At 38.1% G+C, this 144,179-nt stretch overlaps 3 pseudogenes; all 3 read right to left on the bottom strand.

The window, feature by feature from the left end:
- Positions 1-12,460: 12,460 nt before the first annotated feature.
- Positions 12,461-103,197, bottom strand: LOC149214083 (CBL-interacting protein kinase 23 pseudogene; annotated as a pseudogene).
- Positions 103,198-104,564: 1,367 nt separating this feature from the next.
- Positions 104,565-109,586, bottom strand: LOC149214084 (CBL-interacting protein kinase 32 pseudogene; annotated as a pseudogene).
- Positions 109,587-110,966: 1,380 nt separating this feature from the next.
- LOC149214085 (protein DETOXIFICATION 16 pseudogene) lies at positions 110,967-111,635 on the bottom strand (annotated as a pseudogene).
- Between the last annotated feature and the right edge of the window lie 32,544 nt (positions 111,636-144,179).

Raw genomic sequence — 144,179 nt, forward strand, 5'->3', positions numbered from 1 at the left:
TCTGAGATCCGACGACCCACAGCAATATCGGAGCGGCCCCCACTGCCGTCCTTTACCGCCCGAGAAGGTGACGTTGCGTCACGTCAGTACCTCTCCACGCGTCAAGCGCTAAGGTATCTCGGAGCCGGGCCTGACAACTTCGGCGCCGTACCCAAACCGCCCCGAGAAACCGTAGCGGTTAACCTTAACCGTAACCGCTACGGTCCTAACCGCCACCTGTTTTCCGCCAACGCATCGCCACGTCACGCCCACCTGTACTCGCCCCGCTATTCGTCCACCTGGCCGCTGACATGGCCGCCACCTCATCGCCCCTTGGACCAATAGTCTACCGCCACGTCACCCGATGACGTCAGCTGACGTCACCTCACCTTGACCCACCAATGACGTCATGCTGACGTCATCACTAAAAAGCGCCAAAATGGTAAAAAAGTCTATATTTACCCAAAAAACCGTGTTTTTCCCACTTTTCTCTCCTGTCGCTATTGTTCTTTCTGCATGACCGTTTACGTTCGAAATTTCCGCCAACCTGCTGAGTTAACCCGGGCGACCTCCTCAGCATCAACCGTGCACACCTGCGCAACCTCTGTTCGTCAATTAACAGGTATTTACCATTGTTCTGCCCTCCATACGACTGTTATTGAAATTTAAGTTGCTCAGAAGGCTTAAGACACCTTGAAACTACATTTACACCGCCCATTTCCCTCTGCACGTCCACCATTGTAACTGTGAAGTCCAAAAAGCACCGGCCGAGCCTTAATACTTGTAATTTCGCTCAAAACCACTGTCCCTCTGCATTTCCCGGCAGATTTCTTGATAAATACAATTCACCCGCTGGAAGGGGACAGTTAGACCTTAGAGAAGCTCTGCTCCTAAAAACAAACAGTATTTCAATTGCTGTTGAGTAAATTCCCCTCTGGTATCCAAAATACAAAACTGTCTTTACAGAGAATCACCTCTATTCTGTGTTGCTTCCATTTTGACTATTCACCTACAATTGTTGCACTTTGAAGAACTATGGAGACTCCTATTGCTCTAAATATCAAGCCCCTCAATGCTCCTCACCAGGAATTAGCATGGAAAGCCCTGGGAGACATGGATTACCAAATGCTGGACTGGTTCCCTATGGGAACCAAATACAATATCCAGATGATGAATGAGTTAAAAGCCCAGCACCTGAGTGGGGCAGACATCTTGGGAATTTGGGACTCAAATTTGCCCATCTACAACCTTCCCCAAGTAAATCCTATGCCAGAACTGATCTACAGCTGCCAGGAATGTTATGACCCAAACCAAAGAGCTGTCATCAGCCCCACAGGCTCAATCCTGTTCCAGATTACCCCAGAGAGTATAAATGGAATGCTGCACTTCCAAACTGCCAAGCAATTGACCCCCCTCTTTATGCAGAATTTGATAAACAAAGGGACCAAGCCGTCAAATGACCAAATCATTAAAATCAATCAGTTGTTTGTAAGACCAGGCTCTGAATCAGTCAGAACCCCTCCTATTGGGTATCACTATTTGAATGAATTGGGCAAGATGTTAGTGGATTTAATCAGTTATGTCCTAGGATTCAGGGGGATGGAGGATGTGGATGATAGCCTAATGGCAATGCTGTCTATATTCTCTCCTGGCAAACCCCCAGCTGTACATTATGACTATGCAACCTACATTGCAGATAAAATCCATGAGCAGTTTATGAACTTGAGGAGGGAAAGATTATTCAGGTATACTTCATATATATACCACCTATTCTTGTTCTATCAGCCAGCCACCTTCTCTGTTCCTTTGAAGCCACTCAATGCCTAGGGAATTCCAAGGTCAGTTGTGTTCTGGACTTCTGTTTTTCATCATACCTCTGTATCACCTTACACATACACTGAGTTCATTGACTTATTCATCTATCCAGTCATGACAGTATTGCATGGTACTCCTCCTCCTAGACTAACTGATGACATGAGGAGAATTCTCCATTTGAATAAGTCCTACAGCATTGGTAATTGGTACTTCTACCAAAACCACACAGTCATCAGGATATATGGCTGTGAGTTGAACCCATTTAGGTTGCCAAGGTATGTCCCCATGAGGCTTTTTGCCTTGGAATATTTCAGACAGTTTGGGAACTCAGACTATCTTCATTTTCAGAGCAACAACAAGAAGTCACAGTTGAAGGTAAGGAACCAGCTGGGTCCTTTCCTATATAACAGAAAAGAAGAGGGATGGAAAGAGGCAAACACTATCCTGGAAGGCCTCAGACTGCAAACCAGCTTTGAATGGATACCCTATGACCCCAATCATGCTATCTCCCTTAGGAGGATTAGATACAAATTGGGTAGCTATGCACACAAGAGACAACCCGAGATTGAACAGTATGCCAACGCATCAAATTGGGAAGAGGGTACCCTAGAGGAGGAAATTACTAATGAAGAGTTACTTGAGAGAGAGGCTAGAAATATGCAAAAGGAAGCTGACTTGGAAACTTGTGGACAGGTGCCCCTCTCCTACAAAAAGCAACTTGGAGCAGCTGCTACATCATCAACAGCACAGCAGCAAACTGCCGAGAAAGCACCACAGACAGCAAGCGAGGATAAAGGGAAGCGGGTGGAACAGCCACCTCCATTGACAGAAGAACAAGTGGATACATTGCTACAACAACAAGAAGAGATGGAGCAGCAGGAACTCGGGCAGCAACAGGAAGAGGAACAGTTTAGTGAACAGCAGTCCTTGCAGCAAGAAAAAGTGGTTGATGCTCCAAGCTCCACTGAGCAACAGGCTCAGACAATAGTGCCTCCTAGGGCAGAAACTACTGTTGATACCTCAGTCCTCCAAACCCCACAAAAGGAGGACTTAACCAGGAAAAGGGATAGAGAGACTCCCCTGACTTCATCCATCAATCGGGGAGAGAAAAGACAAAGACTAAATGACTCTCAAGAGGATGACATAGCAGTGAGGCAAGCAATGGGCATGAGCCCACCCAGTGGAGAAGTTTCAGCCAGTTCATCTCAGCATGAACATGATAGAACTATAGGAGGAGAGGTCAGCTCCTCCAGCCAGCACAGAGAAGGACAGTCCAGCATCAAACAGCAATTTATTGACATTAAGAGGAGGAGTGATCCTATTAAAGTACAGCTGTATAATCATTTGCTGAACCTGGCTCCTACCAATCAGCAAAGACTCATGTCTGCCTTTGATGTAAGTGAAGGCAAGATGATCATGAGTCACTTCATGCCCACAACGCTGCATCCTCAAAATACCTCGGATTACCTAAGAACCAACATGGAGGTGCTAGCCAAAGACATACACCCTATGGATAAGATTGAATTACATAAACAAACTGGTGAAATGGTGTATGCCTCCTTGGCAGATGAGACATTGGAGAACTACAAATTGAAGAGCAGCCTTGATAACACAGCATCTCAGCTGGAATTGGAGAGAGCATCATCACAAGCCAAGGACAACAGGATCAAGTCCTTGGAAGAGGTAATTATAGAAATAGGACATGATCCTAAAGATGTTAAGGGTATCCAAGAACTCTTGAAGCTAAGGGATGCAGACATGGCGGCCTTAAGAAAGAAAATCAAGCTCCCAGCTACCATCCATCCACAAACCGACGAGGTTGCCCAGCAAAGGCAGGAAAAGGATGCTACAGACCTACTGATATCCCTGTACAAGGAGCTGGTTCGAACTCAAGACCAGCTAGGACAATCAGAAGCTGCAAAGGCAGCACTACAAATAGCAATGAAGCAAAGAGAAGAGGGCCAACCCTCCCAGCCTCCTCCTGTGATAATTAATCTTGAGGAAGTCCCTCCAACAACTACTCCTCCTCCTCAGCAAACGGGAACTACAACACCATCTACAGCACCATCTACAGCAACAACTACACCAACACCAGGACAGACTCCCAGTCTGGATATGCAGAAGCTGCAAGCTGAGATCCAAGTTCTTGAATCTCAAATGAAAGAGCTTGATGAAGTCAATAAATCTTTGGCCAAGGTGAATGAAAAATTTGACAAAAGCAAGCAGAATGAAGCAGCAAAGGAGAGAGAGATAAAAGCTCTAAAAAAGAGAATAGCTGAACTAGAAAAAGAGCTTGCATTAGAAAAAGTAACAGCAGAATTGAAAGCAGTCCTCTGGGGTAACATTGGGCGGTCCATCACCAATCAATGGCAGTATATTGAGACTATGGATGAGCAAATAGTACTCATCACCAAGGCAAACAAGGAAATACACAGAGCCAGAGCAAGCCTTGGCCACATGCCAGATGCTGCCAGCAGAATGATCAATGTTTTAAATAACAAAACTAGCTCTCAACTAGCTACCATGGGAATTACTAACAGGACTGAAACAATCTCAGTAGTTAAAAGAGTCCTGACACTAAGAAGTCTAGTTGGTACGCTGGAGAGGAGGACACAGGATATGCAGACCGAGATCAACAAGTTCCTGGACAGATTTGTGGCATTGCAGAACAGAGGCCTCCCCAGCATTTTAAGCAGTGTAGGAAGACTGCTCACCCTAGAAAATTACAACAAAAGGATTGATGCCCATGCAGTAGCACAGATTGCAAAACAGCCCAGTACCTCAACAGACACAGGGCCAGCATCAGGGCAGAATCTGTATGATAGGGTGGATAATCTGTTTTTTATTATGAATGAAATTGATCATCTGTTTGATACACCACCAAATTTCTTTAAGTATACTGAAGCAGATGAGACTATGGGGGCAATCATAAATCATCAATTGCCCACACAGGAAGTATGGAGGAATTTGACACAGATAATTTTATCAGGCCAGAACTTGTAGCGTTAGTTTTCTCCAGTACATGAGCAGTCATGCGCAGGCACAATTTTGATGAATAAAATCTACAAGGAAGAGGCAGATGCTGAGCCAACTCAACAGAGCTATTTACTCACCACAGCAGCAGTCACAATCACAGGTGACAACCCAAAATACAGCGTACAAGCCATAAAGTCGGGTTCTCCAGCATTTAATCAAAGTATCTCCACCAACTCAGCAGATCCCAAAGGCCAAAATATCTTCTGACAGAACATTAAGGCGCCTTTATTTTGTATTCAATGCTGTAATAAATTTCTGATAATAATATCTCAAAGCTGGTGAGAATATTAAGTCTGAGATAACTCAGGACTCAGATATTTTTGTAAAAATCGCAAGTATATATTCACCCCTGGCAGAAGCTCAGGGGGTTGTTGTTATTTTCCTTTTGGAAGTCTCACTTGCTGTAAAATTCTCAGAGAAGTAATGCAAAGGGAGAATGGAATTTCCGAAGCTTGGTGTATTTGATGCGTTGTGATGAATGGTGAATGTTGCAGGATTCCAGAGTGTTTCATAAAACAATAAGTTTTCTTAAATCTCTGTGTTACATGTTTTCGAGTCTTTTGTTCTCTTTTATTGTCTAAATGTTTAAACTTAATAGCAAAGTAGAAGAATAGTTCCAGGATTTAATCACTGATTACCCTGAACTCAATCTGAGCTATTATCCATGTTTTTCTTCAGATACAGTGAATGAAGTGTAATTCTTAATTGCTGCACTTTAAAACTATATCTTTTGCAGTGATAGACATCCCCAGGGATTCAAGTTTTGCTCCTGAGGCATCTATCTGTTTCTCATACCTAGTTTGGTGGAAATACTCGAATACTTTAGTGAAAATTCTTAATTGCTTTCACTGGTTTTTTCACCTGTTCGTGTTATAAAACAAAAATTTCGTTGTATGAAGCATCCAAATGGCCCTGTAAGTTTCACCAGTTCACCTCAAGGTTTCTAGACACCTATACAGCCACAGACTCCATTGCCCAATGATATTTGACTCTTTGAAAATTACATCATAAGACCTAAAAGAAACTCTTCAACCAAAACATAAACAAAACCTGTGCATAATAGCTAGCCTAAAACCCTATCATAAACAGTTACAAATCATAAAGAGAGAGCCCTCTCTGATCACAGTTTGGCTAGAAACAGTGATCCAAAGATTGGTTAGTGGTTACCCCGGCCGTATTCCCTTGGGAGTCATAGGGAACAACCTGGGTGTTAACAGGGGGAGTAATCGAGTTGAAGATGAAGAGTTTGGTGAATTCCACTATGCTCAGCCACAAGAGGATGATGATTGTGAAGAATTTGCAGAAACAAGAGAGAAGGAGAATGTAGATGTTTGTTGACCCCTCTGTGCACATCCGCAAGTGGATGAAGATTTGGTCAATCCAGCAACAGAGCTTGCCGATGACAATGAAGTTGCCATTGAAGCACTCAATTCTATGGTGAATCCAACAATTTAATTTATTGATGTAAAGTTTAATTAAAAATTGTTGCCTAATGATGAATGGTTGTAGATAATGCAACAAAAACATGACATCGGCATGATGATATTTGGTGAGAGAATCCCAGTTGAGTCTACAAAATAAGTGGAAGACAACCTATTTGAAGCAATCAAGGTTAGTAAAGAAGTGGAAGTGACAAAGGTAGAGAAGGAAGTGAAACAGAAGAAATCTATCATTACATAGCAGAAGGAACAAAACCAATATGGTTTTGTAGATGTTTTTACACTTACTGTTGACTTCCAATGTGTAGGTAAATAGGATGATTTTCAAGAAGAGTTAAATTTCCTTGAAGCATGGATTGCAACACCATGTCTTGAAAATGTCTGCATAGAAGTTGTAGAATGAATGTTGAAGGCAACATAGATAATCAATCTACTTGTGAGCCACCACTCATAGGAAGCACCAACTCCCTTTGCTTGGTTACTAGCACCCACTAGTAGGAAGACCAACTCTCCCTTTTGCAAACACCTGATTAGCCTACCAGAAGCATCATCCGAAGCACTAACTTTGTAGGTTTGTTGCAAGAACCAACTTGCAAGAGGAACCAACCCCCAAGCCTTCTTAGACACCCACTAGAGATGGAAGCACCAAATTCCTATATGCAGGCTCCAACCCAAACTCAAAAATTAACTAATGTTCTCTATAGATGGTAGCTACTCTACATGATGTCATCTTTTTTCTCCTCAATATCCTTTTGGACTATGCAACACTCTGTCCTCTGCACACTCTTCAACGGCCCATTGTTTCACTCAAAAAAATTCACTAATACACAACCCACACAACACTCTACTTTTTTTGTCTCTTTTCTCTCAATAACATACATTCAGTACTCGACCCCTTCTATTCCACAGACTCTCTCAATCTCTCTCAGTATCATAGGCTCGCTCAGCCTCTCACACAACAACATAGGCTCTCTCAAGGTCTCTTTTCTCTGCATAGGCACTCTTAGCCTCTCTCTTTAACACCAGTAGAGTTGGCCTCTCCTTAGCAGTGCACACACAACCACATTTTTCTCCACACAAGTCACTGAAAATAATACAATTTTCCCCTACATTACTCAACTATAATCCCGGGTTTTGTTTCACTGAAACACAGTGATCGATGTTGTCTCTATCAGCCATCACTCTGCCATTCGTAGTATCAAAGTGTACATGTGCATGGCTTCTCCATCCTACCGTTGCATGTCATTGCTTGAATTCTGTTGTTGTGATCAATGTTGTCTCTGTCAGCCATCACTATACCATTCACATTGCCCGAGTGTACTCCTGCAATTGACACTCCTTCCTATTTTTGTGTCTAATACATAGGCACTGTAGCTTCATTAATCACTGAGAATGGACTTCGTTCTCTCACCAACTGTGGTTGTTGTTCAATTAATGAAAGGAATTCCCACCTGAGTGTTCCCATGCTGAGACATAATTTTTTAGTCAATCCTGAACACTCCAACAAGACTCTTGTACTTTCTTTGAACAAATCTCCTGTACCTGAGGCTATGATCTTCATTCAATTTATCGTAGCATGGAATCAAGATCAGGGATGGCTTGTCTCAGCTCATGAAAACTCCTTTAAATCATTTTGCGCAATTGTTGTCCTTGCTTCCTTGACTCAATAATCTCTTCAATTGCCATTGCTCCTGCGACACCAACATTACTATGCACATTCACTTAGATGTTGACCCATTCATCATTCATACTCCTATATGTTGCAATTTTGGAGGTCCACATTTCGTAACTTTATTAAGGAAGGATGTTACGAAATCACGAGATTCTGATATTAGCCTTTGGCCACTTTTTCTTAGCATCTTATTTTTTTTCACCATAGGACCAGGTGTTGTGACTGGCGACATAGCACTCAGGTTCTAATCCCTTTAGGATCTAGTCGAGGGCCTATCTCCTTGTGTTCTTTCTCTATGACCTTGGTCTTTTGGGCTCCACAACCAAGTTCCAACAACATTAGAAACTCCCTATATTAGATCTTTCTCAAATTTTAGTTAGAGAGGAGTTACGAAAACTATGACCTCCGAAATATAGTTCCCATGTGGCATCTCCATAACACTTAGATGGTAAGCCTTGCTCTACACCCTTGGTTCTTTTTCCTCCATGACCAAATGCAAACAACATCGGAGCTCCCTATATCAAAATTTCTTCAAATTTCAGTTACAGAGGAGTTATGAAATCTTCGACCTTCAATATGCTTCTAGTATGACACCATGTTCTTTTCATCAACCCCACGTAGCGTCTCCTTAGGGGTGACACGTGTCACTAGGATTTGCCCCATTAGGCCATCCAATAATGTTGAATCTGACTGCTTCTCCTTTTGGTGCTCTTCTCTCTCTATAAATTAATTCCAAAGAAAATTTGATAAAAATACTTGAACTAATCCACAAAAGCCTTTTTATCGTTGAGGCCTCTATTTTCCTTATTTTCCTTCAATTTCCTTTAATTTTCGTCTCATGCAAACGTGACCTTTCATCTCCCTTTTCTCCTGTTTTCCTTTATTTTCATAAATAATTGCTAATAAATACCTCTTTGCCTTTCCAAAGCCTTTGTCAATGCCTTTTCTAATTTCCTTTAGCCATAATAAATAACAAGTGATGGCCACTAGGATGTTTTGCCAAACATTTATCTTGGAATAGGTGTCCCATGACCTTGGTCTCATTTTGACTTTATTAACTTTATTACATGAGATTTTAACTCGAGGTTGTTATATCTCCACACTTGAAGCGTTTAACGTTATGGAAACATAACATTAGATTTGCATAAAAGCCTAAATTATCCTCCATTAGTGACTACTAGGATGAGAAAATTACAAAGGAAATATTTGAAATATTGAAAGAGTATGAAGATGTTTTTCTGGCATCAGTTTCAGAGCTCAAATAGATCAAAGGAGATTCAAGAGAAATGAAAATTTTGTTGAAAATTGATATGAGGCCTATCAAGCATCGACCCTATTGATTGAATCCACGAGTTAAAGAAAAGTTCAAGAGGGAGATAGATAAAAGGTTATCTATAGGTCTTATATTTCCAATTGATGAAGTCAAGTGGATTAGTCCTATTTTTATTCAAGAAAAAAATGATTCATATCACATTAGAACCTATGTAGATTATCAGAGCCTTAATAATTTTTGTGTCCATGATCCATTCCCTACTCCATTATTACACCTTTAGAGAAGTTTAAAAATAAATCCAAGCACTTCACATGGGCTGAGGAGTGTGATGCCACATCTTATTTGCTCAAATAAAAGCTTGCAAGTGCATCGATCTTGATTTATCCAGACCCAAACAAATAATTTCATGCACATATAGATGCACATGGTATTTCCTTAGGTTTTTTTTTTGGAGAAACCATGTGAGGGAAATACAGATCATCCTATCTATTTTCTATCAAAAATATCTCTATTGCTGAGAAGAATTATACAACAAATGAATGAGAAGCTCTAGCTGTGGTGTACTCTCTTAAAAAATTTTGACATTACTTGTTGGGCGGTCCATTTAAATTATTTACTCCTCCTTCCACATCAAAATATGTTGTTAATAAGCATGTGCTTGAAGGAAATCTTTTTAGATGTTTATTATTATTTCAAGAGTTCTCTTTAGAAGTAGTTGTCAAATCAAGTCAAGCTAATGTGGGTCCTAATAATCTATCTTGCATAGAGTCTGGAGAAGCATGAGGATCACTTGACGATTAATTAATTGATGCCAATCTATTTTGAATTGAGGATGTACCAGACTACCTGGAGGATATTGCACTAATTTTAATGACTGGAAATTTTTCTAACAGTTACACTACCCTTGAAAAGAAGCATCTAGTACTTTGTGCTATAGACTATCAACTAATTGTGGTTCAACTATATAATATGGGGATGGATCATATTCTATGTCAATGTGATTTTGATCATGAGAGAGATTTTATCTTATGGGAGTGTCATTCTGGCATTGTAGGAGGCCATGTTAGGGGAAAATCAACCACAAGGAAGGTGTTACAAGCTATACTTGGTGGCCAATCCTTTTTAAATATGTGAAGGAATATGCAAGGAAATGTGATGTTTGTCAACGCGTTAAGAGACCCTTCCATCATGATGAACTTTCATTGCACCCAATGAGAGCTCTTAATGCCTTTGAGAGGTGGGCTATTGATTTTGTAGGGACTATTATCCCTAGAGACATTCTCATTCCCGCTATATAATCACCACAACTGATTATTTAATGCGCTGGGTTGAAGCAACTCCTGTCAAAGATTTTACTACTGAGGTTGCCACTAGGTTTATATTTGAGATTATCATCACTATATTTGGATGTCCATGAAGCCTGACAAGTGATCAAGGATCAAATTTTATTAATGAAATTGTTGCTACACTACTGCAGGAATTTATGATCAAGCATCATAAAAGCACCCCCTATCATCCACAAGAAAATGGAACTATTAAAGAATTTAACATGATTATGGAGAAGGACTTACTAAGTTTTGATCTGCAAATATATATGACTAGGATGAAAGTGTTCCAACCATAGAGAGGGATTATTGTACTACTGTGAAGCAATTTCATAAGTATACCCCTTTCTAACTTTTATATGGTCGAGAAGCAGTAGTGCTGGTAGAATTTATTGTTCCAAATATTTTCATCACTCAAGCGAGAAGAATGTCAGATGACGAGTCTGTTGGAAAGAATCTACAAGAGTCATGGGAACTGGATGAACAATGGTTTCTTGTGTATTTTCACCAGAGTATTGAGAAGGAATGAAAAAAGGCTTGCCATGATAAATATCAAATGCAAGTCTTTCATGGTAGGAGATCAAGTGTTGTTGTATGATAATAAGTATCTCAAACATCTTGGTAAATCATAGATGCACTAGTTGGGACCATTCCTTTATTTTAGAGATAAGAGAACATGGAGCCGTCAAGCTTGCTCAACTTCATGGAATACTTTTTCCTGGATGGTTCAATGGCACACCCCTAAAGCTGTACCATGGTCACATTTTCATGCTTTTTTCTCTCGATAATGTGGCATAAGTTAGGTTTAGGGTTAATTAAATTGCATCAATTAGTTAGTTAGTTTAGTTGCATCTATCATTTGTATTAGTTCTTAGTTGCGACCCACAAAAAATCATTGTGGTTAGGGAGGGGGGAGTCTAAATTGCCATTTATAACATTATTTAAGTCATTAATGTGGGTATTTTCAATTACCTAATCAATATCCCTGTAACAAATATTTATTTTATTTTATTTCCACATTGGCATATTGATTTACCATTTTCAATTAATTTTTATGTCATTTCATCCCCTTTTTCGTCATTTGAGTCATGTCATAGAGTTTTGTGTTTTGGTAATTGTGATATCCAAATAAAGTTTAATTTGGAAAGTTGCTACATTTAATGCTCAATGATAAAGTCATTTTGCATTGAGTTGATGGTTTTCATTACAAATACCAATATCAAAGTGTAAATAATCATTTTCTATTTTGTGCCTTAGAGTTTCCAACCTGGCTTCTGTACCTTTGTGTCTCAAGTATGTCACCGTCCCCCTATCCAATTTGTTTATAGTCTTCAATTTATTTCCATGGTTCATGCTACTAAACCCACAATCCCTGCAGATTTTTCAGATCCCCACATCAATCCCAAGAAATATGTTTTAGGAAAATATGAGAAAACTACTTTGGTTGACAATGATTTGTCTGATCATGTTCTATTCCCCACCCTCAAATCATAACTATACATGGATTCTATCATTGCTCTAGGTGGTGGTGCTAATATAAGGTTGAAAATTGAGTTTCGCCCCTTGCAAAAATATTCTTTGATAAAATTGCAATATTTTCCTATCTTTGGCACCACAAGAGAGGCCATGCACTATACCAAAATTATCACTATCAGAATCCAAGGTGGTTCACTATGGCTTGATAAAGAATATCCCGTCAATGTCAAAGATATTTATAAGCTTACAAGGTTTTCACCGTATGGTCTAGATTTTTCCTTTGCATTATAGAGCGATGTTATGGCATATAAATCCCTCTTGTTGAAAAGAGAAATCTCCCTAGATCCTAAAGGAAACTAGAAACAAACAGACAATTGAATAACTCTTTCCCTAAGATTATTGCATTTAAATTGCAAGGACAATAGTAGGAGAATATATCTCATACCTATTTGAAAAATTCTTGATGAAGATCCCCACTCTGTCTCGATGAAGCTTCGAAATGCTCAAAAAAGACCTACAATCACAAACACAAAAGAGATCAAAGATTTATGCAATCATAGTTGTTGCATTTAATTATACAAGGAGCTATAGCTCCGCAATCACGTGCCTGATTGAGATCACCAGACAAAAAAATATAATGCCTAATACAATCTAATAACGATCCCCAATCCAGATGGTCATGCATGCAGGTTCGATGCAATTTATGATGCTATAAAGTATGAGAAAGTACTCCTTGGGAATGACAAACTCCCAACTGGGTCAAGTTGATCTCCTTGGGAATGAAAAACTCTAGAAACCATTTTCAAAATTATTATTTTTTTCTCAATTATCTCAATTATGAAAAAATTATTATCTCATAATTATAATATTCTAGAAAAAAATTATGAGAAATTTCTCTTTTATGTAATTTGACCCATTTATCATGGGATAAATCTCACCTAAGTAAAAGAAAACATGAAAAGGGATGCATTTTAGCCAAACAATTGAGATAAGTTGATATTGGGTTTCTCTCACTATAATGGAGTGGAAAATAGGGTTAAGACAATAGAAATTCAAACAATATTAATCTAATGATCAAGGATATTATAAATTTGAATTGTCTTAATCAATACTAAAGAAGCATAAATCTTTCATTACTTTTGATGAGCCTCGGTATTACAACAAGAATGCTGCAACTCCCAAGGCTACCAACTTTAATTATCAACCAAGGGTTCGTACAAAATTAAGAGATATCGACACTATATGTGCAACATACAATGTGTCCTTCCTTTACTACCATGATGTAATGGAGTGCATGTAATGAAATCAAATCATAAACTAATTGAAGAAAATGAAATGCTCGAAATGGAAATCTTAACATATTGCAAGAAAGAAAGAACAAAGAAAAAAACGTATTTTAATTGCATAAAGTAAATATCATGAACTAAATGTCAACCATTACATTTCAAAAAGTTTATATCCATTAATAGAGTTCATTGGATGTGGAAATCAAGAAAATCATCATTGTATTATCCAATCCATAAATCTGTCCATTAGCCCAAATCGTTGAAATGTTTTGCATGGGTAAAGAGGCAAGTCCTAAGTGGCCTTTAGTCTTCCATAATAATTTATTTAGAGCCTAGGGGTATTGATTCAACCCTAAGGGACAATAACCAAGCTTATTGAGTGAATTTGGGCAAGTATATACATGTTGGAAGGATGCTACAGGGTTTCCTGTAGTTTACTACATGAAACAACAAATTTGCTATAGGGAGTTATAATTCACCGAATGACCAACCAAATAAAATCCAAATTGAATGGGAATTTTTTTTTATTGACTAGGATGTATTAGGTCTCCATTCCAAGTGGAATCACCCAAAAATACCACTGTTAATCCATGCTAAAAAATGGTAGTAAATTACTAGTCTAAAATCTAGAAATTCGATAGCTAGTGAGCTAGTAAATCTATCAAATGCCTAACCTAATCAAGTGAAAATTAAATGGGGTAATTTTTGTTATGAACTAGAATTTTTTTTTGATATTATGCAAGTGGAATCAACTCAATTGAAGCTCATTATCATGCTCTAAAAAATAGTATAAATTTACTGTTATTTGCCACAAGGGACTTCTAGAAATCTAGATTTGGGAATAAGCAAGCTAATCCAAGTAGCTCGATGATTACTATGACCTTCCAAAGATGTTACAATGATTAAATGATGCTATTCATCCTACAAAATAGCTTACTTCAACCATTTAACCCAATACTACAACAAGAAACCATTAATACTAAATATAGAAATAGAAAACAAGAACAAGAGATGCATGTGAATAAGAAGTGAAAAGAAGAAAAGTAAATGATACAAAAGGGCTCTGATGCTCCTGGGATGGACAAGCCCAAGGAAAATCAGAGTCCTATGGAGGATACCAAGATTTAGAAGCTGAACATGGCATAAATATTCATTATTTCCATCAATACAATTATATCCCTACAGAAAATGAAAGTAGAGCTGCAAAATATGAATTTTCTCCACAAGAAGGCTAAGAAAAATCCAATCCTAAAGGAAAATTTGACTTGGTACTTGTAAAAAATTATTAGGAATCATTCCCCATGAAAGGAGGAAGCTTTCCCACCAAAATCCCTTTATTAGTGGATTCGGTTGCCAATACTAGGAATCTACATTAAATCGAAGGGAACACATTCCTAGATTTTATCAATCATTGGAGCTCCACAATATGTGTCATAATTCCAAAATATATTGTTGATTTATTATTTAATATTGATCCTCTTGTAGTAGGGAGAAAGTCCCTTAATTATCTCCTCCAAATCTTCATAATCTGCCTAATATTCTCACAATATTCCACAAAAATAAATAATATTAGGCACAAATATGTAATTATCCATAAACCTTCTTAATGAACATATTAAAGTTAAAATTAAATTATCTAATGCAAAAAGAAATGTTCAATGTGCTGAAGGATGGTCAGATGGGCCTTAATATATGTTTAATTTAGAGGCATGGGCATTAATTTATGTCTAATTTAGAGGCCCATCATACCTCGTTATGCCTCATTCATGGCCTTGTTGGCATATCTCTTATGCATTTATCAAATTCTCTTAATAATCTTGGCTATAAATTCTGCAAGGACAAGCACAAAAATGTAGTTGTTATTTTCATGATTGTTTAATAGTCTTTCAAGCAAAAAAACATAACTTTCCTCTTTGAAAGTGAACTCTATTGGCTTGTAGATCCATTTTATTCATATCCTCTCCCTTGAAACCTTTATTCAATTTTCACTCTTTTTTCCAAAATTGTTTGTGCATAGAAAAAATCACAGTGTTTCTTGAGACCCTTAGCCTACCTTCTTCCCCTAATTCAAGATGGGTTCTTGTATATATATATATATATATATATTATTTTATTTATTTATTTATTTATTTATTTTATTTTTATTTTTATTTATTTTATTTTATTTATTTTATTTTATTTTTTATTTATTTATTTATTTATTTATTTTATTTTATTTTATTTATTTATTTTTTTTTTAGTTTGGAAAGGTCTTTTGTATCTTTTTCCAACATCCTACTACCTTTTCACACCATTTGGACACCTCTAGAACCTTTAAAATGCCCCTATACCAGAACTAGGGCATCTTATAGTAATTTATGTAATATTTATAGGAAACACTGTAGCAGTTCCTGTAGTACTACAGGGAACCCTGTAGCGGTTTTTGTAGAATTATAGGAGACCCTGCAGCATCCTGTTTAAACATTTTTTTGTGTAAAAATGATATTCTGAGCCTAGGGTTGGCCCTCAACTTGACTTCCATGCCTTTATCCCTTTTCTATAACATCTTTTAGGCCTTGGAAAAAAGCTACAAAGAGATTAGAGACCTCTTGGAAAGCCTATTTTCATCACTGCAGTTTGAGTTCTATTTTGATGGTGAATGCCTTCTTTCCTTTTGTTGCCTTCCTCTTCTCTTTTGTGGCCTAGATGATTGCCTAATGACCTTGAAGTTCTATATCATGATTAGGTCTCTCTTAGGCACTACCATTTTGGGTTTTAGCACAATTTTTTCATTTCTTCCTTCTTGTAGCAACATTCTGCCTTCCTATAACAGTCATTCCTTCTCTTTCAGTGTCTTCTCACTGTATGGGAGTGATGCAAAATGATGTAGAGGGGTTGGAGGATGATGTTAGGGCTCAGAGGAGTAGTGTAGGTTTGTGAAAATGGAGAGGATGTGTTGTGTGTGTTTTTTTCAAGAAATTTTCAGGGTGAGATAGAGTGTAGGGTTTGTTCTTGCAAAATGTTAATTTTTTTCTTATGAAATGGGATGTATGAATGATGGATAGATAGTGGGTATGAAGTGGATGGAGGGCTTGGAGTGCTATGGTGACATGGCGTTTCCAAAAATATCTTCTTTTAACCATTGTCCCCATTCATCGAAATCATCACCCTTCCTAATTTGGCTTTTCGCATTGCATGAGTGAAGGAGTTGTTGGGTTGTGTTATATTTTTTCGACGACTAACCCACCTAGTTAACTAGGGGGTTAGAGGGGGGACGGAGCCCCCCCTTCATTGTGCCGACTGTATAGTGAGGGGGTCACAAGGGGGTTTGAGGGGGGTGGTTAGCCCCCCTCTATAGGGTCCGGTGTAGCGTGCTAGGGAAATTTTTTTTGGACCCTATATTAGGTTGGGAAAACCTATCTATGTTTTTGTGCATGGTTTTCACACATGGTTTTGGGCGCGATGATTTTTGGTCCATGGTATTGGATGCTACGCCATGTATAATTATGTATTATAACATTGAAAGGAACATAATGAAAAATCAAGCTGGTAGTCCCGGTTTTGGGATCTAGGGGAAATCTATGTGTATATGCATTTTATGTGTTATGGTCTCGCATTGTTTAATTCTGTGTTTTAGAATTGGTATGCAGGTAATTTCTGTACAGAGTTAAAACCTACAATTGGTATCAAAGTTGTTTTGGCTTCAACGGGATGCCTTTGTTGTTGAGGGGTTTCACTTGGACCTGTGGTAGACCCTATTCAGTGAGAGATTTGCGAGATCGATTTTGGTGGTGAAAGAAGATGGCAAGCAGTGGAAAGATAGAGATCGACAAATTTAATGGTTAGAGTTTTGAGTTATGGAAACTCAAGATGGAGGATATGTTGGTGGATAAAGATTAGTGGATTGCGGTAGATCTAGGTACTAAACCAACATGAGTGTTCGATGAAGAATGAAAGAAGTTGGATTGAAAGGCAAAGAGCACAATACAATTGTGTGTCTCAGATTCAGTATTGCTGAATGTATCAGGGGAAGCTACGACGAAGGATTTGTGGGATAAGTTACGGACTTTGTACCAATCTAAGTCTCTGGTGAATAAACTGTTCCTACGAAAAAAGTTGTATAACCTGAGGATGAAAGATGGAGACTCGGTGACAGAGCACCTGAATGCATTTAATACTATGGGAAGTCATTTATTGTCTATTGATATTAAAATTTCCGATGAAGATAAGTGAATTATTTTGTTGTGTTCTCTACCAAATTCGTGTGATAGTCTGGTTATTACAATAGGTAGCAATGCAATTTCCTTGCAGTTTGATGAAATAGTCTCATCCTTGCTAACGGAGGAGATCATTATAGACAAATTTGGGCACTTCAACCCCGATCTTATATGTCGATAAACTAGGACTCTTCAACCCCTAAAAGAGTTGTTTCATACCCTAAAATAACATGGTCATCTGATTACATCATTCCCCAAAATTTCCACCTGAGAAACCATCTAGAAATGACCTAAACTGAACCATACTGACTTTTACACTGGTTAGGTGCGATGCATACTGAGTGGTACACTACCTAGCTGTGATGCATACTATTTGGGCCTTCTATAGGGTGCGATGGGCGAGGATGGACAAATTTTCGAGATAGTTTGCTAGGTGGTTGCTCAGGGAATCTTCTGGAAACTTCTCCTATGACACTTACCTCTCTGAATTTGCCCAGGGATGAGTAAGGGATCCAAGAAATCTCCAAGTGGAACCAATTGTAACAAGTGGAATGACACTATCCAAAACCACAGATATGACTCACACCCTTGCACACATCTATAAATGGATCCCTCATCTAAGAGATCAAGAGGCTGGAATATTGTGAATTGCAAGGAAGTGCTGATAGTTTTTAATTGAGAAAAATAGCATTGTATTGTTGGTGTGATCTTGCTATTTCATGAGGTGAAGAGGGCTTGATGCTGGGAGGATAATGCTAGATCAGACAACTGGGTTGTAATTCTCCCTTCTATTTAATAAATTTCTTCAAGTTTTCTTCCATATGATTGTGCAATTGTGAATGTTATCATTTGTGAATGCTATTATATGTTCATTATATATCTGATCTATAATGTGTATGTTGTAATAGATCAAGATTCTTTGACGGTTCTTTGTTACTGTGTTTTTACAGGTACTCTCCAAGCGGGATAAGTAAGGGGAGGAGTTGCAAGATCTGTCAAGGGGGAGAGATATCAAGCAAAGGATAAGCGGAAGTTCGAGGTTGGTCCCAATATCTTTCTCTTATCCATTACACATAGAAGAAATCATTGAATTTCTTTGAACAATTGTTTCTAGGGTAGCTGCCAAACCTAGAGGGCTAATCACTTGAAAAGACACTAGTTTTCCCAGAAACAAATTGGCGACTCCGCTGGGGGTGAATAGATGTTTGTTTGTTGTTATTTTTTGTTTTATAAACTATAGACAGAGCCTGAAGTCAGCCAGGTAGCCTTCGAACTGCTCTTGCTTTGTAATTGCATAGTAGATGAATGCTGCTTCAGTCAATCTCTGGTTTAGTTTATGAATTAAACATTTGACTTAGAAGCATTCTAGATGCCCTTTTGGTAGCTCTGTAACCTCTCAAGACATTCCTCTATACTTTGCTCTTTACTGTCCATCATAGCTCAGCTTAACTCACTGAAAACAACTGCACATATAAGCCAAAATCCTTTTCAGTTGCGCTCCCTGGCCCATCACACTATTTGTCACTGTAACCCAGTATGCATTGCACCTCCCGAGTGTGCAAAGTATGATGCATACCTGTTTCTATGAATCCCAGGTGCGATGACTGACTAAACCTATTCCCATTTTAGAAATTGGGGGGTTTTGTCCTTATTTTCAGTTTTGTTTAGTTGTTTTTTGCTGCTTATGAACAGTGCCTGATTACTAAAGCCTACTTGCATCACATAGATCAGCCTCCATTAATTTAGGATTAGTGAATGTTTTTTACGTATTTGTTCATCATTTACAATCCTTTGTCGAAAAGTTGCTTAAATCGATCTATCGCTTTGGTACAAAAAGTGTCGTAACTGTCATTTTGTGTCAAAAAGAGAAGTGTCATCGATTCTTCCTTCCTTGGATAGTTGATTGAACTTTTCGTCATGTATTTGGTTTGATTTGTTTATATTCAAAGTGTCGAAAGAATTTTTATTAAAAATTGAAAAGTTTCATGTAGTCTTCCTTTCTCTTTGGAAGAAGAAATTGTTGAAAATGTCATTTTGAAAGAAATATTTCAGATCTTTGCTGCATTTAGTTTTCCTTTTTGGAATTTTTCACATTAAGGAGAACGAAAAACAAATACATGCATTTGCATTTGCATTTAGTTTGTGTGAAAAAAATGATTTAGGAAAATTCACTAGTGTGCTCTTTGCTCTTTGTTTGAAAGAATGGTAATCTTCTTTCTCTAGTAGCTAGGATTTTCATTGCTCAAAATAAACAAAGATTGTTTATCATTGTAGATCGCATTTTAGGAATTTCAAAATCATCATCACGCGGTGAACCATTGAAAGGAAAACTCTAAACAAGATCAACTCTAAAATAAATTTCAATGAATCTAAAAACGCTTTGGAACTTAATGCAACACATGTAGAGGTCTAGGCTAGAGACATGTTCCAACGTCGTAAAAACTAGTAACTATCATTTTCATCGAACGTTGGGTGATTCCTCCTCCTTGATACGACAAGTGCTAGCAAAAAATTGTACTCGTTGTACCATCGCATATATATTGGGAGACCACAATAGGATTATATACTTTATCCATAGGAAGCCTAGTCTACCACCTTATTGATCGCAATGCACTAAACACAAAATTTGGGAAGATTCACTGTCGTACATAAGTCCTTGGTAATTTCTCTTTAATTTATCACCAAGGTGTATATTGCAGTTTTGCGATTGGTTTGGTAATCCCTCTATCTAGATTTCCAGAGTAGTCAGTTTCATTCTTTTTTGACTCTTTAAAAGAAAAGGTCCACCTGAGCACTTGTCACTTCAAGCTCATTAAAAATTGAAGTAGACTAGAGTCATCTTTAGCTTTTTCTCGACTCTTAAAAACTGGAAAAGCAAAGTTGTGTCAAAGCATCTTTAAAATTAATTGAATTCAGAATAACATCCATGTTCCTTAGTTGATCTTAGGTTGAGATATATGGAGACAAATCCAGGATCCACCAATCAAGGAATCCCTATTGAGGGGAATCCTAGTCATTTTTCTTCTTGGGGAAATATTGGTTCTCCGTATATGGCTACATTATCCCTTCCGGGAATTACCAATGGCCTGCCAGTATGGTTGTTTTCAACCTCTATGGTTCAAAATGTCGTGATTCCTCGACAATCGAATCAACCTCCAGTTGATACTGAAATCGACCCTTCACCTTCTTCTTCGTTTGTTTCTCCCTCCCTTTCTTCCTCTTCGCTTGGTGAAAGTAGTGATGCAAGTAACCAAGTGGCTAAGAAGAATAAGAAAGGGAAGGAGAAGAAGAAGAAGTTGATTCAACAAAGGGGCAACAAAGCAACCATTGCTTTGAATACATCATCTGGTGAAAATATGCACACTAGACTTCCAAAGCCAAATATCCATGCATAATTTGTGCGAGTAACCATTTTTCTCAAGACTGCCCTTGCTTTCCTCGGATCTTGAGAGAATGGTCTCACCGTTCACACTGTCCTTTGTCATCAACTTCTAGAGATCATTTTGATAACACACCTTCAACTGGTGATAGTAAAGTTCATGGACAGATGAGAAAAGATAGATTTCCATGTAGGTTATGTGAAGGGAACCATGCCCTTCACCTTTGTCCCTTTCTGGGTGAAGCCAAAAGAGTGTTGGATAACCATCCTGCTTCACTGCATCGACTTCCATCTGGCTACAGGAAACTATCCCCAAGTCCTTTACTAGTTGAAAAACTGACTGACTTAAATCAACCGCCAGTCAAAACCACTCTCTTTAAAAGTGAATCTTATGAGTCTATACCCGACCAAAGTCAACAAGTCGAGGTGACAGTTGACCCAGTTTTAGCTTCAAAAAATTGTACCCTTCCCGAAGAGAGTGAGAATGATACCATTCAAATCCTCTTTGTTACTTCAGATACCGATGAGCTTGGGGGAAATCTGTCTGTTCCTCCACAACAGGAGGAAAACCCCCCAGTTCTCGTAACTTAAGGGGTTAGTTCACCCATTTATTCGATACCCTCTCCAAGTAGTCTAGTCACTTCCTTTGATTAGAATCGACTAGCAAGATCCTTCCTTCCTTCTTATGTACCTTTCCGGATCATAGTACAAGTTTACAAAATGATCGTGTCTGGCACTATCATAGATGAGGGTGCATCAATGAATATCCTTTCCTCAACTACTTAGAAAGCGCTTGGTTCACCATTGCTTATGCCTATTATGCAGAATTTGTTAGGCTTTAACAAAGGAACCAGTCGACCATTGGGGATCCTTCCTAAGTTACCTATCACTTTGGGAAGAAAACCGTTCATCTGAACGTGATGGTAGTCCCAGGACTATTAGATTACAATTTACTCATTGGACGTGACTATGTTTATAACATGGAGGCTATTGTTTCAACACTCTTCCGAGTGATGTGTTTCCCACATGAAGGAAAGATTGTCACCATTGACCAACTTTCATTTCCCGGTTCAAGCATAGCTCCAAGTCAATCATCATCCTAAATGGTCCTTTTAGATCAGCTGTATCTCTTGAACCTTCATTCCATCCACCTGATTACCATGAGTAGTCTGGTAAATGTAACGAAGCTTAGGGGGCATGCACCCTTGTCTATTATGGACACACCCAACTGAAAAGATAAGTTTCCATGTAGGTTAAGTGATTGGTCTGACACACCATTCACCTTCGTCTATGCTGGACGAAGCCAAGGTAGTTTTTTGTCTTCTGGACGAAACCGTCCTACCTAACCTTAGTAGTTTCCATATGGTTACAGGAGACTCTCCTTTTCATCATGTTGGCAGCATGAAAACCTTTTTTCCCATTTTCAATTTTTAGTTTTGTCGTTTCTAGCTTTTTAGTTTTGTCTTTTCTAGCTTTTCAATTTTGTTGTTTCTAGCTTGTATAAAAATGAAACTAAATCTGAGCATAGTTCCCCCATGGCTCAAGCTCGTTAAAAAATGAACCCACCTTTAAGTAAATAACCTTTGTGATTGCCATTCTATCAGTTTTTTGAGCCTTGGTTGTGTACCTCTCATCACCTCCATCTCTTCGGCCGATCATATGCTTCCACTTGGTTTACGCTTTTTGAGGAACAATTCTGATGAGTGGTCTTGTTAGCCATATTCTTCACAGAAATCACCATGTTTTGAGAAGTTGCAAGCTTACCCATAACCATTCGCTACCCTAGACACCACTCGTTCCTCAAAATCGAGTCTCCTTTAAACCCTTTTCAGACTTGTTAAATATGAAAAGATTGGCAAGAAATTGGCCTTTCCAGGTCATTAAAGTGCTTGGAAATGTCATCCCTCTTGTATATTTTAATCTTTTTCAGACCTGAGGGATTATCTCATGAAAAAGTTCGAGCGCTTGTCTTTTTCATCTCATTAAAGTGATCGAAAAGTCATCCCTTTTGTCTTATTTTATCCTTTTTGGGACTTAAGGGATTATTTTACGAAAAAGAACTTCTGGAGTTTTCTTTTCATCCCTTTTCAAACTCTCTAAACATGAAAAGGAATAAGTTATCCTTGTCGTTAAACTTGTTAAAACAATAGCGACAAACTTGTCCATTCTAGACAAGACCGAGTTTCACTGTCGCTAGACTCATTAAAACATAGCGACAGGTTTGCCCGAAGGGAAAATTATAGAACAAGCATATGTTATCCTCCTCAAGCTTGACAAAAATAAAGAGGTACTGGTCAACAATGACTAGGGAAAAAGGGAAGAAAACTTGAAAACTTTATGGTAGCAGGTCGCTCTTGAACATGACACTTTCACTTCATCTCTGTGTTTGAGTCGGGTTGGGTTATTCCGTTCACCGGTCATCTCACCATTGGTCTTTCACACCATCCATCTTTTGGGGTTAATGCTACCAATCCATCTCAGTGTCACCGACATGTTCAAAAGAAGTCATTCAGTCAAGAAACCACAATCCCGTTAATGCCTCACCCACTGCAATACCTTCAACCTTCATTTTTCATGACCACCATTCGTGAACCTTGTGTCATCAGATTGTTTTCACCTCCAGAAATCATTTTCTTCGTTTCGTGTCGTAGATGTGGGATACATTAAGGCCCTCCTACGATGGGTCACTTCTTGTCGACATTAGCTCGTTATCCAAGAAGTTGACATAGAAACACCCCTTTCAGTGCTTTGAAGCTTGCATGCCTCAATGGCAAGTTTCTCACTTCCGGCGACAGGTTGACATCAATGGTCTTCGACTGAAAGATTTTACATGGTGTTCGACATCAGATCATATATTCACACCACGTGAATTGTACTGTAGTACCTTGAGGGTCATTATCATTATCGGTGATTCCTCTCGCATCTATTAACAGCTCACATTATTGACTGGTAATCAGGCGATGTCTTTCCATGTTCGACTTCAGAACATCTCTTCACATGGATTAACTTGTACATCGGGCAAATATTGAAGGAGTTTGAAGACCTTGGATCTAGTTTCATCCTTCCGGGTTACAATATAATCAGGGATATAAAAACATAAAATGTACAAAGGTGCTGCACAGAGGGTCATCCAAACCAGGGATGATGACTCTACATCTGAAGAATCATCAATCTGCATCTACAAACAACTATCTGATCTATGTACATGAAATTAATTTTTAAAGCTGAGCATGGGAATGCCTACCTCAGCTAGATCATGAAAATTATATTATGATGATGTATTGTATTGTAACTTATGCAGGTCACCTTCCAGTTCAAAACCTCGGATCCTCATGATAAAGCATTTCACCCGACATCAAGATTTATGACTTCATGCTTTAGGGGGTAGCTGTTATAGACATATTTGGGCACTTCAACCCCAATCTTATATGTCAATAAAATAGGACTCTTCAACCCCTAAAAGAGTTGTTTCATACCCTAAAAGAACATGGTCATCTGATTACATAATTCCCCAAAAGTTCCACCTGAGAAACCATCCAGAAATGACCTAAACTGAACCATACTGACTGCTACACTGGTCAGGTGTGATGCATACTGATTGGTACACTACCCAGGTGTGATGCATACTATTTGGGCCTTCTACAGGGGGGCGAGGATGGACAAATTTCCGAGACATTTTGCTAGGTGGTTGCTCAGGGAATCTTCTAGAAACTTATCCTATGACACTTACCTCTCTAAATTCACCCAAGGATGAGTAAGAGATCCAAGAAATCTCCAAGTGGAACCAATTGTAACAAGTGGAATAACACTAATCAAAACCCCAGAGATGACTCACACCCTTGCACACATCTATAAATGGATCCCTCATCTAAGAGATCCTGAGGCTGGAATAATGTGAATTGTAAGGAAGTGCTAATAGTTTGTAATTAAGAAAAATAACATTGTATTGTTGGTGTGATCTTGTTATTTCATGAGGTGACGGGGGCTTGATGCTGGGAGGATGATGCTGGATCAGACAACTGGGTTGTAATTCTCCCTTCTATTTAATAAAGTTCTTCAACTTTTCTTCCATATGATTGTGCAATTGTGAATGTTATCATTTGTGAATGCTATTATATGTTCATTATATATCTGATTCTGTAATGTCTATGCTGTAATAGATCAAGTTGCTTTGACGGTTCTTTGTTATTGTGTTTCTACAGGTACTCTCCAAGCGGGATAAGTACAGGGAGGAGTTGCAAGCTCTGTCAAGGGGGAGAGAGATCAAGCAAAGGATTAAGCGAAAGTTCGAGGTTGGTCCCATTATCTTTCTCTTATCCATTAGACATAGAAGAAATCATTGAACTGCTTTGAATAGTTGTTTCTAGGGTAGCTGCCAAACCTAGAGGGCTAGTCACTCGAAAAGACACTAGTTTTCCCAGAAATAGAGATGAGACAGAAAAATATGGAGAGCCAGAATGGTGATGCCTTGTCTGTACGAGGAAGGTCCTAGAACAGAAACAAAAATAAGTCATTGAGTGGGAGATCTAAATATAGGGGGAGATCTAAATCTCTAGGAAAGCCTGTAAAGGCGGTGTGCTGGAAATGCGGAAAGGAAGGGCACTACAAAAGGGACTGTAAATATAAAGCTCCTAACAAAGGAAAGGGATCCGATGATGCTCCTTCTGCAGAGGTGAAAACCACCTCAAATGAAGGTGCAGATGTGTACTTGGCTTCTTCAACTACACATGTAGATCATGAGGCATGGTTGATTGACTCAGGTGCATCCTTTCACTTCACTCCCCAAGAAAGTGGTTCTATGAGTATGAGAAATACCATGGTGGTGTTGTCTTCTTAGGGGATGATAGGAAGGCTAGAATCGTTGGTCGTGGAAAATTAAAGTTGAAGTTGTAAGGTTGAAGGGTTAGAACACTTTCAGGTGTTCTGCATATTCCTGCATTGGCCAAAAATCTGATTTCTGTAAGCAATCTGGATGATGCAGGTTTAAAAACAGTGTTTGAGAAGGATACCTACAAGATGGTGCGGGGAGCACTAATATTGATGTGGGGAGTTCAGATTGGAACTCGGTGGTGAGTGCTAGTATTGCAGCAAGAATGCTGCAACCCCTAGGCTTCCAACTTTAGTTTTATCAACTTGGTAGTTTGTAACAAACTTAGAAGCGTCGGTGCTATATGCACAAGTACTAGTTCTCACTACAGGTTGTCACTTGGTCAGCTGACATGAGATCACTAGGAGCTCAAGCCAAACTCTATAGATTTTAGAAGAAGCTCTATGCGTGATGAAAGGAAAGAAATATTACTCTACAGATGTTATTCTAACTGCAGAAAAGAGAAAGACTGGAATGTAAAGCAAAACCTAGTAAACCCTACTTAACAAGCTAATTCTACTTTTGCCAGGAACACTATGAAAACCATGAAAGAAATGCAATTACCTACTCAAGGGAGTAAACAACATCTAACCATGTTATTTCTAGAAGTAAATAAGCAAAAAACATATTTTTGGATTTTTATGTGTTTTTATGTGAATTTAACATGCATCTAATTTATTGTGTGTGAGTGTGGCAAGGAACAGGTGGCGTTAGAGGGCGGTTTTGGAGCTTGGGAGGATGTAGGATGGTGTGTATGGGTCCTAGGAGGTCTTAGGTGGCCTTCTGGAGGCTTTTCCCACACTTGGCCTTCAAAATAAATCCTACATGAAAAACTATAGGATGACACAAGAAAACTACAGGCGGAAAATAGGGAAACTACAAGAGGCCTACAGGAGGAGGCCGATAGAAATTTTTGCTATTTTGAGGGTGTGAGAGTGGGTGGAAAAGGTGGATGAAGGTTGGAATGAGGTGCTAGGATGCCTAAAGTCTACCATGAATCACTAGGAGAGAGAAATATGATTGGGCTTGCTCAAGGAGAGAGGAAGAAGTTCTATGAAAAATGAAGGAAACTAGGGCATAATTGAGGTGATGTTTGGGAGACCTTATAGGGAATAGATCAGATGGAGGGTGTGATTGCTGGTAAGCTAGCCTACTGTTAGAAGAGATCTACTGCATAAAAGCTTACAGTCAACCAATAAAATCAAGCAACCAATGAAATGAGTGCATCCTAGGAAAAATAGAGTTTTGCATTAAAATGGCCTAAACTATGATGTATAGAAGGAAATGCTGGGAAATGTTGTAAGAAAGGAAAGAATGCAAAAGGAATATTGCAAATCAGGAAGTGAACGTGATAAAGAAGATCTAAAGAAAATAAAAATTGGACTATCAACCTATTAGAGAGCTGCAAACGCTAGAAGTCCTAGGAATGAGGAAAATCTATGTTTTTGGGGCAACAAGAGAGTCTTTGCTTCAAATCATGGTACCAGAGGGAGGAAGAGAGGCCAAGGTGCTGTTGCTAGCCTTTTAAATCTTCATTGATCACTGCTTAAGCTACTATAGAAAGCACAAATGGAAACAAGCTACTAAATCATCAAAAGTAACCTATTCTTAACCATAAGAGAAATACATCTAACAACAAACTAATCTACAAATTGAAGTAAAGCACACAAATACAAATACAGAGAAGTATGGATGCTTGGATTGGGCCTTAACCCAAGAGCTTCAACCCTCTAAGGTAACTCAATGCTAGTTCAAAAAGGATTCCATCTTCATTATCAAACAATAGCAAGATTAGATAAAACTGTCACAAAATAGTAAGCTCGAATTTGAGCAGAGTTTACACCAGCAAAAAAGTCGACTCTAGTGAGGCCCTAGGCCTCTCTACTTATACATCTGAAACTACCAACAACTTCCTTAAAATCAGGGAGGCTTGGCTCCCAAAACTCGAGATAACTATCAATCATCTTCCACTTGCTCGACTGCCTTCTAGTGCATGATTCGGCTGCTTGTACTCCTAGCTAAGTGAAGGGGAATTCAAAGTGAGGAGCAATAAATGAGGGGGATTCCCATCAAACATCAATCAAAAATATCTTAACTATAATAAACTCCTCAACATAGGATAATATGTAGGGAACCTTAATAAATAATCATGACATAGATTTAAAACTAATACAAATACAAAGTAAAAATAACTCATTAATAAATAATTAATAAAGAAATTGAAGTAAATATAATTACAACAATTAAAATTAATAATTACTTAAAATAATAATTAAAACAAATAAATAATCAAAATAATTAAAATTAATAACTAATAATTAATTAAAATAATAATCAAAATAAACAAATAATTAAAATATATACAATTAAAAACAATTATAGAACCAATATAATTACAACAATTAAAATTAATAATTAAAATAATTATAATTAAAACAATTAAAATAATTAATTAATTAAAATAAATATAACTAGAAAAAAAAGCAAAAATTAATTATATAAATATAAAATGAATTCAAGTAAAATAAATAATTAAAATTAATTATCAATAAATAAATATAATTACAACAACTAAAATTAAGTTTAATAATTGAAAGAATTATAATTAAAATAATCAAAATAAATAATTATAATTAAAATAAGTAATAATTAAAATAAAATTAAAATAATATATAATTAGATAATTATAACAAATATAATTAATATAACCATAAAAAAAAAGAATAATTAAAATAAATTAATTATATCTGTCGGCTAAGCATCTCTATATATATAATTGAAAAATAAGAACAGTCTTTCAATATTCTTTCACATCCTGAAGATGAACCACCGTTGTTGGTTTGAAACGTCGATGAAAAATAATCGTTATGCGATGTATCCGGAAGATAATCTAAACAATAGGAAAAACTTATCAAGGGAATGAATGTTTCATGGAGGGGTGAGATGATTAATGAATGAGCTTAAGTACTTAGGCATTATAAATTATTGGGCCGAGGGTTCGATCCCTCCAGAAGTCAGAGAAATGCTTTGAGCCCCTCAAATATAATAAATACCTTGGCACTTTGGGGAAATTAGTGAAATTTTTGGGATATGAGTAGGGGGGGTTAATTATTTGACTTTGCCATGTTTGTGATGCCTTCAACATAATACATGCCTTTGCCTTGTGATGAAAGTAAAAGATTACACATTTATAATCATCATTCACCACATATCATTCTGCAATCATCATCTACTTACCCTACCTACTTTAACCTAGCATTTTTACTTCTTTATTTGGGTGCACTTAGACTAGCAAACCTTTATCAAACTCTTTTTCTTTTACATGGTAATGTCTATCTAAATCTATACTTATTACATCCAGGGGCTTAGATTAAATTGTTGAGCTCCTTTTTTCACGCTACCTATCTACTTATCTGCCAAGATTACACTATTTGGTCAGATCTTTATTCTCGATTTCTAAAACATGACATTGAAAACATGGAATAACCAAGTTTAAGCTATTTGGTGACCATGGATTGTGGCATAGGTAACAAGTTGCACACAATATTTACTATACAAAATGAAGAAGTAGTGGAATTTAGACTTACACACTTTCCCGGCCTTTCTTTTTGGTGGGGTTCATTTTCTTTTATTTTTTGACCATATTTTATTCTTTTTACCCTTTGATTTTTCTTTTAGGGTATACCGTCTTTACATTTTTAAATTTTTTTAATTTTTTATAAATATGGAAAATCTTTGCAACAAGTAAAGGTATGAACATATTACATAGCTCATCAAGTCAATCATAATATATGACACCTATTGGTATAAGGGCATAACAAGTAGCAAATGGGTGTTCAAGAAGAAGACAAATGCAGAAGGAAAGGTGGAGAAATACAAAGCTCGGTTGGTAGCAAAAGGTTATTCCCAGGTGCCAGGAATTGATTTTGGTGATATTTTTTCTCCTGTTTCCAAGGTAGCTTCTATTAGATTACCTTTATTTGTTACTATTGCTTTTGATTTTGAGGTAGAATAGATGGATGTGAAGACAACATTTCTTCACGAGGATCTGGAAAAGGAGATCTACATGTAGCAACTTGAAGGTTTTGCGGTGAAGGGTAAGAAAGAACTGGTATGAAAGTTAAAGAAGTTTCTGTATGGGTTAAAATAGTCACCAAGGATGTGGTATCAGAAATTTGATACATTTATACGGGGACTTGGCTTCACCAGAAGCAAAGCAGATCACTGTGTGTATTTTAAATTAATTAGTGACCATGTTATTTATCTGGTCTTGTATGTGGATGATATGTTGCTGGTTGGAAATGAAAAAGAAATTATCTAGGATTTGAAGACCTAATTGTCCTCCAAATTCGAGATGAAAGATCTTGGTGCTGCAAACTATATTTTGGGCATGGAAATTAAAAGAGATCAAGCAAAGAGGAAGCTTTGGTTAAACCAGAGGAAGTATTTCGAGACAATATTGCAGAGGTTTAATATGTAGGATAGTAAATTGGTGAAGGTTCCTATTCCTGTAGGTGTAAAGTTATATGTCGAATAGTGTCCCAAGACACAAGAAGAAGAAGAGGACATGTCTCCTGTTCCATATGAAAGTGCAATCGGTAGCTTGATGTATGCAATGGTTTGTACTAGACCAAACATTGCACATGCAATGGGAGTATTGAGCAGGATTATGTCAAAACCATGGAAGGAGCATTGGACAGTAGTGAAGCGGGTTTTCAAGTATTTGTGTGGCATTAGTGATTATGGTTTGTGCTGCCAAGGAAGACTAGGATTGGAATGAGTGTTGGATATTTGTGGCTTTGTTGATGCAGACTGGTTTGGGGATCTAGATCAGATAAGATCTACAAGTGGGTATGTGTTTAACCTATTTGGAATTGCAGTCAGTTGGATGAGTAAGCAACAATCTGTAGTGGCACTATCAACTACGGAGGCAAAATACATGGCAACCACTCATGCAAGCAAGGAAGTAGTTTGAATGCAAAGATTGTGTTCAAGTATGGGGTTAGTATAAGGAGCTATAAGGATAGACTGTGACAGTCAAAGTGCAATTTTCTTGGCAAAGAACCCTGCTTACCATTCAAAGACAAAGCACATTGATGTTCAGTATCACTTTGTGAGTGATATGATAGAAGAGAAAAAAGTGTTGCTGGTAAAGGTGGACACTTTGAAGAATAGGAAGGCAATATAAATACAATCATCAAGTAAAATATTTCTTAATTTAGAAGGAAATATTTATTAGAAGAGTAGCAATCATTAATGTTAGTTCATTTAGATACACTTAAAGATGGATTCAGTTTTTTCTATTTAATATTGGTCAAGCCTTGCTCAACTAGTTTGGGCTAGTATGGTTGTTATTTTTTCATATTGATAGTGCTATATAACCTACATTAGAAATTTGTGTCCTTAAAAGTAAGATTTGAACTTGATAAGTCTCACCATTAACAACTACATAGTTTAACTTTTTCATATATTCTCACTCCCCTAAGTTGATTCTATAGTTTATTTCCATGACATCTAGAGGAGTCCTATCAAACGATAGCAACATCAGCCAAAACATGCATTGCCATTCACCTCAGTTGTATAGCCATCGTCTTCACTTTTGATAACCAAAGAAAAAGAATAATCTCCACCCTCCATGTGCCTATCAAACACCGGTTCAACTTTATATGGAGAAGGCTAGGAATTTTCAAACCATACTACTCATTAAATTGATGAACTTTCTTAACTAAAAATGTTGACCATGTGGCATTTATAATCAAATTCAGTTCACAAATAATCCCATTCCAACCATGAAATTCCATCTTCATTCATTCCCTTGGATATTTTGTTGGTTCCTCCTTTAATGATTAAAGGAGTGTATAGCTAAATTCCATATGTAAAGTTGAGCGCACATAGTTAGCCATTCAGATAATTAGTGATGTGGATGGGTAGATGGGGAAGCCATATTCAATTCATAAGAAAGCTTCGAATCAAAATGACCCTCAACCTATACCTAAGATAGTTACGGTACCTAAATCCTCTGTCGGATCATATGGCCTCCCTTATCCCTACTGCTCTCCCATGTTCTTCTCACTAATTCAACCCCATCACGCTCTACTGGCTTACTATGTGAGCTTGGCGTGTAGTATACAATATGGTCTATTACTTGACACGCATTGAAATAACAAAGAAAGGGTAGGAACATCGACAAACAGTTTCGTGTGTTCACCTTCAAATGCAAGGGTATAGAAATCACGCTGAAACAAACAAACAAAACATGTGCCATTCACCTCAAGCTGTATAGCCATCTTCTTCACTTTTGATAACCAAGGAAAATTAATCTCCACCCTCCATGCGCTTATCAATATCGGTTCAACTTTATATGGAGGAGGGTGGGAATTTCAAAACCATGATACTCTTTAAATTGATTGATGGACTTTCTTATCATCTGTTTAGGAGAATTTAATTCAATATCGATTCAAATTTATATGGAGGAGGGTGGGAATTTCAAAACCATGGTACTCTTTAAATTGATTGATGGACTTTCTTATCATCTGTTTAGGAGAATTTAATTCCAGCTAAACTACTAGTTAAGTGTAATAGTTTTTATTTAAATTTTAGTAAAATTCAGAAGAGAACTGGAGCCTGCATAAGACTTTTCCAGAGAGAGCAATATTTCAAATGCCCTCACAAAAAAAAAGCAAAGACCCTAAGAGAATTTTTGAACAAAAAGGAAAGTTAGCTGTAATATAATATAAAATGTCAAGGAAGAGTAGGGACAACCAATATTTCCAAGTCTATTGAGTCATAAATAAGTGGGGCATTATATACCCACCATTGGATCAAAACAGATACATTATCCAGTACTAGACATACACTGCCACCATGTATTAATGACTCGATAAACTAGTAAATATGCCTTGCCCTATGCTATTTACATTTTTTCTAAGTTTACACGAAAGCGAAGATTTCATAGCCCAACTACTATAAATTAATATTACTAGCATTTGCACCAAAAGGTACAAAGGAACGCCGATAAGGAGCGAGGGAATGTGGAAAGCAATTATTCGACATGTCAAGTTTCATCATCGATGTCACTTTATGGGGGGGCACAACACAATACTGAAGGGAATGAGCTTTCTGGCCTTTGCACAATTGGAGCCACTATAGTCCTTACAATGAAAGGGGATCATGAAGTAGAGTTCAATAGAAGGATTATTAGAATTATCCCCACCACTTCCCTTCTTATAAACCCAGATAAAATCGAAACATGCTAGCTCCAATGGGTCTAAGAAATAGATCTCAATAAAACCAGAGTGTCACTAGAACAAAGGACTCCGCAATGACCAGAAGGAATAAGAACAAGAGGTTTTGAAAACTTTGTTCGCATACAATCATCCAGCCAAGGACTAGGGTTTTTATAAGGAAGTGGTAAAAGCCACTAAATATTTTTGGGTGTTTGAGAAAGTGATAAATGGAGGCCCCTATGATTGATTTGGAGCCATACTTGAAATCTACAAGTAGATTTGGATGTGGGTTTGACTCCAAACATGACCCAATTGAGCTTGTGTGTAACCTAAATGTAAAAATGGAGTATAGTTTGGATTTAAAGAGTTCATTGTGATGAAGTGATGGAGTCTTTGAAATAAACAGGGGCATTGGTGGTTAGAGACTCGACGGGTCCAACGAAGGTTAATGACAGGTTTATGGGCATTATGGAAATGTATTTTGAGAAACTATATGACTTCAAGGATTAAAAAAAGACATCACATCTTCCTTATCAGGTGTTTTTTTATGACATATGGTTTCCTTGAGAGCTTCATTTTCATCGTTCGAGAAAATTACATTCTGGCATGTGGAACACATTTCGGGCAATTTTTATAGAGTTTTGGGTGAGCACCAGTCTCAAGTTGAGTTTTCACTGAGGACTCATTTCACGAATGGATTCGGCATGACTCATGAGTCTTGGACAGTCTCAGCAATCCATCGTCATGTTTCTCTGTCCAGCCATTGACGGGAATCTAGGCAAGTCCTATCTGTATCTCTTGCAAGAAACTCACCAAGTGTTAATTGACAATGCCTATGGAGGAATTTGCCCACTAGGATTCTCTAACAGTGTTGTAAAAAATGTTTCTTATGTTGTTGTTGTGGTCATGGGCAATTTTTGTAGAGTTTTGGGCAAGAACTACTCTCAAGTTGAGTTTGGATGTGACTTTGTGTAGACCTGGAAAGCGATGATTTCATATTCCAAATTTCATTTCTAGTGTATGTGTTAATACTCAAGAATGATTTTTTGAGGAATACCTTTATGAAAACCAATTTGATCTAAGTTTCAGTAATATAATGAAACTCTCTCTCATGAAATTGAGAAAAAATGGCTAATAACATTTCCCACAACCTTCAAAGAATTTTGCACCCAAAAATGTAGGGACACGTTTGTAGTTTTCCAAGAAGTGGAATGGTTGGAAACTCCAAAAATGTAGGATGGAAGTCTTCAACTTAGGGCTTTGTGATGTTGTGTGATGCATTTCCCCAAACGACAATCTAACTCTAAGGATCTTACCTCTTTAGGTTGAGACACCCACCTAAGGCATCTTTCCAATGATGAGGATATAGGTTGCAGGTTCAAATCTGATTGATTCCTTGCCCTCGTGACTAGAATTAATGACCATGATGACATTCATTGAACAAAAATCTCCTTGTGGGGGTGAACAGAACCACCCCCACCCACTTTCGTGGTAAATGTACACATGATGTAATAGGGTTTGAACCCTAATGGGTGTTATAGTTGTGCCTTACTTTCAATGACTCAACTCACCTCGTGTGGCCAAAATTATACTTTGTTATTAAAATAGTAGGTTGCTTACATTTTGAAGAGTTATGCCTATTTATTTTTCCATTCCCATTGTTTTGGAACATTTATGTCAATGTAAATTTCTTCTTAGATTTAACCACCTGCTACATTTTGTAGAAGAGATTTAGAAACTCAAATTCTTCTTTTATTTGAACATTGTCCATATATTTCAATTCATTATTTCCTGCTACGTTCCCCGCTCCCCTATCGATGTTCCTTTGCACCTCTTGGTGCAATTGCTAGTTTACTCCATTTTTTATTTATATGGGAAATTGCTTGGGTGTCTCCCTTATGTTTTCCAAGTCAAATTCAAACCACCTTTCTGCATTATAAGCAAATTTCAGCTCTGGAATCCACCATTGCAAGGAAAATAAAATAGCAATAGGGGACCATGGAACTAGACAGTCCACTGTAAGTATAAGTTTTTAAGTCTTATTTTTGCGGGATATGGTTGTTTTCTAAGTTTGAAAAATCATCTTATTTTTGTAGGATATGGTTGTTTTCTTCACATTTGAAATAATTGTGTGTCAAACTTGAAATAACTATATCAATTTTGAAAGGATTAGTAGGTTAAGGAATGAATTTTAGTAGGATAGATAGTTGTTTACCAAGATGAAGATTTAAATTTTGTAGTGAGGTTAATGTGGGTTTGGGAGAAATTTTGGATTTTTGCAGTCATTAAAACAAGGATTTTCTTTGAGGTTTGATGGAATTATGATGGAATAGGAAAGAAACAAGAAAAATATTTTGGGTGGGGTTTCCTTTATTGCTAGTGTGAATTTTGATGGGTCTTATTCGAGCTGCTGGAATGAATGTTGATGGGTCTTATTCGAGCTGCTGGTGTGAATGTTGATGGGTTTTATTCGAGCTACTGGTGTGAATTTTGATGGGTTTCATTCAAGCTACAGGTGTGAATTTTGATGGGTTTACTCAAGTTTTATTTATTTTTGATACGAATGCCACTTTGGACTAAGAGATCTAAGGAGAATATTATTTATGTTAGAATATTTCCAAATGGTAAGACTAATATATTGGTAATTCCAATGTGGTTGCCTTTGTATGTATGTTGTTTACTAAGTAACAAAAGGTTGATATTTAATTTGTAATTTTGAATTGGGTGTGGTAGTAATCTCATCTTTAATTAGTAGTAGGGGTTTGATTCAGTCTAGTAATGACAGATCCAATAATCTGGTCTTTGACCTACAACTTTTGGCAAGCTAAATGGTTTTAGGGAGGTGGGCATAGTTTTCCTATTTAGAAGCTTGTGCGCATCTATATTTTTCTACATTGGTTTTTCGTTAATGATATCTTTTAATATTCATTTCAAGTAATGAAGGTATGGTTGTATTTTTTTTTTAATCTGGTCATCTCCTTCATGTCTTCTGATCTACAAAAACTATGCATACGTGACATATTTAATCCACATAAATTTGAATTGTGAAGGAACTAGAGCTCACTTCACCATTGTCATCATATCCTAATGAGAAAAACTTTGAGATTTAATCATATTTAATGCAAATAATTCTAAAATGATATTACCCATTCTTGGTTGCCCATATGGTGCTAATTAGCAAAAACATTGTTGCAGGCTCAATGTTGTTCAGGAGATGGCAACTTTCATTCTTTCATGTGAAGTATTGTCGAAGGCTTGGGAATAGTCACGTCTGGCAAGAAAATCAAAGATTTTTACTCTGAATGAGTATGAAGGATTTGCATATGTTTCCTTCCCTTCATTTCATAATATCGAAGACTTCATTGTCAAAGGTAGAAAATATGGAGATGGCAATATACAAACTGACAACAAGGTCTTCTCTGATTGCCTCAAGGGTAATGATGATCAACAAACCCTTGTACATCAAGGAGCTCTTTATTTGTTCTTGCATATTTTGGAGAAAACAAATTTTAAAACAAAGGTAAATTGATTTATCTACTGTAGTTGTTAGGACAAAGTGACCTTAGTTTCATAAAAGGAGGGTTTGTTGCTTCATTTATCAAAGATGATTTTTTTGAAATTTCATATGAAAGTAACATCTTGTTCATGTATTATTCTATGATCGATCAGTTGTAGATGTATACGAACTCGACCAAAAGGAATATTAAACCCATTATATTTTTGGGTCATTTCCTTAGGAGGGGAAATTGCAACCTTGGGCACACTACGAGTACTTGAAAAGAGGTTAAGACAAATCTCTCCCTTTTGTATCACATTTGGTTTCCCTTTAGTGGGAGATGAAAGTCTTGTTAAAGCTATTGGCCGAGAGAAATATGCTGGCAACTTTTGTCATGTGGTTTCCAAGCATGATATTGTTCCTCAGATGCTCCTTGCACCATTTGAATTAATTGTTGGGGCTTTGTCTACTATCTTTCCTTACTAGCAAGGCAAAGTGAAAGATACTTCTATTCAAGAAGCTTGTAGGAAACTTTTCAATATTGTCCTTGATTTTCTAACGGAATCAAATGTGAAAAGCCCATAAAGGCCTTTTGGCACTTACATGTTTTCCTCAAGCAATGGTAAATTTTGTATTGAAAACTCTGAAACAGTTTTGAAAATGCTTACTTGGACAATGCAAAGACAAAAATATTCTGCTAGTGAGATTGTATAGCACTGTTTTTCAAAGCATATAGGGTATGGTTCTATTTTGAAAAATATCATAGAAAATTCCTTTACTGGGAAAATATTTGCAAATCCTGAATCAACTTCCTTTTATGAGATGGGAATCTCATTGCAGCTAGAAGCTATTGGTGTTGGGGTCTAGGTAATACTCAATTTCTTTCCAAAAAAAATTACATTTAATGTTTCTTGATTTGATGTTAGTTTCTATACTAGTAAAGGCCTTTAAATAATTATGGTATTAAGGATTCTAATATAAGGTTTTTAGTCTTAGATCTATTAAGAACTAAGAGATAGAAAAGCATAGATGAATGTTAACCCTAAATCTATTAAGCACCAAAAGAAAAACAAAACTTTTAAGTACTTGAAGCTTAATATATCTCTGATTCATATTGATAATGAGTTTTTTTAGTTAGAAACACAAAGGCATACAAATATTTCCTCCACCTAGGATATAAAACACCTAGCTTCTCTACATACATCAAAATTGAAATTTTGTGAATCTTTTTTATTTCCATGTTCTACACCTACGATGTAAAGCATCTAGCTTCTCTATATGCAACAAGATTGAAAATCTATGAATCTTGTTTTTCTTTTTAAGTCCAGGACTTTTGGAGCTTTAACATAATAGAAAAAACAATATATGGCCTTAATATTTGATAAGAATACGAGGCTATCCTCTAAGCTTGCCTAGAAGTCATGTTAGTTTCTTATTGCGTAAGATTTGATATCATGTTTTAATGGAGCAAGGTCTTTATCTATAGTTCTATAGCCCTAATAAGCTTTTGAATAATCAAGTTGTATTGGAGAAAAAACAGGGTTATCAAAAAGACAATCAACCCCGACTATTGAATACAATATCGTGTGAGACTTACAGGCTTCCCAAGGAGAAGAAATGGTGTCTCTTGCAGCATTGCCTAAACAAGCTTCCACTTCTAGCAAACCCCAATCATCACAATCGGCCTTTGGATCCACTGCCAAATACTACCATGGTACTATTATTCAACGAGATTAAAAGTCTTAAATAAATTTGCTATCATAAAAAACATATATTATTGCTTTCACTCTGTAATACAAATGTATGTGCCCTGCCTACATTCTGACTTTGCCGAAAATCTCCTGATGAACATGCTACTTCAATAGCTACAAGAGTTATTTTACGAAAAAAATAATTAAACTATTTACCTTTCCCTACTCACCCCATCATTCTCGTGCTCTAAAGTAACTTTGAAGATGTCCCCGCACTCCATTTTCAATCAAAATAAAAACATTTCCTTTTGTTTACGGGTCGTAGTAGATACTATCAAGACACCACACTCAATCAAGAACTAATAAATCCTGGCGACAACAACAATGGTTCGCCCATGCAACTGTTGTTGACACCCTGTAGCTTAGACGCTGACTGTGCCTCAACTCAGTTTTCGATCCCAATCTAGATGAATTGTCACATTGCTCTATGGATTCTATTAATGAACAATGGATTCTTCACAAGCCCTTAATATTAAGATGAAACCCTCTACATTATAATAGAGGAATAGTAAAGGGTCCAAAGTGAAGTTTAGGTTTTTTCTGATGTTCATTTAATGAGCTATAAGATGGTTGAGCAGCCACTCACTCTTTGGGGGAAATGAACAGAAATGAAGGGTTCAATGCAATTTAATGCGGGAGGTATGGCAGACGGGCTCCATTAACTAGCTAGAAGGAGAAGGGTACATCGACCGAAGGAAAAGGGTACAATTACTAGTTATGCCATGTGAGGGAGATGGTGCTAGAGAGGAGAAAAAACGTGAGATGAAGGGAAATGTTTGCAAACAGTTATGGCAGAGGATTTCATGTCAGTAGAGAGTTGTAGAAATAGGCAAGAGCTGTAGAAACTGGCAGTAGGGAAAACTGGGATGAAAGCAAGCTGCACAGATGGAAAATTTCCATTGGTTAGAGGACAAACATATGGAAAAATTTAATTGGTTGGAAAGGTGAAATTCAAGCTCTCGCATTGGCTAGGTGAATATTGTTTTCCCACCCAAAGCCAACAAAGGAAATGCCTATCCGCATAATTATAAGAATGAAAGATTCCAATTATTAAATGGTTGTGTGCATAGGACTCATGCAAGTTGCTTCATGGGTTACATTTAGCTCTATATCTATGTCATTAATTTCTTCATTGAAACACACCATATAAAATTAATGTAGGAGCACTAATTGAAATCTGTTTCATTTAAGCGACAGATTTAGCGTGATTTGGGTATAAAGTCAGTAATGAAAGCATCAGTGTTAAATGCAAGAGCCGGAGGAGTGTGAGTGAATGACGCAGAAGAACGAGTCATCGTAGAAGAAGATGCGTTTATGGAGGCATGTGACAACCCAGAGTCAGATCTAGTGGACTTGGTGTTTTTGGAATCACGAGAAACCAACGAACCTATTGGATCCAACTGTATTAAAAATGACAAAACTTGCAACATCAATGAAATTTGTTGGATCTAGATCGTACTTGGCATGGATAATGATTTTTACTAGAGGTGTATTGTACATGCATAAAATCAACATTGTAAATAATTTATTGGACAAGTGTTAATGTGAAGGTTTTTTTTTAAATATTTTTTTTTTTTTGACAAACGAATTTCAAATGCCATAAATATAGTCATATCAATGTCTTTAACCAATCATAAAATAGGAATATAATTTTTTTTTATAAAAAATGAAAATTAATTTTAACAAACATTTTATTTAACATTTAAATATTTCACAAGTATTGTAAACATTTAGAAATTTGTATTTATGCAGAAAAATTAATTGAAAGTCAGAGACAAATTTGACAAAGTGATTACAATATAATCCACCTTTGGCAGGTATAGAAAGGACTCATATAACTTTTAAATGAAAATCATTCATTAATTGTTCCTTTCAAAAAGGACAAAATATACTCGTTTTTTATAAGAGGGTTTATTAAAAAAAGAGAAGAGGGTGTTGTTAAAAACTATTGGCAGCATTGAAATATTGTAAAGAGTTTCCATTGTAAATAATTTGTAGACTATTTATTTGTAGAATTTAAGCAGTAGAGAAGCCACCACAAAGATTTTTTTATTGCAGGCAACAACTATGTCTGCAGGTCGATTTGTTTGTTGAGTTGCATTCTGTCATCACTCAACAATGGGAAAAGTTAAGAGGCTAGGAAGGCCAAAGCGACAACATGAAATGTTCGAGATCTCTTTGAGAGATTTGGAGGTGACAAGGCAAAAGAGTTCCTTCGCATTAAAATGCATAAAATAATGCGTTGATGGCAACATTCTTTCCCTCATTGCAGATACAAAGACAATAAAGGAAGCTTGGGATACCATTGAGAGGAATTTTTGTGTATGGGGGAGTAATCGAGTTGAAGATAAAGAGTTTGGTGAATTCCACTGTACTCAGCTGCAAGTGGATGATGATTGTGAAGAATTTGAAGAAACAAGAGAGCGGGAGAACGTAGATGTTTGTTGACCCCATTGTGCACATCCACAAGTGGATGAAGATTTGGTGAATCTAGAAACAAAGCTTGCTGATGACAATGAAGTTTCCATTGAAGCACTCAATGCTACGAAAAATCCAAGAATTTAATTTGTTGATGTAAAGTTTGATTAAAAATTGTTGCCTAATGATGAATGGTTGTAGATAATGCAACAAAAAATGACATTGACATGATGATATTTGGTGAGAGAATCCCAGTTGAGTCTACAAAATAAGTGGAAGACAACCTCTTTGAAGTAATCGAGGTTAGTAAAGAAGTGGAAGTGACAAAGGTAGAGAAGAAAGTGCAACAGGAGAAATCTATCATTACATAGCAGAAGGAACAAAACCAATGTGGTTTTGTAGATGTTTTTACACTTACCATTGACTAACAATGTGTAGGTAAATAGGATGATTTTGAAGAAGAGTTAAATTTCCTTGAAGCATGTCTTGCAACACCATGTCTTGAGAAAGTCTGCATAGAAGTTGTAGAATGAATGTTGAAGGCAACATAGATGATGAAAACATTAATGATATTTTCATGAAGTAGAGTCATGAAGAAATATTTTTTTATTATAAAATTATGTTGCAGTAGAATATTAATGATGAAAAACACTAACAACAGAAGATTTCATTGTTGGAAACAATGTTAATACTGAGAGGGTAGGGATGAATCAGTGTTAAGGTTAATTTAAACTTTTATGCCAATTTATCTTTACTCATTCAAACTTGGCATCAATTATTGAGATCAACCATTAACAAACCATAACAACAACCATGTCAACCAATCCAAGCATACACATCATGAGCAACAAACAAATGAGACACATAGGTTTAATGTGAAAACCCTTCCAAGAAAAACCCAACAAAGATTGTTGTTGTTATTGATGTAAAAATGAGAGCACCTACTCTATTACATCAATCTGCTTGTGAGCCACCACTCATAGGAAGCACCAACTGCCTTTGATTGGTTGCTAGCACACACTAGCAGGAAGACCAACCCCACCTTTTGTAGACAACTGATCAACCTACCAAAAGCATCATATGAAGCACCAACTTTGTAGGTTTGCTACAAGAACCAACTTAAAGTAGGAACTAACCCCCAAGCCTTCTTAGACACCCACTAGAGATGGAAGCACCAAATTCCTATATGCAGGCTCCAACCCAAACTCAAAAATGAACTAATGTTCTCTATAGATGGTAGCTACTCTACATGATATCATCTTTGTTCTCCTCAGTATCCTTTTGGACCATGCAACATTTTGTTCTCTGCACATTCTTCAATGGCCCATTGTTTCGCTAAAAAAAATTCACTAATACACAACCCACACAACACTCTACTTTTTTCGTCCCTTTTCTCTCAATAACATACATTCAGTACTCGACCCCCTCTATTCCGCAGACTCTCTCAATCTCTCTCATTATCATAGGCTCACTCAACCTCTCACACAACACAGGCTCTCTCAAGGTCTCTTTCCTCTGCATAGGCACTCTTAGCCTCTCTCTTTAACAGCAGTAGACTTGGCCTCTCCTTAGTAGCGCACACACACCCACATACTTCTCCACACAACTCACTGAAAATAATACAACTTTCCCCTACATTGCTCAACCATAATCCCGAGTTTTGTTTCACTGAAACACAGTGATCGATGTTGTCTCTATCAGCCATCACTCTGCCATTCATAGTATCAAAGTGTACATGTACATGGCTTCTCCATCCTACCATTGCATGTCATTGCTTGAATTCTATTGTTGTGATCAATGTTGTCTCTGTCAGTTGTCACTATACCATTCACATTGCCCGAGTGTACTCCTGCACTTGGCACTCCTTCCTGTTGTTGTGTCTAATACTTAGGCTTTGTAGCTTCATTAATCACTGAGAATGGGCTTCGTTCTCTCACCAACTGTGGTTGTTGTTCAATTAATGAAAGGAATTCCCACCTGAGTGTTCCCATGCTAAGACATAAATCCTCAGTCAATCCTGCACACTCCAACAAGGCTCTTGTTCTTTCTATGAACAAATCTCCTATACCTGAGGCTCTGATCTTCATTCAATTTATTGTAGCATGGAAGCAAGATCAGGGATGGCTTGTCTCAACTCATGACAAACTCCTTTAAATCATTTTGCACAATTGTGGTCCTTGCTGCCTTGACTCAATGATCTCTTCTGTTGCCATTACTCCTGCGACACCAACATTACTATGCACATTCACTTAGCTGCTGACCCATTCATCATTCATACTCCTATATGTTGCAATTTTGGAGGCCCACATTTCGTAACTTTATTAAGGAAGGATGCTACAAAATCACGAGATTCCCATATTGGCCTTTAGCCACTTTTTCTTAGCCTCTTATTTTTTTCACCATAGGACCAGGTGTTGTGACCAGCGACATAGCACTTAGGTTCTAATTGCTTTAGGATTTGGCCGAGTGCCTATCTCCTTGTGTTCTTTCTCTACAACCTTGGTCTTTTGGGTTCCATAACCAAGTTCCAACAACATTAGAAACTCCCTATATAAGATCTTTCTCAAATTTTAGTTAGAGAGGAGTTACGAAAACTATGACCTCCAAAATATATTTCCCATGTGGTGTCTCCATAACACTCAGATGGTAAGCCTTGCTCTACACCCTTGGTTATTTTTCCTCCACGACCAAATGTAAACAACATCGGAACTCCCTATATCAAAATTTCTTCAAATTTAAGTTACAGAGGAGTTATGAAATCTTCAACCTTCGATATGCTTCTAGGATGACACCATGTTCTTGTCATCAACCCCAAGTAGTGTCTCCTTAGTGGTGACATGTGTCACTAGGATTTGCCCCATTAGGCCATCCAATAATGTTGAATCTGACTGCTTCTCCTCTTGATGCTCTTCTCTCTTTGTAAATTAATTCCAAAGAAAAAATGATAAAAATATTTGAACTAATCCTCAAAATCCTTTTTATCATTGAGGCCTCTATTTTCCTCATTTTCCTTCAATTTCCTTTAATTTTCGTCTCATGCAAACGTGACCTTTCATTTCCCTTTTCTCCTATTTTCCATTATTTTCATAAATAAATGCTAATAAATACCTCTTTTCCTTTCCAAAGCCTTTGTCAATGCCTTTTCTAATTTCGTTTAGCCATAATAAACAACAAGTGATGGCCACTAGGATGTTTTGCCAAACATTTATCTTGGAATAGGTGTCCCATGACCTTGGTCTTATTTTGACTTTATTAACTTTATTACATGAGATTTTGACTCAAGGTTGTTATATCTCCACACCTGAAGTGTTTAACGTTATGGAAACATAACATTAGATTTGAATAAAAGCCTAAATTATCCTCCATTAGTGACTACTAGGATGAGAAAATTATAAAGGAAATCTTTGAAATATTGAAAGAGTATGAAGATGTTTTTCTGGCATCTATTTCAGAGCTCAAATAGATCAAAGGAGATTCAGGAGAAATGAAAATTTTGTTGAAAATTGATATGAGGCCTATCAAGCATCGACCCTATTGATTGAATCCATGAGTTAAAGAAAAGTTCAAGAGGGAGATAGATAAAAGGTTAAATATAGGTCTTATATTTCTAGGTTGATGAAGTCAAGTGGATTAGTCCTATTTTTATTCAAGAAAAAAATGATTCATATCACATTAGAATCTGTGTATATTATCATAGTCTTAATATTTTTGTGTCCATGATTCATTCGCTACTCCATTATTACACCTTTAGAGAAGTTTAAAAATAAATCCAAGCACTTCACATGGACTGAGGAGTGTGATGCCACATTTTATTTGCTCAAATAAAAGCTTGCAAGTGCATCGATCTTGTTTTATCCATACCCAAAAGAATAATTTCATGCGCATATAGATGCATATGGTATTTCCTTAGGTGTTTTTTTTGGAGCAACCATGTGAGGGAAATATAGATCATCCTATCTATTTTTCTATCAAAAATATCTCTACTTCTGAGAAGAATTATACAACAAATGAATGAGAAGCTCCAACTATGGTGTACTCTCTTAAAAAATTTAACATTACTTGTTGGGAGGTCCATTTAAATTATTTACTCCTCATTCCACATTAAAATATCTTGTTAATAAGCATGTGCTTGAACGAAATCTTTTTAGATGTTTATTATTATTTCAAGAGTTCTCTTTAGAAGTTGTTGTCAAATCAAGTCAAGCTAATGTGGGTCCTAGTAATCTATCTTGCTTAGAGTCTGGAGAAGCATGAGGATCACTTGACGATCAATTAATTGATGCCAATATATTTTGAATTGAGGATGTACCAGACTACCTGGAGGATATCCCACTAATTTTAATGACTGGAAAATTTACTCAAAATTACACTACCTTTGAAAAGATGCATCTAGTATTTTGTGCATAGACTATCAACTACTTGTGGTTCAACTATATAATATGGGGATGGATCATATTCTGTGTTAGTGTGATTTTGATCATGAGAGAGATTTTATCTTATGGGAGTATCATTCTGGCATTGCAGGAGGCCATGTTAGGAGAAAATAAACCACAAGGAAGGTGTTACAAGCTATACTTTGGAGGCTAATCTTTTTAAATATGTGAAGGAACATGCAAGGAAATGTGATGTTTGTCAACATGTTAAGAGACCCTTCCATCATGATGAACTTTCATTGCACCCAATGAGAGCTCTTAATTACTTTGAGAGGTGGGCTATTGATTTTGTAGGAACTATTATCCCTAGCGACATTCTCATTCCCACTATATAATCACCACAACTTATTATTTAACGCACTGGGTTCAAGCAACTCTTGTCAAAGATTTTACTATTGAGGTTGCCACCAGGTTTATATTTGAGAATATCATCACTATATTTGGATGCCCATGAAGCCTCACAAGTGATCAGGGATCACATTTTATTAATGAAACTGTTGCTACACTACTGTAGGTATTTATTATCAAGCATCATAAAAGCACCCGCTATCATCCACGAGAAAATGGAACTATTAAAGAATTTAACATGATTATGGAGAAGGACTTACTAAGTTTTGATCTACAAATAGATATGATTGGGATGAAAGTGTTCCAACCATAGAGAGGGATTATCGTACTACTGTGAAGCAATTTCATAAGTATACCCGTTTCTAACTTGTATATGGTCGAGAAGCAGTAGCGCCGATAGAATTTATTGTTCCAAATATTTTCATCACTCAAGTGAGAAGAATGTCAGATGATGAGTGTATTGGAAAGCATCTACAAGTGTCATGGGAACTGGATGAACAATGGTTTCTTGTGTATTTTCACCAGAGTATTGAGAAGGAATGAAAAAAGGCTTGCCATGATAAATATCAAATGCAAGTATTTCATGGTAGGAGATCAAGTGTTGTTGTATGATAATAAGCATCTCAAACATCTTGGTAAATTACAGATGCACTAGTTGGGACCATTCCTTTATTTCAGAGATAAGAAAACATGGAGCCATCAAGCTTGCTCAACTTCATGGAATACTTTTTCCTAGATGGGTCAATGGCACACCCCTGAAGTTGTACCATGGTCACATTTTCATGCTTTTTTCTCTCGATAATGTGGCATAAGTTAGGTTTAGGGTTAATTAAATTGCATCAGTTAGTTAGTTAGTTTATTTGCATCTGTCATTTGTATTAGTTCTTAGTTGCGACCCACAAAATATCATTGTGGTTGGGTGGGGGGGAGTCTAAATTGTCATTTATAACATTATTTAAGTCATTACTGTGGGTATTTTCAATTACCTAATCAATATCCCTGTAACAACTATTTATTTTATCTTTTTTCCACATTGGCATATTGATTAACCATTTCCAATTATTTTTTATGTCAAATCATCACCTTTTTGGTCATTTGAGTCGTGTCATAGAGTTTTGTGTTTTGGTAATTGTGATATCCAAATAAATTTTAATTTGGAAAATTGTTACATTTAATGCTCAATGATAAAGTCATTTTGCATTGAGTTGATGGGTTTCATTACAAATACCAATATCAAAGTGTCAATAATCATTTTCTATTTTTTACCTTAGAGTTTCCAACATGGCTTCTGTATCTAACTCCTTTGTGTCTCAATTATGTCACCCTCCCCCTATCCAATTTGTTTATAGTCTTCAATTTATTTCCATGGGTCATGCTACTAAACCCACAATCCCTGCAGATTTTTCAGATCCCCACATCAATCCCAAGAAATATGTTTTAGGAAAATATGAGAAAAATACTTTGGTTGACAATGATTTGTCTGATAATGTTCTATTCCCCACCCTCAAATCATAACTATATATGGATTCTATCATTGCTCTAGGTGGTGGTGCTAATCTAAGGTTGAAAATTGAGTTTTGTCCCTTGCAACAGTATTCTTTGATAAAATTGCTATATTTTCCTATCTTTGGCACCACAAGGGAGGCCATGCGCTATACCAAAATTATCACTATCAGAATCCAAGGTTGTTTGCTATGGCTCGATAAAGAATATCCTGTCCATGTCAAAGATATTTATAAGCTTACAAGGTTTTCATCGTATGGTCTAGATTTTTCCTTTGCATTCTAGAGCAATGTTATGGCATATAAATCCCTCTTGTTGAAAAGAGAAATCTCCCTAGATCCTAAAGGAAACTAGAAACAAATAGATAATTGAAAACTTTTTCCCTAATATTATTGCATTCAAATTGCAAGTACAATAGTAGGAGAATATATCTCTTACCTATTTGAAAAATTCTTGATGAGGATCCCCACTCTATCTTGATGAAGCTTCCAAATGCTCAAAAAATACCTACAATCACAAACACAAAATAGATCAAATATTTATGCAATCATAGTTGTTGCATTTAATTATGCAAGGAGCTATAGCTCCGCAATAGCATGCCCGATTGAGATCATCAGACAACAAAATATAATGCCTAATACAATCTAATAATGATCCCCAATCCAGATGGTCATGCATGCAGGTTCAATGCAATTTATGATGCTATAAAGTATGAGAAAGTACTCCTTGGGAATGACAAACTCCCAATTGGGTCAAGTTGATCTCCTTGGGAATGAAAAACTCTAGAAACATTTTTCACAATTATGAAAAAATTATTATCTCATAATTATAATATTCTAGAAAAATAATTATGAGAAATTCCTCTTTTATGTAATTTAACCCATTTATCATGGGATAAATCTCACCTAAGTAAAAGAAAACATGAAAAGGGATGCATTTTAGCCAAACAACTGAGATAAGTTGATATTGGGTTTCTCTCACTATAATGGAGTGGAAAATATGGTTAAAACAATAGCCATTCAAACAAGCTTAATCTAATGATCAAGGATATTAGAAATTGGAATTGTCTTAATCAATACTAAAGAAGCATAAATCATTCATTTCTTTTGATGAGCCTCGGTATTGCAACAAGAATGTTGCAACTCCCAAGGCTACCAACTTTAATTATCAACCCAGGGTTCGTACAAAATTATGAGATATTGACACTATTTGTGCAAATTACAATGTGTCCTTCATTTATTGCCATGATGTAATGGAGTGCATGTAATGAAATCAAATCCTAAACTAATTGCAGAAAATGAAATGCTCGAAATGGAAACCTTAACCTATTGCAAGAAAGAAAGAACAAGGAAAAAAACCTATTCTAATTGCATAAAGTAAATATAATGAACTAAATGTCAACCATTACATTTCAAAAAGGTTATATCCATTAATAGAGTTCATTGGATATGGAATCAAGAAAATCATCATTGTATTATCCAATCCATAAATCTATCCATTAGCCCAAATTGTTGAAATGTTTTGCATGGGTAAAGAGGAAAGTCCTAAGTGGCCTTTAGTCTTCCATAATAATTTATTTAGAGCCTATGGGTCTTGATTCAACCCTAAGGGACAATAACCTAGCTTCTTGAGTGAATTTGGTTAAGTATATACATGTTGGAAGGATGCTATATGGTTTCCTGTAGTTTACTACATCAAACAACAAATTTGCTATAGGGAATTATAATTCACCGAATGACCAGCCAAATAAAATCAAAATTGAATGGGACAATTTTTTTTATTTACTAGGATGTATTATGTCTCCATTCCAAGTGTAATCACCCAAAAATACCATTGTTAACCCATGCTAAAATATGGCAGAAAATTACTAGTCTAAAATCTAGAAATTCGATACCTAGTGAGCTAGTAAATCTATCAAATGCCTAACCTAATCAAGTGAAAATTAAATGGGATGATTTTTGTTATGAAATAGAATGTTTTTGTGATATTATGAAAGTGGAATCAACTCAATTGAAGCTCATTATCATGCTCCAAAAAATAGCAGAAATTTACTGTTATTTGCTACAAGGGACTTCTAGAAATCTAGATTTGGGAATAAGCAAGCTAATCCAAGTAGCTCAAAGATTACTATGACCTTCCAAAGATGTTACAATGATTAAATGATGCTCTTCATCCTACAAAATAGCTTACTTCAACCATTTAACCCAATACTACAACAAGAAACCATTAATACTAAATGGAGAAATAGAAAACAAGAACAGGAGATGCATGTGAATAAGAAGTGAAAAGAAGAAAAGTAAATGATACAAAAGGGCTCTGAGGCTCTTGGGATGGCCAAGCCCAAGGAAAATCAGAGTCCTATGGAGGATACCAAGATTTAGAAGCTGAAAATGGCACAAATATTCGTTATTTCCATCAATACAATTACATCCGTATAGAAAATGAAAGTGGAGCTGCAAAATATGAGTTTTCTCCACAAGAAGGCTAAGAAAAATCCAACCCTAGAGGAAAATTTGACTTGGTACTTATAAAAAATTATTAAGAATCATTCCCCATGAAAGGAGGAAGCTTTCCCCACCAAAATCCGTTTATTAGTGGATTCAATTGCCAATACTAGGAATCTGCATTAAATCACAGGGAACACATTGTAGAAATTTTGAATAATATGACACTTATTCACAGAGATTATCCCAATTATACAATATTGCAGAATACATAACCTCCTCTACGTTGATCATCAATTTAGTAGCATCAAAAACAATGAAACATTAATCTCATGCACACATTAACACAGTATGTAACACGGGGAAAGCATACAGCTGAAAACCCCACACTATTTGTATATTATTATGATTGAGAACATGTAACAATACATAGTACAATACTCCTCACAAGTACTCAGTACTATCTCCACCTGTTACACACAAAACTAGCTCAGATCTGATCAATCACAGGTTCAAATCTCCTCCACTGCGTTGCCTGCCTCCACTTCGCAATCCTGCATGAGAATGCATGAGAATGGCTGATCTAAAATCACGTGAGTATAAGCTACAATTTCCTTGGTATTGGCCCACACTGCATAGTCCTCATTGGCATAACTCAATCCCATGCATGTGAAAATCTCATGCACAACTGATAGTCACAACTCACCCTTTCACTTACCTCTAACACCTGTCTCTGTTGAACTGTCCATGCATTGAGTTAACTGATGTATTCTTTAGTTGCTTTATGAGTTAATAATTAGTGAATTAATTAACAATCAATTCACACAACTCATCACTAGTGTATTCTTTAGTTAGACTTAATACAACTAGTTTAACCAAGTCAAACTGAACACAACTCCATCAACTCCACATCCAACTCCACAGAACTCACATGCATGTGTTCTAACTGAAGTCCTCCATACAATAGCTCAAATAACACATAAGAAACCACGTGATTCCTTCTGTCAGCTACGTGTGCCACATCCGTAGCTCGAACTAAAGTGCTCCAAGAGAATAAGATAATGTTTAGAGTCCAAATATTACTAAGGGCTAATAATATTTAACTGTTTCTATTTTTAGCCTGACAGTCTAAAAATAGACTCTGATCACTCCGCTGTGAACCAAAAATAGAAGTCCATCTATTTTTCCCAACATGACCAATTATCCATAAAAAACATCCTGCAACTCATAGACCATGATCCATATGTCTAAAAATAGACTTTGCGCCAAAAATAGCCTGCGGGCCCACTTAGTGAAGGCGACTCCTTTCCACTAAGCTCCATCATCTTGTTGCATTTTCAACACTCCATCTCAACAAGATATGGATTATCTGCAACCCTTATCCTGTAACTTTGGAATGTTCTTCATGCAAGACATCTGCCCAATCCACTTGCTCCAACAACACTTGGAACAAAAACACTCCCAACTGACCACTCTGATGGGCTAGGAACATACTCTGATCCTGAAGCTCTACCTGCTGCTGACAAGTGCTCCCTCTCTGACATCTGTGCTACTACAACATCTCCATGCATCTCACACCATTGCACACCTCTCTATGCCACCTAGCACTGTGCAAAACACTTGTGCCTCTCGCATTTCTGCAACCTGCTAGCTATGCGCTGTCCTGGGATTCCCTACACTGTCACTCTCTCTGTTGCTCCATTCGCATCTGTCTCTACCCAATTAGTCAGTTTCTACTACTCCACATTGGGGCTCCTATAGAAAGGTCTCATCCAAGAGGTTGGGTACCTCAAGGATCTTGCCCCTCCTCCTTGGGACGATCAATCCACATCACCCCACCTCCTACCTGGAGGTATGGTTGCATGCGATCCCTCTGCCCACCTGGATCAAAGTTTCCCCCTACTGGAGGTCTCTGCATGAGTAGATGTCTCTACTCGATCTCCTCTCAGCTTCCCTTGTTGTGGCTGCTCCATAACCTCCTGAAGCTGCTGCACCAATCGTGGCTCCTCCACAATCGTCTGAGACTTCTTCTGGCTCTACATGTTGAGAGGTAATATATGCTCTCTCTCAACCACCAAGTCTCCATTAGTTTCCTCACCGCTCAATGCTTTGCATGCATCTACATGAAATTGATAAAGGTTCCTGACTCGAACCCCTATCTTCCGGGTTTCTCTAGTTGTCTTGCTGCGCAGGAAAGCCTTTCCCTCGCTGAAGACAACATCATATCCCTTGTCTTCTAACATCTCCACAGAGATAAGATTCTTCTTCAATCCTGGAACATGCATCACTTCCTTCAATATGAAGGGTTTACTAGACTCCCTCTCAAAGGAAATGGTACCAATAGCAGTCGCACTGTATCTACCATCATCGCTCATCTCAATGTGCACTCCAAGATCTTTCTCATCCAGATCAGAAAACAAATCTCGATCTCTTGTCATGTGAGAAGACGCACCACTATCCAAGAACCATACTAATCCCATCACACTTGCTACCAAGCATGTGATTAGCGAAAAATCCAGCTCAAACTGTGAGGATAAGGCCTCTCCCGCTGCAGATCCAACAACTTGCTTATTTTTCTTCTTCTGCGGACAATCTGTGGCATCTCTATTCTCAGCTTTGATGTTTCTAAGTTTATCCTTGAGCGCCATTCCACCAGCTCAAAACTCAACCGCTTCTGATCTAAAATTCATGAGAACAAAGTATTTCTTGTACAGAGATCGACTGTATGGGCATTCACCGAATATCTCACCTTCCAAAAGAAGGATGAATGTAGAGGCTACCTGGCCCGATTACAGACTTTGCGTGAAGAAATAAAATGTAAACACTTTCTGAATAATAGATCTGATGATCAACTTGGCTCCGATACCATGTAGAAATTTTGAATAATATGACACTTATTCACAGATATTATCCTGATTATACACTATTGCAGAATACATGCATAATACATAACCTCCTCTACGTTGATCATCAATTTAGCAGCATCAAAAATAATGAAACATCAATCTCATGCACATATTAACACAATATGTAACCCGGGGAAAGCATACAGCTGAAAACCCCACATTATCTGTATATTATAATGATTTAGAACATGTAACAATATATAGTACAATACTCCTCACAAGTACTCAGTACTATCTCCACCTGTTACACACAAAACTAGCTCAGATCTGATCAATCACAGGTTCAAATCTCCTCCACTGCTTTGCCTGCCTCCACTGCGCAATCCTGCGTGAGAATGAATGAGAATGGCTGGTCCAAACTCCTATTTACCTTGGCTGATCCAAAATCATGTGAGCACAAGCTACAATTTCCTTCGTATTGGCCCAAACTGCGCAGTCCTCATTGGCATAACTCAATCCCATGCATGTGCAAATCTCATGCACAACTGATAGTCACAACTCACCTTTCACTTACCTCTAACACCTGTCTCTGTTGAATTGTCCATGCACTGAGTTAACTGATGTATTCTTTAGTTGCTTTATGAGTTAATAATTAGTGAATTAATTAAAAATCAATTCACACAACTCATCACTAGTGTATTCTTTAGTTAGACTAAATACAACTAGTTTAACCAAGTCACACTGAACACAACACCATCAACTCCACATCCAACTCCATAGAACTCACATGCATGAGTTCTAACTGAAGTCCTCCATGCAATAGCTCAACTAACATAAGAAACCACGTGATTCCTTCTGTCAACTACGTGTGCCACATCCGTAGCTCGAACTAAAGTGCTCCAAGAGAATAAGATAATGTTTAGAGTCCAAATATTACTAAGGGCTAATAATATTTAACTGTTTCTATTTTTAGCCTGACAGTCTAAAAATAGACTCTGATCACTCCGCTGTGAACCAAAAATAGAAGTCCATCTATTTTTCCCAACATGACCAATCATCCATAAACAACATCCTGCAACTCATAGACCATGATCCATATGTCTAAAAATAGACTTTGCGCCAAAAATAGCCCGCGGGCCCACTTAGTGAAGGTGACTCCTTTCCACTAAGCTCCATCATCTTGTTGCATTTTCAACACACATTCCTAGATTTTATCAATCATTGGAGCTCCACAATATGTGTCATAATTCCAAAATATATTGTTGATTTATTATTTAATATTGATCCTCTTGTAGTAGGGAGAAAGTTCCTATATTATCTCCTCCAAATCTTCATAATCTGCCTAATATTCTCACAATATTCCACAAAAATAAATAATATTAGGCACAAATATGTAATTATCCATAAACCTTCCTAATGAACATATTAAAGTTAAAATTACATTATCTAATGCAAAAAGAAAGGTTTAATGTGTGGAAGGATGGTCAGATGGGCCTTAATATATGTTTAATTTAGAGGCATGGGCATTAATTTATGCCTAATTTAGAGGCCCATCATACCCTCTGCTGAAAGGGTTGCTCATCCTCTGAGAAAAATAGTGACCTCCTTATGCCTCATTCATGGCCCTGTTGGCATCTCTCTTGTGCATTTATCAATCCTTTCTCTTAATAATCTTGGCTATAAATTCTGCAAGGACAAGCACAAAAATGTAGTTGTTATTTTCATGATTTTTTAACAGTCCTTCAAGCAAAAAAACATAACTTTCCTCTTTGCAAGTGAACTCTGTTGGCTTGTAGATCCATTTTATTCATATCCTCTCCCTTGAAACCTTTATTCAATTTTCACTCTTTTTTCCAAAATTGTTTGTGCATAGAAAAAATCACAGTGTTTCTTGAGACCATTAGCCTACCTTCTTCCCCTAATTCAAGATGGGTTATTGAATATTTTTTCAGTTTGGAAAGGTCTTCTATATCTTTTTCCAACCTCCTAATACCTTTTTACACCATTTGGACACCTTTGGAACCTTCAAAATGCCTCTATACAAGAACTAGGACATCTTGTAGTAATTTATGTAATAATTACAGGAAACACTGTAGCAGTTCCTGTAGTACTACGGGAAACCCTGTAGCAGTTTCTGTAGAATTATAGGAGACCCTATAGCATCCCGTTTAAGCCCGTTTTGTGTAAAAATGATAGTCTGAGCCTAGGGTTGGCCCTCAAATTGACTTCCATGCCTTTATCCCCTTTCTATAACATCTTTTAGGCCTTGGACAAAAGCTACAAAGAGATTAGAGACCTCTTGGAAAGCCTATTTTCATCACTCCAGTTTGAGTTCTATTTTGATGGTGAATGCCTTCTTTCCTTTTGTTGCCTTCCTCTTCTCTTTTGTGGCCTAGATGATTGCCTAATGGCCTTGAATTTCTCTATCGTGATTCGGTCTCTCTTAGGCACTACCATTTTAGGTTTTAGTACAATTTGTTCATTTCTTCCTTCTTGTAGCAACATTTTGCCTTCCTATAACAATCATTCCTTCTCTTTCAGGGTCTTCTCACTGTATGGGAGTGATGAAAAATGATGTATAGGGGTTGGAGGATGATGTTAGGGCTTAGAGGAAGTAGTGTAGGTTTGTGAAAATGGAGAGGATGTGTTGTGCGTGTCTTTTTCAAGAAATTTTCAGGGTGAGACAGAGTGTAGGGTTTGTTCTTGAGAAATGTTTATTTTTTTCTTATGAAATGGGATGGATGAATGATGGATAAATAGTGGGTATGAAGTGGATGGAGGGCTTGGAGTGCTAGGGTGACATGGCGTTTCCAGAAATTTCTTCTTTTAATTGTTGTCCCCATTCATCAAAATCATCACCCTTCCTAATTTGGCTTTGCGCATTATATGAGTGAAGGTGTTGTTGGGTTGTGTTATATTTTTTCCATGACTAACCCACCTAGTTAACCAAGGGGTTAGAGGGAGGGCAGAGCCACCCCTTCATTGTGTTGACTACACAGCGAGGGGGTCACAGGGGGGTTTGAGGGGGACAGTTAACCCCCCTCTATGGGGTCCGGGGCAGTGCCCTAGGGAATTTTTTTTTGGACCCTATATTAGGTTGGGCAAACCTACCTATGGTTTTGTGCATGGTTTTTGCACATGGTTTTGGGTGCGATGGTTTTCGGTCCATGGTATTGGATGCTTTGGCATGTATAAATGTGTATTATAACATTGAAAGGAACATAATGAAAAATCAAGCTGGTAGTCCCAATTTTGGGATCTAGGGGAAAATCTATGTGTATATGCATTTTGTGTGTTATGCTCTCACATTGTTTATTTTCTATGTTTTAGAATTCGTATGCAAGTAATTTCTGTACAGGGTTAAAACCTACATTTGGTATCAAAGCTGTTTTGGCTTCAAGGGGACAACTTTGTTGCTGAGGGGTTTCGCTTGGACTTGTTGTAGACCTTGCTCAGTGGGAGATCTGCGGGATCGATTTTGGTGGTGAAAGAAGATGGCGAGCAGTGAAAAGATAGAGATCAACAAATTTAATGGTCAGAGTTTTGAGTTATGGAAACTCAAGATGGAGGATCTGTTGGTGGATAAAGATTAGTGGATTGCAGTAGATCCAGATACTAAACCAACGGGAGTGTCCGATGAATAATGGACGAAGTTGGATCAGAAGGCAAAGAGCACAATACGATTGTGTGTCTTAGATTCAATATTGCTGAATGTATCAAGGGAAGCTACGATGAAGGATTTGTGGGACAAGTTAGGGACTTTGTACCAATCTAAGTCTCTGGTGAATAAACTGTTCCTACGGAAAAAGTTGTATAACCTGAGGATGAAAGATGGGGACTCAGTGAAAGAGCATCTGAATGCATTTAATACTGTGGGAAGTCAGTTATTGTCTGTAGATATTCAAATTTCAGATGAAGATAAGTGCATTAGTTTGTTGTGTTCTCTACCAGATTCATGGGATAGTTTGGTTATTGCAATAGGTAGCAATGCAATTGCCTTGCAATTTGATGAAATAGTCTCATGCTTGCTAACAGAGGAGATGAGACGGAAAAATATGGAGAGCCAAAATGGCGATGCCTTGTCTGTATGAAGAAGGTCCAAGAACAAAAAAAGAAATAAGTCATTGAGTGTGAGATCTAAATATAGAGGGAGATCTAAATCTCCAGGAAAACCTGTAAAGGTGGTGTGTTGGAAATGCAGAAAGGAAGGGCACTACAAAAGGGACTGTAAATCTAAAGCTCCTGACAAGGGAAAGGGATCTGAATATGCTCCTTTTGCAGAGGTGAAAACCACCTCAGAAGAAGGTGGGGATGTGTACTTGGCTTCTTCAAGTACACATGTAGATCATGAGGCTTGGTTGATTGACTCAGGTGCATCCTTTCACTTCACTGGACCCCATAGAGAGTGGTTATGCGAGTATGAGAAATACGATGGTGGTGATGTCTTCTTATGGGATGATAGGAAGGCTAGAATTGTTGGTCGTGGAAAATTAAAGTTGAAGTTGTAAGGTTCAAGGGTTAGAACACTTTCAAGTGTTCTGCATATTCCTGCATTGGCCAAAAATCTGATTTCTGTAAGCAAGTTGGATGATGCAACTTTAAAAACAGCGTTCGAGAAGGATACCTGCAAGATGGTTCAAGGAGCACCAGTATTGATGTGGGGAGTTCGGATTGGAACTCGGTGGTGAGTGCCAATATTGCAGCAAGAATGCTGCAACTCCTAGGCTTCCAACTTTACTTTTATCAACCCGGTAGTTCGTAACAAACTTGGAAGCATTGGTGCTATATGCACAAGTACTAGTTCTCACTGCAGGTTGTCACTTTGTCAGCTAGCACGAGACCACTAGGAGATAAAGCCAACTTCTATAGATTTCAGAAGAAGCTCTATGTGTGATGAAAGGAAAGAAAGATTACTCTACAAATGTTATTCTAACTGCAGAAAGGCAAAAGATTGGAATGTAAAGAAAAACCTAGTAAACCCTACTTAACAAGCTAATTCTACTTTTGCCAGAAACACTATGAAAACCATGAAAGAAATGCCATTACCTACTCAAGGGAGTAAACAATATCTAACCATGTTATTTCTAGAAGTAAATAAGCAAAAAACATGTTTTTGGATTTTTATGTGAATTTAACATGCATCTAATTTATTGTGCGTGAGTGTGGCAACGAACAGGTGGCGTTAGAGGGCAGTTTTGGAGCTTGAGAGGATGTAGGATGGTGTGGGTGAGTCCTAGGAGGTCTTAGGTGGTCTTCTGGAGGCTTTAGCCACATTCAGCCTTCAAAAGAGATCCTACAGGAAAAACTACTGGAGGACACAGGAAAACTACAGGAGGAAAATAGGGAAACTACAAGAGGCCTACAGGAGGAGGCTGAGAGAAATTTTCATTGTTTTGAGGGTGTGAGAGTGGGTGGAAAAGGTGGATGAAGGTTGGAATAAGGTGTTAGGGCACCTAAGGTCTACCATGAATCACCAGGAGAGAGAAAGATGATTGAGTTTTCTCAAGGAGAGAGGAAGAAGTTCTATGAAAAACGAAGGAAACTAGGGAAGAATTGAGGTGAGGTTTGGGAGACCTTATAGGGCATGGATCAGATGGAGAGTGTGATTGTTGGTAAGCTGGCCTACTTCTGGAAGAGATCTACTGCATAGAAACTTACTGTCAACCAAGAAAATCAAGCAACCAATGAAATGAGTGCATCTTAGGAAAAATAGAGTTTTGCATTAAAATGGCCTAAACTATGATGTATAGAAGGAAATGCTGGGAAATGCTGTAAGAAAGGAGAGCATGAAAAATGGCTATTGAAAATCAGGAAATTAACATGATAAAGAAGATCTAAATCAAAGCAAAACTAGACTATCAACCTACTAGAGAGCTGCAAACATCAGAAGTCCTAGGAATGAGGAAAATCTGTGCTTTTGGGGCAGAAAGAGAGCCTTTGCCTCAAATCATGGTCCCAGAGGGAGGAAGAGAGGCCAAGGAATTGTTGCTAGCCTTTTGAATCTTCTTTGATCACTGCTTAACCTACTACAAAAAGCACAAATGGAAGAAAGTTACTAAATCATCAAAAGCAACCTATTCTTAACCACAAGAGAAATACATCTAACAACAAACTAATTTACAAACTGAAGTAAAGCATACAAATACAAGTAAAGAGAAGCTTGGCTGCTTGGATTGGGCCCTAACCCAAGAGCTTCAGTCCTTTGAGGTAACTCAGTGCTAGCTCAAAAGGATTCCATCTTCAATATGAAACAATAGCAAGATACATAAAACTATCACAAAATAGTAAACTCGAAATTTGAGTAGAGTTTACACCAACAAAAAAATCAACCCTAGTGAGGTCCTAGGCCTCTCTACTTATACATCTGAAGCTACCAACAACTTCCTTAAAATCAGGGAGGCTTGGCTCTCAAAACTCGAGATAACTATCAATCATCTTCCACTTGCTCGACTGCCTTCTAATGCATGATTCAGGTGCTTGTACTCCGAGCTCAATGAAGGGGAATTCGAAGTGGGGAGAAATAAATGAGTGGGATTCCCTCCTATAAGTCCTCTCCTCTGTCTACTTCAAGTTATTGTTGCAGATTGACAACTAGATCTTTGACTTTGACCTCGAAATCGATCAATAATCTGCATTAAATACATGCTAGACCACATGGCATAATAACTAACTCAACTCACCCTATAAACATAAATATAATAAAAAAAACATACAATAAGCTAAGGGAATGGTTGATTTGACTACGTTAGGAGGTAAAATGAGCCCATATAATTACCCATTTATGACGCTCATCATCACCCCCCTACTGAAGGTGTTGCTCATCCTTTGAGCAACCTAGTCAATCTCTTCGTCTTTTATGGCCCTGGTGATCTCCCTAGCATTCCAGGCTTCTGATGTGGTCTGCTCATGTTCTCCATAAAATCTTTCCTTTTTGTCTATGTCCTTCCACTGCTCCTTCTCTTCTTCTTCTCTTCTACCTTCCAGCATGCCTAATATGAGTGGAGGAATCATTTTGAGGCTAATCCAGTTGACCTTTAGCCTTTGCATGGAGCACTTGTACATTGGCACTCTTTTCAATGCCTCCTTCAGCCTCATGGGGGAATGGTATTCTCTAATTTGCAAGCTGTGGGGTAAGGTGTTCCATCTTCTCATGCATGCATGCACACAGTCATCCCCAAGTAGCCTAAACATATCTTCAAAGTGTGTAATGGCTTGTTCCTGATTGGCTAGATATTTAGGGGTAATCTGAGGGTCATTGGCAAGCAGGTTGTGTGTGCTGATGAGTGCCATAGGATCTGATGGCTCAGCTCTTATCATCAATGGTTCATTATGCTCTTTTATTAACAATATTTTCATTTTTACTGCCCTCAATTCTTCATGGTTCATCCATGACGCCATGGCCATTAATTGCAGATCCCCTAGCTTGGCATTGGGGTCCCACACATTCAGGTCTATGAGGACCATGTTGTGTAGATAGAACTCTGCCATCTTTGCTTTGTCCTCGAAGATGCTTTGGTCACACAAATCCATGAACTTCCTGTAGTCTTGGAAAGGCATTTTTCCTCTTTATGCCAAAGTTTTTATTTGGAATTGAAGCCATTGATCCTTCAGATAGAGGCCATAAGATTTAGCTGGTGTTCTGCATTGTAATGATTCTATGGATAAGCTGGCGATATATGCCAAATGAGTCTCTTTTTCCTCCAGTTTCCTCCTTAGTAATTCATTCTCATTCTCATGTTGGATTCTTGTAATGGCTTCTCTGTCTCTCAGAGCACTCAATTCTCTGCCCATTTTCCTGAGTTTGTTTTCCATATGGCCAATATCCTCAACTCCTTTGGAATTGGCTATCTACATCCACGTATGCATTCTCATTCCCTCTTTTTCCAATTCAAAAAACAGTAGAATTGCAAACTTCTATGGGATTATCTTGCCTCCTTCAAGTAGATTTTAATAGGAGGCAAGATTAGGTTGGGGTTTAGGTTCTTGTAACTCTTGTTCTTCCTCTTTCACCTCTAGCTATCCTCCTATCTTTTCCTCAAGTTTTTGTGTCTCCTATAGTTTGGATAGTGTCTCATGTGGGACTGTTTTAGCCTCCTGTAGGTCTGGTTTGGGGGCCTGTAGAATTGCCTTTCCCTTCCATGTAGAAGATCTTGTAGTCCCCCTTTCATAGGTTATGGGTGTCTTAGCAGGAGATTCTTTCACCTTGGTAGATGGTGAATCTTCAATGTTAATGGGAGTCTTTTATGAGGGCTGAGGTTTGCCTGTTTTAATTCTGGTACTCTTCCTTGCCCTGAAATACATGGAGGGTTTCTTTTCTTCTTCTACTTCTGCTTGACTGGCGTGCTGAGGGTAGTGAGGGCAGCTGTTGTTTCTCTTTCCCAAGTTTCAGGGGACTCTTCTCTTTGCTCTACCCTCTCTACCTCCTTTTCTCCCTCTTCTGTCTCTTTTTCCTTCTCCTGCTCTATCTCTTTTTCTACTTCGTGTTCTATCTCTTCAATTCTCCCCTCCTCTATTTCTTTTCTTTCCTCCTTCCTCTCTTGCTCTGCTATGTCACCACTGGCTTCATCTTCTCCTCCTTGATGTTCTCCCTCCTCACTGATAGCAGGACTGACATCATAGGTCAATGCCTTGATATCATCCTCAGCTGTCATATTTCTGAAAAATTCCCATGCTATAGGGATTGTAATGGTAAGGAGGGCTTCTTCTACTAGGATCTTGATTAGCCCATGGTGAGCTAGCTACTGTGAATTTCCTACTTGTACCTTGGTGCTGGAGTCAGTGAGGGACTGAAGGAGAAAGTAAGGGATACTGAGCTTTTGATGTGCTGGGGTATCCATGCCATATCTCAATTCTTGGAGGATTCTGAAATGATATCCATAAAAAATGTTGTGCCTCCCCTCACAAGAAATGTATTTGATCACTTGGTAGCTAATATCATCCCAGGGAGATAGTATACTGGCCCTCCTAATTCCATTTTTGTCTTCAACAGGGGTTTCATTATCTTGGAAAAATTTCCTCTTGGCAGCCTATCCAATTGGTTTCTCATCTTTACTCCAAGGTAGCCTAAGAGGAAGGGTAGTGACCCTACTAATGAATTCAGGGGTTATTTCAATGGAGAGGCCTCTAATGGTTACAGTAGCATGAGTTCCTGTGTGAGGGACTAGAGAGAGAGAAAATTCATGGGCAATTTCATCATCAAACCCTCTAAACTTCTCGAAGAAATTCATCCAATTTGTCCTTGTAAATATTTCCACCACTTGAGGATGTGCATGGAGTCTAGTGGAATTAATGGGCTCTTTTCTCATAAACCCCCTGTCATACTGCCTGTACTTCTTTTGAAAAACCAAATATGGAGGTGGAGACAAAGAATTTTGAGTGAAATAGAAAAATAGAGGAGACTGTTGTAGGTTTTAACCCTGTACAGAAATTACCTGCATACGAATTCTAAAACACAGAAAATAAATAATGCGAGAGAAGAACACATAAAACACATATACACAAATATTTTCCCCTGGATCCCAGAACCGAGACTACCAGCTTGATTTTTCATTGTGTTCCTTTCAATATTACAATACATATTTATACATGCCGAAGCATCCAATACCATGGACAGAAAACCATCGCATCCAATACCATGGACCGAAAACCATCGCATCTAATGCCATGGACCGAAAACCATCACGTCCAAAAAACATGTGCGAAAATCATGCACAAAACCATAGGTGGGTCCGCCCAACCTAACATAGGGTCCAAAACCAAAATTTTCCAAGGCACTGCCCCGGACCCCATAAAGTGGGGTTACTGGTGCCCTTCAAACCCCCTGTTAACTACGTGGAAAGAATATAACACAATCCAACATTCTTCCACTTGTTTTTTTCTTTCCAAAGGGGGCCACAAGAGAGCTTAGTCATTTTCCCAACCCTGAAATGCGCATTGTCTCTCTACACCAATAGAACTTCTCAGAGTTCACAAATTTTATCAATACATCTGCAGTATTCTTCAAAGTGTCCACCTTTACCAGCAACACCTTTTTTTCTTCTATCATATCCCTCACAAAATGATACTGAACATCAATGTGCTTTGTCTTTGAATGATATGCAGGGTTCTTTGCCAAGAAAATTGCACTTTGGCTATCACAGTCTATACTTATAGCTTCCTGTACTAACCCCATACTTGAACACAACCTCTGCAACCAACCTGCTTCCTTGCTTGCATGAGTGGCTGACATGTATTCTGCCTCTGTAGTTGATAGTGCCACTACAGATTATTTCTTACTCATCCAACTGACTGCACCTCCAAATAGGTTAAACACATACCCAATTGTAGATCTTCTCTGATCCAGATCTCTAGCCTAGTCTGCATCAACAAAGCCACGGATATCCAACACTCTGTCCAATCCTAGTCTTCCTTGGTAGCATAGACCATAATCACTAGTGCCATGTAGATACCTGAAAACCTGCTTCACTGCTATCCAATGCTACTTTCCTGGTTTTGACATAAACTTGCTCAATACTCCCACTACATGTGCAATGTCTGGTCTAGTACAAACCATTGCATACATCAGGCTACTGATTTCACTTGCATATGGAACACGGGACATGTCCTCTTCCTCTTATTGTGTCTTGGGACATTGTTCAGCAGATAACCTCACACCTACAGGAATAAGAACCTTCACCGGTTTACTATCCTGCATATTAAACCTCTACAGTATTATCTCGACATACTTCCTCTGGTTTAACCAGAGCTTCCTCTTTGCCCGATCTCTTTTAATTTCCATGCCCAAAATATAGTTTGCAACACCAAGATCTTTCATGTCGAATTTGGAGGACAATTGGGTCTTCAGATCCTGGATAATTTCTTTGTCATTTCCAACCAGCAACATATCATCCACATACAAGACTAGATAAATAACACAGTCACCAATTAATTTAAAATACACACAATGATCTGCTTTGCTTCTGGTGAAGCCAAATCCCCTTATAAATGTATCAAATTTCTGATACCACATCCTTGGTGACTGTTTGAAACCATACAGAGACTTCTTTAAGTTGCATACTAGTTCTTTCTTACCCTTCACTGCAAATCCTTCAGGTTGCTTCATGTAGATTTCCTCTTCTAGATCCTCGTGAAGAAATGTTGTCTTCACATCCATCTGTTCTACCTCAAAATCAAAAGCAACAACAACAGATAAAATTAATCTAATAGAAGTTACCTTGGCAACAGGAGAAAGAATATCACCAAAATCAATTCCTGGCACCTGAGAATAACCTTTTGCTACCAACCGAGCTTTGTATTTCTCCACTTTCCTTCTGCATTTGTCTTCTTTTTGAACACCCATTTGCTGCCAATGGGTTTCCTTCCACCCGGCAACTCCACTACATCCCAAGCCTCATTTTTGTGAAAAGATGCCATTTCATCAACCATGGCTTCATTCTAGAGTTTTCCATCCTCTGAATCCATTGCTTCCTTCACAGTTCTAGGATCATCGTTACTAATAGATAAAGCAAAATTTGAACAGAAAGTAGATGGACTATACCTTTCAGGCTGCCTTCTTTCTCGAACTGATCTTCTCACAGTAGGAGTTTGTGGCTCTTCATCTTCTGATTCCTCCTCTGCTGTAGAGTCTGATTCTTCCTCCATTAGCTCAAACTCTATCTTATCGTGTTCCTTTTGTTGGACTTCATGTTTAATAACATCTTTCACCTCTCTAAACACCACATCTCGGTTGTACACAACTTTCCGTGTGACTGGGTTCCAAAGCTTATAACCCTTAAAACCATCCTTATACCCAATAAAGATTCAATTTTTAGATTTACTATCCAACTTGGTTCGTTTCTCCTTTGGAACATGTACATATTCATCACATCCAAATACCCTCAGATGTGAAAGAGAAGGTTTCTTACCAGTCCATACCTCTTGTGGAGTCTTATCCTCTAACGCTGATGAAGGTCACTTGTTGACTAGGTAACATGCAGTATCCACCGTCTCTGCCCAGAATTCCTGTCCTAACTCGGCTCCACTGAGCATGCTTCTTGCCCTTTCCATCAACGTCTTATTCATTCTTTCTACAACTCCATTTCGCTGAGGTGTATATGGAGTAGTCTTCTGCCATGCTATACCACACTTCTTACAGAATTCTTCAAATTCCTTACTGCAAAACTCTCCACCGTTATCTGTCCTCAGCACCTTTATCTTCTTCTCTGTTTGGTTTTCCACCAGAGCCTTAAATTCTTTAAATCTCTCAAAGACTTCAAATTTCTTCTTAAGGAAATATATCCATGTATTCCTTGAGAAGTCATCTATAAATGATACATAGTACATAGACTTACCTAGTGATGGAACCTTCACAGGTCCAAACACATCACTGTGCACAAGTTCTAATATCTGTTTCGCCCTCTTACTACTAGAGGGGAAACTCACCTGATTTTGCTTCCCATATACACAATTTTCACAGAAATCAAAATCCAGAGAGCTATTACTCATACCTTCTACCATACCTTTACCATGAAGTATCCGAAGGCCCTTTTCTCCAATATGTCCAAGCCTTTGATGCCACAACATGGTCTTCTCTCCAGAGACCACTAGATTTTCTGGTCAACTTTCAGAAACCACAGAACTATTGCACCCATCAATAATAGTGCTACCTTGCAGCTTGTGCAGAGTTCCAATCTGAACTCCCCGCATCAATACTAGTGCTCCTCGAACCATCTTGTAGGTATCCTTCTTGAACACTGTTTTTACACCTGCATCATCGAACTTGCTTACAGAAATTAGATTTCTCGCCAATGCAAAAATATGCAAAACACCCTGAAGTGTTCTAACCCTTCCACCTTGAAACTTCAACTTTACTATTCCATGAACAATGATTCTAGCCTTCCTATCATCCCCTAAGAAGACATCACGACCATCGTATTTCTCATACTCGGAGAACCACTCTCTATGGGGAGTGAAGTGAAAGGATGCACCTGAGTCAATCAACTATGCCTCGTGGTCTACATGTGTACTTGAAGAAGCCAAGTACACATCCTCACCTTCATCTGAAGTGGTTTTCGCCTCTGTAGAAGGAGCATCATTAAATCCCTTTCATTTATCAGGAGCTTTAGATTTACAGTCCCTTTTGTAGTTCCCTTCCTTTCCGCATTTCCAGCACACCACCTTCATAGGTTTTCCTGAAGATTTAGATCTCCCTCTAGATTTAGATCTCCCACTCGGTGACTTATTTTTGTTTCTGTTCTAGGACTGCCCTCGTACAGACAATGCATCACCATTCTAGATCTTTGTATTTTTCTGTCTCATCTCCTCCATCAACAAGGATGAGACTATTTCATCAAAATGAAAGGAAGTTGCATTGCTACCTATTGCAATAACCAAACTATCCCACAAATCTAGTAGAGAACACAACAAATTGATTCACTTATCTTCATCTGAAATTTTAATACCAAAAGATGCTAACTGACTTACCATAGTATTAAATGCATTCAATGCTCTATCACCGAGTCTCCATCTTTCATCCTCAAGTTATACAGCTTTTTCGGCAAGAACAGTTTATTCACTAGAGACTTAGATTGGTACAAAGTCCCTAACTTCTCCCACAAAGCCTGTTGGAATTATGATACAGGTGTTATCCTTGATGGCAACTCACTCAGAGATATGATACAGGTGTTTTCCTTAATGAAAACTCACTCAAATGACAAATCATAGTGCAGCAGGTCAAGAGAAAGGTATACGAAGGTTAACCTTGATGAAAGTGTGTATACACGCGGGTTAGTAGAACAAAAGGTGCATATACATACACACGCAAGTTCACAGAAGGAAAGGCACGTACATGTTGGAAAACTAAGTTTTGGTCCATGGTATTTGGTCCGAAGTGTTGACCCCAGGTATTGGGTCCAAGGTATTGGTCCTACATGGTTTTGGACCATGGTATTGAGAGAGGCCTAAACCTATATAAGGAGAAGATCATTAGGCCAAGAGGTGAAAGTGTGTAAGTGATGAATATCTGATGAAGTGTGAGATCTAGTATGTTGATTATAGGTTGTTGATGCTTGGCTCGATCTGAATCAAGGAGGCTCCTATGCGGTTGATAAAGGTTGATGGACCGGGATCTTGAAGACTAAAATGTATTATCATTATATGGTATGATCATGAATAGATCTAAATATTGACACATATTTTATCCCTTATATCTTATGGTCTGGGTATATCTGAAGTTGGAAATTGCAGCAAAGGTATAAGTAATTATTTTCAGAACTATACGTGGGTTCTCTCTGGTGAAAGGGCATATACACGCTGGTTTGACACAGTCAAGTAGCGTATACATATTTCAGGTTGCTGTTGGTTTTAGTGGTTGTTGCATAGTTCTAGGCTCTGGTCTATGTTCTGGTGACTGTGCTTTGATGACAGGGTTTCAATGATTTAGTTGTTGGGTGATTCAGAGTTAATGATTGTATTGTAGTTGTGATTGCTTGGTATCTATGGATCCAATATGAAAATTTATGAAACGTGGTGCCTGGAAGAAAAGAGAAGGTTGTAGCCTTCTGTAGGTCAGCACCTACGTACTAGTACATTCACTAGTACAAAAGCTAGGGGGTTGTAGCTCCCTTCCAGGAGAAGCTGGAGAACGAGAGAAGGTTGTAGCCTTTTGCAGGTAGAAGCTTGCGTACTGGTATAAGACTGCACCAATACAGAAATATTGTAAAAATAAGTTTCTTATTAAAAGAAGATAGAGACGAATTACAGCAGGTGGTTTTCACCCACATTAGGTTTCCACCTTATATCATGGTGTTCATGTGTGATTCTTATGTGTAATGATCTATTCTGTTTTACTGCACCTGTTTACTATTCATATGGTTAATAATGTTCTGATGTACTTATTGAAGATCAACTAACTGAATCATAAGTTTACTGGATATACGCTAGTTTCATTAAACACAATTATGTATATACATGGGTATCCTTAACTGAAGTAGCGTATATGAATCTGAGTATGAAAATGAAAAAGTGTTTGATTTGATAATACTAATTCACCCCCCCTCTCCTCAGTATTATTTCCAACAATTGGTATCAGAGTAGGTCATTCAAAAGAATCTTGATCACTTAAAGGAAGATCCATCAGGATGAGTAATCACAAAAGAGAGGGATCCATTAGACCACCAATCTTCGATGGAAGAAATTTTGTCTACTGGAAGATAAGAACCACAACATATCTACAATCACTTGGGATAGATGTTTAGGGAATCGTAGAAGGAGGATATACATATCCATCAAAAACTCCTACTGATACAGCAGAAAGAAAGCAATATGAACTCGATACTAAAGCTATTACTATCTTATTGGGAAGTTTGTCACAATCATAATTTGTCAAGGTCATGTAGTTCAAATCAGCCAAATAAATATGGGACAAAATCATTCTAAGCTACGAAGGAGATGATCAGGTAAAACGTGCTAAGCTTCAAACTCTCAGAATACGATATGAAACTCTTAAGATGCATAGTAATGAAAGCATATCTAATTACTTCCTGCGTATAGATGAGATTGTCAATTGTATGATGAATCTGGGTGAAGAAATTAAGGAACTTGTCTTAGTTGAAAATGTTTTGAGATTGTTGTCTGCTAAATTTGAATCCAAAGTGTCTGCCATAGAAGAAAAGGAAGATCTGTAGAAAATCACTATGACACACCTACATGGAATCTTAACTGCTTTTGAGATGAGAAAAGGAGGACCATCAGATATGAGAGAAGCCACATTTGAAGTATCATCAAATGGAAAAGAAAAACTCAATGAATCAGGATACATTTCAGAAGGAGAGATGAGGAAAATTTTGTCAAGAATCTTGAACGGGGATCTGGAAGGTTCAAAGGTAAGCTACCTTTCAAATGCTTTTCATGTGGTAGAGTTGGTCACTATGTTGCTAGATGCCCTCATAACAAAGAAAAGATGTCTGAAGAAGGTAATAGAAGTTATTATACTCATGATAAAAGTAATGACTCATCCAATAATGATGAAGACATTATACTTCTCATGGCATATGAAAAGAAGGACGTAGAAACAGAAGAAGTTACCATATTAAAAGAATAGTTGGAGACAGTAACCAGAGTAAGGAGCAACTACAGGATGTAGTAAAAGATCAGAGCATAACAATTCAGAGACTTGAATCTAAGATCCTCTCTCTAAAAGAAGATCTTAAAGAATGAAAGAAGCAGAATAAAGAATCTCTTGAAGAACAAGAACATGAAGTGCTCGAATTAAGGCAACAAGTGGAAGAAGGAAGAAAAGTTGAAGAAGAGATAAGGAAGCAATATCTAGAAAAGGAAGAACAACATCAGGTTGAGGTAAATATCTTAAAAGGTAAATTAGAAGAAAAGGATAAACAGTTACAATTTCAAGACAGTACTAAGATTTTGGACGATATTCTTCGTAGTCAAAGATCCCCTGCTATCAAAACTGGTCTTGGTTTTTATGAAACTGTCGAAGGTGAATCTAGCTCACAGGGTGAGGAAAGGAATTCTAATGAAAACTCTGAAATGATCAACAAAGAGATAAGTGGTCAACCCCAGCAACAACCAAGGAAAGAAATTCTTCAAAGAAGACCTTTTCCTCCTAACTATGGAAGTGATAGTCAGTTATTTCCTCAAATGAATAATGTTGAATGTTATTTATGTCATAACTTTGGACATATTACAGCTAGATGTAGAAGTAAAATGGGTCAAGACCATCACACAAAAATATCATCACGCTCCAAGTACTTCAAGGGATATTGTTTTTCTTGCAATATGTTTGGTCACAAAGCCATTGACTGCTATAGGAGGAATATGAAATATGTAAGATGTTATGCATGTAACAAGTTTGGACATAAAGCAAGGGAATGCAGGAGCAAAATTCAAACTCCAAAGCAAGAGGATCATACATCATCACAATTCCAGGTATTAAAGAAGACAAAATTAGAGATAGAAAGATGTGGCATAACTCAGATAGCTAACATAACAGACACAAGGGAAACTAAAAGTGTAGACCTTCAGTATTCCAATTTGCATACGCATATATTATGAAGATAAGTCACATATATATGTGAGTTGGATGCTGCACAGTCGCATATATGATGATTCTGAAGAAAAGCAGCAATACAGAAGTCTGATATGGTTCTATCACTGTTTGATGGTGGCATGGCACAGGTTCAAGGGGAGCATATACTTCAAATAATGCATTGTTGGCATTTTGATGAGAATTCTTTAGTGATGATGCTTATGTAGCCAAATGATACATCTTGCTACTTATGGTTGGTTGGTCAAAAGAATGGTATTGCAGGTTACATGTCTGGATGCTGGTGACAGATGCTTATAGTGTAGGTCATATGGTGTATGATAGCTGCTGATAACTGTCATGGTCTTGTTTAGGTCCCTGGTCTTTGTGAGCCATATGATGTATCTTGTTACCCCACTATGCATGGGATGGATGATGTAATGGTTCTTGAGTTTGAGTCATGTTTAAACATTTGATATATCCCCACTTGGCTGGGTGGATGAGTCAAAATGGTGTATTCCCACTTGGTTGGGAGGTTGATGTATGTATAGAGTCATGTTATGCTTTTGCAGACCTTGCATGTGCTTAGGGGGAGCATGGATGGATTGGTACATATTGGAATGTACAAAGGGGGAGCTCAATTAGAGATTTCAGTAGGTACTCAGGGGAAGTATGGATAGCAGAATGTGTATCAAGGAAGAGAATATCTTGGTCTGACCTTTGCCCTTGATGTCAAAGGGGGAGAGTAACTTGGTGTGGTGGTTTCCATCAAGTCCAATGGGGGAGATTGTTGGCATTATGATACAGGTTTTGTCCTTGATGACAACTCACTTAGAGGTATGATACAGGTGTTGTCCTTGATGACAACTCACTCAGATGACAGATCATAGTGAAGCAGGTCAAGAGAAAGGTATACGCAGGTTAACCTTGATGAAAGTGCATATACATGCGGGCTAGCAGAACAAAAGGCATGTATACGTACACACGCATGTTCACAAAAGGAAAGGCGCATACATGATGGAAAACTAAGTTTTGGTCCATGGTATTTGGTCCGAAGTGTTGACCCTAGGTATTGGGTCCAAGGTATTAGTCCTACATGGTTTTGGACCATGGTATTGAGAGAGGCCTAAACCTATATAAGGAGAAGATCATTAGGCCAAGATGTGAAAGTGTGTAAGTGATCAATATCTGATGAAATGTGAGATCTAGTATGCTGATTATGGGTTGTTGATGCTTGGCTCGATCTGAATCAAGGAGGCTCCTATGCGGTTGATAAAGGTTGATGGACCGGGATCTTGAAGACTAAACGTATTATCATTATATGGTATAATCATGAATAGATCTGAATACTAATGCATGTTTTATCCTTTATATCTTATGGTCTAGGTATATCTGAAGTTGGAAATTGCAGCGAAGGTATAAGTAATTATTTTCAGATTTGTACGTGGGTTCTCCCTGGTGAAAGGGCATATACACGCTGGTTTGACAAAATCAAGTAGCGTATACATATTTCAGGTTGTTGTTGGTTTTAGTGGTTGTTGCAGAGTTCTAGGCTCTGGTTTGTGTTCTGGTGACTGTGTTTTGATGACAGAGTTTCAGTGATTTAGTTGTTGGGTGATTCAAAGTTAATGATTGTATTGTAGTTGTGATTGTTTGGTATTTATGGATCTAGTCTAAAAATTTATGAAACGTGGTCCCTAGAAGAAAAGAGAAGGTTGTAGCCTTCTGCCGGTAGAAGCTTGCATACTGGTATAAGACTGCACCAGTACAGAAATATTGTAAAAAGAAGTTTCTTATTAAAAGAAGATAGAGATGAATTGCAACAGGTGGTTTTCACCCACATTGGGTTTCCACCTTATATCATGGTATTCATGTGTGTTTCTTATGTGTGATGATCTGTTCTATTTTACTACACCTGTTTACTATTCATATGATTAATAATGTTCTAATGCACTCATTGAAGATCAACTAACTAAACCATAAGTTTACTGGATATACGCTAGTTTCATTAAACACAGTTGCGTATATACGTGGGTATCCTTAATTGAAGTAGCTTATATGAATTTGAGTATGAAAATGAAAAAATGTTTGATTTGATAATACTAATTCACCCTCCCCTCTCAGTATTATTTCCAACAAAGCCTTCACTGTAGCTTCCCCTGATACATTCAGCAATACTGAATCTGAGACACACAATCGTATTGTGCTCTTTGCCTTCCGATCCAACTTCTTCCATTCTTCATCATACACTCTCGTTGGTTTAGTACTCGGATCTACCATGATCCACTAATCTTTATCCACCAACAGATCCTCCATCTTGAGTTTCCACAACTCAAAACTTTGACCATTAAATTTCTCAATCTCTATCTTTCCACTGCTCGTCATCTTCTTTCACCACTAGAATCGATCTTGCAGATCTCCCACTGAACAGGGTCTACCACAGGCCTGAGCGAAACCCCTTAGCAATAAAGGCATCCCCTTGAAGCCGAAACTACTCTGATACCAAATGTAGGTTTTAACCCCGTACAGAAATTACCTGCATACGAATTCTAAAACACAAAAAATAAATAATGTGAGAGCAGAACACATAAAACACATATACACAGAGATTTTCCCCTGGATCCCAAAACTGGGACTACTAGCTTGATTTTTCATTATGTTCCTTTCAATATTACAATACATATTTATACACACTAAAGCATCCAATACCATGGACCAAAAACCATCGTGTCCAATACCATGGACCGAAAACCATCACGTCCAAAAAACATGTGTGAAAATCATGCATAAAACCATAGGTGGGTCCGCCCAACCTAACATAGGGTCCAAAACCAAAATTTTCCGTGGCGCTGCCCTGGAACCCATAAAGAGGGGTTACAGTTTCCCTTCAAACCCCCTCTTAACTATGTGGAAAGAATATAACACAACCCAACAACTGTGTTTTTTCTTTTTAAACAATTTTTTTTTTTTTTTTTTTTTATGTACTTGTACCCTCTTAAAGACTCATTTTATCTTCAATTTAAGACCAACTCTTTCACATTTTGATATTCAACAGAGGGAATTCATGAACCCTACCTCTTCAGACTGAAATTCGTGCTAGGTGCTATTGTAGAAAACCTATAGGGCTCCAATAGAAGATTCCAAGAGAAAAAATATGGAGGAAATCAATTAAGGATGGTGGATACAAGCCTGTGGGGGCATAAGAAGACTGCTATGTGGCTGAGTTATGAGGATAAACTGAAGAAAAGGTGGTGATAATGCATGGGGAGGAGAGCTCATTACCTTTTATGGCTATTTTCAGTTATGAGTGTTGTGCTGGCAAGGTGTACGTTTCCTAGATTAGGATGATTGGTCCCCACCTGCTTGGTCATCATGACCCTCCCTTGTAATCATCCCCTCATTAATGCACCGGAGTTAACTCTTCCTCCCACTACCTGTCCTTCGCATCCTTTGCTTGAGTTGACTGTGTGCACGTGTGGGTGATATCTTAGTTAAGTGGAGTCAACTAAATGAAGGTGGCCAAGTTAACTGGCCACCTTTCCCTCTTTCGATTTCAACCATCTCATTTCTTTCGTATGATTCCTAATTACACAGATGCAGATAGAGGAGTGACTTAGTTACTTACCTGTAATCCGAGTATATTTGCTGCCATCGACTGTGAGGTGCCGTGGCTTTCTCTGCTGCATGCCTTCATTTTCCTTCATGCATGCTGTCTCTACTTGCTGATTTGTTGTTGTGTGTTTTTGCAAGTTCTTCTTTTGCTAGAGCTGAGCTGCATGTGCCTTTTCAACCTTCAGATGTGATGTCCCTTGCTGTTGGTGTTAGACTTCTATGGGATCAACTGCTACAAGAATTCCTATAGGAGCTCCTGTAGCTACTTCTCCCCTTGAAAATTCAGCTATTTCCCTATGCTTTGAGCTCGAGAATGATGCCAGAGGTGGATATGAATGATGGAGAGATAGTAGGTAAGCTTCAGGTAAAGTTAATGGTGCCTCTTCCTCCTCTTATTTTTGTTTTTTTTTCAAAACTGAAAACCTGTTTTTTTGTGTTTTTTCTTGGAAAGGAAAATAATAATAATGATGCTTGGAATGTGATGCAGGCTTGGAAATGATGGCAAGGAGGTTTGAAGATGGTAAGAGGGATTATAGGTTCCTCATGAAGCTTTTCTTGTCCCTCAAACTATCTCTTGTAGACACTTTTGGCTCTCTGTAATTCCTATGGGAGCCTCCTATAGAAAAAACAGAGCCTCCTGTAGAAAACACAATTTTGGAAGAAGAGGTATAGTGGGGTGAAAGGGATGCCAGAAATGATGGAGGGAGGTGTGGAGAGGATGAGATGGATGCTGGTATGAATGTCAGGATCCCCTTGGCACCTTCTTCTGCTCCCTATAGTCCTCCTGCAAACCTGCAATGCAATAAAAATTCATTTTTTCTTTCTCCTTTTTTTTTTTTTGAAAACAACTAGGGCACCTCAGAGAGGTTTTCACCTTAATTGCCTGCCCTGGGTGCCTCCAAGGGAGTTTTTCACCCAGGGATCTTATTCTTTTCTCCTTTTTTTTCTTTTTTTTGACATCACTAGGTTGCCTCAAAAGAGGTTTTCAACCCAATGATGGGACTCAAGCGCCTCATGGAGGTTTTCACTTGAGTCCTTATTTTTTCTTTTTTCTCTAGTGAGTGGGTGAAGTGGAAGCTAAGACATGCTCCACTACCATCACTGTTTTATTCAAATCTTCAATAAACTCTCACTTGGAGAGGGGTTTCTTGTAGACTTTCAATCGATGTCCATTTAAAAGCATGGGGATGGCTTCATCATTAATGGTTCTGATCAGAACTAAACCATTGTCATTACATTCCTCCACAGTGTAGGGTCCCAACCATCTTGTCCTTAGCTCACCTTTGAAATACTTTTATCTTGAATCATAGAGTAGTGCCCAATCTCCCTCTTGGAATTGCTTCTCCCTGATATTTCTGTCATGCTATATCTTTCTCTGAAGATGAACTACATTTGTATGGAGAAGGGCTTGTAATCCGTTTTCATCCAATCCATTAAGTTGAAGTAATCTCTCCTTCTGTGCATGGCTGATGTCTAGGTCCAGCTGAGCTGCCATCCTTAGGGTATTGAATTCAAACTCTATTGATAACAAAGGCTTCTTCCCATGGACTAGTTCATAGGGTGTGAACCCGGTGGTGGTCTTCCATGTTGTGTTGTAGGCCCAAGTAGCCTCAACTAATCTGTCTGCCCAGTCTTTTCTGCTACTGCTCACTACCTTGGTTAGGATCCCTTCCAATGCTCTGTTAGTGACCTCCACTTTCCCATTGGCTTGTGGATGGCAAGGGGTGGAAGTCTTATGCTTGATCTTATTATGTGTGACCAGGTCTTCAATCCAGTTGGAAGTGAACTAATTGCCTTGGTCTATGACCAACTCTCTTGGATACCCAAACTTGTAGAATATGTTTTCCCTAAAAAAATCAGCTATTTTTCCTCTGTCACTGCTTTGATTTCTTTTGTCTTCGCCCACTTTGTCAGGTAGTTGGTGCACACAACGATGTACTGCTTTTTCTTTGAAGGGGGGTTGATAGGCCCCACAAAGTCCATGCCCCACTTCTCAAATGGCTCAAAGGTCACTTGAGGTTACATGGACATTTCATCCTTTGGAGTGGATTTCCCCATTCTTTGACACCGATCACACTGGTTCATGTATCTCCTCACATACTGATGAAGAGTGGGCCAGTAGTAGCCTACTTGCAATATCTTGAAGGCAGTTCTTTTTGCTCCAAAATGACCTCCACAAGGCCCATCATGATAGGTCAGGAGGATGTCAAAGACTTCCTCCTCACTGACACATCTTCTCAAGATCTGATCTAGGCTAAGTTTGAAGAGATTGCTTCCAATCCAGGTGAAAGGGGTGCTTTTCCTGACTATCTTGCTCTTCTCTTTTGAGGATAGGTGTGGTGAGAACTGTGTCGAAACCAAGTAGTTTTCTATATCAAAAAACCATGGAGAGAGTAATGATATAGAAAATAGGTGTTCATATGGCATTTGGTCATCCACCATTCCTTCTTCACCTGCAGGAAAATTTACTCTAGACAAAAAGTCAGCAACAACATTCTCTTTACTAGGCTTATCAATAATGGTCAGATCAAACTGCTATAGTAAAAGCAACCATCTAATAATGCGAGCATTTACATCTAGTTTGTTCATTAATTTATCTAATTATAGCATGATTAGTGTGCACAAAGGTTTGATAGCCTGTGATATAATGTCTGAATTTGTTTAAGGAATGCACGACAGTTAGGAGTTCCTTCTCAGTCACTATATAGTTTAAATATGCCTTTGACAATTTTTTGCTTATAAATTATATGGTATAAGGTAACTTTTCATCAATTTGTCCTAAGGTTGCTCCTGTTACTTTGTTCGAGGCATTGGTGTGAATGTGAAAGGGTAGGGCCGAGTTTGGGCCTCTGAGAATTGGGGCAGTCATTAGCTTGCTCTTCAAGGCATCTAGGGCTTCTTGACAGTTTTCTGACCATATGAACTCAACATCTTTGCTTAGGAGGCCAAACAAAGGAGAGGCTAAATTGCTGAAGTCTTTAATGAATCTCCTGTAATATCTAGCTAAGCCTAGGAAGCTTCTGACATCTCTCATGTTTTGAAGAGGTGGGAACCTTTGGATGATGGCAATTTTGTTGGGGTCCACCTGCAGTCCTTGTTGACATATTGCATGACCTAGCACAGTCCCTTCAGTCATAAAAAATTCACATTTTTCTGGACTAAGGGACAGGTTCATCTCAATACACTTGTCTAGAACTTTTCCTAGGTTAGATAAATCTTCCTAAAAGTCAGAGCCATAACGAGTAAAATCATCCATGTATATTTCTACTGCATCATGAACCAGTTCAGAAAATATACTCAATACCGCTCTTTGGAAAGTGGCTGGAGCGTTGCACAAACCAAAAGGAAGAACCCGGTATGCAAAGGCACCCCAAGGAAAAGTGAAAGTGGTCTTATCTTGGTCTTCTAGAAGTAAGAATGCTGCAACTCCTGGGCTTCCAACTTTACTTTTATCAATCTGGTACTTCGTAACAAACTTGGAAGCGTCGATGCTATTTGCACAAGTACTAGTTCTCGCTGCAGGTTGTCACTTGGTCAGCTGACGCGAGATCACTAGGAGCTTAAGACACCTTCTATAGATTTCAGAAGAAGCTCTATGTGTGATGAAAGGAAATAAATATTACTTTGGAGATGCTATTCTAACTGCAGAAAGGAGAAAGACTCGAATGTAAAGCAAAACCTAGTAAACCCTACTTAACAAGCTAATTCTACTTTTGCTAGAAACAATATGAAAGCCATGAAATAAATGCCATTACCTACTCAAGGGAGTAAACAACATCTAACCATGCTATTTCTTGAAGTAAATAAGCAAAAAACATATTTTCAGATTTTTATGTGTTTTTATGTGAATTTAACATGCATCTAATTTATTGTGTGTGAGTGTGGCAGCGAACAAGTGGCGTTAGATGGTGGTTTTGGAGCTTGGGAGGATGTAGGATGATGTGGATGGGTCCTAAGAGGACTTAGGTGGCATTCTGGATGCTTTTCCCACACTCAGACTTCAAAAGAGAGCCTACAGGAAAAACTACAGGAGGACACAGGAAAACTACAGGAGGAAAACAGGGAAACTATAAGAGGCCTACGGGAGGAGGACGAGAGCAATTTTCGCTGTTTTGAGGGTGTGAGAGTGGGTGAGAAAGGTGGATGAAGGTTGGAATGAGGTGTTAGGGTGCCTAAGGTCTACCATGAATCACCATGAGAGAGAAAGATGATTGGGTTTGCTCAAGGAGAGAGGAAGAAGTTCTATGAAAAATGAAGGAAACTAGTGCAGAATTGAGGTGAGGTTTGGGAGACCTTATAGGGCATGGATCATATGGAGGGTGTGATTGATGGTAAGCTGGCCTACTGTTGGAAGAGATCTACTACATAGAAACTGATATTCAACCAAGAAAATCAAGCAACCAATGAAATGAGTGCATCCTAGGAAAAACATAGTTTTGCATTAAAATTGCCTAAACTATATCGTATAGAAGGAAATTGTGGGAAATTTTGTAAGAAATGAAAGCATGCAAAAGGAATATCGAAAATTAGGAAGTGAACATGATAAATAATACCTAAAGCGAATAAAAATTGGACTATCAACCTACCAGAGAGTTGCAAACACTAGAAGTCCTAGGAATGAGGAAAATTTGTGTTTTTGGGGCAGAAAAAGAGTCTTCGCCTCAAATCATGGTCCCAGAGGGAGGAAGAGAGGCCAAGGAATTGTTTCTAGCCTTTTGAATCTTCTCTAATCACTTCTTAACTTGCTACAAAAATCACAAATGGAAGCAAGCTACTAAATCATTAAAAACAACCTATTCTTAACCATAAGAGAAATACATCTAACAGCAATCTAATCTACAAACTGAAGTAAAGCATACAAATAAAAGTAAAGAGAAGCTTGGCTGCTTGGATTTGGTCCTAACCCAAGAGCTTCAGCCCTTTGGGGTAACTCAGTGCTAGCTCAAAAACGATTTCATCTTCATTATCAAACTATAGCAAGATTACATAAAACTGTCACAAAATAGTAAGCTCAAAATTTGAGCAGAGTTTACACCAGCAAAAATGTCGACCCTAGTGAGGCCCTAGGCCTCTCTACTTATACATCTAAAGCTATCAACAACTTCCTTAAAATTAGGGAGGATTAGCTCCCAAAAATCAAGATAACTATCAATCATCTTCCACTTGCTCGGCTGGCTTCTAGTGCATGATTCGGTTGCTTGTACTCCGAGCTAAACGAAGGGGAATTCGAAGTGAGGAGAAATAAATGAGGGGAATTCCCTCCTATAAGTCCTCTCCTCTGTCTACTTTGAGTTATTGCCGTAGTTTTACCACTAGATCATTGACTTTGACCTCGAAATCCATCAATAACCTGCATTAAATACATGTCAGACCACATGGCATAATAACTAACTCAACTCACCGTATAAGCATAAATATAATCAGAAAATCATACATTAAGCTAAGAGAATGGTTGATTTGACTAGGTTAGGAGGTAAAATGAGCCCATATAATTACACATTTATGAGGCTCATCACTCTGTACAAGCTGCAAGGTAGCACTATTGTTGATGGATGCAATAGTTCTGTGGTTCCTAAAAAGTGGAGCAGAAAATCTAGTGGTCTCTGGAGAGAAGACAATCTTGTGGCATCAAAGGCTTGGACATATTGGAGAGAAGGGCCTTTGAATACTTCAAGGTAAAGGTATGGTAGAAGGTATGAGTAATAGCTCTCTAGATTTTGATTTCTGTGAAAATTGTGTATATGGGAAGCAGAATCGGGAAAGTTTCCCCACTGGTGGTAAGAGGGCAAAACAAATATTAGAGCTTGTGCACAGTGATGTGTTTGGAGATGTGAAGGTTCCATCACTGGGTAAGCCTATGTACTATGTATCATTTATAGATGAATTCTTAAGGAATACATGGATATATTTCCTTAAGAAGAAATCAAAAGTCTTTGATAGGTTTAAAGAATTTAAGGCTCTGGTGGAAAACCAGATAGAGAAGAAGATAAAGGTGTTTAGGTCAGATAATGGTCGAGAGTTTTGCAGCAAGGAATTTGAAGAATTATGTAAGAAGTGTGGTATAGCACGACAGAAGACTACTCCATACACACCTGAGCAAAATGGAGTTGCAAAAAGAATGAACAAGACATTGATGGAAAGGGAAAGAAGCATGCTTATTGGTGCTAGGTTAGGACAGGAATTCTAGGCAGAGGCGGTGGAGACATCACGTTACCTGGTCAACAGATCACCTTCATCAGCATTGGAAGATAAGAATCCACAAGAGGTATGGACTGGTAAGAAACCCTCTCTTTCACATCTGAGGGTATTGGATGTGATGCATATGTACATGTTCCAAAGGAGAAAAGAACCAAGTTGGATAGTAAATCTGAAAAGTGCATCTTTATTGGGTATCAAGATGGTTTAAAGGGTTATAAGCTTTGGAACCTAGTAACAAAGAAGGCTGTGTACAACCGAGATGTGGTGTTCAGAGAGGTGAAAGATGTTATTAAACATGAAGTCCAACCAAAGGAACCTGAAAAGATAAAGTTTGAACTTAAGGAGGAATAATCAGACTCTACAGCAGAGGAGGAATCAAAAGATGAAGAGCTACAAACTCTGGGTGTGAGAAGATCAGTTCGAGAAAGAAGGCAACCATAAAGGTATAGTCCATCTGATTTCTGTTCAAATTTTTCTTTATCTGTTACTGATGATGATCTCAGAACTATGAAGGAAGCAATAGATTCAAAGGATGAAAAACTCTAGAAAGAGGCCATGGTTGATGAAATGGCATCTTTGCACAAAAATGAGGCTTGGGATCTAGTGGAGTTGCCAGCTGGAAGGAAACCCATTGGTAGCAAATGGGTGTTCAAGAAGAAGACAAATGCAGAAGGAAAGGTGGAGAAATACGGAGCTCGGTTGGTAGCAAAAGGTTATTCCCAAGTGCAGGAATTGAATTTGGTGATGTTTTTTCTCCTGTTGCTAAGGTAGCTTCTATTAGATTACTTTTATTTGTTACTGCTGCTTTTGATTTTGAGGTAGAATAGATGGATGTGAAGACAACATTTCTTCATGGGGATTTGGAAGAGGAGATCTACATGAAGGAACCTGAAGGTTTTGCGGTGAAGGGTAAGAAAGAACTGGTATGCAAGTTAAAGAAGTCTTTGTATGGGTTAAAATAGTCACCAAGGATGTGGTATTAGAAATTTGATACATTTATATAGGGACTTTGCTTCACCAGATGAAAAGCAGATCACTATGTGTATTTTAAATTAATTGGTGACCATGTTGTTTATCTCGTCTTGTATGTGGATGATATGTTGCTGGTTGGAAATGGAAAAGAAATTATCCAGGATTTGAAGACCCAATTGTCCTCCAAATTTGAGATGAAATATCTTGGTGCTGCACACTATATTTTGGGCATGGAAATTAAAATAGATCAGGAAAAGAGGGAGCTTTGGTTAAAGTAGAGGAAGTATGTCGAGACAATACTACAGAGGTTTAATATGGAGGATAGTAAATCGGTGAAGGTTCCTATTCCTGTAGGTGTAAAGTTATCTGTCGAACAATGTCCCAAGACACAAGAAGAAGAAGAGGGCATGTCTCGTGTTCCATATGCAAGTTCAGTCGGTAGCTTGATGTATGCAATGGTCTGTACTAGACCAAACATTGCACTTGCAATGGGAGTATTGAACATGTTTATGTCAAAACCATGGAAGGAGCACTCGACAACAGTGAAGTGGGATTTCAGGTATTTGTGTGGCACTAGTGATTATGGTTTGTGCTACCAAGGAAGACCAGGATTGGACAGAGTGTTGGATATTCATGGCTTTGTTGATGCAGATTGGGTTGGAGATCTGGATCAGAGAAGATCTACAAGTGGGTATGTGCTTAACCTATTTGGAGGTGCAATTAGTTGGATGAGTAAGAAACATTCTATAGTGGCACTATCAACTACAGAGGCAGAATACATGGCAGCCACTCATGCAAGCAAGGAAGTAGTTTGAATGTAGAGATTGTGTTCACGTATGGGGTTAGTAAAGGGAGCTATAAGATAGACTGTCGCAGCCAAAGTGCAATTTTCTTGGCAAAGAACCCTGCTTACCATTCAAAGACAAAGCACATTGATGTTCAATATAACTTTGTGAGGGATATGATAGAAGAGAAAAAGGTGTCGCTGGTAAAGGTGGACACTTTGAAGAATAGGAAGGCAATATAAATACAATCATCAAGTAAAATATTTCTTAATCTAGAAGGAAATATTTATTAGAAGAGTAGCAATCATTAATGTTAGTTCATTTAGATACACTTAAAGATGGATTCAGTTTTTTCTATTTCATATTGGTCAAGCCTTGCTCAACTAGTTTGGGCTAGTAGGGTTGTTATTTTTTCATATTGATAGTGTTATATAACCTACATTAGAAATTTGTGTCATTAAAAGTAAGATTTGAACTTGATAAGTCTCACCATTAACAACTACATAGTTTAACTTTTTCATATCTTCTCACTCCCCTAACTTGATTCTATAGTTTATTTCCATGACATTTAGAGGAGTCCTATCTTGTGCTTCGTTAGAATTATGTGGCCTTACTTGAGTTTTATTCTTTCATCTTTTTGATTTCACTATACTACTTATTGGATTGATATTAGTGTGTTATGTTGATATATTAGTTACATGTGAAGCTCCAACCCATGGATAATTGAGAATATATCCTTATTTTCCTTCTTTCAAGCTCCAAATGATTTGACTTTTAGTGAGGCCATCTTGGACTTATTTTCGAGTTTCAAAACCCTCCCATGTTAATCAGGTACACGTTTAGGTTGATTATTTCATATTTTGTTAGATGTGAAAATAATTTGCAAAAAATTCAACATTGATCCTTTTCAACAATCACTAGGAGGGATCCAAGTGAGCCAACTTTCAACTTTTGGAGATAGATTTGATTATAATACTCTTAGACTATAGAATCTCTTGTAATTGTTGTCACATGAATTGTTTGGGATTTAAATAGAAAGAGGCATTTATATAAAGTTAATATCTTAGTTTCATTGTTCATGGTAATCTCAAATCTTAAGAATATTTTACTTCTTAATTTCCTTTAAAGTCAATGATGACCCAAGCTATGCTTATCATTACATAATAATAATAATAGTTATAATTATTGACCATTATAATAGTATAATAATAATAATAATAATTATATAATTTTAATATAATTGTTATAAAAATCATTATAGTAGTATAATTTTTGAAAATTATTATGATTAGTGTAATTATAAAAATATAATAGCATTTATTAATTTTGCACTGAAATTATTGATGATAAATATTGTGAGTTTCTCCTTTTATTACAGGACTATATACGTAAAGTAATCACTATTTAGATAAGACAGTGATATCAAAATGCATAGCATTACTGATGTGGACGGTCACATGGAGAAGCTGCATTCAATCCTGACTTTCTACTCCATATTTTGTCCCGGTACCTAAATCCTCCGTGGATTACTATTGAGCTTGGCGCGCAGTATATAATATGGTCTGTAACTTGACACGCATTGATAAAACCCAGATAAAACTGAAACATGCTAGCTCCAACGGGTCTAAGAAATAGATCTCAATAAAACTAGAGTGTTGCTAGAACAAAGGGCTCCACATTGACTAGAAGGAATAAGAATAAGAGGTTTTGAAAACTTTTTTCGCATACAACCATCCAGCCAAGGACTAGGGTTTTTGTAAGGAAATGGTAAAAGCCACTAAATATTTTTGGGTGTTTGAGAAAGTGATAAATGGAGGCCCATGTGATTGATTTGGAGCCATACTTGAAATCCACAGGTAGATTTGGATGTGGGTTTGACTCCAAACATGACCCGATTCATCCTGTGTGTAACCTAAATGGAAAACTCGAGTATAGTTTGGATTTAAAGAGTTTATTGCGATGAAGTGATGGAGTCTTTGAAATAAACAGGGGCATTGGTGGTCAGAGACTCGACGGGTCCAACAAAGGTTAATGTAAAAGTTTATGGGCATTATGGAAATGTATTTTGAGAAACTAGATGACTTCAAGGATTAATAAAAAACATTACATCTTCCTTATCAGGTGTTTTTTTATGACATATGGTTTCCTTGAGAGCTTCATTTTCGTCGTTCGAGCAAATTACATTCAGGCACGTGGAACACATTTCGGGCAATTTTTGTAGAGTTTTGGGTGAGCACCAGTCTCAAGTTGAGTTTTCACTGAGGACTCGTTTCACGAATGGATTCAACACGACTCATGAGTCTTGGGCAGTCTAAAAAATCCATCGTCGTGTTTCTCTGTCCAGCCATTGACGAGAATCTGGGTAGATCCTATCTACATCTCTTGCAAGAAACTCACCAGGGGTTAATTGACAATGCCTATGGAGAAATTTTCCCACTAGGATTTGCTAACGGTGTCATAAAAAATCTTTCTTATGTTGTTGTTGTGGGCATGGGAAATTTTTGTAGAGTTTTGGGCAAGAACGACTCTCAAGTTGAGTTTGGATGTGACTTTGTGTAGACCTGGAAATCGATGCTTTCATATGACAAATTTTATGTGTCGATACTCAAGAATGATTGTTTGAGGAATACCTTTATGAAAACCAATTCAATCTAAGTTTCAGTAATATAATGAAACTCTCTCTCATGAAATTGAGAAAAAATGGCTAATAACATTTCCCACAACCTTCAAAGAAATTTTCACCCAAATATGCAGGGACACGTTTGTAGTTTTCAAAGAATTGGAATGGTTGGAAACTTAAAAAATGTAGGATAGAAGTCTTCAACTCAGGGCTTTGTGATGTTGTGTGATGCATTTCCCCAGATGACAATCTAACTCTAAGGATCTTACCTTTTTAGGTTGAGACACCCACCTAAGGCATGTTTCCAATGGCGAGGATAGAGGTTGCAGGTTCAAATCTGATTGAGTCCTTGCCCTCCTGACTAGAATTAATGACCATGATGACATTCATTGAACAAAAATCTCCTTGTGTGGGTGAACAAACCCCACCCCCACCCACTTTCTTGGTAAATGTACACATGATGTAACAGGCTTTGAACCCTAATGGGTGTTATAGTTGTGCCTTACTTTCAATGGCTCAACTCACCTCGTGTGGCCAAAATTATACTTTCTTATTAAAATAGTAGGTTGCCTACATTTTGAAGAGTTATGCCTATTTATTTTTCCATTCCCATTGTTTTAGAACACTTATGTCAATGTAACTTTCTTCTTAAATTTAACCACCTGCTACATTCTATAGAAAAGATTTAGAAACTCAAATTCTTCTTGTATTTCATTGTCCATATATTTCAATTCATTATTTCGTTCTACATTCCCCGCTCCCCTATCGACGTTCCTTTGCACCTCTTGGTGCAATTGCTAGTTTACTCCGTTTTTTATTTATATGGGAAATTGCTTGGGTGCCTCCCTTATGTTTTCCAAGTCAAAGTCAAACCACCATTCTGCATTATAAGCAAATTTCAGCTCTAGAATCCACCATTGCGAGGAAAATTAAGCAGCAATAGGGGACCATGGAACCAGACAATCCACTGTAAGTATAAGTTTTTAAGTCTTATTTCTGCATGATATGGTTGTTTTCTAAGTTTGAAAAATCATCTTCTTTTTGTAGGATATGGTTGTTTTCTTCACATTTGAAATAATTGTGTGTTGAACTTGAAATAACTATATCAATTTTGAATGGATTAGTAGGTTAAGGAATGAATTTTAGTAGGCTAGATAGTTGTTTACAGGATGAAAGTTGAAATTTTGTAGTGAGGTTAATGTGGGTTTGGGAGAAATTTTGGATTTTTGCAGTCGTTAAAACAAAAATTTTCTTTGAGGTTTGATGGAATTATGATGGAACAAGAAAGAAACAAGAACAATATTTTGGTCGAGGTTTTCTTTATTGCTGGTGTGAATTTTGATTGGTTTTATTCGAGCCACTGGTGCGAATTTTGATGGGTTTTATTTGAGCTGCTGGTGTGAATTTTGATGGGTTTCATTCAAGCTATAGGTGTGAATTTTGGTGGGTTTACTCAAGTTTTCTTTATTTTTGATGTGAATGCCACTTTGGATTGAGAAATCTAAGGAGAATATTATTAATGTTAGAATATATCCAAATGGTAAGACTAATATATTGGTAATTCCAGTGTGTTTGCCTTTGTATGTATGTTGTTTACTAATTAACAAAAGGTTGATATTTAATTTACAATTTTGAATGGGTTGTGGTAGTAATCTCATCTGTAATTAGTAGTAGGGGTTTGATTCAGCCTAGTAACGACAGATCCAATAATCTGGTGTTTGACCTACAACTTTTGGCAAGCTAAATGGTTTTAGGGAGGTGGGCATAGTTTTCCTATTTAGAAGCTTGTGCGTATCTATATTTTTCTACATTTGTTTTTCGTTAATGATATCTTTTAATATTCATTTCAAGTAATGAAGGTATGGTTGTATTTTTTTTTATCTGGTCATCTCCTTCATGTCTTTTGATCTACAAAAATTATGCATACGTGACATATTTAATCCACATAAATTTGAATTGTGAAGGAACTAGAGCTCACTTCACCATTGTCATCATCTCCTAATGAGAAAAACTTTGAGATTTAATCATAGTAAATGCAAATAATTCTAAATTGAGATTACCCATTCTTGTTTGCCCATATGGTGCTAATTAGCAGAAACATTGTTGCAAGCTCAATGTTGGTTAGGAGATGGCAACTTTCATTCTTTCATGCGGAGTATTGTCGAAGGCTTGGGAAGAGTCATGTCTGGCAAGCAAATCAAAGATTTTTACTCTGAATGAGTATGAAGGATTTGCATATGTTTCCTTCCCTTCATTTCATAATATTGAAGACTTCATTGTCAAAGGTAGACAATATGGAGATGGCAATATACAAACTGACAACAAGGTCTTCTCTGATTTCCTCAAGGGTAATGATGATCAACAGACCCTTGTACATCAGGGAACTCTTAAGTTTTTCTTGCATATTTTGGAGATTTTTTTTTTTAAAACAAAGGTAAATTGATTTATCTACTGTAGCTATTAGGACAAAGTGACCTTAGTTTCATGAAAGGAGGGTTTGCTACTTCATTTATCAGAGATGATTTTTTTGAAATTTCATATGAAAGTAACATTCTATTCATGTATTATTCTATGATTGATCAATTGTAGATGTATATGAACTCAAAAAAAAGGAATATCAAGCCCATTATATTTTTGGGTCATTTCCTTAGGAGGGGAAATTGCAACCTTGGGCACACTATGGGTACTTGAAAAGAGTTTAAGACAAATTTCTCCCTTTTGTATCACATTTGGTTTCGCTTTAGTGGGAGATGAAAGTCTTGTTAAAGCTATTGGCTGAGAGAAATATGCTGGCAACTTTTGTCATGTGGTTTCCAAGCATGATATTGTTCCTCAGATGCTCCTTGCACCATTTGAATTAATTGCTAGAGCTTTGTCTACTATATCTCCTTACTAGCAAGGAAAACTGAAATATTCTTCTATTCAAGAAGCTTGTAGGAAACTTTTCAATATTGTCCTTGATTTTCTAACGGAATCAGATGCGAAAATCCCATAAAGGCCTTTTGGAACTTACATGTTTTTCTCAAGCAATTGTGCAACTTGTATTGAAAACTCTAAAACAATTTTGAAAATGCTTAGTTGGACAATGCAAAGACAAAAATCTTCTTCTGGTGAGATTGTACATGATTGTTTTTCAGAGCATATAGGGTATGGTTCTATTTTGAAAAATGTCATAGAAAAGTCCTTTAGTGGTAAAATATTTGCAAATCTTGAATTGACTTCATTTTATGAGATGGGAATCTCATTGCAGCTAGAAGCTATTGGTGTTGGGGTCTAGGTAATACTCAATTTCTTTCCAAAAAAAATTACATTTAATGTTTCTTGATTTGCTGTTATTTTCTATACTAGTAAAGGCCTTTAAAGACTTATGGTTTTATGGATTCTAATATAAGGTTTTTAATCGTAGATCTATTAAGAACTAAGAGATAAAAAAGCATTGATGAATGTTAACCTTAAATCTATTAAGAACCAAAAGAAAAACAAAACTTTTAAGTGCTTGAAGCTTAATACATCTTTGGTTCATATTAATAATGGGTTTTTTTAGTTAGAAACGCAAAGGCATACAAAGATTTCCTCCACCTAGGATATAAAACACCTAGCTTCTCTACATACATCAAAATTGCAATTTTGTGAATCTTCTTTATTTTCATGTTCTCCACCTACGATGTAAAGCATCTAGCTTCTCTATATGCAACAAGATTGAAAATCTATGAATCTTGTTTTTATTTTTAAGTCCAGGACTTTTGGAGCTTTAACATAATAGAAAAAACAATATATGGCCTTAATATTTGATAAGAATACGAGGCTATCCTCTCAGCTTGCCTAGAAGTCATGTTAGCTTCTTATTGCGTAAGATTTGATGTCAAGTTTTAATGGAGTAGGGTCTTTATCTATAGTTCTGTAGTCCTAATAAGCTTCTGAATAATGAAGTTGTATTGGAGAAAAAATAGGGTTATCGAAAAGACAATCAACCCCGAATATTGAATACAATATCGTGTGAGACTTACAGGCTTCCCAGGGAGAAGAAATGGTGACTCTCGCAGCATTGCCTAAACAAGCTTCCGCTTTTGGCAAGCCCCAATCATCACAGATCGGCCTTTGGATCCACTGCCAAATTCTACCATGGTACTATTATTCAGCGAGATTAAAAATATTAAATAAATTTTCTATCATAAAAAACATATCTTATTGCTTTCACTCTGTAATACAAATGTATGTGCCCTGCCTACATCTCAACTTTGCTGAAAGTCTCCTGATGAACATGCCACTTCAATAGCTACAAGAGTTATTTTATGAAACAAGTAATTAAACTATTTACCTTTCCCTACTCACCCCATCATTCTCGTGCTCTAAAGTAACTTTGAAGATGTCCCCACACTCATTTTCAATCAAAAGAAAAACATTTCCTTTTTTTATGGTTTGCAGTAGATAATATCAAGACGCCACTCTCAAATGATAATTGATAAATCCTGGCAACGAAAACAATGGTTCGCCCTTGCAACTGTTGTTGTTGCCTTGCAACTCAGATGCTGACTGTGCCTCAACTTAGTTTTTGATCCCAATCTGGATGAACTGTCGCATTGCTCTATGGTTTCTATTAATGAACACTGGATACTTCACAAGCCCTTAATGTTAAGGTGAAACCCTCTACAATATAACAGAGGAATAGTAAAGGCTCCAAAGAGAAGTTCAGGATTTTTCTAATGTTCATTTAATTAGCTATAAGGTGCTTGAGCAACCACTCACTCTTTGGGGTAAATGGACAAAAATGAAGCGTGCAATTCAATTTAATGCAAGAGGTATGGCAGACGGGTTCCACTGACCAGTCGGAAGGAGAAGGGTACATCGACCGAAGGAGAAGGGTACAACCACTAGTTACACCATGTGAGGGAGATGGTTCTAGAGAGGAGAAAAAACGTGAAACAAAGGGAAATGTTTGCAAACTGTTATGGCAGAGGATGCCATGTCAGTAGAGAGTTGTAGAAACAGGCAGGGGCTGTAGAAACTGGCAGTAGGGAAAACTAGGATGAAAGCAAGCTGCACAGATGGAAAATTTTCATTGGTCAGAGGACAAACATATGGAAAAATTTAATTGGTTGGAAGGGCGAAATTCAAGCTCTCCCATTAGCTGGGTGAATAGTGTTTTCCCACCCAAAGCCAGCAAAGGAAATGCTTATCCGCGTAATTATAAGAATGAAAGCTTCCAATTATTGTATGGCTGTGTGCATAGGACTCACGCAAATTGCTTCATGGGTTACATTTAGCTCTATATCTATGTCATTGATTGCTTCGTTGAAACACACCATATAAAATTAATGTAGGAGCACTAATTGAAATCTGTTTCATTTAAGCAACAGATTTAGCGTGATCTGGGTATCAAGGCAGTAATGAAAGAATCAGTGTTAAATGCAAGAGTCGGAGGAGTGTGAGTGGATGACGCAGAAGAATGAGTCACCATAGAAGAATATGTGTTTACGGAGGCATGTGACAACCCAGATTCAGATCTAGTGGACTTGGTGTTTTGGGAATCACGAAAACTCAACGAACCTATTGCATCCAACTGTATTAAAAAATGACAAAACTTGCAACATCAATGAAATTTGCTGGATCTGGATCGTACTTGGCATGGATAATGATTTTTACTAGAGGTGTATTGTGCATGCATAAAATCAACATTGTAAATAATTTACTGGACAAGTGTTAAAGTGAAGTTTTTTTTTTTCTTTTTGTTTTTTAAATAATTTTTTTTTGACAAACGAATTTCAAATGCCATAAAATTAGTCATATCAATGTCTTTAACCAATCATAAAATAGGAATATAATTTTTTTATAAAAAATTAAAATTAATTGTAACAAACATTTGGTTTAACATTTAAATATTTCACAAGTATTTATGCAAAAAAAATAATTGAAACTCAGAGACAAATTTGACAAATTGATTACAATATAATCCACCTTCGGCAGGTATAGAAAGGACTCATATAACTTTTACATGAAAATCCTTCGTTAATTGTTCCTTTCAAAAAGGACAAAATATGCTCATTTTTTAATAAGAGGGTTTATTAAAAAAGAGAAGAGGGTGTTGCTAAAAACTATTGGCAACGTTGAAATATTGTAAAGAGTTGCCATTGTAAATAATTTGTAGACTATTTATTTGTAGAATTTAAGCAGTAGAGAAGGCACCACAAAGATTTTTTTATTGCAGGTAACAACTATGTCTGTAGGTCGATTTGTTTGTTGAGTTGCATTCTGTTAGCACTCAACAATGGGAAAAGGTAAGAGGCTAAGAAGGCTAAAGCGACAACACGAAATGTTCGAGATCTCTTTGAGAGATTTGGAAGTGACAAGGCAAAAGAGTTCCTTCACATTAAAATGCATAAAATAATGCGTTGATGACAACATTCTTTCCCTCATTGCAGAAACAAAGACAATAAAGGAAGCTTGGGATACCATTGAGAGGAATTTTGGTGTATGGGGAAGTAATCGATTTGAAGATGAAGAGTTTGGTGAATTCCACTATGCTCAGCCACAAGTGGATGATGATAGTGAAGAATTTGCAGAAACAAGAGAGAAGGAGAATGTAGATGTTCGTTGACCCCACTGTGCACATCCACAAGTGGATGAAGATTTTGTGAATCCAGCAACAGAGCTTGCTGATGACAATGAAGTTGCCATTGAAGCACTCAAGTCTATGGTGAATCCAACAATTTAATTTGTTGATGTAAAGTTTGATTAAATTTTGTTGCCAAATGATGAATGGTTGTAGATAATGCAACAAAAACATGACATCGACATGATGATATTTGGTGAGAGAATCCCAGTTGAGTCTACAAAATAAGTGGAAGACAACCTGTTTGAAGCAATCGAGGTTAGTAAAGAAGTGGAAGTGACAAAGGTAGAGAAGGAAGTGCAACAGGAGAAATCTATCATTGCATAGCAGAAGGAACAAAACCAATGTGGTTTTGTAGATGTTTTTACACTTACCGTTGACTTCCAATGTGAAGGTAAATAAGATGATTTTGTAGAAGAGTTAAATTTCCTTGAAGCATGGCTTGCAACACCATGTCTTGAAAAAGTCTGCATAGAAGTTGCAGAATGAATGTGGAAGGCAACATAGATAATGAAAACATTAATGATATTTTCATGAAGTGGAGTCGTGAAGAAATATTTTTTTATTATAAAATTATGTTGCAGTAGAATATTAATGATGAAAAATACTCAACGGAAGGTTTCCTTGTTGGAAACAATGTTAATACTGAGAGGGTGGGGGTGAATCAGTGTCAAGGTTAATTTAAACTTTTATGCCAATTTATCTTTACTCATTCAAACTTGGCATCAATTATATGATATCAACCATTAACAAACCATAACAACAACCATGTCAACCAATACAAGCATACACATCATGAGCAAAAAACAAATGAGACACATAGGTTTAACGAGTTAACCCTTCCAAGAAAAACCCACCAAAGATTGTTGTTTTTATTGATGTAAAAATGAGAGCGCCTACTCTATTACATCAATCTACTTGTGAGCCACCACTCATAGGAAGCAACAACTCCCTTTGATTGGTTACTAGCACCCACTAGCAGGAAGACCAACTCCCCCTTTTGCAGACACCTGATCAGCCTACCAGAAGCATCATTTGAAGCACTAACTTTGTAGGTTTGTTGCAAGAACCAACTTGCAAGAGGAACCAACCCCCAAGCCTTCTTAGACACCCACTAGAGATGGAAGCACAAAATTTCTATATGCAGGCTCCAACCCAAACTCAAAAATGAACTAATGTTCTTTGTAGATGGTAGCTACTCTACATATCATCTTAGTTCTCCTCAGTATCCTTTTGGAACACGCAACACTCTGTCCTCTGCACACAGTTTAACGACCCATTGTTTCACTCAAAAAATTCACTAATACACAACCCACACAACACTCTACTTTTTTTGTCTGTTTTCTCTCAATAACATACATTCAGTACTCGACCCCGCCTATTCCATAGGCTCTCTCAATCTCTCTCAATATCACAGGCTCGCTCAGCCTCTCATAGAACAACACAGGCTCTCTCAAGGTATTTTTCCTCTACAGAGGCACTCTTAGCCTCTCTCTTTAACACCAGTAGACTTGGCCTCTCCTTAGCAGTGCACACACCCCCACATATTTCTCCACACAACTCACTGAAAATAATACAATTTTCCCCTACATTGCTCAACTATAATCCCAGGTTTTGTTTCACTGAAACATAGTGATTGATGTTTTCTCTATCAGCCATCACTCTACCATTCATAGTATCAAAGTGTACGTGTACATGGCTTCTCCATCATACGGTTGAATGTCATTGCTTGAATTCTGTTGTTGTGATCAATGTTGTCTCTGTCACCCATCACTATACCATTCACATTGCCCAAGTGTACGCCTGCACTTGGCACTCCTTCCTGTTGTTGTGTCTAATACATAGGCATTGTAGCTTCATTAATCACTGAGAATGGGATTCGTTCTCTCACCAACTGTGGTTGTTGTTCAATTAATGAAAGGAATTCCCACCTGAGTGTTCCCATGCTGAGACATAAATTTTCAATCAATCCTGAACACTCCAACGAGGCTCTTGTACTTTCTTTGAACAAATATCCTGTACCTGAGGCTCTGATCTTCATTAAATTTATCGTAGCTTGGAATCAATATCAGGGATGGCTTGTCTCAGCTCATGACAAAATCCTTTAAATCATTTTGCGCAATTGTTGTCCTTGCTGCCTTGACTCAATGATCTCTTCAATTGCCATTGCTCCTGCGACACCAACATTACTATGCACGTTCACTTAGATGCTGACACATTCATCATTCATACTCCTATATGTTGCAATTTTGGAGGCCCACATTTCGTAACTTTATTAAGGAAGGATGTTACGAAATCACGAGATTCCAATATTGGCCTTTAGCCACCTTTTCTTAGCATCTTATTTTTTTCACCATAGGACCAGGTGTTGTGACCGGCGACATAGCACTTAGGTTCTAATCCCTTTAGGATCTGGCTGAGGGCCTATCTCCTTGTGTTCTTTCTCTACGACCTTGGTCTTTTGGGCTCCACAACCAAGTTCCAACAACATTAGAAACTCCCTATATCAAATCTTTCTCAAATTTTAGTTAGAGAGGAGTTACGAAAACTATGACCTCCGAAATATACTTCCCATGTGGTGTATCCATAACAATTAGATGGTAAGCCTTGCTCTACACCCTTGGTTCTTTTTCCTCCATGACCAAATGGAAACAACATCATAGCTCCCTATATCAAAATTTCTTCAAATTTCAAATATAGAGGAGTTATAAAATCTTCGACCTTCGATATGCTTCCAGGATGACACCATGTTCTTGTCATCAACCCCACGTAGCGTCTCCTTGGGGGTGACACGTGTCACTAGGATTTGCCCCATTAGGCCATCCAATAAAGTTGAATCTGACTAGTTCTCCTCTTGGTGCTCTTCTCTCTCTGTAAATTAATTCCAAAGAAAAACTGATAAAAATATTTGAACTGATCCTTAGAAGCCTTCTTATCATTTAGGCCTCTATTTTCCTCATTTTCCTTCAATTTCCTTTAATTTTCGTCTCATGCAAACATGACCTTTCATCTCCCTTTTCTCCTATTTTCCTTTATTTTCATAAATAAATGCTAATAAATACCTCTTTTCCTTTCCAAAGCCTTTGTCAATGCCTTTTCTAATTTCCTTTAGCCATAATAAACAACAAGTGATGGCCACTAGGATGTTTTGCCAAACATTTATCTTAGAATAGGTGTCCCATGACCTTGGTCTTATTTTGAATTTATTAACTTTATTACATGAGATTTTAACTCGAGGTTCTTATATCTCCACACCTGAAGCGTTTAACGTTATGGAAACATAACATTAGATTTGAATAAAAGCCTAAATTATCCTCCATTAGTGACTACTAGGATGAGAAAATTACAAAGGAAATCTTTGAATTATTGAAAGAGTATGAAGATGTTTTTCTGGCATCAGTTTCAGAGCTCAAATAGATCAAAGGAGATTCAAGAGAAATGAAAATTTTGTTGAAAATTGATATGAGGCCTATCAAGCATCGACCCTATTGATTGAATCCACGAGTTGAAGAAAAGTTCAAGAGGGAGATAGATAAAAGGTTAACTATAGGTCTTATATTTCCAGTTGATGAAGTCAAGTGGATTAGTCCTATTTTTATTCAAGAAAAAAATGATTCATATCACATTAGAACCTATGTAGATTATCAGAGCCTTAATAATTTTTGTGTCCATGATCCATTCCCTACTCCATTATTACACCTTTAGAGAAGTTTTAAAATAAATCCAAGCACTTCACATGGACTGAGGAGTGTGATGCCACATTTTATTTTCTCAAATAAAAGCTTGCAGGTGCATCGATCTTGGTTTATCTAGACCCAAACAAACAATTTCATGCACATATAGATGCATATGGTATTTCCTTAGGTGTTTTTTCGGAGCAACCATGTGAGGGAAATATAGATCATTCTATCTATTTTCTATCAAAAATATCTCTACTACTGAGAAGAATTATACAAAAAATGAATGAGAAGCTCTAGCTATGGTGTACTCTCTTAAAAAATTTTGACATTACTTGTTGGCCGGTCCATTTAAATTATTTACTTCTCATTCCACATTAAAATATGTTGTTAATAAGCATGTGCTTGAAGGAAATATTTTTAGATGTTTATTATTATTTCAAGAGTTCTCTTTAGAAGTTGTTGTCAAATCAGGTCAAGCTAATGTGGGTCCTAATAATCTATCTTGCTTAGAGTCTGGAGAAGCATGAGGATCACTTGATGATCAATTAATTGATGCCAATCTATTTTGAATTGAGGATGTACCAAACTACTTGGAGGATATTTCACTAATTTTAATGACTGGAAAATTTACTCACAATTACACTACCCTTGAAAAGAAGCATCTATTAGTTTGTGCTATAGACTATCAACTAATTGTGGTTCAACTATATAATATGGGGATGGATCATATTCTGTGTCAATGTGATTTTGATCATGAGAGATATTTTATCTTATGGGAGTATCATTCTGGCATTGCAGGTGGCCATGTTAGGGGAAAATCAACCACAAGGAAGGTGTTACAAGCTATACTTTGGTGGCCAATCCTTTTTAAATATGTGAAGGTATATGCAAGGAAATGTGATGTTTGTCAACGCGTTAAGAGACCCTTCCATCATGATGAACTTTCATTGCACCCAATGAGAGCTCTTAATGCCCTTGAGAGGTGGGCTATTGATTTTGTAGGGACTATTATCCATAGTGACATTCTCATTCCCGCTATATAATCACCACAACTGATTATTTAACGTGCTGGGTTGAATCAACTCCTGTCAAAGATTTTACTGCTGAGGTTTCCACCAGGTTTATATTTGAGAATATCATCACTATATTTGGATGTCCATGAAGCCTCACAAGTGATCAGGGATCACATTTTATTAATGAAATTGTTGCTACACTACTGTAGGAATTTATGATCAAGCATCATAAAAGCACCCCCTATCATCCACAAGAAAATGGAACTATTAAAGAATTTAACATGATTATGGAGAAGGACTTACTAAGTTTTGATCTGCAAATAGATATGAATGGGATGAAAGTGTTCCAACCATAGAGAGGGATTATTGTACTACTGTGAAGCAATTTCATAAGTATACCCCTTTCTAACTTGTATATGGTCGAGAAGCAGTAGTGCCGATAGAATTTATTGTTCCAAATATTTTCATCACTCAAGTGAGAAAAATGTCAAATGATGAGTCTATTTGAAATCATCTACAAGAGTCATGGGAACTGGATGAACAATGGTTTATTGTGTATTTTCACCAGACTATTCAGAAGGAATGAAAAAAGGCTTGCCATGATAAATATCAAATGCAAGTCTTTCATGGTAGGAGATTAAGTGTTGTTGTATGATAATAAGTATCTCAAACATCTTGGTAAATTACAGATGCACTAGTTGGGACCATTCCTTTATTGCAAAGATAAGAGAACATGGAGCCATCAAGCTTGCTCAACTTCATGGAATACTTTTCCCTGGATGGGTCAAATGCACACCCTTGAAGCTGTACCATGGTCACATTTTCATGCTTTTTTCTCTCAATAATGTGGCATAAGTTAGGTTTAGGCTTAATTAAATTTCATCAATCAGTTAGTTAGTTTAGTTGCATCTATCATTTGTATTAGTTCTTAGTTGCGACCCACAAAAAATCATTGTGGTTAGGGAGGGGGGAGTCTAAATTGTCATTTATAACATTATTTAAGTCATTAATGTGGGTATTTTCAATTACCTAATCAATATCCCTGTAACAATTATTTATTTTATTTTATTTTTACATTGGCATATTGATTTACCATTTTCAATTAATTTTTATGTCATTTCATCCCCTTTTTCATCATTTGAGTCGTGTCATAGAGTTTTGTGTTTTGGTAATTGTGATATCCAAATAAAGTTTAATTTGGAAAGTTGCTACATTTAATGCTCAATGATAAAGTCATTTTGCATTGAGTTGATGGTTTTCATTACAAATACCAATATCAAAGTGTCAATAATCATTTTTTATTTTGTGCCTCAGAGTTTCCAACCTGGTTTCTGTATCTAACTCCTTTGTGTCTCAAGTATGTCACTGTCCCCCTATCCAATTTGTTTATAGTCTTCAATTTATTTCTATGGGTCATGCTACTAAACCCACAATCCTTGCAGATTTTTCAGATCCCCACATCAATCCCAAGAAATATGTTGTAGGAAAATATGAGAAAACTACTTTGGTTGACAATGATTTGTTTGTTCATGTTCTATTCCCCACCCTCAAGTCATAACTATATATGGACTCTATCATTTCTCTAGGTGGTGGTGATAATCTAAGGTTGAAAATTGAGTTTCGTCCCTTGCAACAGTGTTCTTTGATAAAATTGCAATATTTTCCTATCTTTGGCACCACAAGAGAGGCCATGCACTATACCAAAATTATCACTATCAGAATCCAAGGTGGTTCGCTATGGCTTGATAAAGAATATCCTGTCCATGTCAAAAACATTTATAAGCTTACAAGGTTGTCACCGTATGGTGTAGATTTTTCCTTTGTATTCTAGAGTGATGTTATGGCATATAAATCCCTCTTGTTGAAAAGGGAATTCTCCCTAGATCCTAGAGGAAACTAGAAACAAACAGACAATTGAATAACTCTTTCCCTAAGATTATTGCATTGAAATTGCAAGTACAATAGTAGGAGAATATATCTCTTACCTATTTGAAAAATGCTTGATGAAGATCCCCACTCTATCTTGATGAAGCTTCCAAATGCTCAAAAAGGACCTACAATCACAAACACAAAAGAGATCAAAGATTTATGCAATCATAGTTGTTGCATTTAATTATGCAAGGAGTTATAGCTCCGCGATCGCATGCCCGATTGAGATCACCAGACAACAAAATATAATCCCTAATACAATGTAATAATGATCCCCAATCTAGATGGTCATGCATGCAGGTTCCATGCAATTTATGATGCTATAAAGTATGAGAAATTACTCCTTGGGAATGACAAACTCCCAATTGGGTCAAGTTGATATCCTTGGGAATGAAAAACTCTAGAAACCTTTTTTCAGAATTATGATTTTTTTCTCAATTATCTCAATTATGAAAAAATTATTATCTCATAATTATAATATTCTAAAAAATAATTATGAGAAATTCCTCTTTTATGTAATTTAACCCATTTATCGTGGGATAAATCTCACCTAAGTAAAAGAAAATGTGAAAAGGGATGCATTTTAGCCAAACAACTGAGATAAGTTGATATTGGGTTTCTCTCACTATAATGGAGTAGAAAATAGGGTGAAGACAATAGCAATTCAAACAAGCTTAATCTAATGATCAAGGATATTAAAAATTGGAATTGTCTTAATCAATACTAAAGAAGCATAAATCATTCATTACTTTTGATGAGCCTCAGTATTGCAACAAGAATGCTGCAACTCCCAAGGCTACCATCTTTAATTATCAACCCAGGGTTCGTACAAAATTAAGAGATATCGACACTATATGTGCAACATACAATATGTCCTTCCTTTACTGCCATGATGTAATGGATTGCATGTAATGAAATCAAATCCTAAACTAATTGCAAAAAATGAAATGCTCGAAATGGAAACCTTAACCTATTGCAAGAAAGAAAAAACAAGGAAACAAACATATTCTAATTGCATAAAGTAAATATCATGAACTAAATGTCAAACATTATGTTAACACCCAGGTTGTTCCCTTTGACTCCAGAGGGAATACGGTCGGCGTAACCACTAACCAAGCTTTGGATTACAGGTCCTAGCCTACTTGTAATCAGAGAGGGCTCTCTCTTTTAGTTTTAACTTTGTTTTTGAAGATTCTAGGCTAGTTATGAGGTGAGAGTTTTGTTTGAATTTTGGTTGTAGGCTATTGTTCAAAGAAGGGCATGCAAGCATCAAAGAGTTTAGTCCATTGGGCATGTGGAGTCCAGAAATGAATAGGGTTTGATGTGTGTGATAAAGAAAGGTTCACTGCAAGGCTAGGTTGGTATTCATGATACAGACTTTGATTTTAGACAATAAACAGTATAAACTACACCAGGAAAGGCAGTTAAGAGTTCTTTCAAAGTGTAACAGAGAATAGAAGAACAAATCCTACTCAGCAGCAAAAGAGAATTACTGAATAAAGATTTATCATATGATTAGAGCCAATAGGAGCATTTAAGAATTCCATAGTTGCAGCTAATCCTGAAGAAAACATATTTAGTAGTAAGGATTGAGTTTAGGGTGTCTTTTAATGGACAAATCCTGAAACTAGTCTTTTACCTTCCTACTAAGATTAATCACCATACATCACAGACAAATCATACAAGAAATGAAACACAAATACAGTAAGAGAACACTTATTGTATCACGACATAACACGAGAATCCTGCAGCAGTCAATAGTTTCATCACAGCACTTCCAAGCCAAACATATCTTCTGGAAACCAACAGCTCCTTTGTATTATATCTTTCAGAGGATATACAGCCGAGTTCTCTTGAAAAAATTAGTAACAACAACCCCCAATAAGCTAAGCGGGGGTGCATATATACAAAAATATCATAAAAATATCTCAGTTCTGAGTTATTACACAATAACTGCTCTTACCAACTTTCAAAGATATTTCTTACAAAATTAAAAGCTACTTTAATGAATATACAACAGCTATTTGTTGTTTGTCAGAAGTTCTTGACTTTTGAGGGTAACTGGGTCTGCCTGGTGCTTTGTATTAATTCTGAGTAATACGCCTTTATTGCTTTGTTGTGCTGTAGCTATCCCGGCCCTGTCATCTGCATCTGTCAGTGTTGCTTTAGTGGCCGAATTTTGCTTGCTGAGTTGGCTCTGTCCACTCCTCTCCAGTCATAATGAATATATCAATTTTCTGAACATGATGATTTATAATTGATGCACAAAAACTTGGTGAAAAGTCTGTCTCTTCACAGCAATGTCTGTATCATGCTTGTCCACCATTCTTGAGTAGGCAACTGATGTCTCGAAATTGTGCCTAAGGTTTCATCTGCATCAATATATTTATAGTAATTTGGAGGCACTTCAAACAGATGTCTAATCTCATTCATGATAAAAAAAAAAAATTCTATTCTGTCATAGAGGCTCTGCCCAGATGCAGGCCCTGTTTCCTCCGAAACACTTGATGTTGCAGTGATCTGATTGGTAGCAAAAGTATTTACCCTCTTGGCATAGTTTTCATGAGAAAGTAACCTTCCTGCACTATTCAGTAAGCTGGGAAGGCCTCTGTTATGCAATGCTGTAAACTTCTCCACAAATTTATTCACCTCTGTTTGCATTTCCTGGCATCTTCTATCCAATGTTTGCACCAGGTTTCTCAAAGTGAGCACCCTTTTTACTAATAATATGGTATCAGTTCTATTAGAGATACCCATTGCTGCCAGCTGGGGGCCTGTGCGGTTGTTAAGGACATTGATCATCCTGTTGGCTATCTCAGGCATATTGCCTAGAGATGCCCTTGCCTTTTGACTTTCCTTGTGGGCCCTGCCAATGAGATCTATGTGCTCATGGATGGTCTCAATATACTGCCATTGATCTGTTATAGACTGACCAATATTGGCCCACAGGACCTTCTTGATTTCAGCTACAACTTTGTCAAGAGATAGCTCTTTCTCCAGTTCTTTTATTCTCCTCTCAAGAGCCTTTACCTCTCTTGCCTTTTCAGCTACACTCTGCTTTGATTTATCATATTTTTCATTAAGTGTAGTCAGTTTTTCCTTGGCCTCTTTTAGTTCTGCCATATGGGCCTCCAGAACTTGAAGTTCTTTCATCATATTCTGCATATCAAGGCTGGGTGCCTCTCCTGATGTTGTTGCTGGTTCTGTTGTTGTATTTGGTGCTGATGTTGAAGGGCCTGTCCCAGCTGTTTGTCCTGTGGGAGGACTTATAATTTGAGGAGGCTCCTCAAGGTCAATTACTGGCTGAGGGGGCTGAGATATCTGCTCACCTTCTTTCTGTTTCAGGGCTGCCTGTAATGCACCCTCTGTTGCTACCAATCGCCCTTCTGTTTCTACTAATTGCTTATGTAATGTCAGCAGCATGGCTGCTACATCTTGATCTTTTCTCTGCTGAGCAACATCTTCTGTTTGAGGGTGAAGGGTTGCTGGAAGTTTAACCATCTTCCTCAAAGCTGCTATATCTTCCTCTTTTTTCTTGAGCAGTGCCTGCACAGCTTTGGGATCACTTGGGTCATGCCCAAGCTCTATAATGATATCTTCCAAAGACCTAATCCTGTTGTCTTTGGCTTGAGAAGAAGCTTTCTCCAATTCTAATTGGGCAGTAGTATTATGGAGAGAGTTCTGCAGTTTGTGGGCCAGAAATGTCTTATCTGCCAGAGTGGAATAGACCATCTCACCCGTTTGCTTATGCAGCTCTATTTGGTCCATTGGGTGGATGTCTTTTGCAAATACCTCCAGGTTGGTCCTGATGTAATCTGCAGCTGACTGTGGCTGCAGCAGGGTAGGCATGAAATGGCTCATAGTCATCTTTCCTTCTGTAATGTCATATGCTGACATGAGCCTCTGCTGGTTTGTGGGAGCCATCTTGAGCAAATGATTGTAAAGCTGGAGTCTGACTGGCTCATTCCTTTTCTTAATATCAATAAATTGCTGCTTGATGCTAGATTCTGCCCTTCTTTGCTGGCTTGAGGAGCTGACTTCTCCTCCAAGTGGTCTTTCCTGTTCCTGTTGGAAGGAACTGGCTGATTCTTCCATGCTAGGGGGGCCCATACCTATGGATGGCCCTGTTATCACAAAACCAGTACTAGGGGCTGCAACCAAGCAAAGCTTCATGTAACTGTTTCAGACCATACTTTAGATTAGGAATTAGCCTTCCTAATCAGAGAGGGCTCTCTCACAACTCTTGATAAAATCCTTCAAACACTAGATGGCTAACTCTTTATTCACTTATGAAAGCATAATTGGTTGGAAACACATCAAACTGGCTCTCATTGGGCTATGGAGTCTATAATATCAAGTAAACAAGGAAAACACAGTGACCTCATAGAAATCAAGGCTCTTAGCATTACATGTCAAACATATTTCACCAAAACATAGCTTGCTGTATACACAGGAAGTCAGAGCATATATTTATGAATTCTGAGTGATTGCATACAACAAAACCATAAAATAACATAAAGTACCACACATCATCACTACATTTGATCATGACAATCCTTCGAGAATCTTGAGAAGAGAATAACTCTGTTTTACTATTACTGTCAGAAAAGGTCTTACAATGGCCCAAAACAACACTGTTTTTCTATTAAGTATCCAACCCTTTTTACATCTAACCTTGGCCCATATATAGGCAAGAAAACTAAAACACCTTGAGCTTCCTCCTCCAGCATGAGGGGAGCCTCGAAGGTGGCTATTAACTATTCCTACATGCTACTAACTAATGCATTAATTACAAACATGCTGAACTATAATTACACACAATCCTAATCAAACTAAAATACTAATTTCATTCTCCTCGTATACTTGATACTTTCTTGAATGCTTTGGCAGCTGTCCTCCTTCAATTAATCTGATATGGCTGAGTTACGGATGCAATGCATGCTGACTTGGGAGGCTTGAAAGCGCTGATGGCTCATTTAATGACCAGAAAGTGTGCTCCTATTATAATGGTCTATGTCTCCCAACCTTCTCCGAAAGTGTAGCAACATGTTCCCAAATCATTTAACAACCCCAGGCATGAAGTACTACCATGTTTTTGAATGTACTGTAGGTGGCATAGACAGATGTCTCTCTTTCACAACTCCTGCTCACAGTATTACACTAGCTGCTCTGCGCTTTAAATCATCACCTACAGCAGTTTCGTAGCGCGCTACGAAACTGCTGTGTGATTTAAAAACACAGTCCCCCTCACTGGTTTTCTGCTAACACTGTGCTACATTTATTAATGATCTTCCTCATTCCAACAAATGAACAACAATTTGCAAATAATCCTGTTTAGCTGCCAGGCTTCAATGTCAATAGCTTTTCCTAAAAACAAACTCAAACAGCATGCTCGGATTCCTCTGCTTTCTGGAGATACTTTTAGGCCTGCCGAAAGGTTCTTGTAAAACTTATGAAATTCCAAGGTATCACCTCCAACCTTGCGGACTTCAACCATAAAAAGAGAAGAAGCTACTTCAAATACCTCTGTAGCTACATTCAAATGACCCTTTCTTCCAGTCTTTGAACCTTGCATCTTCATCTTGTAATTTCTCTTTTGCACATTGAATCCAAGAGGCTTTGCAGCTTCCTTAATTTTCGATACTATCTCGTTTGCAGGGCGTTTAGATGCAAACCTCGTTTCTCGCTTAACCATACCCATGTCCATTTCAAAGAGATTGCCAAGATTGAGACCCTGGAACATGGAGATAAGTTCAAATGCATTCATCACCTCTGGTTTTGTTTCCCTTTTTTTTCTGTAACAAGATGTTCTTCTGAACCATTGAAAACAGCATCAACATCATCCAGATTTACATCTTCTTCTTCATTAAACTTGGGTGGCTTATAACCTTTCTTGAACCATTCATTGTCTAAAATCTCAGGTATTGTAATTCGTGTCTTAGGGTTTGGGTCCAAAATCCTTGTAATTAATTTCTTTGCTTCAGAAGAAAACCATGAAGGGCACGTAAAATCTGATTTATATATCTTTTTATACAATGTCATAAGGTTTGGATCATCAAAAGGCAAGTAACCTGCTATTAAAACAAATAGGATGACACCACATGACCACAAGTCTGCAGTTGCCCCATCATAACCTTTATCATTGATGACCTCAGGAGCAACATAATTGGGTGTTCCACAAGTAGTGTGAAGCAAACCGTCATCCCTGACTTGTTGAGACAGTGCACTTAGGCCAAAATCTGATACTTTAAGATTTCCATATGTATCCAGAAGCAAATTTTCTGGCTTCAAGTCCCTATAGTAGACACCCTTACTATGGCAGTAATCAACAGCATTAATAAGCTGCTGGAAGTATCTCCTTGCTTCATCTTCCTTCAACCTTACATGGTTAACTATTTTGTCAAAGAGCTCGCCTCCAGATATAAACTCAAGTATAATGTAAATTCTTGTCTTACTGGCCATGACCTCATACAGCTGGACAACATTTGGATGCTTAATCAACTTCATGGTTGATATTTCCCGTTTTATCTGATAGTTAACCCGTTGAATAGTATTGTCTTCATCCCAATAATAAGAATTAGATTTCTGTATTCCCCATCTTTATATTTTGAGTCATCATCTGCTTGCCCATCCATCATCCTTCAGGTATAAGAAATTCAGCTTGCAGACACTCTGTTCAAACAACCACATGACAATCAACTTTCATACACAACAACACATTAATTCATCAGGCACTCTCGACCTCCCTCATTCACTGGTACCATGATATGCTCCATTCAATGCATATAACAACCACAGGTTCAACTGACATTTAGGGAATCGACCACCTATTATGTAGAGCGGTTTACATTACAGGCTACCCAAATTGCTATACTTCTGACTTTTGTATTACATATTTAGCATATTGATTTAACCTTTTTGCTACAGGTGCACAAAGAAATCAATAGTCCAATCTGTAAATCCTCCATGCTATTATGTCCTCGAGCGCGGGTTCCAGCAACTGCTTCACTTGAAACAAGGTTGTCATTCCTATAAAATAGTTTCTCTGGCGTGCTTCCAATAAAAGCCGATAATTTGGGAAGCTGAAAACAGAATTGATACGCATTTTGATCATTTTCCTGGAAACATAATTTCCAGATGTCTCATTATAACAACAGTGACTATTGATCACCCCTGCCACCTGTTCGCGTAGAAAAAGAGGTCTTATGAAGCTAGGCCACGATGATAATGAGCTACGTCTGTTTCATCAAACACTTGCGCCCATACATTAAGCTATTCCATGAATTTGCCACGGGACCAAAAGACGTGTCTCTTCATAGACTCTAATAATCCCGAAGACAAATCTTCCAAAATTGATTCAACCTTCATATTGATAAGGTTCTGGCTTTTAGCTTCCTCGATCTTCGACATGAACACTTTCAGAACTGCATTCTTCATATCTGCCTTCGCCTCCTCCATATGGATATTGTCGGACAAAATGATACAAGTAATGCAGCGGCCTTAGCTCTTGGAAATCCCATTGTCCTTCTACAACTTTTCGCTCTGTTTGCCTTTGATAACGCGGGTTCAATCCTCCATAATAGTGTAAGAGGCTCGAAAACATATGATAAGCCAGAAGATTGGCCACTAAACCATAGACACTGTGATCATCTCCATAAACTGGTTTTTTCCACAAAAGGCTTGATAATTCGCTATGCATGGTTTTGAACAAAATCCCTTGCTCCACAAAGTAGTTCAACTCTTAATAGGGGTAATCTCTGTTCACAAGTGCATACCTTGGAGTATGAATGCGAAATTTTTGAAGGCGCTCATATTTAACCAAAACCTGATCAACTTCTTTTGGGTGCTCCCATATATCCTTTTCTGTGCAGCAGTGATAAATTTTTGATAAGATTTTCCTTTGTTAGCGCAATGTTCTTAGCAACAGAACAGGTGCTTAAATGCCGAAGGTCCCCTGCCGCCAGCATGCAGTGCAAAGGCTAAAATGACAGCTATAGGCATGCCAACCACATAGTATGCCCCAAGATTTGCATAGGCACCCAACGTTTGCCATCCACATCCTCTAGCAATACCTGATAGAACACCTTGGATGGCATCCATAAATGTTGAGGGTACAAGCAGTGGCATCATGGTTGAAATGCATTCAACTACCTCTACTTCATTGCTATAAGCATAGCCCCATACATTTCTGATAGAGAATAAAATATATCCTATCATAAGAGCCTCATTGACTGCCATACAAACCCCGACACACACTAATAACTGTACAGTGCGTGAGCGTCCAGCTCCTAGTTCATTGGAAACTCGTGTACTTACAGCAGTACCCACGCCAAAGGGGATCATATATGCAACTGCATCAGTGCTAAGACAGATGGAGAGAACTGATATCTCAAGTTCAGGCTTAGGCAACAAACCGGAGAAGAGAACAAGCATTTCAAAAGACCAGTATTCCAAGCAACGCATTACTGCAGATAGAATAGCAAGCTTAAGAAAGTTTGTAATGTCACATAAAGCTTCCCTTGAGAAAGATGTCCATGTCTTCTTGCATGTAGGGGAAGATTTAACATAAATTGATAGAAGTGCCATATTTAGCCAATTGGAAATGCTATTTGCAAGCGCAGCCCCTTTATTACCTAATCCAACTTTGAACACCAATACCCAACAAACGGGAACATGAACTATATCATAAATATTTTTCAAATCTTTCAATCCATTGTGGCGCCCTGCTTTGTGAAAGAAGTTACAGATTGTGAAAAGACAATCCCAAATATCAAACACTCTATGACTTATAAAATTTAATAGATTCTTTGTCTAGAGGATTCAACACAAAATCTCCTGCAAGTCTCCCACATTAGTATGTACATCTTTCACAATCACCCATGAGCCAGAATTCAGAGATAACTCCCTTAATGTATTTGATGGCAATCCTACAATAGCTGCATCATCATAAGGTGTCTCCTTGAACATACTGCCACTGCTCTCATCAAAATTCCTGGAGGGAAGTAGAACTCTGTACAATAAGCATGCTAGGATTTGGACCTTCACTGAAAACTCAAACAAATCCCCAGTTTCGTAGCACGCTACGAAACCACTCAAACAGGTAGCGCTGCGAAACTGCTAAAAAGAATTCTGGCGCTGCGAAAATACCCTGACTTTAAGCCAAGCTAAAAATTTTTTTACTACAGCATTTTCAGTGATAACAGTGGCTCCACTTGGGATAGTGTGCCCCTGTGGTGCACTAAGAACATGCAGCTCCAGTGCCTTATCCATTTGTGACAAACAAAAATTTGCTTGACAAGCATGACTGTAGGAGAAAGAAACTACTGCTACTGAAAAATAAATGCTCAGCCAACCTTGAGCTTATTTGCAATCTACCTACCTACCTACCCTAACAATTCAAACTCTTCAGCTCAATCAATATGAAACTTCCAATGCAGCCAATTATTAGCCTCATCTGATATTTGATTTCTTTGACTGTCCTGGAGTTCAGAGCCAATGTGATAGTGTGATGACCGCTGCCACTGAAATCTTATCTGAATGTATTGGATTTCAAATCCAATGTGATAGTGTAAAGACCACTGCCACTGAAATAGTCTCTAATCTTCATATGAAAACTGAAACACTGGAGAGTAAAACTCTTCCATGTAATCAGCTATAGGGTCCCAAAACACATGATCAGCTTGTCCTTCCTTGAGACTTTCCAGCTGTGCAAACTGATCTTCAATTACAGTGTTCAGTTCCTCAATCATGAAGGAGAATGGAAGCAGCATAGTCTCCTTGCTCTCTGTCACAGAAAACTTTTGAGAATAATAATCATGATCATGAAAACTGTATGCTTGAATTTGTCCTTCTAAACCTTCAATCTCTTTCTCAATATCTTTGGCAAATTCATCAAAAAATTTCATCTTATCCTCTGACTTGCAGTCAAAGGATTTCAGATATGAGGATAAGGACAAAGAAAAAGATTCATTAGTTTCTTTTGTACTATGATCACTATTCCATTGTTTAAAACCTTCTACTGAGGGAGATTCTGCCACCACCTCTGTCCTATCTATCCATTCCTCCAAGAACATAAGCCAAAAGTCTGGCAATGACTTAATGGACTTGGCAGGCAAGCATTCAACCCACTGTTTGCATTTCCCTTGGAGTGAATCATAAAATAACCTTATGCAAACATCCTCATGTTTAACTCTAAGAAGCTCAGCAAAATGACAGAAATCTGAAATATGATCCAAGGTTAAACTCAAATCTTCACCGTTAAATTTTGGACCATTCCTTAGAAAATAAACATCCTTGGGAAAATGGTTTGGGAAACCATGTAGTCCTGAGAAATCTATGCATGCATACCTTGAACAAATAATGGCAGCTTCTGGGTCTTTCATAGCTCCAGTGGAATCACCCTGAATGTATGAACTTTGACTTCTTCAACAATGGAGTCGCCAAGGTAGTTCTGCAGCCATGAAAATCATTTTGAACTCCTGCTACCTTCAGAAATCCAAACTTAAGCTCCCGGCAGACGCACCAAAATGTTATCACAAAACCAGTACTAGGGGCTGCAACCAAGCAAAGCTTCATGTAACTGTTTCAGACCATACTTTAGATTAGGAATTAGCCTTCCTAATCAGAGAGGGCTCTCTCACAACTCTTGATAAAATCCTTCAAACACTAGATGGCTAACTCTTTATTCACTTATGAAAGCATAATTGGTTGGAAACACATCAAACTGGCTCTCATTGGGCTATGGAGTCTATAATATCAAGTAAACAAGGAAAACACAGTGACCTCATAGAAATCAAGGCTCTTAGCATTACATGTCAAACATATTTCACCAAAACATAGCTTGCTGTATACACAGGAAGTCAGAGCATATATTTATGAATTCTGAGTGATTGCATACAACAAAACCATAAAATAACATAAAGTACCACACATCATCACTACATTTGATCATGACAATCCTTCGAGAATCTTGAGAAGAGAATAACTCTGTTTTACTATTACTGTCAAAAAAGGTCTTACAATGGCCCAAAACAACACTGTTTTTCTATTAAGTATCCAACCCTTTTTACATCTAACCTTGGCCCATATATAGGCAAGCAAACTAAAACACCTCGAGCTTCCTCCTCCAGCATGAGGGGAGCCTCGAAGGTGGCTATTAACTATTCCTACATGCTACTAACTAATGCATTAATTACAAACATGCTGAACTATAATTACACACAATCCTAATCAAACTAAAATACTAATTTCATTCTCCTCGTATACTTGATACTTTCTTGAATGCTTTGGCAGCTGTCCTCCTTCAATTAATCTGATATGGCTGAGTTACGGATGCAATGCATGCTGACTTGGGATGCTTGAAAGCGCTGATGGCTCATTTAATGACCAGAAAGTGTGCTCCTATTATAATGGTCTATGTCTCCCAACCTTCTCCGAAAGTGTAGCAACATGTTCCCAAATCATTTAACAACCCCAGGCATGAAGTACTACCATGTTTTTGAATGTACTGTAGGTGGCATAGACAGATGTCTCTCTTTCACAACTCCTGCTCACAGTATTACACTAGCTGCTCTGCGCTTTAAATCATCACCTACAGCAGTTTCGTAGCGCGCTACGAAACTGCTGTGTGATTTAAAAACACAGTCCCCCTCACTGGTTTTCTGCTAACACTGTGCTACATTTATTAATGATCTTCCTCATTCCAACAAATGAACAACAATTTGCAAATAATCCTGTTTAGCTGCCAGGCTTCAATGTCAATAGCTTTTCCTAAAAACAAACTCAAACAGCATGCTCGGATTCCTCTGCTTTCTGGAGATACTTTTAGGCCTGCTGAAAGGTTCTTGTAAAACTTATGAAATTCCAAGGTATCACCTCCAACCTTGCGGACTTCAACCATAAAAAGAGAAGAAGCTACTTCAAATACCTCTGTAGCTACATTCAAATGACCCTTTCTTCCAGTCTTTGAACCTTGCATCTTCATCTTGTAATTTCTCTTTTGCACATTGAATCCAAGAGGCTTTGCAGCTTCCTCAATTTTCGATACTATCTCGTTTGCAGGGCGTTTAGATGCAAACCTCGTTTCTCGCTTAACCATACCCATGTCCATTTCAAAGAGATTGCCAAGATTGAGACCCTGGAACATGGAGATAAGTTCAAATGCATTCATCACCTCTGGTTTTGTTTCCCTTTTTTTTCTGTAACAAGATGTTCTTCTGAACCATTGAAAACAGCATCAACATCATCCAGATTTACATCTTCTTCTTCATTAAACTTGGGTGGCTTATAACCTTTCTTGAACCATTCATTGTCTAAAATCTCAGGTACTGTAATTCGTGTCTTAGGGTTTGGGTCCAAAATCCTTGTAATTAATTTCTTTGCATCAGAAGAAAACCATGAAGGGCACGTAAAATCTGATTTATATATCTTTTTATACAATGTCATAAGGTTTGGATCATCAAAAGGCAAGTAACCTGCTATTAAAACAAATAGGATGACACCACATGACCACAAGTCTGCAGTTGCCCCATCATAACCTTTATCATTGATGACCTCAGGAGCAACATAATTGGGTGTTCCACAAGTAGTGTGAAGCAAACCGTCATCCCTGACTTGTTGAGACAGTGCACTTAGGCCAAAATCTGATACTTTAAGATTTCCATATGTATCCAGAAGCAAATTTTCTGGCTTCAAGTCCCTATAGTAGACACCCTTACTATGGCAGTAATCAACAGCATTAATAAGCTGCTGGAAGTATCTCCTTGCTTCATCTTCCTTCAACCTTACATGGTTAACTATTTTGTCAAAGAGCTCGCCTCCAGATATAAACTCAAGTATAATGTAAATTCTTGTCTTACTGGCCATGACCTCATACAGCTGGACAACATTTGGATGCTTAATCAACTTCATGGTTGATATTTCCCGTTTTATCTGATAGTTAACCCGTTGAATAGTATTGTCTTCATCCCAATAATAAGAATTAGATTTCTGTATTCCCCATCTTTATATTTTGAGTCATCATCTGCTTGCCCATCCATCATCCTTCAGGTATAAGAAATTCAGCTTGCAGACACTCTGTTCAAACAACCACATGACAATCAACTTTCATACACAACAACACATTAATTCATCAGGCGCTCTCGACCTCCCTCATTCACCGGTACCATGATATGCTCCATTCAATGCATATAACAACCACAGGTTCAACTGACATTTAGGGAATCGACCACCTATTATGTAGAGCGGTTTACATTACAGGCTACCCAAATTGCTATGCTTCTGACTTTTGTATTACATATTTAGCATATTGATTTAACCTTTTTGCTACAGGTGCACAAAGAAATCAATAGTCCAATCTGTAAATCCTCCATGCTATTATGTCCTCGAGCGCGGGTTCCAGCAACTGCTTCACTTGAAACAAGGTTGTCATTCCTATAAAATAGTTTCTCTGGCGTGCTTCCAATAAAAGCCGATAATTTGGGAAGCTGAAAACAGAATTGATACGCATTTTGATCATTTTCCTGGAAACATAATTGCCAGATGTCTCATTATAACAACAGTGACTATTGATCACCCCTGCCACCTGTTCGCGTAGAAAAAGAGGTCTTATGAAGCTAGGCCACGATGATAATGAGCTACGTCTGTTTCATCAAACACTTGCGCCCATACATTAAGCTATTCCATGAATTTGCCACGGGACCAAAAGACGTGTCTCTTCATAGACTCTAATAATCCCGAAGACAAATCTTCCAAAATTGATTCAACCTTCATATTGATAAGGTTCTGGCTTTTAGCTTCCTCGATCTTCGACATGAACACTTTCAGAACTGCATTCTTCATATCTGCCTTCGCCTCCTCCATATGGATATTGTCGGACAAAATGATACAAGTAATGCAGCGGCCTTAGCTCTTGGAAATCCCATTGTCCTTCTACAACTTTTCGCTCTGTTTGCCTTTGATAACGCGGGTTCAATCCTCCATAATAGTGTAAGAGGCTCGAAAACATATGATAAGCCAGAAGATTGGCCACTAAACCATAGACACTGTGATCATCTCCATAAACTGGTTTTTTCCACAAAAGGCTTGATAATTCGCTATGCATGGTTTTGAACAAAATCCCTTGCTCCACAAAGTAGTTCAACTCTTAATAGGGGTAATCTCTGTTCACAAGTGCATACCTTGGAGTATGAATGCGAAATTTTTGAAGGCGCTCATATTTAACCAAAACCTGATCAACTTCTTTTGGGTGCTCCCATATATCCTTTTCTGTGCAGCAGTGATAAATTTTTGATAAGATTTTCCTTTGTTAGCGCAATGTTCTTAGCAACAGAACAGGTGCTTAAATGCCGAAGGTCCCCTGCCGCCAGCATGCAGTGCAAAGGCTAAAATGACAGCTATAGGCATGCCAACCACATAGTATGCCCCAAGATTTGCATAGGCACCCAACGTTTGCCATCCACATCCTCTAGCAATACCTGATAGAACACCTTGGATGGCATCCATAAATGTTGAGGGTACAAGTAGTGGCATCATGGTTGAAATGCATTCAACTACCTCTACTTCATTGCTATAAGCATAGCCCCATACATTTCTGATAGAGAATAAAATATATCCTATCATAAGAGCCTCATTGACTGCCATACAAACCCCGACACACACTGATAACTGTACAGTGCGTGAGCGTCCAGCTCCTAGTTCATTGGAAACTCGTGTACTTACAGCAGTACCCACGCCAAAGGGGATCATATATGCAACTGCATCAGTGCTAAGACAGATGGAGAGAACTGATATCTCAAGTTCAGGCTTAGGCAACAAACCGGAGAAGAGAACAAGCATTTCAAAAGACCAGTATTCCAAGCAACGCATTACTGCAGATAGAATAGCAAGCTTAAGAAAGTTTGTAATGTCACATAAAGCTTCCCTTGAGAAAGATGTCCATGTCTTCTTGCATGTAGGGGAAGATTTAACATAAATTGATAGAAGTGCCATATTTAGCCAATTGGAAATGCAATTTGCAAGCGCAGCCCCTTTATTACCTAATCCAACTTTGAACACCAATACCCAACAAACGGGAACATGAACTATATCATAAATATTTTTCAAATCTTTCAATCCATTGTGGCGCCCTGCTTTGTGAAAGAAGTTACAGATTGTGAAAAGACAATCCCAAATATCAAACACTCTATGACTTATAAAATTTAATAGATTCTTTGTCTAGAGGATTCAACACAAAATCTCCTGCAAGTCTCCCACATTAGTATGTACATCTTTCACAATCACCCATGAGCCAGAATTCAGAGATAACTCCCTTAATGTATTTGATGGCAATCCTACAATAGCTGCATCATCATAAGGTGTCTCCTTGAACATACTGCCACTGCTCTCATCAAAATTCCTGGAGGGAAGTAGAAATCTGTACAATAAGCATGCTAGGATTTGGACCTTCACTGAAAACTCAAACAAATCCCCAGTTTCGTAGCACGCTACGAAACCACTCAAACAGGTAGCGCTGCGAAACTGCTAAAAAGAATTCTGGCGCTGCGAAAATACCCTGACTTTAAGCCAAGCTAAAAATTTTTTTACTACAACATTTTCAGTGATAACAGGCCCAATAGGCATCTCTTCTTCAGAAAAGGGGTTTAATCTTTGTCTTTTCTCCCCTTGTTGACTTGCTGACGTAGTGAGGGGAGTTTCTTGTTCTCTGTCCCTCTTCCTAGTTCTTTCTTCATTTATTGGGGTCTGCAGCACTGAGGTATCCGCTGCTGTTTCCTGCCTTGGAGGCACACTTTCTTGAGCCTGTTGCTCTGTAGATACAGGGGCCTCGGCCATTTCCTCTTGCTGTTCGGTCTGTTCTTTCTGCTGTTCTGTTGTTGGTGGTGTCTGCTCCTGCTCCATTTCTTTTCCTTTATCTGTGCTAGCAACTTGAGGAGTAGTTTGGGCTGCTTGCTGGGGAGCTGTAGAAGATGAGGCAGCTGCTCCAAGTTGAGGATGATAAGAGGAAGAAACCTGTCCACAATGTTCCAAGTCAGCTTCTTTCTCAAGTTTCTTTGCTTCTCTTTGTGCTATTTCCTCTTTAGTGCTTGCCTCTTCTAGGGTGCCCTCTTTCCATCTTAACATATTTGCATATTTTTCAATATGAGGCAACCTGATATGATCATAGCTAGCCAACTTATACTTGACCCTTCTAAGACTAATGAAATGATTGGGATCATAGGGTATCCAGAGGAAACTGGTTTGCAATTCGAGGCACTCTAGGATCTTATCTGCTTCTTTCCATCCTTCCTCCCTTTTGTTATAAAGAAATGGGCCTAGCTGGTTCCTGATTTTGAGTTGTACCTTCTTCTTTTTTCTGTGGAAATGGACCATGTCTGCATTTCCAAATTTCCTGAAATACTCTAAAGAAAAGAGTCTCATAGGGACATATCTTGGTAGCCTATATGGGGCTAACTCACAACCATATATTCTGATTACTGTATGGTGTTGGTAAAAGTACCAATCCCCAATGCTGTAGGCCTTTGAGAGCTGGAGGATTCTTTGCATCTCATCTGTCAATCTTGGAGGGGGGGCACTCAACAGCAAGGACATGGCTGAATGGATGAAAAGGTCTATAAATTCATAGTAGCTGTATGGTGAATAAGATTTTTGATGAAAGATTGAAGACCAAAATACCACAGACCTTGGGTTTCCCTGAGCATCAAACTTCTTGAGAGTGATAGGGAAGCTATCAGGCTGGTAAAAAAGGAATAAGTGATAGATGTAAGAAGTATATCTAAATATCCTTTCCCTCTCTAAATTCATCAATTGCTCATGAATTTTATTGGCAATGTATGCAACATAATCATAATGAACAGAAGGAGGCTTTCCAGGGGAGAAGATAGACAACATTGCCAGAATGGTTTCATCAGCATCCTCAGATGATCTGTAACCCAGGACATAACTGATCAAATCCACAAGCAACTTGCCCAACTCATTGAAATATACATTTCCTATAGGAGGAGTCCTCACAGTTTGAGAGCCTGATTGAATGAATAGCTGATTAATCTTTATGATTTGGGCACTGGATAGCTTGCTTCCTTGGTCTATTAAGTGCATCATGGATAGAGGATTCAAAGGCTTTGTAGTGTGAAATTGTAGCATTTGATTTATAGCCTCAGTGGTGATATGAAACAAAACTGAACCTGAGGGACTGAGGACAGCGATTTGACATGGATCATAGTTGGCACTGCATCAATGAATCAAATCTGGGAGGACATTGACTTGAGGAAGATTGAAAATGGGCAAATTGGAGTCCCAAATCCCTAGAATATCAGTTCCACTGAGGTGCTTGGCCTTCAGCTCATTGAGTACATGAATATTATATTTGGTGTCCAGTGAGAGTACTTCTGTCATCTGGTAGTCTCTATCACCCAAGGCTTGCCATTCTATCTCTCTGTGTGGGGCATTCAAGGGTGGAATGTTCAATGCCACTGGAGTTTCCATGGTTTTTGTGTGTTTTAAGCAGAATTTTAGTGAATTGCGGGCAAATGTAACACTTGCATAGTAGGTTGATATAAACTTGGCGAATTTGCAGTGACAACAGGGTAACTGAGGTACAACTAGGCACAATTGGCTGATATGAGGGCAATTGACTTAGTTGCAGGGCAATGCAGCTTAACTTCACGGTGAAATTGGCAGTTTTATGGTGTTTTAACCAGTACATAACGGAATATACCAGGCGCAAGAAGAATGCAGTAAATACCTGGTCGCAGCACAATGTGGAGGCTTGGTTCAACTTGACTTGTAGGCAACCATGGCTCTAGAGTGCATTTCAGCAGGTTGGCGGCGAAATGGTCGTGAAATTACATGCAGGGAGCATAGTAGTCTTTTGACGAAAAGTGCGAAAAAACCATGATTTTTAGCCAAATATGGACATTTTTGGCTTTGGCGCGTTTTTTGGGATGACGTCAGCATGACGTCATCGGGTGGGGTCGGGTACGAAATGATGACGTGGTAGCCGGTGAGTGGTCCGCGTGGATGGGGGACGTGGTGGACAGCTCAGGGCAATGGCGAATGGAGCGGTGATGCAGCGCTGAGGTGGCAGTGACGTGGGCGTGGCATGGACGTGACGTAGGCAGGCGGTATACGGAGGGCGGTAAGCGGTATTATCGGACCGCTTATTGTACGGGCGCGGTATTGGCAGGAGGCCGCCCGATATAATATGGGAGCGACGCGTGGCCGAGCCCTGACGTCACCCTCTGACATTTTTCGGGTGCTAACGTGCAGGCATCGGGGGCGGCCCGATATTGATATGGGCCGTCAGATGGGAGGGCCCAGATCCAACGGTCGACGGGAAGCAAATGTGATAGGACGATACGGTGGGACCCGGCGGCATTTTTTAATAATTTCTTTTGTTTTTTGTGAAATACGCGCTTTAATCAAAACTTTGGGTAAGCGGAAAAAGTGGGTTTTTACAATGTTTTTGCAAATAGCGCGGGTTAGACATCATAGTGGGTTTTGGGTTTTCCAATGTTTTGTGGGTGAAAATGGGTTTATTGGTGTTTATTCACAACAAGGGGTTAGGGCTGTTAAACCAAGCAGATCTTGGTTTAATCCCAAGACATTATACTAGTGCTGTTTTTCCTTTAGCACTTTAGTTTCCTTGCACTCCGACCTTTTAGAACTATTAGGCTATATTGCCTAGGGGAAGGGATATATACATTTTCTTGGGGTTTTTTATGTACACAATAGTGATATAGTAATAGGGAAAGGGGAACATAGGGAATTAGGTAATAAAGTGGTTAGTAGTTAGTTTTGGATGAGATATATGGAAGAGAGGAAGCAAAGACTAAGTTTTATAGGAAACAAACTTAGTTAGGAGAGTAGATCAAAATGAAAAGATTTTTACACAAGAAATGTGGCTCTTCTATACAACAAGGATCAACAAAAGAGTTTGATTTCTCTCATGAACAAAGGTGGTATTGGGATGTTAGCAAGGAGTTTGATGGGGGATGATTGGGAAGTTAGACATGCTTCACTTTGTTGCTACAAAACTGCTGAATAGGAAGATCTGCACTGGCCACCATGTGTTTCCTTTGCTTAGGCCAGTGATATGAAAGGAATCATGCTTCTGCAACCCCATCTACCTACCCATTCTATTGCCTAGCATTTTTTATTACTTCAAGGAGGGTGCACTTAGACTTGCAAACCCTCATGTGCCCTTTTCTTTTCTTTTGGCATTTCTTTTGGTTTTCTATCTAAGGCTAGCCTTATCACTTCCAAGGCCCCAGATTAAGTAGTTGGGAACCTTCATTCTCTACCTGACTACTCATCTGCCAAGATTGAACAGTTTGGACAGATTTCTTTCTCTAGTCTACCACAAAAATTGAAACATGGCATGACCCAGCTTAGATTGTTGGATCACCCATTCAGAAGTAGGACAGCATCAAGCAACTGAAGGCAAGTGTTTCCCAAAAAATATGATATCTTTGCATCACCAAAGTAGAGCATATTTGGCACTTCCCCTGCCAATCATGAAAAATGAAACCTATTGGTATAGGTAGCTAACACATTACATTTCAAAAATTTTATATCCATTAATAGAGTTCATTGGATGTGGAAATCAAGTAAATCATCGTTGTATTATCCAATCCATAAATTTGTCCATTAGCCCAAATCGTTGAAATGTTTTGCATGGGTAAAGAGGCAAGTCCTAAGTGGCCTTTAGTCTTCTATAATAATTTATTTAGAGCCTAGGGGTATTGATTCAACCCTAAGGGACAATAACCAAGCTTCTTGAGTGAATTTGGGCAAATATATACATGTTGGAAGGATGTTACAGGGTTTCCTGTAGTTTACTACGTGAAACAACAAATTTGCTATAGGGAGTTATAATTCACCGAATGACCAACCAAATAAAATCCAAATTGAATGGGAAATTTATTTTTATTGACTAGGATGTATTAGGCCTCCATTCCAAGTGGAATCACCCAAAAATACCACTACTAACCCATGCTAAAGAATGGCAGAAAATTACTAGTCTAAAATCTAGAAATTCGATAGCTAGTGAGCTAGTAACTCTATCAAATGCCTAACCTAATCAAGTGAAAATTAAATGGGGTGATTTTTGTTATGAACTAGAATGTTTTTGTGATATTATGCAAGTGAAATCAACTCAATTGAAGCTCATTATCATGCTCCAAAAAATAGCAGAAATTTACTGTTATTTGCCACAAGGGACTTCTAGAAATCTAGATTTGAGAATAAGCAAGCTAATCCAAGTAGCTCAATGATTACTATGACCTTACAAATATGTTACAATGATTAAATTATGCTCTTCATCCTACAAAATAGCTTACTTCAACAATTTAACCCAATACTACAACAAGAAACCATTAATACTAAATGGAGAAATAGAAAACAAGAACATGAGATGCATGTGAATAAGAAGTGAAAAGAAGAAACGTAAATGATACAAAAGGGATCTGAGCCTCATGGGATGGCCAAGCCCAATGAAAATCAGAGTCCTATGGAGGATACCAAGATTTAGAAGCTGAACATGGCACAAATATTCATTATTTCCATCAATACAATTACATCCCTACAGAAAATGAAAGTGGAGCTGCAAAATATGAGTTTTTTCCACAAGAAGGCTAAGAAAAATCCAACCCTAAAGGAAAATTTGACTTGGTACTTATAAAAAATTATTAGGAATCATTCCCCATGAAAGGAGGAAGCTTTCCCCACCAAAAATCCCTTTATTAGTGGATTCAGTTGCCAATACTAGGAATCTGCATTAAATCGCAGGGCACACATTCCTAGATTTTATCAATCATTGGAGCTCCACAATATGTGTCATAATTCCAAAATATATTGTTGATTTATTATTTAATGTTGATCCTCTTGTAGTAGGGAGGAAGTTCCTAAATTATCTCCTGCAAATCTTCATAATCTGCCTAATATTCTCACAATATTCCACAAAAATAAATAATAGTAGGCACAAATATGTAATTATCCATAAACCTTCCTAATGAACATATTCAAGTTAAAATTACATTATCTAATGCAAAAAGAAAGGTTTAATGTGTTGAAGGATGGTCAGATGGGCCTTATTATATGTTTAATTTAGAGGCATGGGCATTAATTTATGTCTAATTTAGAGGCCCATCATACCCTTTGCTGAAAGTGTTGCTCATCCTCTAAGCAACTTAGTGACCTCGTTATGCCTCATTCATGGCCCTGTTGGCATATCTCTTGTGCATTTATCAATCCTTTCTCTTAATAATCTTGTCTATAAATTCTGCAAGGACAAGCACAAAAATGTAGTTGTTATTTTCATGATTGTTTAATAGTCTTTCAAGCAAAAAAAACATAACTTTCCTCTTTGCAAGTGAACTCTGTTGCCTTGTAGATCCATTTTATTCATATCCTCTCTCTTGAAACCTTTATTCAAATTTCACTATTTTTTTCCAAAATTGTTTGTACATAGAGAAAATCACAATGTTTCTTGAGACCCTTAGCCTACCTTCTTCCCCTAATTCAAGATGGTTTCTTGAATATTTTTTCAGTTTGGAAAGGTCTTCTATATCTTTTTCCAACATCCTACTACCTTTTTACACCATTTGGACACCTCTAGAACCTTCAAAATGCCTCTATACCAGAACTAGGACATCTTGTAGTAATTTATGTAATAATTACAGGAAACATTGTAGCAGTTCCTGTAGTACTATAGGGAACCCTGTAGCAGTTTCTGTAGAATTATAGGAGACCCTGTAGCATCCTATTTAAACCTTTTTTGTGTAAAAATGATAGTCTGAGCCTAGGGTTGACCCTCAACTTGACTTCCATTCCTTTATCCCTTTTCTATAACATCTTTTAGGCCTTGGACAAAAGCTACAACGAGATTAGAGACCTCTTGGAAAGCCTATTTTCATCACTGCAATTGAGTTCTATTTTGATGGTGAATGCCTTCTTTCCTTTTGTTGCCTTCGTCTTCTCTTTTGTGGCTTAGATGATTGCCTAATGGCCTTGAAGTTCTCTATCATGATTAGGTCTCTCTTAGGCACTACCATTTTGGGTTTTAGCACAATTTGTTCATTTCTTCCTTCTTGTAGCAACATTATGCCTTCCTATAACAGTCATCCATTCTCTTTCAGTGTCTTCTCACTGTATTGGAGTGATGAAAAATGATGTAGAGGGGTTGGAGGATGATGTTAGGGCTCAGAGGGAGTAGTGTAGGTTTGTGAAAATGGAGAGGATGTGTTGTGTGTGTTTTTTTCAAGAAATTTTCAGGGTGAGACAGAGTGTAGGGTTTGTTCTTGAAAAATGTTAATTTTTTTCTTATGAAATGGGATGGATGAATGATGGATAGATAGTGGGTATGAAGTGGATGGAGGGCTTGGAGTGCTATGGTGACATGGCATTTCTAGAAATATCTTCTTTTAACTATTGTCCCCATTCATCAAAATCATCACCCTTCCTAATATGGCTTTTCGCATTGCATGAGTGAAGGAGTTGTTGGGTTGTGTTATATTTTTTCCACGACTAACCCACCTAGTTAACTAGGGGGTTAGAGGGGGGATGGAGCCCCCCCTTCATTGTGGTGACTGCACAGTGAGGGGGTCACAGGGGGGTTTGAGGGGGTTGGTTAGCCCCCCCTCTACGGGGTCTGGGGCAGTGCCCTAGGGAAAATTTTTTTGGACCTTATATTAGGTTGGGCAGACCTACCTATATTTTTGTGCATGGTTTTCACACATGGTTTTGGGCGCGATGGTTTTTGGTCCATGGTATTGGATTCTTTGCCATGTATAAATATGTATTATAACATTGAAAGGAACATAATGAAAAATCAAGCTGGTAGTCCCAGTTTTTGGATCTAGGGGAAAATCTATGTGTATATGAATTTTATGTGTTATGCTCTCGTATTGTTTATTTTCCGTGTTTTAGAATTGGTACGTAGGTAAATTCTATGTAGGGTTAAAACCTACATTTGGCATCAGAGTTGTTTTGGATTCAAGGAGACGCCTTTATTGTTGAGGGGTTTTTCTTGGACCTGTGGTAGACCCTGTTCAGTGGGAGATTTGCAGGATCGATTTTGGTGGTGAAACAAGATGGCGAGCAGTGGAAAGATAGAGATCGAAAAATTTAATGAGTTATAGAAACTCAAGATGGAGGATCTATTGGTGGATAAATATCAGTGGATTGTGGTAGATCCAGGTACTAAACCAACGGGAGTGTCCGATGAAGAATGGAAGAAGTTGGATCAAAAGGTAAAGAGCACAATACGATTATGTGTCTCGGATTCAGTATTGTTGAATGTATCAGGGGAAGCTACGACGAAGGATTTGTGGGATAAGTTAGGGACTTTGTACCAATCTAAGTCTCTGGTGAATAAACTGTTCCTATGGAAAAAGTTGTATAACCTAAGGATGAAAGATGGAGACTCGGTGACAGAGCATCTGAATGTATTTAATATTGTGGGAAGTCAGTTATTGTCTGTTGATATTAAAATTTCAGATGAAGACAAGTGCATTAGTTTGTTGTGTTCTCTACCAGATTCGTGGGATAGTCTAGTTATTGCAATAGGTAGCAATGCAATTTCCTTGCAATTTGATGAAATAGTCTCATCCTTGCTGACGGAGGAGATTGTTATAGACATATTTGGGCACTTCAACCCCAATCTTATATGTTAATAAACTAGGACTCTTCAACCCCTAAAATATTTGTTTCATACCCTAAAAGAACATGGTCATCTAATTACATCATTCCCCAAAAGTTCCACCTGAGAAACCATTCAGGAATGACCTAAACTGAACCATACTGACTTCTACACTGGTCAGGTGCGATGCATACTAAGTGGTACACTACCCAGGTGCGATGCATACTATTTGGGCCTTCTATAGGGTGCAATGGGCGAGGATGGACAAATGTCCAAGACAGTTTTCTAGGTGGTTGCTCAGGGAATCTTCTAGAAACTTCTCCTATGACACCTGCCTCTCTGAATTCACCCAGGGATGAGTAAGAGATCCAAGAAATCTCTAAGTGGAACCAACTGTAACAAGTGGAATGACACTATTCAAAAACCCAGAGATGACTCACACCCTTGCACACATCTATAAATGGATCCCTCATCTACAAGATCCAGAGGCTGGAATATTTTGAATTGCAAGGAAGTGCTGATAGTTTGTAATTGAGAAAAATAGCATTGTATTGTTGGTGTGATCTTTTTATTTCATGAAGTGAAGAGGGCTTGATGCTGGGAGGATGATGCTGGATTAGACAACTGGGTTGTATTTCTCCCTTCTATTTAATAAATTTCTTCAAGTTTTCTTCCATATGATTGTGCAATTGTGAATGTTATCATTTGTGAATGCTATTATATGTTCATTATATATCTAATCTGTAATGTGTATGTTGTAATAGATCAAGATGCTTTGATGGTTCTTTGTTACTGTGTTTCTACAGGTACTCTTCAAGTGGGATAAGTATGGGGAGGAGTTGCAAGCTCTGTCAAGGAGGAGAGAGATCAAGCAAAGGATTAAGCGGAAGTTCCAGGTTGGTCCCATTATCTTTCTCTTATCCATTACACATAGAATAAATCATTGAATTTCTTTGAACAATTATTTCTAGGGTAGCTGCCAAACCTAGAGGGCCAGTCGCTCGAAAAGACACTAGTTTTCCCAGAAACAAATTGGTGACTCCGCTAGGGATGAATAGATGTTTGTTTGTTGTTATTTTTTGTTTTATAAACTATAGATAGAGCCTGAAGTCAGCCAAGTAGCCTTTGAACTTCTCTTGCTCTGCAATTGCATAGTAGATGAATGCTACTTCAGTCAATCTCTGGTTTAGTTAATGAATTAAAAATTTGACTTACACACATTCTAAATGCCCTTTTGGTAGCTTAGTAACCTCTCAAGACATTCCTCTATACTTTTCTCTTTACTATCCATCATAGCTCAGCTTAACTCACTGAAAATAGTTGCACATCTGAGCCAAAATCCTTTTCAGTTGCATCCCTAGCCCATCGCACTGTCTGTCATTGTAGCCTAGTATGCATCGCACCTCCCAAGTGTGTAAAGTGCGATGCATCCCTATTTTTGTGAAGACCAGGTACGATAACTGACGGAACCTGTTTCCATTTTAGAAATTGGGGGTTTATGTCCTTGTTTTCAGTTTTGTTTAGTTGTTTTTTGTTGCTTATGAACAGTGCCTGATTACTAAAGCCTACTTGCATCACATAGATCAGCCTCCATAAATTTAGGATTAGTGAATGTTTTTTATGTATTTGTTCATCATTTAAATCCTTTGTCGAAAATTTTCTTAAATCGATCTGTCGGTTTGGTACAAAAAGTGTCATAACTGTCGTTTTATTTCAAAAAGAGAAGTGTTGTAGATTCTTCCTTCCTTGGATAGTCGATTGAAATTTTCGTCATGTATTTGGTTTGATTTGTTTATATTCGAAGTGTCGAAAGCATTTTTATTCAAAATTGAAAAGTGTTGTTTAGTCTTCCTTTCTCTTTTGAAGAATAAATTGTCGAAAATGTCATTTTGAAAGAAATATTTTAGATCTTTGCTGCATTTAGTTTTCCTTTTTGGAAATTTTCACATTAAGGAGAACGAAAAACAAATACATGCATTTGCATTTGCATTTATTTTCTGTGCGAAAAATGATTTAGGAAAATGCACTAGCGTGTGCTCTTTGCTCTTTGTTTGAAAGAATGGTAATCTTCTTTCCCTAGTAGCTAGGATTTTCATTGCTCAAAATAAACAAAGATTGTTTATCATTGTAGATTGCATTTTATGAATTTCAAAATCATCATCATGCGGTGAACCATTGAAAGGAAAACTATAAACAAGATCAACTCTAAAATAAATTTCAATGAATCTAACAATGCTTTGGGATATAACGCAACACATCTAGAGGTCTAGGCTAGAGACGTGTTCCAGTGTCGTAAAAACTAGTAACTATAGTTTTCATTGCAGGTTGGGTGATTCCTCCTCCTTGATACGAGAAGTGCTAGGACGGACTTGTGCTCCCCATACCGTCACGTATATATTGGGAGACCACAATAGGCCTATATCCTTTATCCATAGGAAGCCCAGTTTGCCACCTTATTGGTTGCAATGCACTGAACACAACATTCAGGAAGATTGACTACCGTACATAAGTCCTTGGTAATTTTTCTTTAATTTATCACCAAGGTGTATATTGCAGTTTTGTGATTGGTTTGGTAATCCATCTATCTAGATTTCCAGAGTAGTCACTTTCGTTCCTTTTTGACTCTTTAAAATAAAAGGTCCATTTGAGCACTTGTCACTTCAAGCTCATTAAAAATTGAAGTAGACTAGAGTCATCTTTAGCTTTTTCTCGACTCTTAAAAACTAAAAAAGCAAAGTTGTGTCAAAGCGTCTTTAAAATTAATTGAATTCGGAATAACATCCCTATTCCTTAGTTGATCTTATATTGAGATATATGGAGACAAATTCAGGATCCACCAATCAAGGAATCCCTATTGAGGGGAATCCTAGTCCTTTTTCTTCTTGGGGAAATATTGGTGCTCCGTATATGGCTACATTATCCCTTCTGGGAATTACCATTGGCCTGCCGGTATGGCTATTTTCAACCTCTGTGGTTCAAAATGTCATGATTCCTCCGCAATCGAATCAACCTCCAGTTGATACTGAAATTGACCCTTTGCCTTCTTCTTCATTTGTTTCTCCATCCCCTTCTTCCTCTTCGCTTGGTGAAAGTAGTGATGCAAGTAACCAAGTGGCTAAGAAGAAGAAGAAAGGAAAGGAGAAGAAGAAGAAGCTGATTCAGCAGGGGGGCAACAAAGCAACCATGCTTTGAATACATCATCTGGTGAAAATCCGCACACTAGAATTCCAAAGACAAATATCCATGCATAATTTGTGCGAGTAACCATTTTTCTTGAGACTGTCCTTGATTTCCTCAGATCTTGAGAGAATGGTCTCCCCGTTCACACTGTCCTGTGTCATCAACTTCTGGAGATCATGTTAATAACACACCTTCAACTGGTGATAATAAAGTTCATGGACAGATGGGAAAAGATAGATTTCCATGTAGGTTATGTGAAGGGAACCATGCCCTTCACCCTTGTCCCTTTTTGGATGAAGCCAAAAGAGTGTTGGATAACTGTCCTGCTTCAACGCAATGACTTCCATCTGGCTACAGGAAACTCTCCCCAAGTCCTTTACTAGTTGAAAAACTGACTGAATTAAATCAATCGACGGTCGAAGCCACTCTCTTTGAAAGTGAATCTTATGAGTCTATACCCAACCAAAGTCAACAAGTTGAGGTGATAGTTGACCTAGTTTTACCTTCAGAAAATCGTACCCTTCCCAAAGAGAGTGAGAATGATACCGTTCAAATCCTCTTTGTTACTTCAGATACTGATGAGCTTGGGGGCATTCCGCCTGTTCCTCCAAAATAGGAGGAAAACCCCCCAGTTCTCATAACTCAAGGGGTTAGTTCACCCATTTATTTAGTACCCCCTCCAAGTAGTCTAGTCACTTCCTTTGATTGGAATCGACTAGCAAGATCCCGCCTTCCTTATTATGTACCTTTCCAAATCATAATACAAGTTTACAAAATGATTATGTCTGGCACTATCATAAATGAGGGTGCATCAATGAGTATCCTTTCCTCAACTTCTTGGAAAGTGCTTGGTTCGCCATCGCTTATGCCTGTTACGCAGAATCTGTTAGGCTTTAACAAAGGAACCAGTCGACCATTAGGGATCCTTCCTAAGTTACTGATCACTTTGGGAAGAAAAATCGTTCATCTAAATGTGATGGTAGTCCTAGGACCGTTAGATTACAATTTACTCCTTGGAAGTGACTATGTTTATAACATGGAGGCTATTGTTTCAACACTCTTCCGAGTGATGTGTTTCTTGCATGAAGGCAAGATTGTCACCATTGACCAACTTTCATTTCCTGGTTCAAGCATAGCTCCAAGTCAATCATCATCCCTAAATGGTCCTTTTACATCAGCTATATCTCTTGAACCTTCATTCCATCCACCTGATTGCCATGAGTAGTCTGGTGAATGTAACGAAGCTTAGGGGGCATGCACGCTTGTCTATTGTGGACAAACCCAGTTGAAAAGATAAGTTTCCATGTAGGTTAAGTGATTGGTCTGACATACCATTCACCTTTGTCTATGCTGGATGAAGCCAAGGTAGTGTTTTGTATTCTAGACGAAACCGTCCTACCTAACCTTAGTAGTTTCCATATGGTTACAGGAGAATCTCCTTTTCATCATGCAGGGGGCATGCAAACATTTTTTTCCATTTTCAATTTTTAGTTTTGTTGTTTCTAGCTTTTTAGTTTTGTCTTTTCTACCTTTTTAATTTTGTCATTTCTAGCTTGTATAAAAATGAAACTAAATCTGAGCATAGTTCCCCCATGGTTCAATCTTGTTGAAAAATGAACCCACCTTCAAGTAAATAACCTTTGTGATTTCCATTCTATTAGTTTTTTTAGCCTTGTGTACCTCTCATCACCTACATCTCTTCGGCCGATCATATGATTCCACTTGGTTGTTTATGCATTTTGAGGAATAGTTGCGATGAGTGGTCTTGTTAGCCAACCTCTTCATAGAAATCACCATGTTTTGAGAAGTTCCAAGCTTACCCGGAACCAGTCGCTACCATAGACACCACTCGTTCCTCAAAATCGAGTCTCCTTTAAACCCTTTTCAGACTCGTTAAATATGAAAAGATTGTCGAACAATTGGCCTTTCCATCTCGTTAAAATTCTTGGAAATGTCATCCCTCCTATATAATTTAATCTTTTTCAGACCTGGGGATTATCTCAAGAAAAATTTTGAGCGCTTGTCTTTTTCAGCTCGTTAAAGTGATCGAAAAGTCATCCCTTTTGTCTTATTTTATCCTTTTTCAAACTTAAGGGATTATTTTACGAAAAAGAACTTCTGGAGTTTTCTTTCCATCCCTTTTCAAACTCTATAAACATGAAAAGGACCAAGTTATCCTTTTCGTTAAACTCGTTAAAACAATAACGACAAACTTGTTCATTCTAGACAAGACTGAGTTTCACTGTCGCTAGACTCGTTAAAACATAGCGACAAGTTTTCCCGAAGGGAAAATTATAGAACAAGCATATGTTATCATCCTCAAGCTTGGCAATAATAAAGAGGTACTGGTCAAAAAGGACTGGGGAAAAAGGGAAGAAAACTTGAAAACTTTATGGTAGCAGGTCGCTCTTGAACATGACACTTTCACTTCATCTCCGTGTTTGAGTCAGGTTGGGTTATTCCGTTCACTGGTCATCTCACCATTGGTCTTTCACACCATCCATCTTTTGGGGTTAATGCTACCAATCCATCTCAGTGTCACTGACATGTTCAAAAGAAGTCATTCAGTTGAGAAACCACAATCCAGTTAATGCCTCATCCACTGCAATAACTTCAACCTTCATATTTCATGACCACCATTCCTGAACCTTGTGTCATCAGGTCGTTTTCACCTCCAAAAATCATTTGCTTCGTTTTGTGTCGTAGATGTGGGATAAATTAAGGCCCTCCTACGACGGGTCACTTCTTGTCAACATCAGCTCGTTATCCAAGAAGTTGACTTAGAAACATCCCTTTCAGTGCTTTGAAGCTTGCATGCCTCAATGGCAAGTTTCTCACTTCTGGCGACAGGTTGACATCAATGGTTTTTGACCAAAAGATTTTGCGTGGTGTTTGACATCGGATCATATATTCACACCACGTGAACTGTATTGTAGTACCTTGACGGTCATTATCATTATCAGTGATTCCTCTTGCGTCTATTAATAGCTCACATTATTGGCTGGTAATCAGGCGATGTCTTTCCATGTTCGACTTCAGAACAACTCTTCACATGGATTGACTTGTACATTGGGCAAAGATTGAACGAGTGTGAAGACCCTGAATCTAGTTTTATCCATCTAGGTTGCGGTATATTCAGGGATATAAAAACGTCAAATGTACAAAGGATCTACACAGATGGTCATCCAAACCAGGGATGATGTCTCTACATCTGAAGAATCATCAGTCTGCATCTACAAAAAACTATCTGATCTATGTACATGAAATTAATTTTTAAAGCTGAGCATGGGAATGCCTACCTTATCTAGATCATGAAAATTATATTATGATGATGTATTGTATTGTAACTTATGAAGGTCACCTTCTAGTTCGAAACCTCGGATCCTCATGATAAAGTATTTCACCCGACATTAAGAGTTACGACTTCATGCTTCAGGGGGCAGCTGTTATAGACATATTTGGACACTTCAACCCCAATCTTATATGTTAATAAAATAGGACTCTTCAACCCCTAAAAGAGTTATTTCATACCCTAAAAGAACATGGTCATCTGATTACATCATTCCCCAAAAGTTCCACCTAAGAAACCATCCATAAATGACCTAAACTGAACCATACTGATTGCTACACTGGTCAAGTGCGATGCATACTGAGTGGTACACTACCCAGGTGCGATGCATACTGTTTGGGACTTCTATAGGGTGTGATGGGCGAGGATGGACAAATGTCCAAGACAGTTTGCTAGGTGGTTGCTCAGGGAATCTTTTAGAAACTTCTCCTATGACACCTGCTTCTCTGAATTCGCCCAGGGATGAGTAAGAGATCCAAGAAATATTCAAGTGGAATGACACTAATAAAAACCCCAGAGATGACTCACACCCTTGCACACATCTATAAATGGATCCCTCATCTAGGAGATCTAGAGGCTGGAATATTGTGAATTGTAAGGAAGTTTTGATAGTTTGTAATTAAGAAAAAGAGCATTGTATTGTTGGTGTGATCTTGATATTTCATGAGGTGAAGAGGACTTGATGCTGGGAGGATGATGCTGGATTAGACAACTGGGTTGTAATTCTCCCTTCTATTTAATAAATTTCTTCAAGTTTTCTTCCATATGATTGTGTAATTGTGAATGTTATCATTTGTGAATACTATTATATGTTCATTATATATCTGATTCTGTAATGTGTATGTTGTAATAGCTCAAGATGCTTTGACAGTTCTTTGTTATTGTGTTTCTATAGGTACTCTCCAAGCGGGATAAGTACGTGGAGGAGTTGCAAGCTCTGTCAAGGGGAGAGAGATCAAGTAAAGGATTAAGTGGAAGTTTGAGGTTGGTCCCATTATCTTTCTCTTATCCATTACACATAGAATAAATCATTGAATTGCATTGAACAATTGTTTCTAGGGTAGCTGCCAAACCTAGAGGGCTAGTTGCTCGAAAAGGCACTAGTTCTCCCAGAAACAGAGATGAGATGGAAAAATATGGAGAGCCAGAATGGTGATGCCTTCTCTATACGAGGAAGGTCCCAGAACATAAAAAAAAATAAGTCATTGAGTGGGAGATCTAAATATAGAGGGAGATCTAAATATCTAGGAAAAACTGTAAAGGCGGTGTGCTGGAAATGCAGAAAGGAAGGGCACCCAAAAGGGACTGTAAATCTAAAGATCCTAACAAAGGAAAGGGATCTGATGATGCTCCTTATGCAGAGGTGAAAGCCACCTCAAATGAAGGTGTGGATGTGTACTTTTCTTCTTCAAGTACACATGTAGATCATGAGACATGGTTGATTGACTTAGGTGCATCCTTTCACTTCACTCCCCATAGAAAGTGGTTCTATGAGTATGAGAAATACGATGGTGGTGATGTCTTCTTAGAGGATGATAGGAAGGCTAGAATCATTGGTCATGGAAAGGTAAAGTTGAAGTTGTAAGGTTGAAGGGTTAGAACACTTTCAGGTGTTCTACATATTCCTACATTGGCCAAAAATCTGATTTCTGTAAGCAAGTTGGATGATGCAGGTTTAAAAACAATGTTCGAGAAGGATACCTGCAAGATGGTTTGGGGAGCACTAGTATTGATGTGGGGAGTTTGGATTGGAACCCAGTGGTGAGCGCCAGTATTGCAGCAAGAATGCTGCAGCTCCTAGTCTTCCAACTTTACTTTTATCAACTCGGTAGTTTGTAACAAACTTGGAAGCGTCGATGCTATATGCACAAGTAATAGTTCTCACTACAGGTTGTCACTTGGTCAGCCGACGCGAGATCACTAGGAGCTCAAGCCAACTTTTATAGATTTCAGAAGAAGCTCTATGTGTGGTGAAAGGAAAGAAATATTACTCTACAGATGCTATTCTAACTGTAGAAAGGAGAAAAACTGGAATGTAAAGCAAAACCTAGTAAACCCTACTTAACAGGCTAATTCTACTTTTGCCAGAAACACTATGAAAACCATGAAAGAAATTCCATTACCTACTCAAGGGAGTAAGGAACATCTAACCATGTTATTTCTGGAAGAAAATAAGAAAAAAACATATTTTTGGATTTTTTTGTGTTTTTATGTGAATTTAGCATGCATCTAAATTATTGTGTGTGAGTGCGACAGTGAATAGGTGGCATTAGAGAGCGGTTTTGGAGCTTGGGAGGATGTAGGATGGGGTGGATGGGTCCTAGGAGGTCTTAAGTGGCCTTCTAGAGGATTTTTCAACACTCATCCTTCAAAAGAGATCCTACAGGAAAAACTACAGGAGGACACAAGAAAACCACAAGAGGAAAACAGGGAAACTACAAGAGACCTACAGGAGGAGGCCGAGAGGAATTTTCGCTATTTTGAGGGTGTGAGAGTGGGTGGAAAAGGTGGACGAAGGTTGGAATGAGGTGTTAGGATGCCTAAGGTCTACCATGAATCACCAGGAGAGAGAAATATGATTGGGTTTGCTTAAGGAGAGAGGAAGAAGTTCTATGAAAAATGAAGGAAACTAGGGAAAAATTGAGGTGAGGTTTGGGAGACCTTAAAGGGCATGGATTATATGGAGGGTGAGATTGCTGGTAAGCTGGCCTACTACTAGAAGAGACCTACTGCATAGAAACTTACAGTCAACCAAGAAAATCAAGCAACCAATGAAATGAGTGCATCCTAGGAAAAACAAAGTTTTGCATTAAAATCACCTAAACTATGATGTATAGAAGGAAATGTTGGGAAATGTTGTAAGAAAGGAAAGAATGCAAAAGGAATATTGCAAATTAGGAAGTGAACATGATAAATAAGATCTAAAGCAAAGAAAAACTAGAATATCAACCTACTAGAGAGCTGCAAACACTAGAAGTCCTAAGAATGAGGAAAATCTATGTTTTTGAGGCAGCAAGAGAGTCTTTGCCTCAAATCATGGTCCCAGAGGGAGGAAGAGAGGCCAAGGCACTGTTTCTAGCCTTTTGAATCTTCTCTGATCACTGCTTAACCTGCTACAGAAAGCACAAATGGAAGCACAATACTAAATCATCAAAAGCAACATATTCTTAACCATAAGAGAAATACATCTAGTGGCAAACTAATCTACAAACTGAAGTAAAGAATACAAATAAAATTAAAGAGAAGCTTGGCGGCTTGGATTAGACCCTAGCCAAAGAGCTTCAGCCCGCTGAGGTAACTCAGTGCTAGCTCAAAAAGGATTCCATTTTCATTATCAAACAATAGCAAGATTACATAAAACTGTCACAACATAGTAAGCTCGAAATTTGAGCAGAGTTTAGACCAGCAAAAAAGTTGACCCTAGTGAGGCCCTAGGTCTCTCTACTTATACATCTGAAAATACCAACAAATTCCTTAAAATCAGGGAGGCTTGGCTCCCAAAACTCGAGATAACTATGAATCATCTTCCACTTGCTCGGCTGCCTTCTAGTGCATGATTCAGTTGCTTGTACTCCGAGCTGAATGAAGGGGAATTCAAAGTGGGGAGAAATAAATGACGGGGATTCCCTCCTATAAGTCCTCTCCTCTGTCTACTTCGAGTTATTGCTGCAGTTTGACCACTAGATCCTTGACTTTGACCTCGAAATCCATCAATAATCTGCATTAAATACATGTTAGACCACATGTCATAATAACTAACTCAACTCACCCTATAATCATAAATATAATCATAAAATCATACAATAAGCTAAGAGAATGGTTGATTTGACTAAGTTAGGAGGTAAAATGAGCCCATATAATTACCCATTTATGAGGCTCATCATCACCCTTCTACTGAAGGTGTTGCTCATCCTTTGAGCAACCTAGTCAATCTCTTCATCTTTTATGGCCCTGGCGGCCTCCCTAGAATTTCAGGCTTCTGATGTGGTCTACTCATGTTATCCATAAAATCCTGCCTTTCTTTCTATGTCCTTCCACTGCTCCTTCTCTTCTTCTTCTCTTCTGCCTTATAGCATGCCTAATATGAGTGGAGGACTCAGTTTGAGGCCAATCCAGTTGACCGTCAGCCTTTGCATGGAGCGCTTGTACATTGGCACTCTTTTCAATGCCTCCTTCAGCCTCATGGGGGAATGGTATTCTCTGATCTGCAAGCTATGGGGTAGGGTGTTCCATCTTCCCATGCATGCATGCACATAGTCATCCCCAAGTAGCCTAAACATATCTTCAAATTGTGCAATGGCTTGTTCCTGATTGGCTAGATATTTAGGGGCAATTTGAGGGTAATTGGCAAGTAGGTTGTGTGTGTTGATGAGTGCCATAGGATTTGATGGCTCAACTCTTATCATCAATGGTTCATTCTACTCTTTTATTGACAATATTTTCATTTTTGTTGCCCTCAATTCTTCATGGTTCATCCATGATGCCATGGCCATTAATTACAGATCCCCTAGCTTGGCATTAGGGTCCCACACATTCAAGTCTGTGAAGACCATGTTGTGTAGATATAACTTTGCCATATTTGCTTTGTCCTCGGAGGTGCTTTGGTCACACAAATCCATGAACTGCCTGTAGTCTTGGAAAGGCATTGTGCCTGTTTATGCCAAAGTTTTTATTTGGAATTAAAGCCATTCATCCTTCAGATAAAGGCCATAAGATTTGGATGCTGTTCTGCATTGTAATGCTTCTATGGATAAGCTGGCCATGTATGCCAAATGAGCCTCTTTCTCCTGTAGTTTCCTCCTTAGTAATTCATTCTCATTCTCAAGGTGGCTTCTTGTCATGGCTTCTCTATCTCTGAGAGCACTCAATTCCCTGCCCATTTCCTTGAGTTTGTTTTCCATATGGCCAATATCCTCAACTCCTTTGGACTTGGCTATCACATCCACCTATGCGTTCTCACTCTCTCTTTTTCCAATTTGAAAAACAATGGAATTGCAAATTTCTATGGGATTATCTTGCCTCCCTCAAGTAGATTGTAAAAGGAGGAAATATTAGGCTGGGGGTGAGGTTTTTGTGTCTCCTGTAGTTTGGACAGTGTCTCTTGTAGGACTATTTTAGCTTCCTGTAGGTCTAGTTTGGGGGCCTTTAGAATTGCCTTTCCCTTCCATGTAGAAGATCTTGTAGTCCCCCTTTCACAGGTTATGGGTATCTTGGCAGGAGATTCTTTCACCTTGGTAGATGGTGAATCTTCAATGTTAATGGGAGTCTTTGATGAGGGATGAGGTTTGCCTGTTTTAATTTTGGTACTCTTCCTTGCCCTGAAATACATGGAGGTTTTTCTTTTCCTCTTCTGCTTCTGCTTGACTGGTGTGCTGAGGGTAGTGAGGGCAGCTGCTGCTTCTCTTTCCCAAGTTTCAATGGACTCTTCTCTTTTCTCTGCCCTCTCTGCCTCCTTTTCTCCCTCTTTTGTCCCTTTTTCCTTCTCCTGCTCTGTCTCTTTTTATACCCCCTGTTCTGTCTCTTCTATTGTCCCCTCCTCTATTTCTTTTCTTTCCTCCTTCCTCTCTTGTTCTACTATTTCGCCACTGGCTTCATCTTCTCCTCCTTGCTATTCTCCCTCCTCACTGACAACAGGACTGACATCATAGGTTAATGCCTTGATGTCATCCTCAACTGTCATATTTCTGAAAACTTCCCATGCTATAGGGATTGTAATGGTATTGAGGGCTTCTTCTACTAGGATCTTGATTAGGCCATGGTGAGCTAGCTGTTGTGAATTTCCTGCTTGTACCTTGGTGCTGGATTCAATGAGGGACTGAAGGAGAAAGTAAGGGATACAGAGCTTTTGATGTGCTGGGGTATCCATGCCATATCTCAATTCTTGGAGGATTCTGAAATGATATCCATAAACAATGTTGTGCCTCCCATCATAAGAAATGTATCTAATCACTTGGTAGCTAATCTCATCCCAGGGATATGGTATTCTAGCCATCCTAATTCCATTTTTTCTTTAACAGGGGTTTCATTATCTTGGAAAAATTTCCTCTTGGTAGCCTGGCATTGGTTTCTCATCTTTACTCCAAGGCAGCCCAAGAGGAAGGGTAGTGGCCCTACTGATGAATTTAGGGGTTATTTCAATGGAGAGGTCTCTAATGGTTATAGTAGCATGAGTTCTTGTGTGAGGGACTAGAGAGAGAGAGCAAATTCATGGGCAATTTCATCATAAAACCCTCTAAACTTCTCGAAGAAATTCATCTAGTTTTCCCTTGTAAGTATTTCCACCACTTGAGGATGTGCATGGAATCTAATGGAGTTAGTGGGCTCTTTTCTCATAAAACCCCCTGTCATATTGCCTGTACTTATTTTGAAAAACCAAATATGGAGGTTAAGACAAAGAATTTTGAGTGAAATAGAAAAACAGAGGAGACTATGTTTTTTTTTAAACAAGATTTTTTATTTTTATTTTTATTTTATGTACTTCTACCCTCTTAAAGACTCATTTTATCTTCAATTTAAGACCAACTATTTCACATTTTGATATTCAATAGAGGGTATTCATGAACCCTACCATTTCAGACTGAAATTCGTGCCAAAAATCACGTTTCGTCCCTTCAAAATGACTTACCGCCCCTCCTGTAGAAACCCGTTGTCCCTCCTGTAGATTTCCTGTATGTGCTCCTGTAGAAAACTTATAGGGCTCCTGTAGAAGATGTCGAGAGAAAAAATATGGAGGAAATCAATTGAGGATGGTGGATACGAGGCTGTGGGGGCATAAGAAGACTGTTGTGTGGCTGAGTTATGAGGAGAAACTAAAGAAAGGTGGTGAGAATGTGCAGGGAGGAGTGCTCATTACCTTTTATGGCTATTTTCGGTTATGAGTGCTGAGTTGGCAAGGTGTATGTTGCCAAAATTAGGACTGTTGGTCCCCACCTACTTAGTCATCATGACCCTCCCTCATAATCATCCCCTCATTAATGTGCTAGAGTTAACTTTTCCTCCCACTACCTGTCCTTCACATCCTTTGCTTGAGTTGATTGTTTGCATGTGCGGGTGATATCTCGGTCAAGTGGAGTCAATTAAATGAAGGTGGCCAAGTTAAATAGCCACCTTTTCTTCTTTCGATTTCAACCATCTCATTGCCTTCGTATGATTCCTAATTACACAAATGCAGATAGAGGAGTGACTTAGTTACTTACCTGTAATCCGAGTGTATTTGCTGCCATCGACTGTGAGGTGTTGTGGCCTTCTCTGCTGCATTCCTTCATTTTCCTTCATGCATGTTGTCTCTGCTTGTTGATGTGTTGTGTGTTTTTGTAGTTTCTTCTTTTGTTGGAGCTAAGCTGCATGTGCCTTTTCAACCTTCAAATGTGTTGTCCCTTGCTGCTAGTGTTGGACTTCTATGGGATCAACTGCTACAGGAATTCCTACAGGAGCTCCTATAGTTGCTTCCCCCCTTTAAACTTCAGCTATTTCCCTGTGCTTGGAGCTCAAGAATGATTGCAAAGGTCGATATGAATGATGGAGGGATAGTAGGTAAGCTTCAGGTAAAGTTAATGGTGCCTTTTCCTCCTCTTATTTTTGTTTTTTTTTTCAAAACTGAAAAACTATTTTTCTGTGTTTTTTCTTCGAAAGGAAAAAAAATAATAATCATACTTGGAATGTGATGCAGGCTTGGAAATGATGGCAAAGAGGTTTGAAGATGGTAAGAGGGATTATAGGTTCCTCATGAAGCTTTTCTTGTCCCTCAAACTACCTCTTGTAGACACTTTTGGCTCTCTGTAATTCCTACAGGAGCCTCCTGTAGAAAAAACAGAGCCTTCTGTAGAAAACACAATTTTGGAAGAAGAGGTACAGTGGGGTGAAAGGGATGCCAAAAATGATGGAGGGAGGTGTGCAGAAGATGAGATGGATGCTGGTATGAATGTTAGGGTCCCCTTGGCACCTTCTTCTGCTCCTTGTAGTCCTCCTCCAAACTTGCAATGCAATAAAAATTCATTTTTTCATTCTCTTTTTTTTTTTTTTTTAAACAACTAGGGCGCCTCAGAGAGGTTTTCACCTTAATTGCATGCCCTGGGCACCTCCAAGGGAGGTTTTCACCCAGGGATATTATTCTTTTTCTCTTTTTTTTTTGGACATCACTAGGCCACCTCATAAGAGGTTTTCAACCCAATGATGGGACTCAAGAGCTTCATGGAGGTTTTCACTTGAGTCCTTATTTTTCCTTTTTTCTTTAGTGAGTGGGTGAAGTGGATGCTAAGACATGCTTCACTACCATAACTGTTTTATTCAAATCTTCGACAAACTCTCTCTTGGAGAGGGGTTTCTTGTAGACTTTCAACCAATGTCCATTAAAAAGCATAGGGATGGCTTCATCATCAATGGTTCTGATCAGAACTAAACCATTTTCATCACATTTCTCCACAGTGTAGGGTCCTAGCCATGTTGTCCTCAACTTGCCTTTGAAATCCTTGTATCTTGAATCATAGAGTAATGCCCAATCTCCCTCTTGGAATTTCTTCTCCCTGATATTTCTGTCATGCCATATCTTTCTCGGAAGCTGAACTACCTCTGTATGGAGAAGGGCTTGCAATCTGTATTCATCCAATCCATTGAGCTGAAGTAATCTCTCCTTCTGTGGATGGCTGAGGTCTAGGTCCAGTTGAGCTGCCATCCTTAGGGTATTGAATGCAAACTCTATTAACATCAAAGCCTTCTTCCCATGGACCAATTCATAGGGTGTGAACCTAGTGGTGGTCTTCCATGGTGTGTTGTAGGCCCAAGTGGCCTCAACTAATCTATCCACCCAGTCTTTTCTGCTGCTACTCACTACCTTGGATAGGATCCCTTTGAATGCTCTGTTAGTGACCTCCACTTGCCCATTGGCTTGTGGATGGTAAGGGGTGGAAGTCCTATGATTGATCTTATGATGTGTGAGCAGGTATTCAATCAGATTAGAAGTTAACTAACTGCCTTGGTCCATGACCAACTCTCTCAGATACCCGAACTTGTAGAATATGTTTTCCCTAAAAAAATCAGCTATTTTTTCCTCTGTCGTTGTTTTGATTTCTTTTGTCTCCATCCACTTTGTCAGGTAGTCAATGCACACAATGATGTACTTCTTTTGGTTTGAAGGGGGGTTGATAGGCCCCACAAAGTCCATGCCCCACTTCTAAAATGGCTCAAAGGTAACTTGAGGTTGCATGGGCATTTCATCCTTTGGAGTGGGTTTCCGCATTCTCTAACACCGATCACACTGTCTCGTGTATCTCCTCACATCCTGATGAAGAGTGGGTCAGTAGTAGCCTGCTTGCAATATCTTGAAGGTAGTTATTTTTGCTACAAAATTACCTCCACAAGGCCCATCATGACACGTCAGGAGGATGTCAAAGACTTCCTCCTCCCTGACACATCTTCTCAAGATTTGATCTAGGCAAAGTTTTAAGAGATTTCCTCCAATCCAGGTGAAAGGGGCGCTTTTCCTTACTATCTTGCTCTTCTCTTTTGAGGATAGGTGTGGTGGGAACTGTGTTGAAACCAAGTAGTTTTCTATATCAGCAACCATGGGGGGAGTACTGATATAGAAAATAGGTGTTCATCTGGCATTTGGTCATCCACCATTCCTTCTTCACCTGTAGGCAAATTTACTCTAGACAAAAAGTCGGCAACAACATTCTCTTTACCAGGTTTATCAATAATGGTCAAATCAAACTGTTGTAGTAAAAGCAACCATCTAATAATGTAAGCATTTACATCTGGTTTTTTCATTAAATATATAATTGCAACATGATTAGTGTGCACAAAGATTTGATAGCCTATGATATAATGTTTGAATTTGTTTAAGGAATGCACGACAACTAGGAGTTCCTTCTCAATCACTGTATAATTTAACTCTGCCATTGACAAGTTTTTTCTTATAAATTATATGGAATAAGGTAAATTTTCATCAATTTGTCCTAAGGCTGCTCCTATTGCTTTGTTCGAGGCATCGGTGAGAATGTGAAAGGGTAGGGTCCAGTTTGGGCCTCTGAGAATTGGGGCAGTCACTAACTTGCTCTTCAAGGTATCTAGGGCTTCTTGACAGTTTTCCGACCATATGAACTCAAAATCTTTGCCTAGGAGGCCAAACAAAGGAGAGGCTAACTTGCTGAAGTCTTTAATGAATCTCCTGTAATATCCATCTAATCCTAGGAATCTGCTAACATCTCTCATCTTTTAAGGAGGTGGGACCCTTTGGAAGATGGTAATTTTGTTGGGGTCCACCTGCAGTCCTTGTTGAGATATTGCATGACCTAGCACGGTCCCTTCAGTCATAAAAAATTCACATTTTTCTGGACTGACGGACAGGTTCATCTCAATACACTTATCTAGAACTTTTCCTAGGTTAGATAAAGCTTACTGAAAGTCAGAGCCATAAGGAGTAAAATCATCCATGTATATTTCTACTGCATCATGAACCAGTTCAGAAAATATACTCAATACCGCTCTTTGGAAAGTGGCTGGAGCGTTGCACAAACCAAAAGGAAGGACCCGATATGCAAAGGTACTCGAAGGACAAGTGAAAGTGGTCTTATCTTGGTCTTATGGAAGCAAGAATGCTGCAACTCCTAGGCTTCCAACTTTACTTTTATCAACTCGGTAGTTCGTAACAAACTTGGAAGCGTCGGTGCTATATGCACAAGTACTAGTTCTCACTGCAGTTTGTCACTTGGTCAGCTGGTGCGAGATCACTAGGAGCTCAAGCCAACTTCTATATATTTCAAAAGAATCTCTATGTGTGATGAAAGGAAAGAAATATTACTCTACAGATCCTATTCTAACTGCAGAAAGGAGAAATACTTGAATGTAAAGCAAAACCTAGTAAACCCTACTTAACAAGCTAATTCTACTTTTGCCAGAAACACTATAGAAACCATGAAAGAAATGCCATTACCTACTCAAGGGAGTAAACAAAATCTAACCGTGCTATTTCTGGAAGTAAATAAGCAAAAAACATAGTTTTGGATTTTTCTGTGTTTTTATGTGAATTTAACATGCATCTAATTTATTGTGTGCGAGTGTGGCAGCGTACAGGTGGTTTTAGAGGGCGGTTTTTGAGCTTGGGAGGATTTAGGATGGTGTGGATGGGTCCTAGAAGGTATTAGCTAGTCTTTTGGAGGCTTTTCCCACACTCGGACTTCAAAAGAGAGCCTACAGGAAAATATACACAAGGACAAAGGAAAACCACAAGAGGAAAACAAGGAAACTACAGGAGGCCTACAGGAGGAGGATGAGAGAAATTTTCTCTATTTTGAGGGTGTGAGAGTGGGTGGAAAAGGTGGATGAAGTTTGGAATGAGGTGTTAGGGCACCTAAGTTCTACCATGAATCACTAAGAGAGAGAAAGATGATGGGGTTTGCTCAAGGAGAGAGGAAGAAGTTCTATGAAAAATGAAGGAAGCTAGGGCAGAATTGAGGTGAGGTTTGGGGGACCTTGAGGGTGTGATTGCTGGTAAGCTGGCCTACTACTGGAAAATATCTACTGCATAAAAACTTACAGTCAACCAAAAAAATCAAGCAACCAATGAAATGAGTGCTTCCTAGGAAAAACAGAGTTTTGCATTAAAATCGCCTAAACTATGATGTATAGAAGGAAATGTTAGGAAATGTTGTAAGAAAGGAAAGAATGAAAAAGGAATATTTCAAATTAGGAAGTGAAAATGATAAATAAGATCTAAAGCAAAGAAAAATTGGACTATCTACCTACTAGAGAGCTGCAAACACTAGAAGTCCTAAGAATGAGGAAAATCTGTGTTTTTGGGGCAGAAAGAGAGTCTTTTCCTCAAATCATGGTCCCAGAGGGAGGACGAGAGGCCAAGGCATTGTTTCTAGCCTTTTCAATCTTCTCTGATCACTGCTTAACCTACTACAGAAAGAAAAAATGGAAGCACAGTACTAAAGCATCAAAAGCAACCCATTCTTAACCATAAGAGAAATACATATAACAGCAAACTAATCTACAAACTGAAGTAAAGCATACAAATAAAAGTAAAGAGAAGCTTGGCTGCTTGGATTAGGCCCTAGCCCAAGAGATTTAGCCCTCTGAGGTAAGTCAGTGCTAGCTCAAGAAGGATTCCATCTTCATTATCAAACAATAGCAAGATTACATAACACTGTCACAAAATAGTAAGCTCAAAATTTGAGCAGAGTTTACACCAACAAAAAAGTTGACCCTAGTGAGGTCCTAGGCCTCTCTACTTATACATCTGAAGCTACCAACATCTTCCTTAAAATCATGGATTCTTGGCTCCCAAAACTCGAGATAACTATCAGTCATCTTCCACTTGCTCGGTTGCCTTCTAGTGCATGATTCGACTGCTTGTACTCCGAGTTGAATGAAGGGGAATTCGAAGTGAGGAGTAATAAATGAGGGGGATTCCCTCCTATATGTCCTCTCCTCTGTCTACTTTGATTTATTCCTGCAGTTGGCCACTAGATCCTTGACTTTGACCTCAAAATCCATTAATAATCTGCATTAAATACATGTTAGACCACATGGCATAATAACTAACTCAACTCACCCTATAAGCATAAATATAATTAGAAAATCATACAATAAGCTAAGAGAATGGTTGATTTGACTAGGTTGGGAGGTAAAATGAGCCCATATAATTACGCATTTATGAGGCTCATCACTCTGTACAAGCTGCAAGGTAGCACTATTGTTGATGGGTGCAACAGTTATATGGTTCCTGAAAGTGGAGCATAAAATCTAGTGGTCTCTGGAGAGAAGACCATGCTGTGGTATCAAAGGCTTAGACATATTGGAGAGAGGGGCCTTCAAATATTTCATGGCAAAGGTATGGTAGAAGGTATGAGTAATAGCTCTCTAGATTTTGATTTCTGTGAAAATTGTGTATATGGGAAGCATAATCGGGAGAGTTTCTTCTCTAGTGGTAAGAGGGCAAACATATATTAGAGCTTGTGCACAGTGATGTGTTTGGACCTGTGAAAGTTCCATCACTAGGTAAGCCTATGTACTATGTATCATTTATAGATGAATTCTTAAGAAATACATGGATGTATTTCCTTAAGAAGAAATCAGAAGTCTTTGACAGGTTTAAAGAATTTAAGGCTCTAGTGGAAAACCAGACAGAGAAGAAGATAAAGGTGTTTAGGTCAGATAACAGTGGAGAGTTTTGCAGCAAGGAATTTGAAGAATTCTATAAGAGGTGTGGTATAGCACGGCAGAAGACTACTCCATACACACCTGAGCAAAATGGAGTTGCAGAAAGAATGAACAAGACATTGATGGAAAGGGAAAGAAGCATGCTTATTGGTGCTAGGTTAGGACAGGAATTCTAGGCAGAGGGGGTGGGGACATCATGTTACCTTGTCAACAGATCACCTTCATCAATGGTGGAGGATAAGAATCCACAAGAGGTATGGACTGGTAAGAAACCCTCTCTTTCACATCTGAGGGTATTTGGATGTGATGCATATGTACATGTTCCAAAGGAGAAAAGAACCAAGTTGGATAGTAAATTGGAAAGGTGCATCTTTATTGGGTATCAGGATGGTTTAAAGGGTTATAAGCTTTGGAACCTGGTAACAAGGAAGGTTGTGTACAATCGAGATGTGGTGTTCAGAGAAGAGAAAGATATTATTAAACATGAAGTCCAACCAAAGGAACTTGAGAAGATAAAGTTTTAACTTAAGGAGGAAGAATCAAACTCTACAACAGAGGAGGAATCAGAAGATTAAAAGCCATAAACTCTTGGTGTAAGAAGATCAGTTCGAGAAAGAAGGCAACCATAAAGGTATAGTCCATCTCCTTTCTATTCAAATTTTGCTTTATCTGTTACTAACAATGATCCTAGAACTATGAAGGAAGCAATAGATTCAGAGGATGGAAAACTCTGGAAAGAGGCCATGGTTGATGAAATGGCATCTTTGGATCTAGTGGAGTTGCTGGTTGGAAGGAAACCCATTGGTAGTGTTATCACTCAGATTTTCCTAGAAGTTGTCAGAAAGAGAAAAGGGTCCGAGGTAATCACAAACCAACTTTTAAGTACAAAATCTAGTCCATCTGTACTCAGAGAGGGCCCTCTATTTATGATTTAGCTTTGTTTGGTGGGATATTGGGCTAGGTATGAAAGCTTGGGGGTTTTGATTTTGATTGGTGGTGGAATTTAGGAATAGATGGGTAAGACAAAGAACTTCAAGCCATAGGGCTATGGAGTCAACTAAAGATGGCTTAACAGGATTGGTTGATTCTACAAAGGGGGCTTCAAAGGCCAAGATAGTAAAACAAGAGGCAAATGGGAACTTTAAAGGGTGGAATGGTCTCAAAAGGGATGAAGAGCAGTTAAGAATCCTTCAACAAGTTTCGAGGGGAGGGAAAGTGGTTGATCACTAATGAAGAGCAGTTAAGAATTCTTTACTAAGTGATCATAATGAAAAACTAAGAAACAAGAAGCAACTAAGAATTTCTTGTCTATGATAGTTTGAAGAAAACATTAAGAAATATAAACCTTTTAAAACAGGTTTCACTAAAGCGCTTTCTTTTATATCATTATTTCGTTTATCATTCAAATTTATGCAAGCAAATATGATTATTAATGAACGAAGGAAAAACAATACTAAACAAGAGATATAAAATACTTATTGACAATTGTTTTGCACGAGAATCCTTGTGAAATGTCCTTTGCTTTATTCAATGCATCCAACTAGCCATACAAGCGTTGTTCCAATAGCACTTCTTTTTCAAAATAACATTTTACAGAAATGTCAAAGAATCCACCCTCAATACTCCGAATGAGGGATTATTTATACAAAAAGTTACAATAAAATATCTTTTAACAAAGAGAGATATAAACTAGGAAGCCTAATTGTATGTTACATGAAATTAAAGACAGATGGTCTCGAAGATAGAAGATAAAATGAACTGATGTCTTGCTTTCCCTATTTTGGTGAATGAGCTGGAGGCAGGCCCTATGATCGAGCTTATTGCTATCATCTTTGTAATTTTGTGCTGGCTGTTCTTCTTTTCATCTTCTTACTGATACTCTTTGACCTGTTCTAATACTCTTTACCTGTTTGATCCTTGTTCATCCTCTTTTACCAAAATTTACTAAGGTAAATACTAAAAATTTATCTTTTTACCAAGGCAAATTACAAAATTTCTATCATATCAGCCCACCAATCATCCTTCGGTATTCTAGTCCTTTGGAGCTTTCTGAAGATTTCATCAGCCTCAGTGTATTTGAAAAAACTAGGCTGAACTGGAAATAGGTGTTTTATTTCATGCTCAACATAGAACAGGTTCTCTAGACTGTCATAGATAACTCTGCCTGTAGGTAGTGCCTTTGGTGCAGATGCACCAGCTGATGAACTAGCTTGATTGTTTGCATATTGAGCCAGTTTTTCCACATAGTCTTCATGTCTCATCAATTTATCATTAATTACTAAAGGACTGGGAAGTCCTTTGCTCTGCAAGATACCAAACTTCTCCATAAAATCATTAATTTCTTCTTGCATGTTCTGGCATTTCCTTTCTAGGTTCTGCATTAGACCTCTTTTAGTCAATACCTTTTTTATTTCTAGGATAGTTTTTGTTTTGTCTTCAATTTTCAGCTCTTCTAGCTGGTACCTGTTTTTGCTGTTCAAAAAATTTATTAGCCTGATGGCTTCCTCAGGCTTCCTACCTAATTCTTCCTTAGTTCTCTGAATCTCTTGGAGAGCAAGCTGCACTAAATCAATCTGTTCAAAAATTATTTGTATGGATGGCCAAGCATCATTTATTAACTGAGTGACGTTGGTCCAAATAATTTTCCTAATATCCATTAAGGGCTTCTCAATGGTGAGGTCCTTCTCTAGTGCTTTCACCTGCTGTGATAAGCCTTTATTCTTCCTCATTTCTTCAGAAAAATTAATTTTTGTAACAACATATTTCTATTCTAAAGTAACAAATTCTTCCTTTACCTTTCGTAATTCAGAGACTTGTGGTTTTGTATCCTCCATTGATTTGATTAATTCTTCTATACTCAAACCTGAAGTTCCTGCTGGTGATGTGCCTATGCTGGTACCTGTAATTGCTTCTGCTGTGAACAAAGGGACATTAGGTGCCAGAGCTGTTCCAAGTGTTGAAGGGACTGTTGTGGAGACCATTGGTATCACATTTTGAGGCTGAGAGGTTGACTCTCCCTGCTTGCTTTTCAATGATTTTTCCAATTCTTGTTCAGTCTCCTTCAACTGTTCATTAAGCTTGAGGACCAAGTCCATAAGCTCTTCTTCAGATTTCTTTTGTACAACTTCTACAGTTTGTGGATGTCTTGATGGTGGCAATTTTAACTGCTTTCTCAAGGCAGCTATGTCTTCATCTTTCTTCTTTATCAAGGCCTCTGCTGCCTTGACATCCTTTGGGTTATGACCTAGTCCAATAACCAACTCCTCCAAATATTTAATTCTATTATATTTAGCATGTGAGGAGGCTCTTTCTAGCTGTAACTGAGCAGTTGTATTATTCAAATAATTTTCTAATCTTTGGGCCATCATAGCTTTACCAGTCAATGTTGAATATACCATCTCCCCTGTCTGCTTGTGTAACTCAATTTGATCTAAGGGGTGGATGTCCTTGGCCATGACCTCAAAATCAGTTTTGAGGTAATCTGCAATTGATTGAGGCTACTGTACTTTGGGCTTGAAGAAGCTCATCTGCATCTTGCCTTCTTTGATGTCATAGGTTGACATCAACCTAGTTTGATTTGTGGGGGCCATTTTCAAATATTGATCATAGACTTGGGCTCTTAATGGTTCGTTTTTAGCCTTTATTTCTTTGAATTTCTTCTTAATATCTAGATTCTCATTTCCTGGAGGCCTGAAGGATGACACTTCAGCACTTTTTTTCCTTTCCAGTTCTTGTCTCTGTGAGCTAGAAGGTGTCCCACCTACTGGGAAAGTATGTTGGCTATCTGCACCTTCTTTTCTTTGGCTTTCTGTAGTTTCCTCAAAAAATTCCTCCTCTGAATGAGGATTTAGCATGTGCCTCTTAGCACTAGGCTGTTCTGATGGACCACTGGCAGGGGTAGCTACTTCCCTATCTCTCTTTTTGTTTCTTTCCTCATTCAGAGGAGTCTGTAAAATTGGGGGCTCTCCAATGTTGACTTGAGTTGGGTGAGCCTGTGTTTGGGCCTGCTTCTGAGAAGTTTCAGGCTGTTTTGACATGGTTGATTGTTGTGTTGCCTGAGTGTTGGTCTCTTGTGAGTGCTTTTGAGAGGTGTCAGTTGTTGAAGCACTAATCCCTGATGCTGATTTTTGAGAAGTCTCAAAATGTACCTGTCCAAAAGAATCTAGGTCAAGTGTTTTTTCAAGATCTTTCATTACATTTTCTATGT

The sequence above is a fragment of the Pinus tabuliformis genome, chromosome 1_1 (assembly GCF_031772625.1).
Source record: "Pinus tabuliformis cultivar Carrire ecotype Pingquan chromosome 1_1, CPIR1, whole genome shotgun sequence".
In the NCBI taxonomy this organism is placed as follows: domain Eukaryota; kingdom Viridiplantae; phylum Streptophyta; class Pinopsida; order Pinales; family Pinaceae; genus Pinus; species Pinus tabuliformis.